The sequence below is a fragment of the Rhamphochromis longiceps genome, linkage group LG12, assembly GCF_057381845.1.
Source record: "Rhamphochromis longiceps isolate RC_006_pf linkage group LG12, R_longiceps_female_GT1.1, whole genome shotgun sequence".
Classification (NCBI taxonomy): Eukaryota; Metazoa; Chordata; class Actinopteri; order Cichliformes; family Cichlidae; genus Rhamphochromis; species Rhamphochromis longiceps.
In genome coordinates, this window is record NC_140568.1 from 26,197,804 (window position 1) to 26,319,699 (window position 121,896).

The 121,896-nt window shown below is 41.1% G+C and overlaps 9 protein-coding genes across 16 annotated transcripts in view; 6 read left to right on the plus strand and 3 right to left on the minus strand.

Annotated features, from left to right (window-relative positions):
- The window catches only part of thoc5 (THO complex 5), an 8,088-nt gene extending 3,675 nt beyond the window's left edge, over nt 1-4,413 (minus strand). The window contains exons 1-7 of the mRNA XM_085425397.1: nt 4,295-4,413; nt 3,987-4,091; nt 2,294-2,437; nt 2,029-2,142; nt 1,741-1,838; nt 1,421-1,567; nt 105-219 (exon numbers count right to left, since the gene is read on the minus strand). Of these exons, the coding sequence (XP_085281523.1) occupies nt 105-219; nt 1,421-1,567; nt 1,741-1,838; nt 2,029-2,142; nt 2,294-2,437; nt 3,987-4,085 (717 nt within the window). The 5' untranslated portion in view covers nt 4,086-4,091; nt 4,295-4,413. The remainder of the gene's footprint in view (nt 1-104; nt 220-1,420; nt 1,568-1,740; nt 1,839-2,028; nt 2,143-2,293; nt 2,438-3,986; nt 4,092-4,294) is intronic.
- A 664-nt stretch (nt 4,414-5,077) lies between these two features.
- tfip11 (tuftelin interacting protein 11) lies at nt 5,078-10,706 on the minus strand. 2 transcript variants are annotated; one of them, XM_085425398.1, is made up of 15 exons: nt 10,574-10,706; nt 9,456-9,663; nt 9,204-9,363; nt 8,950-9,106; nt 8,716-8,843; nt 8,452-8,613; nt 8,046-8,237; nt 7,707-7,886; nt 7,342-7,476; nt 7,151-7,254; nt 6,848-7,016; nt 6,444-6,687; nt 5,925-6,067; nt 5,647-5,812; nt 5,078-5,556 (listed from the first exon to the last, which is right to left on the minus strand). In XM_085425398.1, exons 2-15 carry the CDS (start codon nt 9,659-9,661, stop codon nt 5,210-5,212), a joined length of 2,493 nt encoding a protein of 830 aa, XP_085281524.1. In that variant the 5' UTR covers nt 9,662-9,663; nt 10,574-10,706; the 3' UTR covers nt 5,078-5,209. The 2 variants fall into 2 exon arrangements, with proteins under 2 accessions (XP_085281524.1, XP_085281525.1); XM_085425399.1 differs by having other exon boundaries at nt 6,444-6,683; nt 6,844-7,016.
- A 765-nt stretch (nt 10,707-11,471) lies between these two features.
- srrd (SRR1 domain containing) lies at nt 11,472-14,158 on the plus strand. Of its 2 annotated transcripts, none has more exons than XM_085425400.1 (6): nt 11,472-11,752; nt 11,844-11,884; nt 11,965-12,158; nt 12,253-12,351; nt 12,576-12,727; nt 12,821-14,158. In XM_085425400.1, exons 1-6 carry the CDS (start codon nt 11,610-11,612, stop codon nt 13,059-13,061), a joined length of 870 nt encoding a protein of 289 aa, XP_085281526.1. In that variant the 5' UTR covers nt 11,472-11,609; the 3' UTR covers nt 13,062-14,158. The 2 variants fall into 2 exon arrangements, with proteins under 2 accessions (XP_085281526.1, XP_085281527.1); XM_085425401.1 differs by having other exon boundaries at nt 12,010-12,158.
- Nucleotides 14,159-31,388: 17,230 nt separating this feature from the next.
- On the minus strand, nt 31,389-43,204 carry LOC146657372 (clustered mitochondria protein homolog). Its single transcript, XM_085425402.1, has 28 exons — nt 42,919-43,204; nt 40,788-40,897; nt 40,293-40,464; nt 39,529-39,666; nt 39,286-39,440; nt 39,053-39,207; nt 37,690-37,812; nt 37,407-37,539; nt 37,217-37,309; nt 36,924-37,090; nt 36,576-36,755; nt 36,071-36,490; nt 35,925-35,998; nt 35,723-35,827; nt 35,540-35,640; nt 35,304-35,456; nt 35,158-35,220; nt 34,790-35,019; nt 34,616-34,700; nt 34,299-34,452; nt 34,071-34,210; nt 33,285-33,365; nt 33,073-33,198; nt 32,858-32,967; nt 32,672-32,765; nt 32,434-32,559; nt 32,277-32,350; nt 31,389-32,091 (listed from the first exon to the last, which is right to left on the minus strand). The coding sequence occupies exons 1-28, from the start codon at nt 42,965-42,967 to the stop codon at nt 31,590-31,592; spliced, it is 4,113 nt and encodes a 1,370-aa protein (XP_085281528.1). The 5' UTR covers nt 42,968-43,204; the 3' UTR covers nt 31,389-31,589.
- A 1,152-nt stretch (nt 43,205-44,356) lies between these two features.
- ddhd2 (DDHD domain containing 2) lies at nt 44,357-58,446 on the plus strand. Of its 2 annotated transcripts, XM_085425404.1 has the most exons (19): nt 44,357-44,474; nt 44,996-45,187; nt 46,766-46,958; nt 48,079-48,275; nt 48,403-48,492; nt 49,851-49,971; nt 50,073-50,162; nt 50,236-50,377; nt 52,060-52,268; nt 52,366-52,427; nt 52,532-52,648; nt 52,784-52,879; nt 53,098-53,274; nt 53,925-54,080; nt 54,388-54,490; nt 54,565-54,726; nt 54,925-55,029; nt 56,323-56,491; nt 56,578-58,446. In XM_085425404.1, the coding sequence occupies exons 2-19, from the start codon at nt 45,068-45,070 to the stop codon at nt 56,657-56,659; spliced, it is 2,391 nt and encodes a 796-aa protein (XP_085281530.1). In that variant the 5' UTR covers nt 44,357-44,474; nt 44,996-45,067; the 3' UTR covers nt 56,660-58,446. The 2 variants fall into 2 exon arrangements, with proteins under 2 accessions (XP_085281530.1, XP_085281529.1); XM_085425403.1 differs by lacking the exon at nt 54,925-55,029.
- Nucleotides 58,447-59,495: 1,049 nt separating this feature from the next.
- On the plus strand, nt 59,496-84,428 carry LOC146657374 (transforming acidic coiled-coil-containing protein 1-like). 4 transcript variants are annotated; one of them, XM_085425408.1, is made up of 14 exons: nt 59,544-59,568; nt 60,612-61,020; nt 70,936-71,027; nt 75,226-75,652; nt 77,426-77,480; nt 77,586-77,667; nt 78,220-78,272; nt 80,187-80,321; nt 80,457-80,533; nt 80,682-80,725; nt 80,979-81,139; nt 81,560-81,666; nt 81,759-81,879; nt 82,814-84,428. In XM_085425408.1, exons 2-14 carry the CDS (start codon nt 60,956-60,958, stop codon nt 82,880-82,882), a joined length of 1,488 nt encoding a protein of 495 aa, XP_085281534.1. In that variant the 5' UTR covers nt 59,544-59,568; nt 60,612-60,955; the 3' UTR covers nt 82,883-84,428. The 4 variants fall into 4 exon arrangements, with proteins under 4 accessions (XP_085281535.1, XP_085281534.1, XP_085281531.1 ...); XM_085425409.1 differs by lacking the exon at nt 60,612-61,020 and having other exon boundaries at nt 59,496-59,568; XM_085425405.1 differs by lacking the exons at nt 59,544-59,568; nt 60,612-61,020 and adding an exon at nt 68,947-69,402.
- A 289-nt stretch (nt 84,429-84,717) lies between these two features.
- LOC146657375 (uncharacterized) lies at nt 84,718-86,393 on the plus strand. The gene is made up of 3 exons (XM_085425410.1): nt 84,718-84,905; nt 85,239-85,352; nt 85,879-86,393. The coding sequence occupies exons 1-3, from the start codon at nt 84,857-84,859 to the stop codon at nt 86,094-86,096; spliced, it is 381 nt and encodes a 126-aa protein (XP_085281536.1). The 5' UTR covers nt 84,718-84,856; the 3' UTR covers nt 86,097-86,393.
- A 2,048-nt stretch (nt 86,394-88,441) lies between these two features.
- plekha2 (pleckstrin homology domain containing A2) lies at nt 88,442-100,384 on the plus strand. Of its 2 annotated transcripts, none has more exons than XM_085425411.1 (12): nt 88,442-88,693; nt 91,099-91,259; nt 91,389-91,445; nt 91,855-91,903; nt 92,033-92,130; nt 93,243-93,374; nt 93,563-93,652; nt 93,732-93,800; nt 93,970-94,040; nt 96,162-96,225; nt 97,727-97,804; nt 97,922-100,384. In XM_085425411.1, the coding sequence occupies exons 2-12, from the start codon at nt 91,119-91,121 to the stop codon at nt 98,363-98,365; spliced, it is 1,293 nt and encodes a 430-aa protein (XP_085281537.1). In that variant the 5' UTR covers nt 88,442-88,693; nt 91,099-91,118; the 3' UTR covers nt 98,366-100,384. The 2 variants fall into 2 exon arrangements, with proteins under 2 accessions (XP_085281537.1, XP_085281538.1); XM_085425412.1 differs by having other exon boundaries at nt 97,994-100,384.
- A 5,683-nt stretch (nt 100,385-106,067) lies between these two features.
- On the plus strand, nt 106,068-120,566 carry LOC146657377 (T-box transcription factor TBX5-like). Its single transcript, XM_085425413.1, has 9 exons — nt 106,068-106,451; nt 107,156-107,302; nt 107,577-107,671; nt 107,967-108,086; nt 109,534-109,681; nt 111,064-111,216; nt 113,380-113,471; nt 114,392-114,645; nt 117,938-120,566. Exons 2-9 carry the CDS (start codon nt 107,162-107,164, stop codon nt 118,522-118,524), a joined length of 1,590 nt encoding a protein of 529 aa, XP_085281539.1. The 5' UTR covers nt 106,068-106,451; nt 107,156-107,161; the 3' UTR covers nt 118,525-120,566.
- The last annotated feature ends 1,330 nt before the right edge of the window (nt 120,567-121,896 follow it).

The window sequence follows — 121,896 nt, forward strand, 5'->3', positions numbered from 1 at the left end:
GGTGTAACTGTTGGCACGGCAGTTAAAAATTCACCTCAACAAGTACAAAACACCGCTGAGCTTTTCTTTAGATTACAAACTATGAATTAACACAGCAGTGATACCTGCATGATGGCATTAAGACCTGGCTGCAAGCTTCTCAGATGCTCCTTCTTCACCTCAATGCTCTTCTGAATTGTCTCCTTCGACGCTAGTGATTCCTTGTATTTCTCTGCCAACCTGCATCCAACAATAGACTGTTAACTAGGGATGGGTACCGGTATCCGGTGCCATGATGGCACCGGTTCTGACATAAATGGTAGTAACCAGACCGAAAAGCAGCGCACATTTCGGTGCTTTATTTCGGTGCTTTTTTTCCCTGAGATGTCATACACTTCGAATTCTAGCCAATCATTTTACGTTTCCGAGGATAGTAGGTGGGTCCAGGTACGTACGTTCTTTTAGAGCAGAGCTACATATTAAAAATGTCCAAGGCGAAGCGGTCAAAAGTCTGGCTGTACTTCACAGCAAAATATGCAAACTCAGCAGCCTGCAACAAGTGCTTTAAGCTGATACTGTGATACTGTCAAAGGAGGTAACACCTCAAATCCGATGAAACACCTGGCGACGCATAGCGTTTTTTTTTTAAAAGCCGAGAAATGCGCCGTATTTGATAGCTTGCTGTGAGACCTCACACCGAGCACATCTACTGCGGGTGTGGTGCCTGTTATCGGACCCGGAGTTAGCAACATCCCCCAAAAACACGAAGAGGAGAGTCCTGGCCCCTAGCCCTGCCAGTGCAGCAGAAATGATGACGGATGATGATGCAGCAGCAGCCGTTCTTCTCTGCGTGAGTAGCTTAATGTTGTCCGTGTGTAATTTATGTTGAGTAGGCTAACCACGTTATTACATTAATGCATGCAAGGTGAACTAGCAAACACCATCATAGCTACATGCGGCTGTCTTCTTGTTTGATGGCAGATACTCCCTTCACCCTGGCCAAAAAGGCCAAAGAAAAAGTGGAAAACAGTTAAACATGAGAGGTTTTTGGACAAAGTTTGTGTTTTTTCCATTGTCTAAGCACTGCTTCCAGCCAAGAGTGATACCATATATGCCCCATAGCTGCAGAAAAGGCTAACATTGTTATCTTTTTACAAAAAAACAGCTGAACATGAGAGCTTTTTGGACCAATTTTGTGTTCTCCATTCTTTAAGCACCGGTTTGAGCACCGTTTAAGCACCGTTTCAAAAGTACCGGTTTGGCACCGGTATCGGATAAAACCTAAACAATACCCATCCCTACTCTTAACAAGTGTTCAGTGTCCCTATTATCCATTAGCAAATTAGTTTTTAAACACAACATGCTGCAAACGCTTTGTGCAGGCACAAATCCTTCACTGCGCCTTGTGGTTTGTTTGTTGTTGTTTTTTTTTTTAAAATACCTCTTCCGTTGTTCAAGCTCCCAGTCCAGTCGCGCCAGTGTGAGTTGGTGGGGGTCATTTTTTGTGAGTTGAGGCCTGGAAATTTCCGGCGGTGCCTCCTGGTAAAACTCTTCTTCACTCACCAAGTCAATTTCTTCATGCTTAGACCTGGAATATGGAAACGAGTACTCATTACTACTGTGACACATTTCTGAAAATCTAAGTATAAACTAAAAACAAGGGAACTAATAAGCAACTAACGCTATTCTAATTATTCTCTGTAAGTTCAAGTTAGGAAAACCAATGAGCAATTTTAAATGAAATCTTTTTTTTTTACTAACTTGAACTCCAGACACTTGCTGATCTCCTTCTGAAGATGCATGACTTCATACAGCAGATTTTGCAGCTGAAGGTGCAGCACATCGACTTTCTGTTTTGCCTGAGGAGAGACAGAGAGATTGTTAAAGTTGACTCGCAAACTCTAAGTAAATATTTTTAGATGCATAATACAATACTGAAGTTTAAGGCTTGAGGTAGCACTTTTTTTAGTAAGCGAATGAAAGAGTGATAGTAACCTAAGCTGTTACTTGGTTTTACTTGAGAGTGCTTGAGACTTGCGTGGGAGTTACCTCGTGTGTCTGGTCTCTGCCTTTCTTTAGACGCATATGAGCAAGTCGATTGAGCTTTTTCAGATTCATGAAGTGGATGCAGCTCTGCATACGTTTCTTCTCAACCTCTGCACACTGAGGAGACATACAACCAGTTGCCCTTCATTATTACTGACACAAATGTTATGGTGCTTTAGATATACTTATACTACAAACTCTATGTGTAAGGTGTCTGCTGTACATGAATCGTTTGCCATTAAATCAGCATATAATGACACATTCTTACCCCGTCCTTAGCTCCGTTGGCCTTAAGCTCTTGGATCTCACTCATGAGATTAGCCAGACTCTGACATGTTTCTTTGTATTGGATGTAGTCCTGCTGAGGGTCCCTGCCATCAAGCTCCACCTCCTCATGATACACACGCACATCCTGGCCAAAAAAAGTATATAAATTAGTAAGTAAATATATAACATAAATGTATATTAAGTACAAGGTTCACACGGGGGTGGGGGCTGATAACACTAATCAGAAGAGGATGGATGTATAACTATAAGATATTAGTCATGGTTAAACTTGATATCATTTATTTAACTGCTCTGAGAGGTCTAAGTGTGACTAAGTTAAATATGACTTAAAGGTGATATATTTTGCATTTCATACTTTGGTCTATAATATGTTGTGAGATGAGATGAGCTGCAGTATAAAGGATGGATATAAAACACCTTTTTAAAACTGCTAATCATTCAAAGGTATTTCAGTATAGATCCAGAACAAAGACAACATTATAAATTGCTGAAAGCTGTTGAGTGAACTCTAAATTTCTAAGGATAAAATGTAGGATCCACATTATAAAACACACAGGCAGAATATACCCCTTCAGCTGGAACTGACCTCCTGGATCATTTTAACTGCAGTTTAAAAACTCTCTGTTTCCATTAAGGTTGAGGCAAAAACACATCATGGAGCACAACCAGTCTACAAAGGTATGTGAGGAGGAGATGCTAGCAGCTGGTGAGGTGCGGCCCAAAGATAAACGAGTGACTCACACAAACAATGCTACCTACACTTGTTAGTTGTGTTCTGTTTAACAGTAAGAGCAAACTGTGGAAGAAAATTACTAATTCGGGTACATGCTGGTAAAAGGAGCTTTTAGCAAGTGATTAAAAAGTTTGAACACCCCATGTAGAAAATATTTTTCAATTTCACTTTTATTATGCAACAACACTGTGCAGCTCCTGAAGAGTTACAAGGTTAAGATACTTTTGTTACTGTTAGACTAAAGTGTGAAGCAGGTATTGTATCAGTATAAAGAAGTTTAAGATTACAGAAAAAAAATCTGGTAGCTCTTCACCCAGATGCTCCAGTTTTGTGTTGTTAACAAGTTAAGAATTATAAATGGCTTGAAGTGTACAATCAGGCCTGTGAGACTCCTTTAGACACTCAGACATATCATTGATATGTCAGCCAGATGCTGCTCATTTTACGTTTTCGCTCGTTTCTTCACATTTTCCCAACATGCTTCCATGTAAATCCAGCGTCCCCATCTCTCTGTTGGTCTGCACCACTACACTAAGTAGTGTAAATACTTCAAAAGTATATGAGCTTTTCTTCCTCCTGTACTGAAAGAGTATTAAATCAGAATTTTGCGACAAAAGTGGAAACAACCTCATTAAAGTTAGAAGTTGGAAATCGTGGGTTTGGGGGAAAATGACCCAGGTTTATTATAAACAAGAGTCTCGCTGTTTGATTCAACAGTCTCTATGCTTTCCATTTGAAAATCTAATTCAGATAGAAGATGTATTTGTGTAAAAGGACCACTTTAACTGTATCAACTTTAAAGGGCAGACACTGCTTAGCACATTAGGGTCTAAATACTTTAATTTTAAAATGTATACTAACGTCTGTGCATTACTGCCCAAAGCCACTTTGATAATGACACAGGTGATCGAGGAGTCGTGTATCTTCTCCTCAACTTTACCTGTTGGTCCGCATCTGCCCGACCCCGCTTCATCTCCGGGGTTCCTCCTTCGTTGCGGAGAACCTTGGACTTTCGTTTTTTCAGGGCGTCCGACGACATGAGTAGCTGGATAACAATGGAAAATATGACCTTAAAAGCCGTGAATACCTTTCTGTTAGCAAGCTGGCTAATGTTAGCACTGTGCTACGGTAGTTCATTGGATAGCAATCGTTAGTTTTGCGGCTCATTAAACCACATTAAACATGTTAGATGTTAAATAAACCACAGGCTATGTTCAACTATATATGTATATATAAATATTCACATACCTTCTTGGTGCAAAACCGTTAATCACGAACAAATGAACTAACTCGCAGCTCACACCGCAAAGCGCCCACTTCCAACGGAAGCCCTGATGTGCCAAAACACCTCAAACAGGAGGAAGCAGCAGCAACTGCCACCTTCCTGTTATCGTTTGTATCGCATTGTTAATGTTCACAAATAGGGTTTCAATCTGTTGAATAATGCTTAAAGCTACTCTAAAAACGTAACCTTAAAACTGCAAGTTAAGGGTTTGCTAACAATCATATCATGGACGAATATGCTGCAAGTTTGTTTGTTCTTATGCACATAAATAAAAGCTAAAGCTATTTTTGTGCAAGTCTTATTTTTCAAGTCATTCCTTTTTTCTATTAAAACGATTAAATGTTGAAAACTATGATCAGCTCAGCTGCTTTTCAGTCCGTTAAGGTTCAGCAGGGATTTCTTTTAGGAGACACTTTTCTTGTGAGACTTGTAGGTCTTTTGCCTCTCGTAAAGCCAATTAACCTGTGGGTATAAATGGTCACCTCCACACAGACCAATACGCTGTCACAGACAAAAAGAAAAATGAACAACACCAAAAATGTACTCCAATTACTTAACTGTTGATGTTACAATAGAAACATTGAAGATAAGTACTGTTTTTGTATGTGTATCAAGAGAACATTATAAACACTGTGACCGTTAACCAGCTTTTGTATAAAAATGTGCAATATGTGAAAACATATGTGCTTTTCACTGTACAAGTACAGTATTTAAAATTCATTTTTGAGCAATAAAGAGAGTCAGCATGCATTCAAAAGTTATTTATTCACAATTCTGACCTCTTAGAGAAAGAGACATATGCTAGAGAAGTTACTTAAAAACAAAAGATATTTCCTGTTTTCCTTATAGTTGTCAGACCTAAATATGTCAGTCCATGCTCATTTTGCCATATCGATCAGACTCTGCAGAGATGTGGGTACCCAAGTCTTCTCTCCTTGCACAAACACCACCCCTCGATCTATGTAGATAACAATACGCCCAAATGTGTACAGCTGTTTTCCCTCATGTCGTTTAGCCACTAAGGGCATGAAAACGATGTTGTTCTCCTCTGCCTTGGCCTGGATGAGATCCTTAAAGTTAGTCGGCACACCGGCGCTGATCCCTCTGTGGGCCACGCTCTCGGCGTCCCTGCGCTCCTGCATGGCTTCATACTGGAAGTCCTTGCGTCTCTCTGTCTGTGTGAGATATGCAATGTTCTCCCTCGCTCCAGGTTGCATATAACCGCCTGAAATGACACGAAAAAAAGAAAGTTATACTTTGAGTAATACTCATTTTTGTGTGTTTATTATACATCTTCAGACTGTGGAGTACGAACCTATGCCTGAGGAGACCGCACGGTTCATGATGTCCAAAGCCTCATTGAATTTCTCTTTAATGAGGGGCTGGGCCAACAAGACGTCACTAAACATGCTTTTCCAGCCGAGGTACCACTTTGTGATTTCCTCATAGTTGGGACTGTTGCTCAGCCATGAACACAGGACCTATAATCCACAAAAAGCAAAAAAAAAAACAAACCCAAAAGGTATAAAATCCAAAAAGCAATTATATGAAACACCAAAATGCTCAGTTCTGAGTACATTTTAATTCACTGACCTGTAACCATTTCGTGAAAAAGTTTTTGTCAAGCAGTGACACGAGGCTAGAGGGGGACAGCATGCCCTCCCAGTCCAAGACCCAGTGAAATGGCTCCATCTGCTGCTGGTGAGGGTTGATAACCAGCTCTTCCAGACACAAAGCTGCAGAGAGAAAGATCAGCAGTTGCATGAAGAGATATCAGTGGGGCTACTTGAGAATGGAAACGTGGAGGGGTTCATTTTCATTCATGTCTTTGGCACACTGGTGCAGTTTCCTGTCGATTTATAGCTTCTGTTCAGTTGTTTATCGTATTTACCAGGTCTAAACTGAGTGTATATGTTATAAATCCCCATCTTTTGAATGTCACAATTAAAACATCCACTCTAGTCAAATAAATAGGTAACTGTACTTCTGACTTCTTACACCTGTGCCTAAACCTAATTAATGAGGCAAGGCTTGACTTTAATAAGAGGTTGGCTCATCTCCTTCGATTTTCCTCCCAGCACACACATGACGTCATCACAGATGAAGACATACCTAGTTTAGGGATGATGTTTTTCACCATGAAGGCCTCCCATGCACCTGGTGTGAATACATCTTTCCACGGCTGTAGGATGAGGCGAGCTGAGGCGTCGCTGGGATGCCAGCGCTGCAAGGCGTTGGACAGTTTGCTCCTAATTGGCGGATAAAGAGGCTCTAGACGTGACTGGAGCAGAGGCAGCCAAGGGTGGATCCAGGAGTGGATAGGCACCGTGTCAGTTAAAGGGTTCCAGTTATCTACCTGTTAAACAGGGAACAAAGAGAGAGGTTTACATGTGACAAAACTGCCTTTGATACTGATGGAGGCATAAGGTCAGTATAGCATATAGTAAACAGTTTTTCACTCATAAATAATGGGAGCAAATCAAAAATATTTCTCTTTATCAGCGTGTGTGACTTGCCTCTCGCTGTAATCTGGGTAAGATCAGCTGCTCCAACAGGTGATCCAGTATCCACAGGGGCAAAAGAGGAGCCCACACTTCCACACAGTCCACCATCGGCCCGACCATACGAGGCTGCCAGCCTGACACGCAAGTCCGCATCACTGGGATCCACACTTCCCATAAGAGTCTGAAACACAAAGACCACACGCATTTTACAGACACATGTAGTTAAAAAAAAAGGGCTAGATCACATATAACCAACATTTATTCACATAAATACACAAAGCACAACCTAATATATGTTTGTGTGTTCAAATTTACCTGTGATAAGGATCCATATTTGAATCTGGGCCACTGGAGTGCATATCCCGAGATTCAAGGATTGCTCTCCACTGACCAATATCTTCCAGACAGTAAGAGCTGTCCTGAAATAATAATTAAAATGTGGTAGAGAATTATTAACATGTAAAAAGGATGCAGTTATCTTAAAAGATATACTCGCAAAAATGTACCTTCAGGGGGTCCCAGAAATGAAGTTTTTCTTTAAGTAACGGATGAACAACAGCTACAGCAAGGTCTGCTAAACCCATCATCTTGTATTCTTCATAATAATCTGTTTGCAAGGTCTCAAAGATGCGAGCACACTCCTGAACAAAGAGAAGAACCAAAAATTACTAAAATGATTACATGAAAACTGAGCAAGCACTCAGTTTCCATCCTGTTCTCACTTTGTCTCTGTTTCACAATTTTGTTTTTATGTTGTTTTATTCTCCGGTTTTTAAATGATTTTCTGACAGAAGACTGCTTTGAAACTTTACACCTAATACAAAATTCTAAAAAGGTGTAGGTGCTCAGTCCATTCTCTTTTTATATGCACCTGCAGAGTAGGACCCTCCCCTGGTGGTGTCTCCCCAGATGGAAAACGCTCCACTAATGCCAGCACAGCTTCCATTCTCTGGATGGCATCTTGCTCCGTATCCAGTCTGTTCTGCAAGGCTCTTGACTCGTGGCTCAGAGAAACAACAACATCTTTTTCATGCTGCAGACGTCTGGCAGACTATACCGGGGTTATATGAAAAAAGAAAGAGATTAAAAAAAATAAATAGTAAAAATCTGCTAAATTATAAAGGAAGCCCCAGTTTGCTGATCTAATAAGGAGGCATTATCTTAGTTATAGCCAAATATATTTGGAAAAACAATTTTGGTATCCTCATACCTGTAATATGTCCTGTTCTGTAAGGTCTATCAACAGCTGAAGGTTATGTTCAAGCTCAGGGAGCGCAAAGCATGATCCCTTCTGATCCCGAGTAGACATGCTTGGTGGACCTTCATCAGGAACACTGTGCTTGTTGGATATCTGACTGTAACTGTAGTACACCTTCTGCTCTCTTCCAGTCATGTCTATCACCTAGGCACCAGGGGCAGGTATGGGGTAAAAAAGGTTAAAAACAAACAATAATAGCAGAGCGCATGTGCTTATATAGATACACCAAACAACTTCACCCATAGAGTCTAATACTGACTACAATTAACTTTAGCTGCTAAAGTTTGTTGTAAAAATACAGCCAAGCCACAGTGCCCTTATAACACACCTCTGAGAAAGGACAAAAAAGCACTAATACCTTGACCTGTGCCAGCTCCCCAGCAGATGCCGCTGTAGCCCGCCCCGCCACTTTGCCTTTAGCTCTGAGCTCATCTGCAGTTCTGTAGGAGTACTTCGGTTTCTTCTTTCCTGCCGACCCTGCAGGATCCTTACGCCACTGGCCCAGCTCCTTCTGGAACTCCTACATCAGCACGAATTTAGATTAATGTAAAAAAATGACTCTACAATTCAACATCTGCTTACACATAGAAAAAGGAAAAGCACATTTATGTGCACACTGTACCTTTTCCTCCTCTTCATCAGAGTCCACCACAGGAAAATCTTGGAGAGACTGCTGGGTTCGCTCATTTCCATAGGCTCCGACTGCCCCCTTTCCCTTACGAACCTTTGCTTCAATAGGGTTTACAATACCTGCAGCAAATGAGAGTGTGGAAAAACAAAGTAGATCAGCTCTGAAATACACACAATACTCTTAAATACTTCATTAATGTGGCCTTCTCAGCCTTTCCCACCCTACCTTGAGCATTCTTTCCCAGGCCTTTTCCTGGTTGGTAGCCCATTTTCTGCAGTAGTTTCTGCCCAATTCCCCTAGTGTGTTTCTCCCAGCTGCCAATGCCATGTCCAGACTGTATGCCACCTGCAAACCTCTGTGACTGATTCCCACGGAAATTACCCTAACAAAACAATTCAGCATATAATTGTTCCTATAAACTTCTTTGAGATATTTATCTGCAATGTACACACAAACAAATCACACATAACCAAATTTACCATTTGGAGTTTTTTGGGTGCACGAGAAGGTGGAGGAGCTGCAGGACCATCATCATCAGAGTCATCAGACCCTCCTTCCCCTTTCAGCTGTTTCTCCTCTGCTGCCGTCTTTCGCAGACCAGCACTCACAAAGTTCACTGGGACAGTGTAGTCTTTAGATCTAGCAATGAAAACACAGACAGCAAACTCAATCTCCTACTAATGGCAGACTTTAAAGCTGTGGGCAGCAGCAAAAACAAACCCACGCCTCACCTCTTGCCACCAAAGCTGGGCCTCTCATCTTCGTCTGAATCCCTGTCAGCCCAGATGCCGTAAGTGGCCTGTTCCTTGGTCTGCCTGTGTCTGTGGCGGTCTGGGTTGAACTCGTTGGCCAGGTCCCAGTCTGTCACCTCAAAGCTCTCAACCTCAACACCCTCCTCCTCCTCATCTCTCCGCCCATATAGGTGTGACATGGACATCTCTGGAGATCATAATGAACAAAATCACAATTTAAAGAAATGTAAAAACTCCGCATAAGTAATTTCAAATAAATTTGCTCTACTTGTGAAAAGGTTTAGGTAAAGCCCTTGGACATGGGATCAGAATAATAAAATACATCCCTCTCCATAGCAACGGATCAAACTCAATCTACTGTTTAAAGCAATGAGTTGTAGCTCAGAGCACAGGGAAAAACAAAATCAAACACATTATAATAAAACATAACATTTTTCTTATTCCAGCTGTTCTCTTTAGAGGTCGCCACAGCAGATCCTCTAACACTGTCCCTAACATCCTCCTCTAGCACAGCAACATGTCCTCCTTCACTTCCTCTATGAATCTCTTCTGTGGTCTACCTCTTTTCCTCCTGCCTAGCAGCTCAATATCTTGGATTCCATATCAAACCACTCTCCGTCCTCGTCGTTACTTTTACACCCATTTCTCTCTCATCCTCTCACATGTCCTCTGTTCTCCAGAGCATACCTCCAGCAGTCCAGGCTCTTTCACCTGCTCCCTACTCTAACTACAGACCGCAACGTTATCTGAGAACATCCTACCCGACCTCATCTGTCAGCCTGTCCACACTTTGAGGCTCTATTGCTGCAGATTCCAGATCAGCAACAGTGTCGCAAAAATTAGATCAGTATAAATGTAAAGTAAATTTTTATTTTATAGAGAAGCGTCTTAAACATACACATCACTATCTCAAATATTTGGTTTGCTAGTTGACACTAACGACACCGAACAAATTCATCTCTGTGGAGAAAACGTAATGTAAGCTAACGATAACTAGCTATAGCTAAGGTTAGTTACCCTCTACAGCATGAATGTCTTGCTATACGTAATAATCTCGAGTGTTGAGAGCAGTGCAAACACCATGTTCTCTAACGCACCTGAACAGTTATATAAAGGTCGGCGTGGAAATCAATTGGACATGCTTTCTTTCAAAAACGATGAGAAGAAATCCACTCTAACGCTCCTTCGTTTAGTGCACGAAAACACAAGTACTTCCGGTATAATGGTGTTACACCAAATTCTGTACCCCTCTAAAATATTTCGTTGGTTCTTAGTAATGACTGTTGGCGTAGAAAGGGCAAAGATGCGTTTATTTCATTGACTTTGCGAAGTAATGTTCGTTTCAGTTGTAAATAATAATAATAATAATAATAATAATAATAATAATAATAATAATAATAACACGGTATATAAAACTCAGTTTTGTTTTTTCCCCAGGTTAATAGAAATTCATATTACATCATACTATTAGTTTAAAAAAGCTTCATATGTTAAATATATTAAATGCATTTCAAAATGTATTTATTTGTTTATTTAGTTAGAAAAAAATGTGCCTACCCACTTTCAGAATTTTATTTTATTTCGTAGTAATTTGAGGCAATGTTTGAACATGAATACCTAAAAATTATTAAAGATAAAAGTCGCAGTGACTTCACTATAAAAGTGAATCATGATCTGTAATTTGGGACACACTGGTTAAATAAAATATTAAATAAGTACATACAAAAATACATAAAACCACACTGCAAAGTCCTATATGAGAATGAATTAATAAACAAAATTAGCTAAAAACAACGGGGCAATTTCTAGTTTGCTTTACAATAATATACATAATTATATATAGTAATAGTATATTTAAAAATAAAAATAAATATCGCAGTTTCTTTAAATCAACCGAGCTGTGCATTATTTCTATAGTGATTTAATGACCGTACACCACCACCAGGTGGATGTTATTTGATGGACTACAAATTTGGCGTAACGCCGGAAGAGGAAACGCGTGTTACACCCTAAATATTCCCATATGTTGGTCACTTGTCTACTGAAGGAAAAAAAAATGCGTTTTGTCCTTTGATAATTGGACGATTTTTAAAAAAAATGATATGCAGGGATATTGGTGCTAAGTTAGCATAAATGTCGGACACCGGAGGGGAGTGGCAGGTGGCTCGGCGACGAAAAGGTGCGTCGAGGAGCTCAAAGTCTCTTCAGGTGTCTGCAGCATGCGGCCAGGAGTCGCTGGACGTCGGGAAAACCGTTAAACGCATCAGAGACACCATGTATGAAATTCAAGAATAGCTCAGCAGCAACACCTCGGACGTCTCATCTTCACCACAGTCCCATAACTCTGCCTTTATTTTACCTCTGCAGGTCTGAACTAAGATGCGAAGAGTTTTGGCACGATTGGAAGGGTAGGTTTTGCTTTGAAAGTTGGGGTTACCACCAAGCATCTGGCTTGCAGCTGTGTGTGTTATTGCGTTTCTGCCTTTAGAGCAGCTCTTGGTGGCGGCATCAGCATCTCTTTCCAAATCTCCAGCGGACAAGGACGCTGAGGACCAGCCGGAGCGGATCCCCAGGACATGCCAGCAGCTGGAGTGTGTGTGTTATGGCCTCGGTCCGTTTGCCTCCTGTGTCTCAGCCCGCTACCAGCTTGCCATGTTGCTTCTTCTACTGGAAGCAGGACAGGTCAGGGGAGGCTTCATCATCAGTTAGATGACAAACACTCACACTAGACCCTGCTTGTTATACATATTCTGTCTCTCCCTGTTAATGTCTTCAGATTCCTCTAAAGGACTGCTCAGTCTATGATCCAGTCTTCTCTTCTGGAGAGAGAGATGTTTTGAGAGACCTGGGTCTGACTGTACTCTCAGAAAATGAGGTCAGTTGTTGCTCCCTTGTGTCCTGGTAATTAAGTGAAACACTGTTAATAGGCATATACTAAAGAGAACTGTGTCATATAGTACATAAAACTTTACAGTTCTTCCAAATGTCAACTATATTATTATTTATTATCCATTTTATATTGAAAATGGGGACTACAAAATTGTTTAGGGGAGTAGACTGTGCAAACAGTGTGTGATCCTCTGTGTCTGTATTGCTCAGGAGGGGAAACGTTTGGTAGAAAAACCCACATTTTTTTACCTGATGCATTGTGGGAAAGCCCTCTACAACAACCTTCTGTGGAAGAACTGGAGTGCACGGGGTCTCCCTCTGATGATAATCATCGGAAACAGCTTCAGTGGGATGAGGGATAGGTTTGTACGAGACGACACGTAGACGATGGATGGAGTAAACGTTTAAGCAAGAGCAGTGGAGATGAAGTTGACATCTGTCTGTTTCCCCAACAGAACGATCGAGAAAGAGTTTACGCGAGACTACAGCTACATCAGTAAGGCTGTGGATTTTAGTGTGGAGAGAAAGCTTGCATGCCCATCTCATCTGATAGACGTCTTCAATGACACAGCAGTCATCACATTTCCTTCCAACAGCCTTAATGGACTCCCACAGTCTACCTGGGCAGAGTCACCTGAACCACAGTACCCACACAGCCCTGATTTGGAGATTATACTGAAGGAAACTCAGAGCTGAGGCAGGAGATGGATATAGGACATTTGTTATTGACTGTTGTCATTCATATGACAAGTTGTTTTTTTTAATGGACCTGTTGTACTTTTACTTAATTATATATGGTGACAATGATGGGTTTTCATATTAAACATCAACCAAGTTTCAGAGTTTTCCAGTGAGCTAGAACCTCAGGCATCAGACTGCCCTAAACTAAGACCATCAGAGAACCTTAATTTGGTCAGTTCCAGATGTATGGGACAGAAGCCCCACCCACTTACTGTTCAAACCCTCTGTTTGTCAGCAGAAGCCAATCAAAAGAAAGCTGGCATAAAATGGAGAGCTAAAACAGCTTCTTTACAAACAGTGACAAATTGAGGGGCTGGGCATGAAGGCCCACTATAAAACAAGGATTATTTTGAGCTGTGGACCATGCAATCTATTCAAGAAGAGCACAAGAATTAAAAATTGTTGGAACAAATCCTGCTCATGTCTGACTTTATTCAGCCGTAACAAATTCTTTAATAGAACTGTAACATTTGTGTCTGGTCCTTATTAGATTATTCTGTTATTATATGTTACCTTATATATGTAATCAAAGTAGTTGAATTAGAATACTGCTGTAGATCACATTATACCCTTTAATATAGAGTGTGTGAGCTGTATGTAGTTTAGTTCTCATTATACTTTTGAGTTAACAGAACATATTCACATATTAGTTCATTAGATAAATGTGCATCACTCTGTATCCTTGATCTGCTGGGAATGTGTTACACTGTTTTCTTGACATGCTTAATTGTTGAATCATGAAGAGAAGGTTGTAAGCAGGAGACTCTGTGTCTAAAGACAGGGGAGATAGACCACATTCCACACCCCCACCTTACAGAAAGCAGAGAAACAACTGCCGAGGTCATAACTTAGGCGCTGTAACAGAGAAAAAATGTGATGTTTTGGCTTTTACGACTAGCTGGGGGCCACTAGAGACTATAAAAAGCTGAGCAACCCGTCACCATTTAGAGACATGTGCCTGACCCTCTGGTAGCATCTCTCCCGTCCGGACGTTGTAATGCTCTGACTGTTGAATTGTATGGAAATAAATGATTGTTGATTGAGCATTGATACACCGAGTATTGTCCCTCCTTCAGCCCAAAGATTCAAAGAATTGGGAGATTTCAACAACTTGGTGCCGTGTGACCCGGATCTTTGGTGTGCTGAGGAGGTGCAGATTTGACCTTTGGTGAGATCGTGAGGCGAGGTGAACAGAGGACCGGTCCAAAAATAAAAAGGTAAGCACAGCCTGTTGTATTATAAATACCAAATGTGCATATTGGGCTTTCCAAATTAATCTGTTCACTGAGTTACACGTATTTTCACAGTAAATTTGTCGGTGTCTGGTTTTTGGCGCAAGATACTAACAACATAAGTTGAGGCTGAATTCCAGTGTGTTAAATAAACTGCTTCTACCGAGATACTAATAACATACTACGTTGGACTAGTTGCAGTAATCTGCTTCTACCGAGATACTAATAACATACTACGTTGGACTAGTTGCAGCCACTTTACCTTCCACATTTAATTTTGTCTAATACTGGCTTCTGTAGCAATAATACGTTAGAATTTCTTCTGAAGACGCGGCCATTAGTTCAGTACATTGAAGTCGAGGTTTGTTTATTTTGTTTATGGTGTCAGTGACGTCCTGGCTTTTGCCGGCTATGAAATAGAAGTTGATTTAAGGAAAAGCAGATGCTGGCTTCACGGTGCAGTTGAACGCTGGCAACGCGAGAGCGAAACACGTCCGTAGGTTTGGTTTATGATACGGCGTGTTCCGGTGGTGCGGCCGTGAAGTGCAGTAGTGGTTGGTGCTAGTTTTAGTACATTGCATAGAGGTTTTGACGGTGGTTTGTGGCGTCAGTCGAGTTTAAAGGGCTGCGGTCATAATACAAAGTAAAATTTAAGTACATAGCAACACCTGGTTTATGATGTCAGGTATAACTTCGGGGATGCAAGCATCACTTTTATGATGCGACTTTGCCCCGTGGTGGCGGTCATAAGCGCAGAGAAAGGGGTATTTTGGTCAATGGTGCAGTGTGCTTTAAGAAGATCTAATAGTTGAGCTCAGAGGTTTCTGTGTAAAATTCCCGCTGAGGAAAAGTGTTGTGTGTGAGTGTGAAGGCGCGCTCTGGGTGAGAGTGTGTGTGTGAAGCTGCGAAGCGCGCTCTGGGTGCTGTCTTGTGGGTAAAGCGCGCACTGAGTGAGAGTGTGAGTGAGGCGCGCTCTGAGTGTGTTTTTTGTGTGGAGTGTGAAGCGTGAACACAGTGACAGTGACGGTTGATGTGTTTGATTAGGAGGACATTAGAGCAAATACACATTTTAGGATCAAAGGTTGATGCCTAGTGTACCTGTGGAACATTTGCCCTAGGAGTGGCGACCCTCCTGTCCGTGGACGCGTGGCCAGGACCGGCGTCGTCCGGGTGCCGAGGTGGTGACTTGGGGAGGTGAGGGCCCCCGCATAGCTACGGAAATAACACTGGAACGGCCGTGTAATCACGGGTTCACATTTATTCCGGACTAGAACAAGACACATTTTGCGAACAAACGTTGAGTCTAGATTAGTAAAGAAATATAAAAAGGTTGAATTCCTCGTTTCAGTGGTTGAAATTGTTGTGTGCCTGTCCCCTGACGAGTGTGAAATTAAAATAAAGAGGGAATTTGGAGCCACATAGAGATAGACGGGCATAATTGGGTGTATTACTCTGTGGTGTAATAAAAATAAAAAGGAGAGATAGTAAGAGGTGTGCAGTGGAGAATTATGGAGGAGTACAGAGAGGAATGTGTTGGGAGACTGGCGTACAGTTTACGCTGTCAAGGTAGGCGGGTTGCCTGCTTATCGGTTTAAAAGCGATGAAAATGAAATTAAATAAATCTCTTAGTGTGTTAATACAGGAAGCTGCGGACCTGGACCAACTGCCCCCACAAGCACAGCGGCCGAAGCAAAATTATAGGTAATGGGAACCACACCCAGCACGAATCAGCAGCTGTGAAAAAGACAGCAGCGAGGAGAGAATTAGAGGAGAAATTAAGAGAAGTTTTAACACATAAAATTGGGGCCAACGGACTTGTGGAGGTTGGGAAGGCGTCCGGAGCATCACAACAAAAAGGTGAAACAAAAACACACACAAGCAGAGAAATCTGAGAGAAAGGCTCCTTTTAAGGTAACGCCTAGTTTGAGAAAAGATAAAATTAACCTGCTTTTATACAAATGCACATACACGCAATGAAGAAACAGCTTACACTCATGAACACGTGAAGATTTTCCAGCAAGGTTAAAGAAAAATTAACATACTTAAATGATGAAGTCTATACATTACTGACAAAGAAACCCTCTGGGTTGCAGGACAACAATTTAACTAAAAAAAAAAAAAAAGGAACACTGGTCTAACCAACCAGGCAAGACACAACAAATTTAGTGGTTAAAAGATTCAAATTGTGACATGTTTTCTGTTGATTGATTAATAAAAGTGATTACTGAATGAAAGAAAGTTCCTTTTTTGGGCTTTTAAACATGATCTTAAGAATTTTAACATATACCGGTGTTGTCCTGTCAACTTGGTGGGTTAGGAGTTGATTATATCGGGAGACAAAAAACAAAAAAAGGGGGAGAGAAGGCTGACACAGGGCCTGGCCCCGTTGTCTCCCCTCTGAATAACACAGCCAACACAACAACATTTTCCTGTTCGTTTGTTTTTGTTTTTTGTTTGTTTTTGTTTTGTTTTGTTTTTGTTTTTTCTATACATATTTAATTACAGGCTGCTTTGCCGGCCCTGAAAGCCGAGGCTGACTGGACTCCTGCTCTCCCCCATACGTGACACTGACCAAATGCTGCAACAGCTGGACCCACAACAACGACCTGAGAATGTCAACAGACCTGCAGGAATGTGATCTCATGCAGCCGAGACGGAGAGCACTAAACCTAAGGCCCGTTTCACTACACGGGGGAAAAATTCCCAGACTGCGTCAGCTGACAGAGCTGTGACGAGACGCCCGCCAAGCCCGAATGAAAAGTAAGGCCGAGCGAAAGAATGCTGACCTTGATAACTTTGCATTCACACTGTGCAGGACAGTGATGGACCAACACGGATGATCGGGTGGCGAAAAAGGGCGTGACCGAGACAAGAGGAGTAACTGAGGACAGAAGGCACCTCAGAATGGACAAAAACACAGAAGAAGATGCAGGTTTCACCTGCGGTGAACATCGACACTGGAGAAAGGACTGCCCCAATTGGGGTCAGAACCAGGACGGACTGAATTTTGAGCAGCAGCAGCAGCAGCAATGGTCGCAAACAAACTGAAAAGGAGGGGGGCAGGACCCCAGGGCATGCTTCAGGCCGTGGTTTACCCAGAACACCAGAACAGGAAAGTGATGAACACACACACACACACACACACACACACACACACACACACACACACACACACACACACACGTCTCCAAACACACAGATTCAGAATGAAGTGAAATACACACATGAACACGTGCACTCGTTGAGTGAGTGAGAAATGACACACACACACACATATACACACACACATACACACACACACACATTGGAATGCTGATTCACTGAGAAGTGATGCACACACATACACATGCACACGCTTGTGCAATGAAGAGTGATCCACACGCACACACACATACACGCTGATGCAATGAAGAATGCTTTGCTTATGCTGATATGCAAAATGCTGCACACAAACATCCCAATGCATAATTTTTATGAGGAGCCATTGATTACCATTAAATACTTAGAATGTGTTATATGTCACCCAGAGGGCATTTATGTAGATTTTAGGAATAAGCTCTAAAACGGTTTGGTTATGAAAACAATGTCTGTGCGTGATGTCTGTTTATGGCTCAAGGCCTTGACTGAATTCTTTGCTGTGCTTCACACAGCCCTGATGAGGAACAGTGGCACAGAGTGAAAATGATGAATTAATAGTGTAAGTTTTAGGTCGGAGTACGGCATTTTCTGTGATTGAGTTTTAATTCAAGGAGGAACAAAAGGTGTTACGGCACCTGAGGTTCTCATTCCCACACAATATTGTCCCGGCAGGAAGCAAAATGTTCCTGTGAATTTCTGGTTGATTGTTTGGTTTTGTTTAGCGCTAGCTTGATTTTATCAGTGAGCTTTGGCTTGTGTTCTTTCTCGTAAGCGAGAGAGGGATAGTTTTATGCTTGGACATGTCTGCAACGGGCCCTAGTTTGTGTTATTTTAGTAGTATTTTGTTGGTTATGTCTGTTTTCGTTTTTGTTACAGTGCACTGGAGAAAAAACATCTGAGAGGTGTGATCCACCGGTGGTGATATGTTGATATTTTGTGAGTTCATGATTTAACAATCAGCTCTTTAAACAAGGCCTGAAAGATTGAAATTTAAAGCGCTATAAAATATTATTACTGTAAACAGTTGCAAAGTGTGCTTCTCCATGATTGTAATTGGCTTGGGAGAAATTCACTTATAGGGAACACTGATCTAAAAGGATTGCACCGAGTCAATCCGGCCCAAAAAACAACAAGGAATTGTTTTCCTTTAAAATGATGACGTCATCTTGCTGGTGATGGATGCTCGAATAGGTTGCGCGTGAGACTCCATTATCAGCAACATCTGGTATGAATGTGTATGGAGGTATGCATGTGAATGGACTGTGATGGACTGACGACTAAAAGCTTTGACTGACTTGATACTGAGACAATGACTGCACCCACTTTAGGATTAGTAAATGCCAATAAACAATTCATAAACAATTCACCCAGCCGACAAGAGAAGGGTGGATGCTTCGCTTTGTTTTGTTTTGTTTTTTCAGGAGCAGGAGGATAAGAGAGACTGGAGGAGGAGACTCTAGCTTCACATAAGTATGAACTGCAGACTTAACACTGTGGTTGCTGATTTTGAGTTACTGATGTTTGCATTAAGAAAACTGTGCTATATTAGCTGTGTTTTGATTAAGGTATCATGTTATATTATTGGGAATGCCAAATGCTACAGTGGAGATAACTATTGATATCACTCATGACTGGAATATGTTACTATTAACCACAGCAGGCCACTGTAAAAAAGTCAATTAAATTTTATAGAGGAAAATCGCAAAAATTTAACAATACCTATGAATGACTGGCCACATTCAGAATAGAGATATGCAATAATAAACATTGGTCCACGTGATTTAGGTTCTCACTTGAAATAGTAAGTTATTAAATGTAGAATATAATCGACAGGGACATTTGATAGGATGTGGTACTGAAAAAGAACAAGAGCAAAGTAAATAAAGAAAATATTGTGTTTAGTTTGGATAAATTCAAATTAAAATGTACCATTACACTCAGAGGATCAATATGGAATAAAACATATGCAAAATTTGTAGGAAGTACATGACTGATAACTGTTCTGTCCTGAGCGTTTGTTTCCAGAGCACCCACTTGACCACACCAACAGTTTCTCGCCACCGAGGAGGGGTACTTGCAAAAAGAATAAAATAAAAATCTGAGTTTAACAAAACATTTCAAATGTAAATATCAAGCTTACCTTTCTTTTTCCATGAAATGTGCTTGTGGGCACGCCAGCCATTTTGAAAAGGTGGGCAAAGCAATTGGCAAGGTCACACCCCCACACATGTGATATAATTTTAAAGGTACTGTTGCCCTCTCTAAGAAACATCAGGAATTAGAGGAGTGGCAAGTAGAGTATGCGAGCTACAAGCAAAAACTAAAATGTGTACTACAGTGTGCAAAAATGAAATACTGGGTCATCAGGGGGTCATGAGGGACATTTATAAAACTAAAAGTCCCACTAACCTTAAAGTGCACTTGAAAAGCCCACACAAGAAGGTTAACCTAGCTTACCTAGAAGACCTCATCAGGGGGAGCACACTCCCCCTCCTTGAAGAGCTCACCCACTCAACCCGCATCCCCAGAAAACAGCTAACCCCAGATAAGGCAGCGTGATGTATCCCGAGACAACAGGACTGGGACATCTAAATAAAGGTGTGAAACAATCGCCTTCAAAAGGTTATCAATTCACTTGAACCAAAATTAGGACCACTCGGTGCGGCAAGAGTTAATAGTTATTAGTCTCAACACCCAAGGATAACCAGAAGAGCATGACTGATATGATGGAACTGGGATTTTGTTACACTTAATTCTTGCAAAACACAAATAAAACTAAATTGAAACTAAGGATTTTCAGAAAATAAAAACTACACTAAACTAGCAAAGAATTGGTAAAAACTAATTACAACTGGTAAAAATTGAAAATCTGGAGTCGAAACTAAATAAAAATAACAACTAATGGAAATGGCGAAAAGTTTAAAACCCTGGTGCAGAGATTGGCAAATCTGACCAGGAAACGTTATAAAATGGATTGTCAGGATAGTCAGCGTTAAAGCCACTTTTGACAGTCCATACTAGGATGGCAATGGACATCTTCGGGGCAGAAAAGGGTTGGTGTGACCAAGGTGTGGTTTGGCTTGTTGTATGTACATTTCAAAATGTTACAGCTCTGGATGGACCAGTTACCAGGGCATGGAAGGATGACAGACTTTATTACATGAGGAGAAGGGACATTTTCGGGATCGAAGATCCTCAGGGATGACAAGGCTGGAGCAACGGTACTCGAGAGAAGAATTTCTGATACTTTCTGAGATATGATGTCACCAACCTTGTCTTTTAATTGTCTAGCTCCAATGAATTGACACATGGGAGTGTGTCAAAAAGGGGGAAGTTGAGTCCGAACATCAAACAATGGTTTTATGAACATCTTATGACGTTATTTCTGTGTTTAATAATTTAGCTATGGTAAAACTTAAGCTTATAATGTGTTAGACTTAGAAAGGGTTCACTAATTTTTGATTTCTTTTACACACACATAGATTATGATTAGAATAGGTCCTGAACATAATATTTTAAACCAAATTTGAATCATTAGAACAACAATGGATAACAATATTAGATTATCAAGGCTAGGGAGAGAGGTGTTTTGGTTTTCTGTCTCTTGCAGAGAAAGGAAGAGACACCAGACGGGGACCCGGAGATGTGAGGACCCTTCACAGCAGGGACAGATGTAGGGACTGCCGAGACAGCAACTGGGGTCAAGTGTCATGACGTTTGGGCTCCTGGAGAAGATGGATCCCACAAACACAGCAATAACCATGAAGGGGTTGGCGAAAACCAGGAACACCAGACCAACGAGGTTCAAGAGGCTCTTGGCAAAAAGGGGGACACGCCGGTGACCCCAAAATACACAGATCTTTGTTTGAAATCGGGGCAGAATAATCCCCAGAACTGTGCAATGACTAAAGGGTGGTCTAACCCCGGAGGTCGAAGAAAGAAGCTGAGAATCACCCAACTGGAAGACACTGGTAGCTGCAGCAATAAAAATAAAGGTTAAAAGCTCCTTAGACAGAGGTTCTAGTCTAAGTACATTTGAAAGGTATAAGGGGGCATTAAAATGGGAGTGGAAAACTGGAGCACCAAAATAAAGCTGTGGGAGAATTGGGGAGTGATGGGAGAGTCATCTGTAACTGCTGTTATGGTTGTAAATCTAACTTTGCTTGCATCTGAACTGCGTGAACACAGAGGTCATCCCACATATGGTCCACCCGTTAAAGGGGGACAGAGGGCCTCAGGATCAAGGAAACTTGGACCTTGCGACCCTGGAGTGCATGTTGTAAGTGATCTCTTTCAGAGATCAAAAGGGGGAATTATTAGATTATTCTGTTATTATATGTTACCTTATATATGTAATCAAAGTAGTTGAATTAGAATACTGCTGTAGATCACATTATACCCTTTAATATAGAGTGTGTGAGCTGTATGTAGTTTAGTTCTCATTATACTTTTGAGTTAACAGAACATATTCACATATTAGTTCATTAGATAAATGTGCATCACTCTGTATCCTTGATCTGCTGGGAATGTGTTACACTGTTTTCTTGACATGCTTAATTGTTGAATCATGAAGAGAAGGTTGTAAGCAGGAGACTCTGTGTCTAAAGACAGGGGAGATAGACCACATTCCACACCCCCACCTTACAGAAAGCAGAGAAACAACTGCCGAGGTCATAACTTAGGCGCTGTAACAGAGAAAAAATGTGATGTTTTGGCTTTTACGACTAGCTGGGGGCCACTAGAGACTATAAAAAGCTGAGCAACCCGTCACCATTTAGAGACATGTGCCTGACCCTCTGGTAGCATCTCTCCCGTCCGGACGTTGTAATGCTCTGACTGTTGAATTGTATGGAAATAAATGATTGTTGATTGAGCATTGATACACCGAGTATTGTCCCTCCTTCAGCCCAAAGATTCAAAGAATTGGGAGATTTCAACAACTTGGTGCCGTGTGACCCGGATCTTTGGTGTGCTGAGGAGGTGCAGATTTGACCTTTGGTGAGATCGTGAGGCGAGGTGAACAGAGGACCGGTCCAAAAATAAAAAGGTAAGCACAGCCTGTTGTATTATAAATACCAAATGTGCATATTGGGCTTTCCAAATTAATCTGTTCACTGAGTTACACGTATTTTCACAGTAAATTTGTCGGTGTCTGGTTTTTGGCGCAAGATACTAACAACATAAGTTGAGGCTGAATTCCAGTGTGTTAAATAAACTGCTTCTACCGAGATACTAATAACATACTACGTTGGACTAGTTGCAGTAATCTGCTTCTACCGAGATACTAATAACATACTACGTTGGACTAGTTGCAGCCACTTTACCTTCCACATTTAATTTTGTCTAATACTGGCTTCTGTAGCAATAATACGTTAGAATTTCTTCTGAAGACGCGGCCATTAGTTCAGTACATTGAAGTCGAGGTTTGTTTATTTTGTTTATGGTGTCAGTGACGTCCTGGCTTTTGCCGGCTATGAAATAGAAGTTGATTTAAGGAAAAGCAGATGCTGGCTTCACGGTGCAGTTGAACGCTGGCAACGCGAGAGCGAAACACGTCCGTAGGTTTGGTTTATGATACGGCGTGTTCCGGTGGTGCGGCCGTGAAGTGCAGTAGTGGTTGGTGCTAGTTTTAGTACATTGCATAGAGGTTTTGACGGTGGTTTGTGGCGTCAGTCGAGTTTAAAGGGCTGCGGTCATAATACAAAGTAAAATTTAAGTACATAGCAACACCTGGTTTATGATGTCAGGTATAACTTCGGGGATGCAAGCATCACTTTTATGATGCGACTTTGCCCCGTGGTGGCGGTCATAAGCGCAGAGAAAGGGGTATTTTGGTCAATGGTGCAGTGTGCTTTAAGAAGATCTAATAGTTGAGCTCAGAGGTTTCTGTGTAAAATTCCCGCTGAGGAAAAGTGTTGTGTGTGAGTGTGAAGGCGCGCTCTGGGTGAGAGTGTGTGTGTGAAGCTGCGAAGCGCGCTCTGGGTGCTGTCTTGTGGGTAAAGCGCGCACTGAGTGAGAGTGTGAGTGAGGCGCGCTCTGAGTGTGTTTTTTGTGTGGAGTGTGAAGCGTGAACACAGTGACAGTGACGGTTGATGTGTTTGATTAGGAGGACATTAGAGCAAATACACATTTTAGGATCAAAGGTTGATGCCTAGTGTACCTGTGGAACATTTGCCCTAGGAGTGGCGACCCTCCTGTCCGTGGACGCGTGGCCAGGACCGGCGTCGTCCGGGTGCCGAGGTGGTGACTTGGGGAGGTGAGGGCCCCCGCATAGCTACGGAAATAACACTGGAACGGCCGTGTAATCACAGGTTCACATTTATTCCGGACTAGAACAAGACACATTTTGCGAACAAACGTTGAGTCTAGATTAGTAAAGAAATATAAAAAGGTTGAATTCCTCGTTTCAGTGGTTGAAATTGTTGTGTGCCTGTCCCCTGACGAGTGTGAAATTAAAATAAAGAGGGAATTTGGAGCCACATAGAGATAGACGGGCATAATTGGGTGTATTACTCTGTGGTGTAATAAAAATAAAAAGGAGAGATAGTAAGAGGTGTGCAGTGGAGAATTATGGAGGAGTACAGAGAGGAATGTGTTGGGAGACTGGCGTACAGTTTACGCTGTCAAGGTAGGCGGGTTGCCTGCTTATCGGTTTAAAAGCGATGAAAATGAAATTAAATAAATCTCTTAGTGTGTTAATACAGGAAGCTGCGGACCTGGACCAACTGCCCCCACAAGCACAGCGGCCGAAGCAAAATTATAGGTAATGGGAACCACACCCAGCACGAATCAGCAGCTGTGAAAAAGACAGCAGCGAGGAGAGAATTAGAGGAGAAATTAAGAGAAGTTTTAACACATAAAATTGGGGCCAACGGACTTGTGGAGGTTGGGAAGGCGTCCGGAGCATCACAACAAAAAGGTGAAACAAAAACACACACAAGCAGAGAAATCTGAGAGAAAGGCTCCTTTTAAGGTAACGCCTAGTTTGAGAAAAGATAAAATTAACCTGCTTTTATACAAATGCACATACACGCAATGAAGAAACAGCTTACACTCATGAACACGTGAAGATTTTCCAGCAAGGTTAAAGAAAAATTAACATACTTAAATGATGAAGTCTATACATTACTGACAAAGAAACCCTCTGGGTTGCAGGACAACAATTTAACTAAAAAAAAAAAAAAAGGAACACTGGTCTAACCAACCAGGCAAGACACAACAAATTTAGTGGTTAAAAGATTCAAATTGTGACATGTTTTCTGTTGATTGATTAATAAAAGTGATTACTGAATGAAAGAAAGTTCCTTTTTTGGGCTTTTAAACATGATCTTAAGAATTTTAACATATACCGGTGTTGTCCTGTCAACTTGGTGGGTTAGGAGTTGATTATATCGGGAGACAAAAAACAAAAAAAGGGGGAGAGAAGGCTGACACAGGGCCTGGCCCCGTTGTCTCCCCTCTGAATAACACAGCCAACACAACAACATTTTCCTGTTCGTTTGTTTTTGTTTTTTGTTTGTTTTTGTTTTGTTTTGTTTTTGTTTTTTCTATACATATTTAATTACAGGCTGCTTTGCCGGCCCTGAAAGCCGAGGCTGACTGGACTCCTGCTCTCCCCCATACGTGACACTGACCAAATGCTGCAACAGCTGGACCCACAACAACGACCTGAGAATGTCAACAGACCTGCAGGAATGTGATCTCATGCAGCCGAGACGGAGAGCACTAAACCTAAGGCCCGTTTCACTACACGGGGGAAAAATTCCCAGACTGCGTCAGCTGACAGAGCTGTGACGAGACGCCCGCCAAGCCCGAATGAAAAGTAAGGCCGAGCGAAAGAATGCTGACCTTGATAACTTTGCATTCACACTGTGCAGGACAGTGATGGACCAACACGGATGATCGGGTGGCGAAAAAGGGCGTGACCGAGACAAGAGGAGTAACTGAGGACAGAAGGCACCTCAGAATGGACAAAAACACAGAAGAAGATGCAGGTTTCACCTGCGGTGAACATCGACACTGGAGAAAGGACTGCCCCAATTGGGGTCAGAACCAGGACGGACTGAATTTTGAGCAGCAGCAGCAGCAGCAATGGTCGCAAACAAACTGAAAAGGAGGGGGGCAGGACCCCAGGGCATGCTTCAGGCCGTGGTTTACCCAGAACACCAGAACAGGAAAGTGATGAACACACACACACACACACACACACACACACACACACACACACACACACACACACACACACGTCTCCAAACACACAGATTCAGAATGAAGTGAAATACACACATGAACACGTGCACTCGTTGAGTGAGTGAGAAATGACACACACACACACATATACACACACACATACACACACACACACATTGGAATGCTGATTCACTGAGAAGTGATGCACACACATACACATGCACACGCTTGTGCAATGAAGAGTGATCCACACGCACACACACATACACGCTGATGCAATGAAGAATGCTTTGCTTATGCTGATATGCAAAATGCTGCACACAAACATCCCAATGCATAATTTTTATGAGGAGCCATTGATTACCATTAAATACTTAGAATGTGTTATATGTCACCCAGAGGGCATTTATGTAGATTTTAGGAATAAGCTCTAAAACGGTTTGGTTATGAAAACAATGTCTGTGCGTGATGTCTGTTTATGGCTCAAGGCCTTGACTGAATTCTTTGCTGTGCTTCACACAGCCCTGATGAGGAACAGTGGCACAGAGTGAAAATGATGAATTAATAGTGTAAGTTTTAGGTCGGAGTACGGCATTTTCTGTGATTGAGTTTTAATTCAAGGAGGAACAAAAGGTGTTACGGCACCTGAGGTTCTCATTCCCACACAATATTGTCCCGGCAGGAAGCAAAATGTTCCTGTGAATTTCTGGTTGATTGTTTGGTTTTGTTTAGCGCTAGCTTGATTTTATCAGTGAGCTTTGGCTTGTGTTCTTTCTCGTAAGCGAGAGAGGGATAGTTTTATGCTTGGACATGTCTGCAACGGGCCCTAGTTTGTGTTATTTTAGTAGTATTTTGTTGGTTATGTCTGTTTTCGTTTTTGTTACAGTGCACTGGAGAAAAAACATCTGAGAGGTGTGATCCACCGGTGGTGATATGTTGATATTTTGTGAGTTCATGATTTAACAATCAGCTCTTTAAACAAGGCCTGAAAGATTGAAATTTAAAGCGCTATAAAATATTATTACTGTAAACAGTTGCAAAGTGTGCTTCTCCATGATTGTAATTGGCTTGGGAGAAATTCACTTATAGGGAACACTGATCTAAAAGGATTGCACCGAGTCAATCCGGCCCAAAAAACAACAAGGAATTGTTTTCCTTTAAAATGATGACGTCATCTTGCTGGTGATGGATGCTCGAATAGGTTGCGCGTGAGACTCCATTATCAGCAACATCTGGTATGAATGTGTATGGAGGTATGCATGTGAATGGACTGTGATGGACTGACGACTAAAAGCTTTGACTGACTTGATACTGAGACAATGACTGCACCCACTTTAGGATTAGTAAATGCCAATAAACAATTCATAAACAATTCACCCAGCCGACAAGAGAAGGGTGGATGCTTCGCTTTGTTTTGTTTTGTTTTTTCAGGAGCAGGAGGATAAGAGAGACTGGAGGAGGAGACTCTAGCTTCACATAAGTATGAACTGCAGACTTAACACTGTGGTTGCTGATTTTGAGTTACTGATGTTTGCATTAAGAAAACTGTGCTATATTAGCTGTGTTTTGATTAAGGTATCATGTTATATTATTGGGAATGCCAAATGCTACAGTGGAGATAACTATTGATATCACTCATGACTGGAATATGTTACTATTAACCACAGCAGGCCACTGTAAAAAAGTCAATTAAATTTTATAGAGGAAAATCGCAAAAATTTAACAATACCTATGAATGACTGGCCACATTCAGAATAGAGATATGCAATAATAAACATTGGTCCACGTGATTTAGGTTCTCACTTGAAATAGTAAGTTATTAAATGTAGAATATAATCGACAGGGACATTTGATAGGATGTGGTACTGAAAAAGAACAAGAGCAAAGTAAATAAAGAAAATATTGTGTTTAGTTTGGATAAATTCAAATTAAAATGTACCATTACACTCAGAGGATCAATATGGAATAAAACATATGCAAAATTTGTAGGAAGTACATGACTGATAACTGTTCTGTCCTGAGCGTTTGTTTCCAGAGCACCCACTTGACCACACCAACAGTTTCTCGCCACCGAGGAGGGGTACTTGCAAAAAGAATAAAATAAAAATCTGAGTTTAACAAAACATTTCAAATGTAAATATCAAGCTTACCTTTCTTTTTCCATGAAATGTGCTTGTGGGCACGCCAGCCATTTTGAAAAGGTGGGCAAAGCAATTGGCAAGGTCACACCCCCACACATGTGATATAATTTTAAAGGTACTGTTGCCCTCTCTAAGAAACATCAGGAATTAGAGGAGTGGCAAGTAGAGTATGCGAGCTACAAGCAAAAACTAAAATGTGTACTACAGTGTGCAAAAATGAAATACTGGGTCATCAGGGGGTCATGAGGGACATTTATAAAACTAAAAGTCCCACTAACCTTAAAGTGCACTTGAAAAGCCCACACAAGAAGGTTAACCTAGCTTACCTAGAAGACCTCATCAGGGGGAGCACACTCCCCCTCCTTGAAGAGCTCACCCACTCAACCCGCATCCCCAGAAAACAGCTAACCCCAGATAAGGCAGCGTGATGTATCCCGAGACAACAGGACTGGGACATCTAAATAAAGGTGTGAAACAATCGCCTTCAAAAGGTTATCAATTCACTTGAACCAAAATTAGGACCACTCGGTGCGGCAAGAGTTAATAGTTATTAGTCTCAACACCCAAGGATAACCAGAAGAGCATGACTGATATGATGGAACTGGGATTTTGTTACACTTAATTCTTGCAAAACACAAATAAAACTAAATTGAAACTAAGGATTTTCAGAAAATAAAAACTACACTAAACTAGCAAAGAATTGGTAAAAACTAATTACAACTGGTAAAAATTGAAAATCTGGAGTCGAAACTAAATAAAAATAACAACTAATGGAAATGGCGAAAAGTTTAAAACCCTGGTGCAGAGATTGGCAAATCTGACCAGGAAACGTTATAAAATGGATTGTCAGGATAGTCAGCGTTAAAGCCACTTTTGACAGTCCATACTAGGATGGCAATGGACATCTTCGGGGCAGAAAAGGGTTGGTGTGACCAAGGTGTGGTTTGGCTTGTTGTATGTACATTTCAAAATGTTACAGCTCTGGATGGACCAGTTACCAGGGCATGGAAGGATGACAGACTTTATTACATGAGGAGAAGGGACATTTTCGGGATCGAAGATCCTCAGGGATGACAAGGCTGGAGCAACGGTACTCGAGAGAAGAATTTCTGATACTTTCTGAGATATGATGTCACCAACCTTGTCTTTTAATTGTCTAGCTCCAATGAATTGACACATGGGAGTGTGTCAAAAAGGGGGAAGTTGAGTCCGAACATCAAACAATGGTTTTATGAACATCTTATGACGTTATTTCTGTGTTTAATAATTTAGCTATGGTAAAACTTAAGCTTATAATGTGTTAGACTTAGAAAGGGTTCACTAATTTTTGATTTCTTTTACACACACATAGATTATGATTAGAATAGGTCCTGAACATAATATTTTAAACCAAATTTGAATCATTAGAACAACAATGGATAACAATATTAGATTATCAAGGCTAGGGAGAGAGGTGTTTTGGTTTTCTGTCTCTTGCAGAGAAAGGAAGAGACACCAGACGGGGACCCGGAGATGTGAGGACCCTTCACAGCAGGGACAGATGTAGGGACTGCCGAGACAGCAACTGGGGTCAAGTGTCATGACGTTTGGGCTCCTGGAGAAGATGGATCCCACAAACACAGCAATAACCATGAAGGGGTTGGCGAAAACCAGGAACACCAGACCAACGAGGTTCAAGAGGCTCTTGGCAAAAAGGGGGACACGCCGGTGACCCCAAAATACACAGATCTTTGTTTGAAATCGGGGCAGAATAATCCCCAGAACTGTGCAATGACTAAAGGGTGGTCTAACCCCGGAGGTCGAAGAAAGAAGCTGAGAATCACCCAACTGGAAGACACTGGTAGCTGCAGCAATAAAAATAAAGGTTAAAAGCTCCTTAGACAGAGGTTCTAGTCTAAGTACATTTGAAAGGTATAAGGGGGCATTAAAATGGGAGTGGAAAACTGGAGCACCAAAATAAAGCTGTGGGAGAATTGGGGAGTGATGGGAGAGTCATCTGTAACTGCTGTTATGGTTGTAAATCTAACTTTGCTTGCATCTGAACTGCGTGAACACAGAGGTCATCCCACATATGGTCCACCCGTTAAAGGGGGACAGAGGGCCTCAGGATCAAGGAAACTTGGACCTTGCGACCCTGGAGTGCATGTTGTAAGTGATCTCTTTCAGAGATCAAAAGGGGGAATTATTAGATTATTCTGTTATTATATGTTACCTTATATATGTAATCAAAGTAGTTGAATTAGAATACTGCTGTAGATCACATTATACCCTTTAATATAGAGTGTGTGAGCTGTATGTAGTTTAGTTCTCATTATACTTTTGAGTTAACAGAACATATTCACATATTAGTTCATTAGATAAATGTGCATCACTCTGTATCCTTGATCTGCTGGGAATGTGTTACACTGTTTTCTTGACATGCTTAATTGTTGAATCATGAAGAGAAGGTTGTAAGCAGGAGACTCTGTGTCTAAAGACAGGGGAGATAGACCACATTCCACACCCCCACCTTACAGAAAGCAGAGAAACAACTGCCGAGGTCATAACTTAGGCGCTGTAACAGAGAAAAAATGTGATGTTTTGGCTTTTACGACTAGCTGGGGGCCACTAGAGACTATAAAAAGCTGAGCAACCCGTCACCATTTAGAGACATGTGCCTGACCCTCTGGTAGCATCTCTCCCGTCCGGACGTTGTAATGCTCTGACTGTTGAATTGTATGGAAATAAATGATTGTTGATTGAGCATTGATACACCGAGTATTGTCCCTCCTTCAGCCCAAAGATTCAAAGAATTGGGAGATTTCAACATCCTGAATTAGCCATGATACAACCAAAGTATGCAAAAGAGCATATCTGAACACACAATGTTGAAGCAGGTGAGATTCAGCAGCAGAAGACCACACTGGCTGTCACTCTTGTCAGCTAAGAACAGGAAACTGAGGCAATGATTTGCATGGATCCGTTCTGCCTTATATCTATAATTCAGGCTCGTAGTGTTGTTTGGGAGATTTTCTTGACACTTTGGCTCTTTAGTGCAAACTAGGCATTATTTAAACACCACAGTGCCCATCTTCTGATGGCTGCTTCGAGCAAAATAACATGTCATAAAGCGCAAATCATAAACTGATTTCCACACCCCACCAAGCAAACACACATTAGCATGTTACAAAAATTCAACTTTTATCAACTCCACAGATTTTATTTATAATCACATTAATAGAAATTCTCATAGGGTTGAACAGTCACATTGGTAATTTAAGTATATAAAGACAATAAGTTGAATTTCTTATGTTTGGACCAATCAGATTCAGTTTTATATAGAGTAGTAAGATTTTATAAAAGCTAACCCTTTTTATTTTACAGTCTAACTTCCAGTGCTTCAGCTCACATGTGTACAAATAGAACTTTAAATTTGGTTGGTTCGTTGGAACAGATGCATCCTGAGTTACAGATGAGTTTAGAGTTTTAACATTCACATGATATAAAGTCATGTCATGTAAGTGCATTAAGAAACAAACCTGAAGGCACACTTTTTAAATACACCAAGGTAAAAATTTTATTATTGAAAAAACAAAAAAAAAAAAAAAAAAAAAAAAAAAAAAACAAGGTTAAACCCTCTCCGAGTCAGTACTAAGGTAAAATCTTCAGGATAAAGTAATAGTCATTCTGTCCTTCTTGTTCATTGGATCAAATTTCATCAGGAAATACTGGAAGAGGTTTTTTTTTTTAATCTTACAGCAGTGACTTTGGAAAACTATTACAACTGTTTGTGGGCTTCGTGATCATTCTTCAGCTGGTCCATTGGCAGTGCTGCCATCTCCTTCTCTATTTACGGCTGTAGCTTTGCCTCTGGACTTTGAAACAACATCTGCCCAGCTCACGTCACTTCTCAGGGCCGATGGGCTTGCAGGGACGTCCATCCTTCCATTCATTTCGCCTGAGCTCGACTCCATCTCATCATTTACCGTTTTGACCTCATCAGAGGCCGCTTTGTCACCTTCTGCACTGGTTTTCTCCTTTTGCTCAGTCACATGACAATTAGCTGAAACTTTCCCAGTGCTCTCCAGAGATCCTTCTACTTGTTGGTCCTGCTGGCACTTGCTTGTATCCTCTGCTGGGTTTCCCCCACCCTCTGGTTCCTTCCCACATCCCTTTTCTCGGTCTGAACATTTCCCTCCTCCAGTCACAGCCACTGAGGCGACATTAGGTAGTTTTAGTCCCAGCTCTTTCACCACTGCAGCCTTTAGCTCAAGATGTTTCTGCTTATACTCCTGGAACCTATTACTGTGAAAACAGTCGTGTCATAAGTGGGTTTATACATAAGAAATGCTAATACTGAAATAAGCCACATACAATCCAACTAGAATTTAAAAACACCATTTCTAAAGTCCATTTTTGGGTCCAGGCTTGAGACGTGCATTGTCATATTGCTGTAACACTGGGTATGCCATCCCACTATGAATATTTACCTCTGTGTAATATTCCTGATCCCCGTAACTAGAACCATCTGCTCCAGAATAATGTCGGGTGTTGGACTGAGACACTGCGGGAAATGGAGAACAATGGGGTTTAGCATGCTTTACTTTTTCCTTTGAAAGAGAGTTGCATATGCTTTCAGGCACCTACCTCCACAGTTGCTTCTGTGCACTCAGCTCCTGCCTGTCTGAGAGTGCGTTCAACTTTTACCGCTTGCTTGGTTATGGTGGACAGGAAGTCTTTGCTGCAGCGTGTTTGTGGGTGATCTTCTCCAAACTAAAGAGGGGGGCAGGGAAAATAAAAAAAAAAAAAAAAAAAAAAAAAAATTTAAGTCTATCCAAATACAGTCAGTCACCCACTTTACTTCCTCTCTCAAACTTTTACTGACCAGAGAGGTAAAGGCAGTCAAGGCCTCTTTCTCATGTGTCATAGCATTTCTGTAGTCACCCTTAGTGCACATCCACTGGGCCAACAAGTGCTGACTGCACAGACAAGAATCAGGGAGAAAAGTGGTCATGTTTTGGGGAGAGACAATAGACATCTCACTGACTTTTTATTCAAAATATTATCTTACTTTAGAGCAGTCTGTAGACATGTGGGGCCAAAGAAGGAAGTGTTAAGTCTCACAGCATTCTTTAGGAACTGGCCTGTCTGATCTTCTGCTAGCACCAGCCCAAGGCAGTTCTACAAGAAGAAAATGTTAGCACTTTCATATAGTCATGTCACTTTTCATTATATTGTCAAAAGCTTTTCTTCTGAGCATTCCAGACTCAAGTCGATCAAACCTACATCCAGTGTTGCGGTGTATGGATGGTCTTCTCCGTGCACTGTAAGCATTAACAGACGAGCTCTGAGGAAACACTTCTGTGCCAGGGTGGTCTCCCCTCCAGCATACACATACACACCTAAGAGGGCCTACATACAAAAACAATGGCAACTGTGACTTTGCGATGACTGGATAAAGTACATTCTCCAATATACAAATGTGTAGCTGTACTCACGTATTGCTGAATCGTGTTTGGATGATCAAAGCCGAGCACCCTCTCACTGATGACAACTGCCTTCAGCTGGACACTGCGGGCCTTAAGGAGAAAGAAAGTCAGATGAGAAATAGTTTCATCTATATTAAAAGGAACAGTTTAGGGAGGGAGCAGTGCATACATGTCTGCATCAATCAACCAAGAGAGTAATGCAATGCAGATGAGACAAACAAAAATACAGGATCACCTTCACCTTACACATACAGCAGCTGCTCAGTCATAGAAACCCGTGTCATGAAACTCCTGATGCAGTTTGTGCAGATGTTAATGTTTTATAGAGGCCGATTGGCGAGTCAGAGCCTTTGTGACCCTGCTCTAACTTTGTGGTCTGACACACTGTGGCCGAGTTGCTGTGGTTCCTAAATGCTTCCACTTTGCAATAATGCCACTTACAGTTTATGGTGGAATATTTAGGAGGGAAGAAATTCCACAGACTGACTTGTGCAGCAGTGGCTTCCCACTACAGAACCATGCTCAAATTCAGGAAGCTCTTTAGAATGAGCCAATCTTTCACTGACGTTTGTTAAGGCAGACAGCATGAGTAGGCATTTGGTTTACACACCTGAATTCAAAGATTTAAAATGTGTGGCCCAATAATTTGTACATCTGCTCTAACTAATGCTGCAGTGTTCTCTCAAACGTGGCATAAATTGTTTTTCAAAGATCCAGTAAAGCCGTCCTATTATTTTCACCTCTATTATGTGTTAATGTTTGTGGCTAACAGAAACCGTTGATCAGTCAGCATACCTCAGCAGTTTTCCCCTGGAGGTACGCCACCTTGGCCAGCAAGGTGTGGCAATAACCAGCCTCAGGGTGCAGATCGTCACACGCTCTACCATACAGGTAAACCGCTTCTTTTAACTGCTCATGGGCCTGATCCAGCAGACCTGCAATCATAACACACAGCTTATTTTTCAGTAAATTCACACTGCGGGGAAGAAAATAGAGACAATAGTCTGCAGCTGTTGGACTTACCCTTCTGAATGGAGAGCTGTGCAGCTTGATATACTTTAGAGGCATCCACAGTTGGCATGTGAATGTGCTTGACAACAGGGATCATGTTGATGATGTCCTCTGGACCAATAGGAGCTTTGTTTTGGTTGTCAAAGGAGTAGTCTCTCAGTCTCAACTAGTGTGGATACAGGATTAAAAAAAAGTGCCTTTCCCTTTTAATATACAGAATTTGATTTTTAAAAGCTAATTTTGCAACTTAAATGTACATATTAATATCCATATCCTCTCCTTGGACTGACAAATTTAAAACTGCATTCATATTTCCAGATGTCTGTTACCTGTACACCAGTCTTTAAACAGAACTCTCTCAGCAAGGAGAGCTTCTGCAGGCCATAGTGCTCCACCAGGTAGTTTGGCCCAGAGCTGTTCCACAAAAAACACAGGTTGTTCTCAAATTGATTCTCTACTATTAGATAATAAATGCATGTGGAGAACAAAGGCCATGCCCTCACCCCAGGCTATCAAAGACATAGGTTTCAGCAGCATCCTGGCAGACCAGGTTCCACAGCTCTGCTCCCGTGAGTGTGCTCCAGGGTGTGCTTTCAGAGGCCCCGGCCCCTCGGCCACGCCGTCTTGACTTCTTCTTAGTATCCTCTCCTACAGAGGTGGGCGGGAAGTGGGGAACCAACAGGCAGCTAAGGAAGTGACTGACGGCTGCGGAGAGACTCGACACATCCACGCCCTACAGAGACATGAATGGAGGCTTTAGTTCATTCCTTGGAAACCACACCTGCTGCCTTTTTAAAACCCAAGGTGTGAAAACATGGGTGATTAATTGGAGTTCTCATCAAGGAACATTTAAAAAAAAAAAAAAAAGTACCTGGAGGAAGCTGTTGAACACCCTTCTTGTTGAACGAATAAAAATTTCAGCTACGGCCGTTCTCTGGTGAAAACAGGAAGGAGCATGTAAGAAAGCAGCATCACCATAAAGACCGAATTAGGCTTTGTTTTTAAAGTTAAACGAACCATTATATGCCTCAGGTGCTCCTTGTGTTCGGACTGGGCAATAACCTTGACCACATGGCCCAGGTACCGGAGGTTGATGCCTCTCTGATGTAGAGCATTTTTTAGAGTAGCTCCGTCCATTGGAGCCTCACTGTTGTGCAAACAACCCTCCAACTGCAGACACAAACAGGCATCTAGTGAACAGGTTTGTTTTCAAAAGACACCATTTGGAGCACATTAACTCTGGTTGGACTTACAAAAGCTGGTATCTGGTGTGTGATGATGAAAGCTGCCGCTTCCCTCAGTAACCGTTCCTGCAGCTTTGTTGATGTGCTTTCCCCCGGAGGAAATGCTACCCCTAAAATTTGTACAAGCAGTGTGTCATGATGAGTTCTAATAAGAGCTCTGCTATAGCATACTTGTGTAGTTAGTCTGCATACCTGGAGAAAATACATTTGGATTAAAGCGCATCTCAAAGAGGATGTCACTAACTGAGCCCACGTCTTTACACGCAGCTCGGACGGCAGCAGTGGCTCGAGAGTCACCTGCGAAAAAGAAATAAATGACAACTTGACTTAAAATGTGCTGAAGTACAGCCATGATTTCAGTGTCCATTCAGTAAGAACTACTAACACTTCTTACCAGATGTGGCACATTCTTCAAATCCTCCATTTTCATCCAACAACTCTCTGACACGCTGAGTGAACTGGCAATGTCTTAAAAACAAAAGAGAAACTTAAACTTCGTGAAAACTTAAAAGTTTAAAATAAATCTGATTTACTACTCACTTGTGTTGACTGAAAGCCTGCATCAGTTCTGGTCTCAGTCTGCAGAGGCCATGAGGAAAACTCCTTGGAAGGTCAGTATTTGCATGATAATCCTCTGGCCAACCTTCTTTTATACAGTCATTCTTATTCTCATTACTCTCTTCTTCTCCAGTCACCGTGCAGCTTTCAGTCTGTGCCTCTGGACAGAAGTTGGCATCAGCTGGGAAACTTCTAAAAACATCTAATAAGTAGAACCTCCCATCAGCTCCCAACAGTCCCTGCGCATCCACCGAGGTGAACAGGGGCACCTGGTGACCATTGGGTGCCAGGACAACGTGTCTCTGCAGCGAAAGGGACTTGGCTGCATGAGCCAACAGTTCTAGTAGCCGTCTACGATGGGGAGACTCTTGTGGTCCTGCATTTACACCATACAGCAAACCTCTGAAGGTCGAGTGAGACAGGTAGCATTAAAATCTGTGAAAATTTAATACCACTAAACATTCTTAAACAGCTTCAGGGAGTGTACCTTGAAGCAGGAGCAGTTCCCTGGTCCTGCTCAGAGCCCTCCAAGCCAGGGGCCAGACCCTGGGCAGACAGGCGAACCCCTCTGTAGTCAACAATGGCTGTGGGTATAGTGTGCAGCCCCTGCAGACCCTCCAAGTCACTGTAAGCCTGCACACCGTTAAGCTCCAGCCTCTGAGCAGCCCTGCAAATACAAGGAGGAGGATAAAAATAATCAGTGCCAATATAAAAGCACAACTACAATGCAAGAGTCATTTTATCATACACAACATGGGATGGATCATATACGTACATCCCATAAGCAGCAAAGGGCATCAGGTCGTCTTGTCATTTTTAGGGAGTTTGCACTTACCTGCGACCCCTTTCGCCACCAAACACTGCACTTGCTGTCCCCTGGCTCATGAAAAGGCCACCCCACAGGAAAGCTGGGTCCCCTGGGTTTCCATTAACTGGCTCAACAAAACCGTCTACCACAGTCTCGGCCCCTTGCATAACAGTACTCACAAATGCACTGTTCACCTGAGCAAAAAGGAACGAATGAATGAAGAGTATATGAAACCCCCCCCCCCCCCCCCCCCAAAAAAAAAAAAAACCCCGACAAATACAATCCATTACATCAAGCTAAATGAGAGCTTCTATATTTACCTGAAGTACTGCTTTGTCTCTCTGCAGCCTCTCCTCCAGACTTCCTTGAGGAAGATCTCTGGCTGCTTGTAGCTCCTCGTTCCAGTCTGGAGGCTGCGTATAAACAAAGGCATGCGTAATTAGGATCACTGCCAACAGCAAACTGCTGCCAGCAACCATCAGAAAACAACTGTCTTCTGCTATAAACAACCTGTGTTTCTGCCTGATCATCTACTCCCAGTCTGGTGAAGGTGTTTTTGTGAGTGCGTGTAGCACATGGAGGACCAAGCCAACTGAGCGTATGGTAGGGTGTAGTGATCACCTCTACTGGTGGTTGCAGGGGCCTAAAAAGAGGAAAAAGCTGCTTTACTCCAAATACGATTCAGTTGGTTATTTTCAAAGCATTACTGAACATTTCTTTTGCCAATCGAAAGGCTGGAAGGGATGCATATTCAGTGCTGCAGTACTCACTTTATAAAGAACAATGTCGTTACCTGTTTTTGAGTGTGGTAAAAGTTTGTTTGACAGCAGGACTAATATGACAAAGCAAGTCGGTTAAACCGTGACAAACTGGAGAAGACTGTGCAGGACGAGGATCAAACACATCCTCTGTGGACCTGCAAAAGATGTCAGAGAGAGAATATGATTAAACCAACTTGGATGCAGTCCTTTCATTTTCTTTCTTTGTGTGCATTGGCCCAGAAAGTATGCAAGTAGGTACATATCCAATTCTGAAAGAGTCGGGACCAAAGAAGAAAAACAAAACAAAAACCCAAAACAAAGTGATGCTAGAATGAAATAGCTGGAGGAACATTTTGTAGCCAGTTAGGTTAGCTACAGGTCAGCAACATGATTGGGTATAAAGAGAGTGTAAATAAAGTTGGCTCGAGTTTCACTAGTGTGGGGAAAAACAAAAAAACCTGCATCTACAAACTGGAAAGTTTCAGAATAATGTTCCTCAACATAAAAATTGTGAAGACTTTGAATATCTCAAGATCTACTCATCAAAAGAGACTTATAGCATCGGCTACAACAACATGCCTTCATAGTTACAGAGTTCAGGTGCTGACGTGCAGCAGTCGAGCTCTTTCACCAACTGAAAACTTGAAAGATTTGGAGCATCATGAAATTAAAATATACAAAGGTGACCCAGGACTGTTGAGCAGCTAGAATGGGACAACACTCCTCTCACAAATGTCCAGCAGCTGGCCTCCTCAGTTTCCAGAGTTTAGAGGATGCTACAGAGTGGGAAACATGGCGCTGACACACATTTTGAGTCCTGTTGCTGCCACCCAACTCTCTAAAAACAAAAGAGGTACATTTTCTCAGATTCTTCCTAAATGCAGGCCAAGGTACCATATTCCAGTCCTCTTCTTATAATGTGTCCACACAATTTTGCTTGCCTGTCATTCTTACATAGTGAGCTTTTGTCTTCTCTTAAAACTTCATTCTGTGTGCGATATTCTCGTCATCTGCATACCTCAGGTTATTAATAAAGGTACCCACTAACCACATTGCCTGTCATTCCATCAATCTTATGATAATGCACTCACAGTACAGAGAAAATTAGGTCAGGTGACAGCAGACCCTTGCTGTAAACCTTCAGATTTTGATAAATTCTCCAATGTCATTGAACTTTGTTCCCAGTAGAGGTTCTTTATAACTATCAAGTCTTTCCTGTCAGTGTTCAGAACTAATAATAACCAATGAAATATTCATCACTGCTTGTGTCAAAGGCCACAATAAACCAAAGTACAACACGAGTATAAGGATTGTGGGTTGTGTATTATTAGCCTGCTGTTGCTTTTCCTCACCGCCACAGAAAGCAGTTTAATTAAATAAAATGAATTTCTTTACCTATTTAGAAAAAAACCTTTTGGACAGGATGTGATGTCACAGCGCCGCCCCTCCATTGTAACTGCAGTGATGTACAGGAAGTCCCCCTGCAACTTCCTGTGTCCTGGAGGAGGGTTCCAGCAGCTGAGAGACAGGTCTTTCAGGTAACTGGGGGCCTGATGAGGATAAAGTGATGCAGAGTTAGTGAGTGTGTTTAGGTGAAACAAATAAAAAGATTCCATTTATTTGTGCACCTCTGGTTGGGAGCTATGTGGGAGAAGGGCCATGAGCGGTCTTTCCGAGGAACCGGGGAGGAGGTAGTCAGGCGGCGCTCCATCCTGGCTGGTTGATTCAGTTTTTGTGTGGCTTAGAGAGCGCTTAAGGCTCTTTCCATTTTGTAAGCTAGCTTCTACATTTGGGGGGAGATTCGACTGAGTTAGAGTCCATTTTTGGTGTACGTGTTACAATTTGTCTAAATGCACAGGGTGTGTGTTTACCTGGTATTTGTGTATGTGTCAGTGCCTCCAGTATGCTAGGTGAGCGTCCTTCTCTCAGTGCATCCTGAGGTCCAGATGCTCTCAGCAGCTCAAGCACACGAGCCAGATGCACTCTGGCTGAGCGGAAAGTGTAAGGCTCTGAAAAGACGTGCGCTGGTTAACAGAAAATTTAGATCGACCAATTAAAAAACTCTGAGCAATACGACAAAGATCTGATAACCACCTGAAAGTGGTCAGCCCTGTTTTCAAAGAACAAGCCGTACAGAGTTTGACAAAGAAGATGCATAAGGAATGTGCTCGAGGGTACATTGTTTCAGCAGCTAGAGGGTGAGAGTGAAATACTTGAGTTTGCACTTATGGTTGCAAAGACTACAACTAAATCTCTGCATCTATAAACCTTTGTGTGATGACTCAGAAAAAGTGAGTCAGGTGTTTACACTGAGCCAAGATAAACTTAGGTGTCTGTGGATGAGAAAGGGTGAGAGTGTGGTGAAAATATGGATAGGATTATTGTTAAAATTAACAAGCTATGAACATAATTATGCTCTGGAATGCTCTCCCTCCAACCTCGAGGTCTGCTAAGAACTCAAAAAAAAAAAAAAAAAAAAAAAGTGCTGTAGAATTAAAATGTTACTAATGTGTAAATGGGTTGAATTACCAAAAGAATAAAACAGGCAGTAATTTACTTAACGATTCTTACATATTGGTGAATTTCTTATTGAGTGGTAGCCAAAGACAGCTTATTAAAAACAGAAACATGATACCTTCCACAAGGCGAAGGATGGCACCTGCTTTAAGACCCTTGACGTTTTGCAGTTGAGCAAGGGGATCCAGAGTTGCCCCGGCCAGTGTGAGTGAGAGGTTGGAGCGCGGGAACACCTCATTCCTCGAAAGCAGAGTCATTACTGCATCTTGAACAAGCCAAAAACCATGGACCTACAGAGATGAATTTTTTTTTAAACACACACCAGTTAAATCCAATCTGCGAACACTCAAATATCTACTTGTGAGGAGAATTTCAGACATACAGAATTATCCACAGTGGCAAATATAACAAAGGATAAAAATGATAAACCATAAATACATAGTTCCAGCTAAATTTTAATTTCAATATTATTTCTATATATAGTGCCAAATCACAGCAATTATTACCTCAAGGTGCTTTATATTGTAAGGCAAAGACCCTACAAGAATAGCCATCACCGCTTTTAAAAAGACAAACAAAACAAGGAAAATAGGAACAGACAGTGAGTCAGTACCTGCAGCTCAAAGGGCTCTACTCCTGCTCCCTGGATCTTTACAGAAAACGATGTGACGTCATCTAGGCGAATACCGACAGCATCGCTTCCAACAGTCACGCTGTTTGCATCTGTTTGAAGGAGAAATCAGAGGAACAGATTCAACAGGATAAACAAAGAGTTCTGCAAAAGGAGCAGAACATGTCAGTTTCCAGAACAGCTGAGATTCTGTTGACATGCCCATAAAACAGAGTGAAACACCTGCTAATCATCATATCTGATTGCAAACATTTTGAAGGACAGCAAAAAGTAGCATCAAGTTTGGGTGATTTACACATCTGTGAAGGCACCATTTATGAAGTATTTTATTCCCTTTTTCAGGGAAGGCCTTGCTTCCTTCAGCGAGACAAACAATATTTCTGCACCCATTTGAGCAGCATGTCAGAAAAAGCCTGCAGTCTGAACCTGCCACCCACTGAAACATCTGGCACATGATTAAAAGAAAAATATGACAAAGGCGGCCCTGAACTGTTGAGCAGCACGAATGAAAAAAACAAAACAAAAAAACAAAACCTTTCAGCAGCAGATGGTCCCCTCAGTTCCCAAACACTTGCAGGGCTGTTAAGAAGAAGCGGACACATGCAGCACGGTGGGAAAGGAGCCCGACTTTTATGAAATTGTTTGCTCGAAGTATATACTAAAAAGGAAAAGATTACAGCTTCTCAGCTGTAACATTTGACACGTTCTTGCTGTACTACTTGCAAATCATTGCCTTCCTTTTGCATTTTACCTACCGTGATGAGGCAGGGACTCCATCTGGGCAACATTCGCAATACTCTTGCTTAGTTGCCACTTTTAAAACAGAGTCAAACAACAAAGGAATAGTAATAATTATTTATCACGTTCTTCCCACTAATTTCCTCTAAAATGAGTATGAGCTAGGATGGAAAGTTTGGTATGTAACAGAGTGCCTGAAGGAGAGTGTGAATTTATACAAGTAAGAGGGGAAGGGGGGGGAGAGAGAAAGAAACATGGGGAGTGTCTAGCTTTTTTTACACACACTTGCAGGGAGAACAGGACTTGGCGTGTTCCACTAATGGAAGTATGGCTAAACCTGTTGCATTTGCATACTGGCCTACATGCCATCTCAGAGTGAAAGGACAGCCAACACCCAATGCTGCTATGTAGATAAAAGCAGCAAACTGTGACACAAAAAACCTAGGTGATGGATCAGGCTTGCTTGCAATGATGCATTCACACAATGGCTACTAAAACATAACATGCACATTGCAGAGGCCAATAATAACTTTGAGCTTATCTCTGGCTACTGTCATTCATTCACTCTGCAGCACAGCCACAACTCTTGCTGTCAATCTGGGACTACTTTGCAACTGGAAAGCACCCAAAACAATAGCAGTTTGTGATTGGTCGTCAGAATGTCCCTCCTCTCCTCCGCTTCTCTTTTGGAGCTCGTACAGAGTCTATGTTGGCATTGATTCCTGAAGTTAGCTTGCACTATAATCGAGCTAGGAAGCAAAGAAATGTATATGCTACAGCGCGTTCATGGTAACCATGCAAAACGGTAATTGTCAGAGCATTCCTCTGTACTTTGAAATTACCTAAACTGTCAATCACAGTTCAAAGATTAATGACATTTTTTGAAAGAAAAACGCCCTCGGGGCAATTTAATTGGTGACAGGCTAGCGCATATTCTACCTTAACTCAATCAGCATGTTATGTATGAGGGGAGTGGCAACACGTTAGGAGGTCCTCACAAGAGTGTGGCAACTGTTTTGGACAAAAATCAAGAAAGTGTGTAGAGTTTCACTTCTTAAAAAGGTTGTAAGGGGATATTGTAAGGCCCCTTACACATCTGTGCACATATTCCTATTGATTTTAGCTGCATCACAGCACGTGTGTATGCGTGTGTGGCACTCAAATGCGCAAAATACACAGCAGGAGATGCTTCAAGTGGTCAGGAAGTTGGTAAAAGCACCGGCCATGTTCAGAGGAGCAGTACAGTGCTGGAATGTCTCACCCTCCACACATTCTCCTGCTACAGGAGACACCCCTCGCACAAGCACAAAAAGGAAGAAAGTGCCAAAGAGAGAGGAGCGCACACGTAAAACATATCCCACAGACTAGTTCTTACCAGCCTTGGCTTGATTTCTTCCTCCTCCTCTCCTCACTTTGTCCTTCATGGCTGCCTACTGAAGTTTTTCCTGGAGCTGTCTTCTTGTGTTTTACTTCTTCTGTGGTGGAAGCTGCTACCACGCAGTCTTGTTTAAAAACTCACGGAAAAAAGACCGAGCGAAGACAAGTGGAAACGCACAGTCCTACTGACTGAAGGTAAAATGCCTGCTCAGGACTGCAACTCCTGCCCTGTCTACAAAGCAAACTTAGCTTATCTGCTCTCCCTGTGTAAAAAGCCACACCCTCCTCTTATTGCTCCACACAGGCTCATTACTCCGGCTGTCTCACACGCTTGTTGGACTGGGTGTGTCTTTGTTCACTCCTCCCTCCAGAAGCCCTGGAGTAGAAGTGTGAATTAAAGACTGCTTTGACACCAGTCCAACAAAAACGGCTTTTGAATCTAAGTGTTTTATATTGCATTATGTGGAAGCTCGCTCAGCGCATTGGTCCACACATGTCCAGATGTTAACAAAAGGGAATGATGAGGCAGTGTTCTGTAATCTAACGCCAAGTGAGTGCTGCTGGGTGCAGCTTCTGGGCTTCTTCATTTGTGACAAGTTTACTCAGAGTCTGCAGAAAATACAACCGTGAGAAAGCTACGCTTCCACAAATGGGTGCGCCCGTGTGTGACTTGGTTACTCATCTCTTTTGAAAAGTGTACACCTACTACAGTCACATTTTACGCATACCTGTGCAGATTTCAGTCCAAACACGCATTAAGACTTCTGGGTTCGGCTGCTACAATCTCATAAAACTATGTTTTAGTCATCTACAGTGTGCTCGGTGGTGGAGTTATAAAACATCTCTCAGCTGAAAGTCAGGGAAGTTAAGCATGCATCTGGACAAAAGTCAGCTGCTTGTCACTTCTGCCATATTATAAGATATCCCCACAGGATCGAAATATCCCAGGTTATGGTGGATGATGGCTTTTTGACACTCGTCACGTTTACGTTTTTGTATATAACTGGATGAATGCACAAGTGTCAGAGTAGGGTACACCTCGTTTTCAGCACAGTGAAACACCCCGTACCACGTTAGGGACGTAAATGTAACGTTACCTTCAGGAGCCCCTTGTAGATTTCATTTTGATTACAAAAATGCAGCTCTTTAGTTCATGTTTTGTGATACTATTTCTTGGGTTTTAATGTAACTGCTCTTATAATAACCTATAAGAAATATATGAAAATAATTTAATGATAACGATGCGTTTGTTTTATTTTATGAAGACTAATACTAACACTAGACGCTATGGTTAAGCACTTCGCCTTCTAATGATCACACTTTGTAGTACAGGCATCGGAGAAACATCCAAATTGATGTAGTTATCCCGAGTCTGTGGTTTTGACCTACATTGTAGTCAGTCGTGAATGCTCACTCAGTAATGTTCATATTTCCGAGGTCACTGCAATCTAGCATCGTTTCAGGAGGCTGTCCTCGGCTAACCGAGCTAGCCACGACAAGATAGAATAAACAAACAATTTAAATCCTCTGCATTAGGTCTTTGTGAAGTTGTCGGTGAGTTTAACTTAACAGCTGTCTGTTACTAATGCTGTGATGTCTAATAACACTGTTTGGAAACAAAAAGAACTGTAATAATAGCGTCCCGTCCAGCCATTGTAACTCAGTTAGCATAAACCTCAACCAGCGCTACAACTCTTGGCCTCGGCGATTGTGTTTTTGCATCCTTTAAAATACAAGGCTTACAACGTGGCAGTTAACCATGAACATTGTTTTAGTCAAGATAATGTACAGCGTTTCCCTGCCACGTACGTCATCACAACTTATCATACAGCCGTTGTGTGAGTGAACTTTTAGCTTTTTGTATTTCCATTCTGTTCACCGTTGCTGACCAGCAGCTAAGGAGACAGCTGTCAGTTTATCCTTGGAGCTTAGCTGGCTCTTCTTTTCTCACCACCTGTGATTCTCCCTGTGCCACAATCTGCTGCAACACTTTCACTCGTTTTGTATTTTTTGTTTTTACACGTTGTAACAGGTTATGTATGGGATGCCACTGACTGTCTGTGTCATCCATGCAGAACTCTGTTGTTACATGTCCTGTGACTGTGTGGCCTTCTGCCCGCTTCATGTAAGAGTTGATCATCGAGCTCATGTCAGTCAGTGAAGGTGAAGAGGGGGGTCTCTTTCGGGCTGCCCCAAGCGATAACTCCCAAGACCTGCTCGACAACCCCACTAAGACAGTGGCCACGGGGAGCACACCTGAGGATCAGGTGAGGGTACATGCATAACCATGGGGGGGATAAATGTTGCTGGATGCAGCAACACTAACCCTAATATGAATTTAGTCCTAACCTGTTTCACCAGACATAAAAAAGTGACAGAAGGGACTATAAATGAAATGAAATGTAGCATAAATGACATCTTGATGCATGCTCAATCATCCAGGTAAGTAAATCTCCAAAAGTTGATTCTGTTCATCTGGACGTAGCGTTTTGTGGGAGAAACGTTTCGTCACTCATCCAAGTGAGGAAACGTTTCTCCCACAAAACACTACGTCCAGATGAACGGAATCAACTTTTGGAGACATAAATGACATATTAGCAAAAAACAAAAACCCAAAGGCATGAAGGATAGGCTTGAGCAGTCAGATTTGGAGATTTTTATGCTTGATCTTCTTTCTGATGCAACCCCCAATGGATATCTGTCTCCCCCCAGAAAGGAACCAGGGATCTTTCCCTTGTTAGCCAATTGTGTAAACCACTACTCCGTAGAGCCACTTAATAAAGGACAGCAGGATAATGGGAGTAATTTTTAAACTTCATATCCCAGAAGGTGATTATGTTTATCTGGATGCAGTGTTTTCAGTGGGGGTGACTTCTTTGCCTTTCTGGGACTTCCTTATTAAGCATGCATCACAATATAAAAGCCATATTAATCTAAATTAAGATTTTGGGTTCCCAGCCAGTCACCGGCCAGTCTCTAGGCCTGTCTGACTGAGGCTTTAACTTCACCAATCTGCAGTTTGAGAGCCACTCTGGTAGTGTGTAGTAGTAATAGATGGACATTAAATAGTGTTTGTTTTTTGTGGTTTGACTCATTGTAAAGTTTTAAGTAAAGCAGGTAATGCAAAAGTGACAACAATCCTGGTGTGATCATCTGGGCTACTGTCAGAATATCTCTGCCTGTGACTTTGGAGTTTTATCATTTACATTCCTGATGGTTTGTTGCTTTTTCCCCCTGCATGACATGTCATTAAATATGTGGTACAGTTAGCTGTGTGCCTAACAAAGTCTCAGGGAGAAATTTTACTTGCAAGATAACAGCAAGATTTAATTCCTAGGGAAGGTTCTTCGGTCACATTCCACTTTATTCTCAGTCATTATAAATCTGTCCAGATGCTTAATGCAGACTGATTTGGCTGCTGTCAGTAATGTGGGCGGGTGTTGTGTCAGGCACTGTTTGACACAATGAATTGCCAAAATTATTACTGGCAGCATTGTGTGTTAACACTGGATTTTCAGTGGAAGTAGATTGTTTACAAGCTATAGTTTTATCAGTTGTGGAAAGAAGAACAGACAAGAGGCAGCTTGTAAAGAAAAGCATAAAGTAGGGCTTTGTGCTTTTTACAAAGACAAGGCCTAATCCTGTCTTTCCTGACACCCCTTGTTCTGTCTCATGGTTTGGGCTTGCTTCATAGGATTTTACAGAAAGGCACAGCCTGGTTCGGACTTTTGAATTTACTGGTTCTAATAATTGCTGAGTTGAACAGTGCACTGTTCCAAAGACAGTAAGCACAGGAAGAAATACTGATGTCAGATTTTGATCATGTCGCCATAATTTTTCTTCAGGCTTCACCTGTGGTGGACGAAGCTTCTCCTTCTTCAGCGTCCTCTTTCGAGATGCTTGACATGGAGTCAGCTCATGCTCCTTACCAAGAAGTGCAGCCTCACTGGTTCTTCTGTCGACGTGCTGATGACAACACCTCCTGGCTTCCTTTCAGCAGAGAAGACTCTGACAAACTAGAGAATGCCTTCACCAACAGTAAGAATGTATTTTACTTGTACGTTATAAAAGATACTGTGTACTTAAATTATTACAAATGGATAGTCTGGGGTTATATCAGCAAGCATTTTTCTGGGCCTTTGTTGACAGTAGGGTGTGGTTGGAGGGTACGAACATGTGTTTGTCAGTTTGCTTAACAAAGGTCATAAAAATGGATTCTATACTGGGAACAAACAAACAAAATCCCATTTGAAAAGCTGGTTAAAAAAATTTTTTTTTATTAAAACTTGTGATTTTCCTTTAAGGAAAATGCCAGGAAGTAAGACCTGATTTTATTGTATCCAGGAAAAACTGCATAATCCCTGTGTCATTATTACAAAAGTTGGAGTTTTCCTGGAACAACTGATGGAAAGATAAACTTTCAAAACAATGTTGCTATCACTGGCTAAATGCCCAGTAGGCCATTTGACTGTTCTGTTAGGACATGCTCCCTGCTATTAACAATTTAACCAACCGAAGTTCAGTTTCAGGGTTGGTTTGGGTGTGTCTTAGTGTTCTTAACTCCCACTGACACACTAACGTTTTGAACATCCCCATCCAAAGGAAAACGAACGCAATAATAAAACAGCGGTATAAGAATGTCATTTTAAAAGTATGACTCTTTGAACAAATAACATACTCCTCAAGGGTTCAGAAAGATGTACTTATCAGTAGATAATTTTACAATATTTAAACACCAAAGAAAGAGTCTAAATCTACGTTTAGGGGGAAGCATGTAGTTTTATTATTATTATTAATATTGATCTTGTGTGTGACAACCGCAATGAAAATATGAATGGTGTTGTACAAAATGTTGTCAATAAAGGTTAAGTTGACAAATAAAAGAGTATGAGTGTCCATTAAACTAAAGACGGACGGTGTTTCTAACAGCAGGTACATGATTAAATTATTTCAGAAGAATAAACTTATTGTTCACTTGGTGATGCTGATGAAGTCACTGATGAGTGACCAGTAATTGCTGCAAAGTAAAACGTGTGATCAAATTTAACTTGTAAAGTAACTTCTTTAGTCCTGTAAAAATAGCATACGCTGTAATTAAATCAAAGCACCAGAGTGCTTTCTTTATTTATATCTGCGTTTGTATGTTTTTACCTCGCAGTCAGCGACGAGGGCGAGGAGGATAAGGTGGTAGCTGTGGAAGGGCAACGGTATGATGTACATGTCAAGGAAAGGAAGCGTTACGCTGTGTATTGGGAGCAAGCTCCCTCTGAGGTCCGCAGGTGCACCTGGTTTTACAAAGGAGATAAAGACACCAGATTCATGCCTTATCCTGAGGATTTCAGCAAGGATCTGGAGGTAGTCAGACACAAATAATGACCTTTCACCAGCACTCCTTCCTTCTCTATAGCTGACTACTTTCTAACTTTATAGTCTTCTCAACTTTGGTCTTAAGTAACACTTTTAATATATAAATATTTTGCAGGAAGCCTATAGGAAATCAGTGACTTCAGATGAATGGAAGAAGAAATTGGATTTTCCCACTGGAGAGACTGTCATCTTACACAATCCGAAGGTAAAGCCTGCTGTTAAAATATTAAAGAGTGATTCTGTTCATGAGACTGGCACCCAAAGAACTATTTGCATACTTAAAATGTTTTTTATTTCACTGAATTAGAAACAAAATGAAAGCAAATTACATTTATTATATTAAAAAAACAACCAGGAAACAGACCTTATTTAGATAATAAAATATTAGAGATTTTCTCTACTGTGAACCTGCTGGGTAAAATTTTAAAAAAGCCACCCATTGCCAAAAACAATCTTCTTATGACTAATGTGATGTGAGCTTGGAGAGCACTCACAAAATTATTTAATAGCACTCTCCCTCTTTTATCTTATAACAACACTGGCTGATAACCCAGAGCTGTTATCACAGGAAACTTATCAAATTTTACATTTTGGCAAAGAGCAGGTGCTGTTAATCTTTTTGAGAATGGAAGACTTAAAACATTTGATTCACTGACAGTTCAGTTTAATACATCAAATCTTATACAGATATTTAGAGATCAAAAACTTTGAGTCTAAGCTCAGATGACTCAGAACTGTTAGATAGATTTTTATTTTTTTTTAGATATCCAGATGCTGTTCTGAGGAGTTAACTTTGAGCCTGGGTAAACTTTCATGGCAGTTTGCAGCAGGCATAAAAAGTTACAGTATAATATTTTACCACACATCTGCACATGTCCGTTCATCTGTTGTAAGTACACAACAGGAACCACTCCAGACTGTCCCAGTTTCAAATGTAAGCCTCGTTAACACCAGGTTGCATTGCAATCAAATGTGCCGGGCACCACTATGTTCAAGTGTTAATGCAGCAAAAGGTCAACAAGTTTCAGCAGATCTGTCTGGTTTGGAAGGTTTGGAAACAAAAGAAAGATGCAATCCAGCCTTTTTTCATGTTAGCAAGGAAAGCTATAATGGTGATGTGGGTCAGAGATGAGATCCTTGATTCACACACTGCTCCCTTTTCCATGTGGAAATCACAGGTCTCAGAGATGTGAATAAAAGAAAAACTTGGACACTTTATTTATGGAAGGACTTTACTTTTACAGCAGGAATGGGAGAGGCCACTGGAACTTGTTGGGGTTGATTCTAATTTGTTTAAAAGTAGATGACACGGACAATTGCCACATTTTTGTAACTGGAGTCAAATGACATGGATGACATTTGTTCATATATTACTCATTGTTGTACTTCACCAAACTATTGTGCAAGCGTATTGTTTTGGGTCACTATTATTAATGTCACAACTTCTCTTACTTTATGTATTATTGTATCAGCATTGTTTTTTGTTTATCTTTAAAAAAAAAAAGATATAATTAAACTTATTTGTCACCCATATAAGTCTCTACCCACTGTTTTTCTTCTCAGTTGATAATGCAGTATCAGCCAATAGGATTGCAGGATGACTGGGTGTCCTCCCCCTCAGAACATACCCGGCCAAGAACTGTCAAAAGGGGAGTAGACAACATCTCTGTAGAAATACCTGATGGTATGTATGATAATGTGGTGAAAGCTACTCGTCACCAGTTTCAGAAAGTATCCCACACAGTCAGCGCTTTAGGCTCATCATATTTGTACGTGTGTTTGCAGGTGAACCAGAAAAGGTGGACCATGTTGTCTTCATGGTGCACGGCATTGGCCCTGCGTGCGACTTACGTTTCCGATCCATCATACAGTGTGGTAAGTTTCTTTGTTTATATGTATATATAAATGTTCCCATGTGTGTTTATGACCTCTTTTAATATCTTTCCAGTGAATGACTTCAGGAGTGTTTCCCTATCCCTCCTGGCCTCTCATTATAAGCGTGCTCAGCAGGAAGGTCAGGTGGGCCGAGTAGAGTTCCTCCCAGTCAACTGGCACAGTGCTCTACATGGAGATGCCACTGGTGTTGATGAGTAAGTATGAACAGAAATTGGACATCAACAAAACAGGATTTCTCTGTTGCAGTCCAGGGGCCCGTTCTTCGTACCTCGCTAAGTAGGTTAGCCGGATTAGATTGTTGACGATTTCGCGTGATCCTGGATCAGTCGGTTCCCCGAAGCTCATCCGGGACTTGCTGTCATAGCAACAGAGCCGTAAGCGTAAACCTGCTCGGGAGCAGGTTTACTTTATGTAAACAGGATTAGATCGCGGCCACGCAGGTATGCCCGCGTCATTCATACGAAAGCAACAGCGATATTCCACCACTGTTTCACCATAAATAAATAACATCAATGTAACTAAAGACAATGCAGCACCTGATCCATTTATTGATTTCACACAGATACATACAGGTCATTTCCTAAAAAAGGGAAATGTACTATTAACATTCTATTACATGTATGTGATTATTACAGATTTAATTCATATTTCAGAGTAGCAATTGTAAATTACTTCGTGTAATCAAGATGAGAGACCACGGCTATAAAAGCGAAGGTGGATTTGGGAAGCCTGTCGCAGCCATGTCCTGTCCGTATACGCGAGCCACCCATTGCGGAAGGTGCAAGATTGATAAGGAGAGTCCTCAGAATTCAGCGTATATTGCGGGACAGACAGGATCCTTTAGCTCAGCGCGACAGTGTGCTCATAGAGAGATATCGATTTTCCCGTGAGGGTATTATTCACTTAACCAACTTGTTGACGAGGGGGTGCAGGACCACCACCTGTCTTTTGTTGCTCTGCCCTTTTCTTGGTTGCTGTTATAAACAAACAGATTATTCCAGGGTCTCTTTCCTAGAGACTAAAAGCAATATAAGTGATAAATATTACCATTCTGTAGAATATTCTTATATTTCACTTTTACCTGTTCCCATGTTCTAGTGGGTCCTGTCGTGGCTCTAATGTGAAAGAGGATAAAATATAACATATTATAATATAATGTAATATAATATTGGATAATATAGTGTAATATAATAAATCTACCCTACCGCCTACTGGTGTTGGCCAGAGGGGCCGATGGCGCAATATGGCAGCCTGGCTTCTGTCAGTCTGCCCCAGGGCAGCTGTGGCTACAACTGTAGCTGCCTCCACCAGTGTGTGAATGTGAGAGTGACTGAATAGTGGCATTGTAAAGCGCTTTGGGTGCCTTGAAAAGCGCTATATCAATCCACTCCATTATTATTGTTATTATTAAATTACTTACGAGTTTAATTTGTCAGCAACTTCCTGCCAGCCCTCGCTCCTTGCTTTTGCAGCCTTTGCAGTGTTCCCTTGCGTTCTGATTAAACTCTGAAACTCCTGAAATCCCTCACTCAAGAGTTCTTGCTCTGCTGCCGAAAAATACCGAGCCGAGCGCGCTCCGTCGACATTTTCGCCGACCAATCAGAGGGTTGCCGATCAATGTTTCTACTATCGATGCGTAGCCCCTTTTACGACACCCAGTGATCGCGCATTACTTCATCCAGCTGTAGTAATCGTCAACAGCAGGTGTGTTCGGGGAACCGGATTAGCGAGCTTACGGTTAGCGCGATGATTTGATCTTGGATGTGTCATTTGATCTTGGATGTAGTAAGCGACGTACGAAGAACGGGCCCCAGCTCATGACCCTGTTAGACGCTTTTCTTGTTTTCTGATTTCTCTTGTCTTCCCCACTTCCCAGGGACATCCAGAGGATCACTCTCCCCAGCATCAGCAGGCTGAGACATTTCACCAATGACACTCTGCTGGACTTGTTTTTCTATAACAGCCCCACTTACTGCCAGACCATAGTGGACACAGTGGCCTCGGAGTTCAACAGGCTACATGTACTCTTTAAGCAGAGACACCCAGAGTTCAGCGGGACAGTTTCAGTAGTAGGCCATAGCCTGGGTTAGAGATGTGCAAACGCAGAAACTCTCGCAATCACAAAGAAGTGGGATCTAAAATGCAGAGTTTTAACTTTTCTGCTTTGCCTCTACTTCTGCAGGTTCACTGATCCTGTTTGATCTGCTAACCAATCAGAGGGATGAATCACAAGCTAGACAAGGGGTACAACATGACATTCCCAGCAAAGAATAATGAAACTTTACTGATTAGGAAAGATTGTATATTTCTTCATGGCTTTTTCAGTTCTATTTCCTCTTCTACGTAAGATCTCTGGTGAGCCCTGTCATCTGAACTGCAACACACTGGAGCAGACTCTGAACAGACTGGGCCTACAGCAATATCTGGATGTGTTGCAGAACGAAAACCTGGATCTCGAATCTCTGGTAACACATAATGAATATACACACTGAGAGAACTGAAGGTTCTATCTATGGATTACATGTTGTATACTGTTCACATAATAACACCCACTGAGTCATTTGATCCTACTTAGAAAACCAATTAATCTTCTTTTTTAGGCTCTTTGCCGTGACAGTGATCTTAAAGATTTGGGAATTCCTCTTGGACCTAGAAAGAAGATCCTGAATTATGTCAGAAGGAAATGGCTTCCAGAGGTCTGGCTCATTTCAATTATGTGGATTTTCTTCCTCCTTTTTTTTTTTTTTTTTTAATTTAAGAATTTGTACTTGAATGAAATGCAATTGGAGAATATTGGTGAATTTTAGTGATTTACATGAATTTGCTAATTTATTTTCCTTTTTTTGGTTTAACATAGTTTAAGCCATGTTTGGAAAACCTGCTGATAATGTTTTATATTTCTTATTCATAACAGGACTGCAGGATGGGAGCAGTGTGTCAGGCACAAGGGCCACAACTTCAGCCTGAAGTGACAAGTACTCAGGATGGCAATGAGTCTTCAGGATTACCACCTCAGCAGTTCCACTTGCACAGGCCGCAGTCTGTCACTAGTGCTGTGGACTATGAGTACTTCGATGTGGGCATTGGACAGGTACAACACATGCAGACAAATACACCATTGTTATTTTTGCTCGGGGGGTGAAGCTTTGATGCATCACCTTCCTGCTTCTCTCCTCCCCTCCGCCCGCTTACCTGGACAGACCAATGGAGGCATAGCCAAGGGACAGGTGTGTCTCACATGGTGTCCACATACTCTTCGGCTTTGTCCTTTGCTGTCTTTGACCTAACTGTGTCTGGAGTTTCTGTTCATATATACTTCAGTCAGAACAGGGGGCTCTCAAGGGAGCTAAACTACAGCAGATCAATGATAAGAGAACTTTTGTCATATTGTGCCATTATTAGGGTACCGTGTTTGTCCCATTGAAAGGTACATCCCAGTGCCATTGTCTGTCTGTCCTCACACTCATGAGTCAGTCCTGCATGAGTGGCCATCTCCCTGGTGTCCTCCTCACCTGCTGGTGTACTTCCTGGATGTTGTAATATTTTCAGATGGCACAGCTAACCAAGGGAGAAATTTCTATCGTGTGTGTGTGTGTGTGTGTGTGTGTGTGTGTGTGTGTGTGTGTGTGTGTGTGTGTGTGTGTGTGTGTGTGTGTGTGTGTGTGTGTGTGTGTGTCCTACAACAGAATCTGTTTAAATTATAACTCACTGTAACAAGCTAACCCCACCATTTTTCCACAGGTATCCATTGATTACCCGCAGCTTGAATTCCACCCTCAGACGTTTTTTGCATTCGGTTCTCCAATTGGTATGTTTCTGACTGTACGTGGGCTTAAACGCATCGATCCAAACTACACCTTCCCCACCTGCAAGAGCTTTTACAACATCTACCACCCAGTGAGTAACTCCTTACTTAACTCAAATGCCCACTCTGATTCTGCACTCATCTCTTAAAGAAACCTCACCTGCCAGTATGAGTTGGGGAAAAAAAGAGGAAATGAAAAATGTTAACAGCATTAGATTAAGGTAATTGGATTAAAGTAGACAGCTTCTTTGCTCTTTACTACTTCTTTATTTAGTTGTTGAATTCAAGATTAAAAGATTTGCCAAAGAAATAGTTGGTATATAGACAAGCACCTGCTGGACTCTTTCTCTACTCACATGATGAAAGAGGTCATCTTTTATGTCTTTTATCTGTGTTTAGTATGATCCTGTTGCCTATCGGATAGAGCCCATGATTGTTTCCGAGGTGGACCTGGAGCCCATGCTAATCCCTCACCATAAAGGCCGCAAGAGGATGCACCTGGGTATGATTATTTCTCTGTACTGAAATAAGCTGTACTATTGTAGGAACTCATTTCCGTTTCTCTTTGTTTTGTAGAACTAAAGGACAGCTTGACCCGAATGAGCATGGATTTGAAGAACAATGTTCTGGGATCATTACGGACTGCATGGCAGTCCTTTGCCAGACTGCCGGTTGCTGCACTGCCTCCGGGGGAAGGAGGAGAAACTACAACAGAGAAAACCCTTGAGGAGACGCAGGGTAAATAACGCATGTTCATTTGCTTTATTTGTGTGTGTTGTGTGTGTTTGCGTGTGGGAGCGAATGTGCACACGTGTGTCTAACTCAGTCTCCTCGTACTCCTCTCACCCCTCTCTGCATGTTGCCCTCCTCTGTTCTGCTCTATCTGGTGTTTTCTTCTGCTTCCCTCACCCTTTACTACTTTACTATGAACCTCAGCCTCAGCGGCAGTCACTGCTTCTACTAAGAGGGAAGACAAAGGGGCTAATTTTTGGACTAAAATACTGGCGTGGTCTAGTGCCATTCATAGGCATTACTTTCGAGGTAAGCTAGCATAGTCATTTGCGTGGGGTTGATTAATAAAACAAGTAATTAACTCATTGTAATTTATAGCTGCTGTAACATTGGTTTAATGACCTTTTAGTCCTCTCTTAGAAAGCTCTAAGCCTATGAATACATCATTACTCATCTTGACCTAGAAAACTAACATGTTTCCAGTATTCATACAAAAGAGGCAGAATTAATTATTTCTACTTTGCTGCTCAGTTGCAGAGGTTTACATCGGCATTTACATTTGCTCATATACAAAGAGGGAATATGATGTATTTTTTCCTGTAGCTCATTACTGACTCAGGCTCCGTTAGGCTTCTGCCTCCCGCTTTTCCTTTTAGTTCTGGCTGGTGGATCCTCAGTATCATAAGCCGGTGTAACTAAAGCAGTGGACTGAACGAGCAGCACTAGCAGTTTTAAAGCAGTCAAGTTTTCTTTTCTTTCTTTTTTTAATTACATGAGAAATTAGCTGGAATATGATATTCATCTGTAGACCTCGTGCAGTAGCTACATGTGGGTGCACGTCCTGCAATTAAGTGACAGGATACCGTTTTTTTGTTTTTTATCTCAGGGCTCACAGGTATTCATTTACAACCTTATTCTAATGGAATGTTATTTGAGAGTTTTTATGTTTTAATGTCAGGATTACAAGCCAGTACATGCAAAGATAGATTGAGACGCTAACAGCCAACAGCAGCAGGTTCATCAGAAGTGCATTGGGGTTTTTAGGGGAGCCTCGAGGGATTCATTGCAAGCTAACAAGCACATCAGTCAAAACTACCCCAACTTACTGACATTTACTCATGATTTGCCTATAACTATACACGTACCTGATACTACATAAAATGAACTAAAATGTCATAGTAGACAAGTATTGACAAACCTCCTTCACTAATATAAACCCGTAAAAACACGTTTTGTTTGTTTTGCTTTTTTAAGCCTAAAATGTATATTAACTAATGCCATGGGGTAGCGTCCCAACCCCATCTGACAGGATCTATGATGGTAGTATATACTGATTGATGTTTGGAGTAGACTTCTCAGAGTGTTGTTAATAGTGTTTGCAGAAGTGGATTTAGCTGCACAGTTTGCATTTAACTTTTATTACTCTGTAAATTTAGTTTTGTGTTGCTCACTGCAAACAGCACATGCTTCCCTCTTTGCTCTCACTTAGTTATCTGTTAATTATTTTACCACAGAGGGTAAGTAAAAGCAAAGAGCCTCCGTTGGGTGTTGTCATGGTTTCGGTGCGTGCAGCCTTGTTTGAAATGATTTCTGTCCCTTCAGGAGGGTTTGATGAGGCAGAGTCCTCAGAGTCAGTGGAAGAAAGAGAGCATCGTGAGATTAAAATGGGGATGTTAAATGGAGGTCGACGCATCGACTATGTGCTTCAGGAGAAACCCATTGAGAGCTTCAACGAGTACCTGTTTGCCATCCAGTCTCATCTGTGTTACTGGTGAGTTTTTCGTATCTGTGCAGGGTTGATGGAAATGATTTAAATATTTTTACTTCAAATAAAAGGTTTGTCTTTCTGCTTGTTAGGGAATCGGAGGATACAGCTCTACTGCTGCTGAAGGAGATTTACGACAACCTAGGTGTGGCTATCGAACAGCCACAACAGTAGGAAAGTTGTATAAATGAAGAAATGTTTGCCTGATTTTAGGAAAATGAAGGACAAATGATAGAGCCAGAGTTTGTACATTATTTTTCCAGAATGCCTTACTGTCGGGATGATACATGCCTGCCAGAATCTATCCAAACCCTTCAGTAGTGACAGTTTGACTCCAGTCAGGTGATCTAGGTTCTTCTTTTTTGTTTAACCTTAATTTAGGATGGCAGCTGCTTCTTGCCACTACAGGAAGCACCGTCGTGCTTCTGGTTGCACTATTTTTAATCATTCTTTACTTTACTCTTCTTTTACTTCAAGTTGCTTAGTTACTGAAATATTGTGCTTACAACTACCAGAAAACCCACACAATACCTTTGTACTTGTTTGTCGTCGCATGTCGAACTAGAACTCATTTTCAGGTGGCACTTTCAACAAAAACATATTTACGATTTCATTCATAAACTCAAAATGGCACATATTCTTTTATATTTATCTATAGTCTGTAAAAAAATTTATAGATTTCCCAACTCTGTGCACAGTCTGCAATCACACATGTAGAGTTGTTTTGTTTGACTTAATAGGATTTTTGCTTTATAAACAGGAAAATGAAAGTTTATGTTTTGTCTGTTATGTTTTTCTGGCAGCTCTATTCTCTCTGCCCACATCAGAGACACTTGAAACCCAAAGCTGCTTTCCCATACATTTGTGCAGCGTTTTGGTAATGTTGGTGTCACTCCTGTTACTTCACAAACATACTGCTGTTAATGTAAGTAATGTTTGTGTCTAACACATGTATCTGTATGAAGGAACCATGATGATGTTTGGAAATGCAGGTGTCTTTTTGTATGCACTCTAAGTGTGGGTTGGTATTCTATGTTTTAAGATTGTGTAAACTAATGGAAAGGTCACATTCACCCACTCTCCCTCAGTTTTGTACCATTTCCTCTTTACCATGTTGTTGCTTCTTTGCATTTGGCCCAGCAATGCATCGTCTGTCCTAAAATATAGTTGCTTCGGATTCAGACTACAGTCTTCGGGCAGTTGTAACTTTGGCGTTATCCACGAGTCAGATTTTTCTTATCTCCTTCTTTGTACTGAAGTTTTGTAAGTCACCCTTTCTGTTTGCACTGCATGCACTTCTTTTTAAAAATAGCACAGAGTTTTGCAACATATTGTGATAGTGTTTCAATTCTTACGCTCTAAAATGTTAATGAATATTATGCACACGGCAAAAGAATTTTGTTGTAAAATTCATAAGAATTTCATTTCAAGTACAAGATGTATTAAAAGATGTTTCAAATGTATTTATTTTATATAAAAATATATATTTGTTGGGAAATATCAGTATTATAAGTAAGATAAATTTGCATATCAACCAACATAATGTCAAGACTATTGAGTTAGAAACTGTGTGTGTTAGAGTAATTTACCTTTTGTAAGACTCTTTTATTATCACTATCAGGGTAGCACAGCCCTCTGCACGTGACATTTGCATAAATAATGAATTAACCTGCTCAGCTGGTTCTTTTTCTTCTTTTAAAAATGCACTAAATGCGCCGTAACCATGACGATGTTCTGTAGAACCTAATGATTGTCTGTAAATTTCACTTTATAAACCACAGCCATGATAAACAGTAGAAAACAGGACTTAATAGTCCATGAGTCTTCTTCAAAACCATAACCATTGTTTTGGGCACTTTATACTGATATACTGTTATATACCAAATACAAAAAAAATCCTTTCTGATACCCTGTAAATGTGGTTACATGTTTTGTGTGCCATAATAAAATATTCCAAATGCGTTGTGCTTTTTCAGGTTTATTGAAACATGATTGTTTTGAATTTGAAATAAATAAATAGCTTTTGTAGGTTTACTTCTACAGTCCATGGACTTCATCACATGTTGTTTCATTCCTTAAGACACTCCACTAGACCTTCACTGCAGCCACTGCTGCTTATTTGTGGGTCTCTCTGCTTTCAGTTTTGCCTTCAGTAACTGTAAAGCTTCTCTGTTCCATTTGCGCTGTGAAGTGGTATCTGATCAGCATATGTCCCTGTACACTCACATCATCAACAAATGCTAGTGGCCCAGTTCCACTGGTATCCGCGTATGTCCGTGCCATGACACTGTTGACTGATAAAATTCTAAAAATGCAGCCAAGATGGGTTTTTTTTAAATATCAATTTCCAACTATTTACAGAACAATCAGGCTTTCTGCATCAAATAAGATGCCACACAAATTATTTGTGCCTCTCCAAAAATGAATTTCTGTCATCTATAAGATGAAGGAGAACATCACAAGCCTGATAGCTGCAGGCCTGAAAGCAGGAGGTGAATCACTCCTGTTGTCTACCTGGAGACAGTGTTTAAATTGCAGTCTGCCTTTAGTGGCTTTTTGGCAGCAACTGCGACATTCAGCAGTCGCCTTGTAACCTGCCTGATGAGGCTGTGCTCCATGTTTTCTGCAGTCATAGATAAAAAAAATATGTACCACAGCCTCATCAGGCAGGTTTCCATGACAAACTTTCTGTACATGTATATTAAATATCATTTTCGTGATTTTATGAGCTTTTTCAAAAGTGTATATATATATTTTTTAAGTTCATAGATTTAAAAAAAAAATCTTTTACTTTATTTAGTTTTTAACGTTTGATTAGAAGCAACACAAAAAAAACTTTCTCAGTCAATTCAGATTTGCAAAGTAATAAATCCTTCAAACAAAGACGAGGGGATGTTTTAAAGTAAGTAAGAGCAGCCAAAAAAAAGTAAACCACACACGAAGGACGCAGCTCATAATTCTCAGATGTAACGATCTCATTGTCGTTACTATAGCAAATCACTCGGGCATGCGCAGTTAAGCGATAAACACACTATCAGTCGCAGCGGTTGAGTTGGCCTGCAGATTTTGGCAAAAGCAATGAGGTAAGTCAAAGTCTTGAACTTGTTTTTACGGTTAGTCTTAAAGCTTTTTGTCAGAGGTGTTTGTCTTCGTTTTAATGCTCGTGGGTTTTTTTAATGCATGTTGCAGGTCAAACGATAAAAAACGATAAAACAGTAGCTCCCAAACTGAGAGACCACAAAAGAGTCCATGCTTGTAGTAATAGCTGGTAAATTGTACTTTTATATTTTCAGCGCATTTCCGTAGTTGTCCCTGTTGGGTAAAAATATGTGTCATTCAAAAGCTGGGACCTCCATACTGAGCCTCGTGTGATTCACTTCAGTGGGAGGAAATTATGTGCTATAGCTTTTGGGTGACTCCAATTACTGACCCTGCAACACTCTGGGGTTTTAAACCATTCTTCCTTTAATCATTAGAGACAGACGTGGTCAGACTGACTTGTATCAAGAGCTGTGGTTTCTTTATTTATTAATTAATCGTCTCTGCTGCACTGTGACTCAGCATGAGGATTGGACCAACCCTATAAGCGCTTTCCTTGAAATTAATGGTTAAACAATAGCTTTTTTTATTTTCACAACAGTGTTTAGTCTTTATCAGCCTCGATTAAGCCTCTTGTCATGTTAATCACACTGTATGACCTGATTCTGAAGTAAACTTAGAGGCTGATTAAGGGTTAAGAGGTCAAAATCTAACCAATCAACATGAGAAATGAAAGTGTACAAACAATACTTCCTTACAGTGAAAGGGCATGTTTGTTGTCATGTTAAATCTCTTTTTTGGGGGAGGGGGCTTTGGGTGACAGCAGGTAGCAGGAATGTGATATAACAAGTGGAGCTGTGTTTTATGCCACCAACTCTTTCCCTCCCCCTGGATGTCAGATCTGTTATTCAGCCCACGAACAATAGAAGAGGCTCTCTCTGTCTTAAAAAATTCTGTCAAGTCTGCCAGATCCCCCCCCGTGACACACTGGTACACACACTGTATCTGCCTCCTGTCCAACTCTTTATGCTTGATCCTAATTTTCCCCCGTCACACACACATTTAACCTCTCTGTCTTTCTCCAAAGGGCAGTGCTATTGGTCTGGGGTGTGTGTGTGTGTGTGTGTGTGTGTGTTTTGAAGGAGAGAGAGAGAGGGAGATGATGAAGCTTGGGAAGTAGAGCAAGGAGGCGGGACTTGTCACCATTCACGTGTAGTGCTGATGATGCTCCGTAGAGCATCAACAGAGTCTGTGAAAGAGGAAAGAGGAGAGGCCGCTTGGTTAAATAATAACTAGTCAGCCATGAGGAGCAGTGTGTCGCGCTGCTCTGAAGCTGAGCCAGACTGTCGGGAGGAGACACAGAGGTGAAACTCGGAAGTGGAAGAAGACATCTGAGACGTACCTGTACCAAGCACAGACGCTGCTGTTGCCATGGGGGGCTCTCTCAGCCAGCACAGGAAGGGATCTGTCAGCTCTCCTCGCAAGAAGAACAGCATGTAAGGCTAGATTCTTCATTTGTATGTTTGTCTGTGAGCGTGGGGAGATGCTCCAGCTCTTTGGTGTTTTGTCTAACGTGGATGCTTCTGTCAGTGAGGAGGAAGAGAAGTGGGAGATAAGGAATCAAAGTGCAGTTTTGGGGCACTGAGGCAAACAGGACTTTCTGTGCTAGGCAAATTTGCCCATCGTGGGAGTTTGAATACTAGTTAGGTATTCAAATCAGACTAAAGGCAGAAAGCAAGCGAGCTTGACTGAGGAGTGGCGCAGCTGATAACATGAGCTGAAGGTCCAAAGCAGTTCAGTTTTGACAGCTGCTGTAGTTACCACAGTATAAAACACAATGCTGCTGGCAGGTTTTGATTATGCCGCTGTGACCCTAATTCTAACCCTAATCTGCATTGCGTTAATCGTACAAATTGTGCAGTCCATTTCTTTCAGGTACTGCAGATTCCTGTTTCGTTCATGCATCATGTTTGACATCCTTAAAGACCCGTGAGATGTGAAAACCGCAGCTGTCTGGAACACTTATATTGAAAAAAAGGACATTTAAATGTTTGAGCTGAGGCTAGAAAGCACCCAGTCACCACTCATCCTCTTCTTTTTCTTAATCCTTTGTCACAAAGAGCGAGTCCTTTCACTTCGTCCTACTTAAAAGCTTTTCTAAGCTCCTTGTAGCGAAACAACAGTTTCGCATTGTGTGTTATTTTTGTGGTTCTTGTCAGTGGCTGTTAATATGAGAAGCACTGCCGCCATGTACTGAAACTGATATTATTTTGGAGATGGCAGCAGAACACAGAGAGCAACTGTAAGAAAAAGCTGCAGAGAACTCAAAGGGACAAACACTGAGACAAAGCCGTGTTTAAGAAATGCTCAGCTGGTTTAAAAAAAATCTCACCGCTCAAGCATACTCCAGTCTTCTGTATCCATCTGTGTTTTTGTAAGGTCAGATGGGGGTTGGGGTCCTCTTTGAGAGAACACTGGGAAACCAAACACTGCTGTGGGATAGGAGCTTTCAGCTTAGGATCTAAATTTAGTTGGCTTCATCATCCATTTTATATCCTAACTGGAGCAGTCTTAGATGTACACTGTTTTTTTTTTTGTTTTTTTTTTCTTTGCTCTCCAAAACCCCTGAACACGCAGAGAGAGTCTCACTTGGGAAAAAGCTGCCCTGCATTTGGAGCTCATTTCCTTCTCCATGGTACAAATCAATCTAACGTGGAGTGAAATGTCACTGTCTTCATGTATTGTGAATACATGAAGATGTGACAAATCTAAGGATAAGCATTGATTTTAAGCATAAGGCTTCGCTGTGGGGTATTACCAGCATAAAGATGAAAATCACGGCTAAATAATTGTGAAGTTAACAGGTAAAAACTTTGATTTGCACCATACATTGGATGTTGAAATGCAGTTAAGAATAAGTATAGCTATATTGGCTTTCTAATGGCAGTTAAAATTGTTTTGATTTGATTTGACTCCCTCCCACACTATGGACATGAACTGTAGTGTGGGAATTGTGTGCTCTTTTGTTCCTGTTGTAGTCCAAAACAGTAGCTCAGCTGGTGCCTGTGCATCAGTCCTCTCTTATTATCTCATCGCCTCATTCTTTCTCTCTTTGTTTTATCATGTCGCTGTCAGTCGGGTTATTTTAGTGCATTGCAGCACTGCAAGGGCTTCGGCTCTGATGATTGTAACTGTGTTCACTCCGAGCTAGTTTTCCACTCTGATGCAAATAATTGAATGTTCTCTATAAAATATTCAGGTACTCTTTCGCGATGTGCTTCCCAAAAGCATACCAAAGAATTTGGAGCACCAGTCTCTCTTTGTGTAAATTTATCTCTGTGTGTCTTTTATAACAGCCCTTCCCAAACTGAAGAATGCCACCGCCCAGACTGAAATCTGAAAATCTTCTGCTGTCCCACCAAAATTTTAATCACAGCTCTGATCAGCACATCAGATTAAGATAAAATAGTTTACTGCTTTGCAATTCTGAACTGCTAAAATTTCATAGACAAAAATGTTTTATTCACAACAGAACATAGAAAAGCTGTTGAATGTTTAAACATAGACATTTTACAGTTTCATGAAAGATATTTGGTCATTTTAAATTTGATGGCAGCAAAAAAAAAGTTGGGACGAGGCAACAAAAGACTGGAAAAGTAACGATAGACAGATTCACAAATCTGCAGGAAAACTGCATTTACAAACCTCACTGCATTGGCTCAGGAACTTTTCTGGAAAACCATTCACTCTGCCATCCACAAATGCAGATTAAAACTTTCATGCCATATTGATTGTCTGTTTTAGTTCAGACGATTAATATGTGAATGGGATCCATAAATGCTGCTCACTTCTCTGGACCAAAGCTCATTTAAAATGGACAGACGCAAAGTGGAAAACTGTTCTGTGGTCAGATGAATCTGGAATTCCTTTGGGAAAACATGGATGCAGCATCCTTTTATAGTAGGTGAGGTGAGCAACCATCCAGGCTTTTTTAGGGAAGGTCTTGCATATTTCAGCAAGAAAATGCTAAACTACATGCCTCATCAATGACAAGAGCATGTCTTCATAGTACAAGATTCCACGTGGTGAACTGACCTGCCTGCAGTCCAGACATTTCACCAACTGAAAACACTCAGAGCATCATGACATGGAAAATACAACAAAGGAGACCCAGGGCTGTTGAGCAGCTAGAATCCGATATTCCAGCGAGAATTAGAGAACATTCCTCTCCCCAGAGTCCAACAGCTGGTCTCTCAGTTCCCAGATGTTTACAGACTGTTGTTAAAAGAGAGATCTGTTACTGCCAAATTCAAAATGACCTCGTATTTTTCTTAACATGGTACATTTGAATTCTGTTTTTATTCACATTTCACACAGAATACCAACTTTTTTGGAAATGGGGTAGTAATTATTAACAACAGCATCAGGTTTCCACCTACCGACAGATGAAAAATTAAAATACCATAAATTCTTTTAGTAAGTTGATGTGGCAACAAGTGCAGCAAGAACAACCTGATTCTAATTCTCTGCTAATTCTAAAAGTCTGTGTAACCTCACTGGAGGGGTGAGGGCTATTATTTCTTCATCTTGGGGTTTGATGATGGTTTTGGAGAGAGAGCTGTTCAAAATCTCCCACGGGTGTTCAACTGGGTTAGTATTTGGTGATTTTGAAGGCCCTTGTGAATAACTGGCACCATTTTCATATAAATCTAATCATGCAGTGACCCCTTGTGTTCTATGGAGAACATTTAACATTTTTAAAGAGGACACTCCCATCCCATCAGGAGTGAAATATTTAGGCTGCCAAAGATGACACATGATTTTTTTTTTACATTTATTTTTTGTGTCATGTTCACTCCTTTTGCATCCATGTTTTGTATTATTGAATCGCTGACTGAAGCTAGTGTTGGCCTTTGTGTCATTTCGTTTTTCTTACGTGAGGAATAGTTCCAAAAAATGACCACTAGATGGAGCCATATCTTTTAAGAAGCCAACATAGTGTTCCGTTTGGATTAGATAATATTACAACAGACTGTCTTTTGTGAGACATTAAACATGCTCTTATGTAAAAGTTATGGGAAAAGTGACTTATTTCAGGAATTCATGGCAACTGTCTTTAAAAGGGAATCCAGGCTCTGTTATGTTTGTATTCCACCAAGTGGAAGTTGAATCTGTTAAAAAAATAAAATAAAATAAAATAAAATGTTACTTTTTAATTTTAGCCATTTGAGGTTGGACGCAGTACCACTGGTGTGTACGTCACATGACATGTTTGCCGTTTAGCATTTGTGCTGTGTGATTGTTGATCAAAGAAGAACCATTCAAGGATGACATTTTGCGCATTCACTCGAATGCAGCTTCTAATTGAAACACAGCCGGAGCTGAAATCTAACATTAAAAGAATGTAAGCTGCAATTACACTGGACACAAAACATGCTGATGACTCTGTTATTCTTAGCTGTACTGGGGATAGAAACATAAAGTCAGGTTGGGATGACTGTTATAATCAAAGGCTTTGTAACCTTTTGGGGCTGACCAAAGTCATTTCAGCTACAGCTTAACTTTATTTTTTTTCTGGTAAAATGTGTCTTGCGGCCAGGAGAAAGACAAAAAAGCCAAATAATACCATAAAATACACAGAACAGACTAAAAGATGTAAAATAAAAATGTAAGACGTGAATAAGAGACAATAAGTGATAATAGTGTAGTATTCCTTGGGTATAAAGGCAACATTTCCAACAGTTTATCATAGCAATCTGCTCGTCTCGTGAGACACAGGGCCACTTTTTGTGAAAAGGTGAGCTTTTGTCCAGCTGATGAAGAGGGAAACGCAAGAATGTCCAAATTTAAAAAATACTTGATAAATTTCAAAGTGAAATCATAGTATTCATCTAAGGACAAAGAGTATTTACAGGCAGTGTGTAAACTTTTATACTGGCGCTAAAGTGAGCGTCGGGCGGCTAACTTTATATCATCATGCAATGGATTAGGCATAGAAATAAACAGTTTGTGATAGCTGGGATGCCCCACTAATTCCTTCTTAGTCTACACACAAACACACACTTATCTCATCCAGTATCACATCACCTCTGCTGCGTCTCACAGACATGTTTATCACGGCCGATTTATTCTTAGCTCGTAACCACACATGCTGCTTTCAGTCAACATTTATTCCGTGATTAACGATGTGCATTCTTGCTACATTAACTGACAGCACACCCATATAATAGACGTGGTCCAGTGTGTAGGAGTGTGCCTTTTTAATGTGCCATAGTCGTTTCTTTTTGTGTGTGTGTGTGTGTGTGCGTGTGCGTGTGCGTGTGTGTGTGTGTGTTACTACGAGAGCCGATGACCACTTATAGGAGAACGTGTATGTGTGGGCTTTGCCACTGTTACTTGTGTGTGCTATTTGTGGTTTCAAGGTATTACATAAGAGTTGATTTTTTTTCCCCTTGTATTTTCCTCCTGCTTCTGTCTGCGGTCTGTGCCTCTGCCAGGGAGAGAGTGAGGGATATTTCCACTCACAGACGGTGTACTGTTTTACTTACTGTTTTCCTCGTATGGCCAGTTCACATCTCCAGGTGTTGCAGGGTGAAAAGTTTGTGCAGCACATAGTGTATATCACATATGGCTACTTTATTATGATTATTTAATGATCGTGATTATTTGAACTTTGAATAAACTTGTATTTCTCATTCTACACTGGACTAAAATGTTTCCAAACAGCTGGCTTGGTTTTAAGATCTAAAGCCATTGTTGTAACTGAAATTGAATAAATAATCTTGCATGGCCTTTTCACTTCACCTTTGTGTGCTGCTTGAAGGGCTTTGTTAGCTGCAGGCAGACCGTCCTCTCTAGGACAGACAGGTTTGTCTTCTCATCTGTCCTGATAAGGGAACAAAGGCGACTAAAAGCAAGCACAAACAAATGTTTGAGATTCTTCTCCCGCCCCAAACGTTCTTTTTCTTTTCTCTTTCATATCCCAGATCTTTTCATTTCTATTATCTCCCTCTTTCTGCCTCTCGCCTTTCTAACACTTCCCCCGTCTCTGTGCGCTTAATTAAATCAGTCTTTTCCGGTTGCCATGGCTCTCATTTGCTCTGTTTTCGCTGTCGACTCATCATAGGCTGAACAGAGCCTCTTTTTATGTGTTCGCCAGTGTGTAAAAAAATATGTGTGAGTGCACTGGTTAATCTTTCCCTCTCTTGCTGCCTGCGTGTATCTGTGGATCTGCTCAGTGTGATAATAGCGCTCCTGTCTTTCCTTCCACGTGTTTTGTGGGAGCAGTAAATGGCAGGACGGGCACCTTCAAATAAAAAGCATAAGCAATAAAATGCTTTCGTTCTCATTCCCAGGTCACTTTTTTCACAGTAGTTGGAGCTTCTTCCTGTTATTAGATTATTCATGGTTCATGTTTTTTTTGTTGTCAGAGAATACATCTCATCTCATCTGGCCTAGATACCGTGTGTGTGTGTGTGTGTGTGTGTGTGTGTGTGTGTGTGTGTGTGTGTGTGTGTGTGTGTGTGTGTGTGTGTGTGTGTGTGTGTGTGTGTGTGTGTGTGTGTGTGTGTGTGAGTGAGAGAGAGAGAAAGGGAGAGAGGTATAAATGTGAAAGCCTGGACTTACATAAGCCACCCATGAGCAACCTCAGAGGCATTTGTGTGAGCAACGATGAAGCTTTCAGCGAAATGCTTTATTCTGCCGGTGTCGTGCTGAGCTGCATCGTTACTGCTGAATTTAGGTTTGCTGTATTGATTTGTCCTCAGGCTGGCTTGGATCATTTAAGTGAACAGTAGCTCTGTTAGTTGATGACATATTACTAGATCAGCAACTTTATTCTCAGCTCAGATTTTACTTGCCTGCATTATTATAAAGGTAAAGAGACTATTGTTAGTCCTCGTTAGAAATATTTAATCTCGAATCCTCTTTTTCATGCGGGCCTCTGTGTTGCCAAGTCAAACTGTTACAGCAAATTACAGCTAAAGTACCTTTCAGTCTCACTAAGCAAATTGACTGAGCAACATCTCAGTCATTTAATTTGTAAGAAACATCCTTCAATCCATGATAATAAAAAGCCAGGACGTCTGTTTTTAAAGCAGCCAAAGTTGTAAAGATTTTATCGCATCTGGAAAGCTCTCAGAGTACATACACCACCCACTTTGTGAGATGTGCCTTGGCCTTGACCTCTTTTTGCCTTCAGAATTGCCTTAATTTTTTGTGGCACAGATTCAACTGGAAATATTTCTCAGAAATGTTGGTCCATGTTGACATGATAGAATCACACAATTGCTGCAGATTTGTCAAATGTACATCCAAGATGTGAGTCTCCCGTTCCACCACATTCCAGATGTGCTCTGTTGGATTGAGTTTTGGTGGCTGCGGAGGCCATTTGTTTACTGTGAACTCAGTGTCATGTTCAAAAGTTGACTTTTATCCTGATAGTCTGTTATCCATGGTCCTGGATACACTGTGGTCATAAAGAGATGGATGTGGTCAGCAACAATACTCAGGTTTGGCTATGAGGTTTAAACGATGCTCATATGCCAAGAAAATATTCCCCACACCGTTACGCCAACATCACCAGCCTGAACCGTTGATACAAGGCAGGATGGATTGATGCTTTCATGATTTCTGATCAGCCAAGTTTTTGCCCATGTGAGCTGAGCCTGTTTCCTGTTCTGAGCTGACAAGAGTAGGACTGCGTGGTCCTCTGCTGTTATAGCCTCTCAGCTTCAAGGTTCGATTCAGAGATGTTCTTCTGCTTATCTTGACTGTTGCCTTTCTATCAGCTCAAAGCAGTCTGGTCATTCTCTGGCTCGTTGAATTAAAAAGGTATTTTTCTTGAGAGAGCTGTGGCTGACTGGATAGTTTTACAACTCTAGAGGTTTTGTGTGACAAGCATAGTAGCTAGCAGTTTGTGAAATGCTCAGAAATGCTTGTGTCATGATGTATAAATGAGTGCTTTAAGGTTTATAGTTGTGGGGGGAGGGGGTGATGTTGAGTAAATGGGCTTTACAGCAGGGTATAATTTCCAGATAGCATTTGCACCAGTCTTTTCAGAATACTTCATATACTTACAGCTTTTAAAATGTATATATGCCCTATTAATTCTTCTCCCTTAGCCTGATCACCTCATCCACTTTCTCTGTAGTAGTCTGTCTGCCCCAGAGAAAACCCTTCTTGCCTCTTTAAACAGGAAGCTTTGGCTCTCCTTTCCCCCCCTCTCCTCGCTTGACCCTGAAAGGATCGGCGCGGGGAAAGGCAAACTCCTGAGGATAAACAAGAGAGTTAGCAAACATGTGGGAGCAGGGCGAGCTGATGTCTGTTAACCAGCTGATCGTCCGCCCAGACAGAGCGGAGAGTGAAAAAAGGAGGGGAGCAGAGGGAGGAGTGAATACTGATGCTCCAGTAATCTGTGCCGTGTGAGTCAGTGCTGTTTAGAGCAGAGCGGCAACAGAAGCAGCTGCAGCAGTGTGAGGCACGTTTCTCTCTCACGAACGTCAACAAAGCAGAAGAGCAGGATGGGAAATCTGAGCGGCTAAGCAAGAGGAGGAAGTGAGACAGCAAACAGACAAGGCAAAAGAAGAGGAAGAGAATCAAAAACACAGATCGTGCACTCGTGTTCGCCGTTCTTTTCTTTTCTTTTCTTGCGGCACTCCAAGATAAACTGCCAGTTTCGTTGACAGCAGTAGTAATCGAAACAGAGGAAGAGGAAGGTCACTATTAATTCTTAGAAGTGTCGTCACACTCGGAACTGAACGTGTCGCAAGGATGTCCTGGTTGTCGCCGGTCCAGTGGGCGAAATGGACGTGGTCAGCAGTGACTGGAGGTTCAGCTGATGATGGGCAGCCCGCAGCGAAGAATAACGGAGAAGACATGTAAGAGTGCATGAAGTGAATAGAGAAACATAGCTGCTGCAGTATAATAAATACACTCTGATAGAGAAGATTTGATGCCACGGACTCTCACAGGTTGATTGTGAATGTGGGTGTTTGTGTGATGACTTCCCTGAGTCATGCTGACAGGTGGTGGTTGTATACAAAGAGACAGAGCATCACTTACAGCAGACAAACTGCTCAGAGCTGTGATAATCTCTGATGCTTTCCTGTGCTGAGGATTGATGATGCTATCATTTGCTAAAAACAGATTCTTGTTTAAAACACAGGCGCTCAGGTTGCTGTTTCACGAGTGTCTGTTTTATGTGTTTTATGTTTCTTTGAGAAACCAACGGTAGGACTGCCTAGGCCTGTTTTTATGTGTGTTTGGGTGTTTGTGAGGGCTCTGTGGTAGTTGGAGAACAGTTGCTGAAAACTGTGGGCAGGAGAAAAAAAACCCACAGTTTCCAAAGCTTTAGATTTTCTTTCTTGTCCATTTCTAGTCTCCAAGTAACCTTCCAAGATTGCAGCCGTTGGGGCCGTCACTGGGATGTGACTCAGTGTGTGTGTGTGTGTGTGTGTGTGTACACAGTGAGGGGGTGAGTGGCTATGTGTATTAGGATTAGCTGCTGATGGTGGGGTTGTATGGAGCCCCAGAGTGTCAGTGTGTTTGTGTGAGCTGGTTATCAGAGGTGAAGTGTGGCTGGGACTGTGAGCTTTGTTGCTTGTTGTGCTGTCTTTCATTAGAGTGCAGACATTTTGATGTGCTTTGAAGTGACTGACACACACACACACACACACACACACACACACACACACACACACACACACACACACACACACACAAACCCTTGCTGTTGATGTCCCTCCTTTTTTTTTTTTTAAGTCTCTCCACAGTTTGGAAATAAATTTTGGCTGGTTGCCGTGGCAGCTGACACAGCAGACCCAAAGACTGCGTGTGTGTCTGTGTTTGTGTGTTGCGGGACACAGTGTGTCGTTACTAAAGAGCAAAGGATGCAGGTGGCCTTGTAGTGCTTCACTTCCTCTCCTCTCCCTTCCTCTAACTTCCTTTAAAATAAAAGCACTTTATGTTTGGTCACTTTGAACTTTCAGCTCTATTGTGCTTGGGTCACTTAAAAAAAACGTGAATTCCATACTGAAAACCTGTTCTGTGTTTGTTAGAAGGAACAAGACGATCCAACGCCCCAAAACAGCATTCAAAGTTTTATAAACATAATTTAGTAGCTGTTTGTAGGACATATGTGCAGCTTATGAAGCTTTTAAGTGCCTCTCTGTTCTCACAGACAGCACACCGTTGTCTGAAACGCTTTCTTTAAACCAGACAATGTGATGTTTATTTTTATCCCATCTTCTAAAGATTTTTGCAAATACAATGTTGTATATTGTGTTTTCACACTTTCAGCACATTTTATTTTCAAAAGGCAACATTTGACTTTTAATTCCAGATAATACCATGAATAGTTGAGCTCAGTTGTAGCTCAGGTTCATGAATCTATTCATTCCTCTGTCTCACAGTTCGGACTCCGAGGGGACCTTTGAGACTCCAGAGGCCGAGTCTCCGAGTGTTGTGAAGCTGCTGGGCCAACTGGACAACTCCAACCACTCAGGTGAGATTGCTCAGCTGCCTAGCTAGCCCAGTGTTCGTACACTTGTCATAATCCACCCTACCTGCAGGATGAGCGTGATTGGTGGTACAGAAAAGGCAATGACTCTGTGTCCTCTTATTTAACAGACATGAATTGGTTTCTAGTCATTTCATAAACAAAATAAGCTTTTTGCTTGAGAAAATGAAAACCTGATTAACAAAATTGGTAAACCACATTTATTCTATTAGCTACACATATTCAGTTATTTAATCAGCCAATGACATGGCAGCATTTAGGCACACAGACATGGTTAATATGAGCAAACTGAGATTAAGGAAGGGTAAGAAAGATGATCTAAGTGAGTTAAACAGCATGAAAACATGTATACATTCTGCTGTATGATGTAAGGGTGTGTAACTGTTGACCATGTCCATCCCTTTATGACCACACTGTGCCTGTGTGTCTTCTGATAGACATGCACACAATTAATCTCGCACTGAGAAAATTAAGTTATCACGACAAGGCTCAGGAAGATAAAGTTAATTAAAGATGTGGTAAAAATAAATAAATAAATAACCCTATCACCCCGATTTGTATGGACAAATGGTTACCAAATGCAGTAAATTACACAGATTTTTTTTATATATGTACTTACAGTGCAGTGGGAATGATAATGTTTACAGATGGGTTTTTTAGCTGGTATTTATCCTGCGTGGTTATTTTGCAGTCTGAGTGCTGTTGGGATGAAGCACCTACGCCCTGTCCTACACTGTGGCTGCAACAGTCGACTCCTGAATGTCTGCTTACATCAGGATAATGGACCATGCCACATATTTCCAATCATTTGTGATTTTGTTTTAGCTCTGAGAGGGGTGTTAAAAGCACCTCTGCGCATGAAGCCTAATCGGACTGACTGCTGACACTCACAGGTGGGGCTGGGTAACAAGCCGGTTTTTCTTGTGTCACACAATGCTGAAAATTAGTCTTCCATACTTTCTATAACATGTATTTGTATTGGTACGGAAGCACAGATAATCCATAAGCGTTTCAAACAATACCTGGCCTAATTCTCAGGTAGCTGCTAAGATGTCTGATCTAAATCTGCACTGAGAGTCAGTTTAGACAGGCGGACATAAAGAAATATGTCACAGTTATTGTTATTACTTAAGAATAATAGCTTGTTGAAGACTAATACTTTCATAATTATGCCTTCTCTTTTGGGTTGGATTTGTTTTTGCTTTCTTTTGTAATTTGGAGAAAAGTGATACTTTTGTTGTAACAGTAGTATTTACGCTAGTGTGCGTTTAAAATGTTCAGACAATGCAAAGTTGCTTTGTGTAACTTCATACTGGGAATATTATGTTGCTCATTATGCAGTTTTAGCGTGCCAGAATCTGGTCTCGGATCGGCGTACTGTGATCTGCTCAAAGTGTGCTTATGAAAGGTAATCAGACATGTAAATGAGCTCACTTCAGTGGGGCACAGACTTGCAAATGACGCGGGCTGAATCCTCTCTTTTTGAACCTGCCAGCAAGGCCTACTGGGGTGCTTCTCACCCCCTCTTCCTCAGCTGTCCTGCTTTCAGACACGCACAGACACAAGTACCAGGCATTACCATGGCGATGGCGTTTCTGTGTGGAAGCAAATGCGATTGTCACGTGTTTCTCCATGTCCTTTAATGATGATTAAAAAGTTATTGATTTCGTCTGTGTGTGTGGATATGTTGTGTCCATTTTGCACGGATGTGTTTTGTAACCACAGTATATGTGAAGCTATGCCACACAGTAATAGAGATTACCGTATTTGTTATTGAAAGTAGTTTTTGGGCTGAAACAGTCACGTTAAGTTAAAAAAATCTGGGTTAGTTTCATGAATAAAAGATCAACTGTGGAGAAACTGATACTCGGGTTCCCTATAATTAGAAGACTTGTGGTTCTGGGAAACTACTGCCTTTTCTTGGGAACATCCACACACCACAATCTAACTAGATGTATTATTTAAACAATAATGAAGATGAAACCTTAGGCAGTTGTGTGTATGCTTGTATTTGTTTCTCTGTTCAGTCTTCTGTTGCTTTCTTTTTCAGTGAGCTGTGAATCTGTAATTCAGCTTGATGTTGTTTTTGTTGCTAAGCCACGTGGTGGTGCATACGTCCTTTGCATGACTGGGTGTGGTTCCTCTACATCTGTTCCTTGTCTCCAAAGGGCGTTTCTGTTGTGTGCCCGAAAGTATCCTGATTTCAGCTGAAGCTTAGTTGAACTTATTCTGTGATTCAGTTAGCCTCACGTTAGCATTCGATCAGAGCAAACTGTGTGAGAAAGAGCTGAAACCACAAAGCCTCGATTCATGTTAGCGTACGGAGAGGTCCCTGTTGCGTTATTAACGGGCGTAGTATTGTAAGTTTAACAGTATGTGGATGGGTGAGGGGGTCTGACTTGTTATAGAGATTCCTGTGTTTCAGCAGCAGTGTGATTCAGCTGCTGCTGTGGTTGTTAGCTAGCTCTTAAAGACATGTATAAGGACACAGGAAATGAAGTGTTCTTTGAGGAAGCCAGCAGCCATTTTAAGTGCTCTAACAGGAGAAGGAAAAGTTTCATGAATCACTACAAGGTTAAATCCTCCAGAGACAGATGCAGTTTTAACATAGACACAGGACGGGGATGTGAGGTTTCGTGGTTTACAATCAGAGAGTCTGGAGGAACTGGAGGAGTGGATTTATAGATAGCAATGCTTTGCACAAGTTATTACATTTAACATGTTGGTTAACACCCCTATTGTATTCTTTCATTAGCAGCAAATTATGATGCAAAATGTTAGTGTCAAAGTTACAGTATATTATGTGCCTTCTAATCCATCCACCTATGGTGGATGCATCAGGGGCAACTCAGGGTTCAGTATCTTGCCCAGTGGAACTGTGACAAGCAGCCATGGGGAGCAGAGTTATTATAGTTTTTGTATTTTCTGAGTAGTTTTTTATTTTAATTTCATTTTGAAATTTTGTTTAATTTAGTTTCAGTTAGTTAGTTTCCACAGTGGATTTTCTTGCGTCAGTTTAGCTTTTATTGTTTGAAAGTGTTTAGTTTAAGTTTAGTCCTTGTTATTACTGAATGGAGTACATATGTCAGAGGCCAAATGCAAGGAAACCAGTACAGTGTCACAGTCTTGTATACATCCAAAGTCTTTACAAACACATCCATCGAAGCCTCATCAGGCAAGTTGTAATGAAATTATTACTAAACTGAAACTCAGAACGTCTGCTGAGTTTCCAAGCTCACTAAATAGTTTCAGGTAATTTCTTTGTCGAAAATCTAGTTTTTATCTTTATTAGAGTTAACCCTTTTTTGTAGTTTAAGTCAGGTCAAGTCAGCTTTATTTGTATAGCACATTTAAAAGACATCAAGCGCCGGCCAAAGTGCTGAACAGAGGGACAATGTAATCAAACAAAAGAAAGAATTCAGATAAATGAGGTAAAAAAAAATTGTAATAACCTTGATGGGGAGCTGGGTAGTAAACCTTCCGATGGCCAGCTGTCCCGCTCCACCTCACGATATACTATATGGACAAAAGTATTGGGCCACACCTCTCAACCTTTGAATCCAGGTGTTTTCCGTCTTAGCTCGCCCTTTTCCCTCATTTAATTTCTTTTTTTTTTCACAGTACAAAGGTTAACTAGTTAACTTATATGACAAACTAGCTAAGTAGTGACATTTAAATAGAGGATTCTTTTTGTTTCTAGATTTTCAGTTCTGTAGTCTGTACGGAGCAGTTCGTTGACTCTTTGTCAGCATGTTAAGTGTTTGAACTATATAATTTTTCCAGCTGCAAATCTCAGATGAGATTGGCTCCCTCTTCACCTGCCTCACCAAAACATAACTGGATCCTTTGCAAGTGATCCTGTACAGAAGCTTGTTTGACACAGATCCTGATTTTATTACAGCTGTTTTCTCTCGATCACTTTCGATACAGCTCTTCAGGATCACAGTCACATTAAAAATATCTTTGCAGCCCTGTGGCACAAGTAGATCGATAAAGGCTGTCAGCAACATATGAGTCTGTTTTTAGGGTTTTGCATCCTAAATGTTGAAACTCTCACTGTAGAGAGTTGAAAACAGCTTCCGTAAACCTACATTAGTGCGCATTTTAGTCTCCACATGTGTTTAAATCAGCATACCCAAATTGTAAATAAACTGACTTCTATTTTTCGTTTTTTTTTCCACAGTTTTTCCTGATGTTACAAACCACATTTTGAATACAGTCTCCAGTCAGGATCTTGGTACCGCTCCATCCCAAGAGGTCGATTCTCTGAACAACCTTACCAGCTCCTCGCCTGACAACAGCAGGTTCAGTTTGGATCAGAACCTTAATCTCACCCTCAGTAACAAACCCGAAGTGGTCATTTCCCCATCAAAGACTCTTCCACAGGCTGCCCGGCCTCCGACGCTGTCTGTCGTCTCTCCGCTGAACAAACCCGATCCCTCCGAGGTGGATGACGAGGCTCCGGTGACGTCCGACTCAAGCCCGGATTCAAACTTGACTCTCAGTCATGACATTAGTGTGGATTCGGATTTGCTCAATGGCAACATGGACTCTGACATTTCGCTACCAAGCACAAAACTGACCTGCGAGCCCAAAGGGTCAATTATCACGTGAGTACGTTACAGACTTGTATACGAAGCCCTGTCCTTTCCAGTCATCAGCCATAATCATCCCTGTTCCAGTCGGTGACTGCAGTTACACAAATGCTGAATCTGAGCCAGGGTGACTCACACATTTTCAAGCTGAACAAGTGCTTTTCTCTTTTAGTGGCTGTAGGGAACAGTACTGAATGCTCACTATTGTCCTCAATGAACCTAGGAGATCAAAGTGTTCCCATTTTAATCAGCCGTGGTCGCCTGTTGTGTGTCTTGAAAAAGTCCTGTGAGCTGTTTTTTCTTCTTCTCTTCTTTCTAATGAAGAAGTAATATTCAGCATTATCGTGTTTAATAATGCTTTTTTTTTTTTTTTTTTTTTTTTTGCAGTAGTGTTGGTTTTATTTTAAGAAGTTTTAGAATTCAGTCAGAAAAGATTTTATTTGAAATGCCTGCTTTTAACCCGTGGATGCTGATGAAAGGCTGGATGTTGAAGTCCTGTCTTCATACCTGGATTAAGTATTTTTAAGAAGAGCTTTGTTTTTGCAAAAAGATTTTTCTCTTCAAAGGTATTAACCTCCTTAACGTTTCTGTAACCCCTCGTCGTACGATGTTAAGATGTCAAGCATCGCCCTCTGGTGGTTTTTAACCAGAACTCCATATTTAACACTAATTCGAGCTTTTAAAAAAGATTCGGCACAGGCATGGTTATTTTTTTTTTCCTGTTTTTTAACTAATGGATGGTTAAAAAAGCAACTTAACTGTTGTTTTATTAACATATCCCAAAAATGATCCTGATGTGAAATGGCATTCGGAATTTTATTGATATTTCTTTATGCATAAACTCAATGTGCTTAACACAGAAGATTAAAACAAAGAAACAAATTTTTATCAAATTAAAGTCAAAAACACATTATAGTTAGTTATAGTTAGTTTTGTGAGTTCACAATATCATTTCAGTTATTTTTAGTGTTATTTATTTTATTTAAGAAAAGTGTTTTTGTTTTGTTTTTTACCTAGATTTTATTTTTTATTTTAGTTTTAGTTATTCAGGGTATCTGAGTGGACGATAACATATGAGGGTAAAAATAGCACCGGCAGGTAGATGTTTAGGACATGTTTGGATGATCGCTTTATCTGCCGTCTAGTTTTTGCCTCAGTTTTCAGTTTACTAAAGAACAATAATCCTGCACTCACCTTGTGTTTACCCTGACTCCTATCCCGTCCTCTCCTGTGTCTTTCCTTCCTTTTCCTTCAAACCCTGTCATGCTGTGTCCCTTTTCTCTGTGTGGCCTCAGGACTGCTGAGCAAGTCCATTTCCTCTGTGTTCTGTTGTAAGTACTTTGTAACTGTAGGTGCAGAAATGTTTGTGTGGTGTAACTACAGCTCTTTTTTTTTTTTTTTTCTTTTTTTTTGTCTTGCATACATTCATTAATTCTCCTTTGATCACAAAGTGAAGGTGGAAGAAATTGTGGAATTCATCTTATTAAGTAGATGAGAGAAATGGTTTAGTGGTAACCCTATACATCCCTCCAATGCTCTGTGCAAATGTTATTTAAATTTGGCAAACAGCTTCTTCATTAATCTGCTTTTTTTTTGCTGTGTGTAATTCAGCACTTTTAGCAGAGCATGCGAGCTCAGCACACACAAAGCAAAGCTATGCGGCCCAGCTGTAAGGCTTCCTCTGTCTCCTAATTTCTCTTCTCATCATCACACTTGTCCACATGTATGCACACACGGACGTGATCTGTTTGTGTTAGTGCTGATGTTGTCGTTTGCCTTCATATTTAGGAACTCCTGCAAAGTAAAGCAGAACCAGCCGATCCAGAACGACTTTAACGGACAGGTAAGCACTAATAGGTTTTCTGCTGTTGAGCAACTTCAGACTCGTTCATTAGCACTGCAAACTACATGCAATGGCTATGGATGATTGAGTTTGCTGCTGTTGAAGGATGACCATCATGGAGACCACGCCACAGATGAGGAGAAACTGGCGAGCAGCGTTGGGGTCAAACCAGAAAAGGACCAGAACAGTGAGTCAAATGATTAATTTAGGTTTATTTATACTTTTATACTGTATTTACTTTTCTCATGGCCACTTCACCATAATACACACAGTACACAGGGCACACACTATCCCAATATCAGATAACTGTTAATAATTGTCAGCCTGCATCAGCTTTCCACTTGGATCAAACAATCAGCCAGGGTTAATCAATACTGCACATCAACTAGGTCATCTTTGCTGTACCGTCACATACACAGTAATCATTAACTTCACATGTAATTTTGCATCACATTGAACCCTGTTACTTTGTGAGTTATGAGCATGAGAAAGTGAAAGAAAATCATTATGAAAATGTGCTAGGGGGCCTAGAAGCATTGAAATACAGCTCACATTCACAATAATTCAAATATATGTAGTGAGTGAAATACTTGCATCATAATTTAAAAAAAAATAAATGCAATTAGATTTTACGCAACAAAATGTTGTTTAGAAGAATACATTTATATTTTGTGTACTGTAACCTAGTCTGTTACATTATATGGCACTAAATGACCCAGTGACTGCTGTTTCCTTCTAGTCCAAGATTGCCAGGTGACATCCAAACCTGAGGCATCAGACTGCTGCTCTGTGGTGAGATACCGTCACATTTTCCCACCCAGTCATTTCCCTACATCTGCTGCATGTACAATCCATTTAAAGACAGCAAAAGTCTTACTATATAGAGCAATTTCACTGTTAGACCAATGATTTTTGGCTTGAGGCTTTCATGTTGGTCAATGTGCTGTTGGAGCTTTGACCTTTTTAGTCTTTTTCCCTCCTCCATGCATCTCCATGGAAGTAGGTGAAGTTGTGCCAGAAACCTGGTCTATTTATACATCATCAAACTAGAAGCTGTCGTGCATATTCTTTGTTTGTTTGCACCCTCCATGATAATACCATCTAGTGAACACTAGGTGGGGCTAAAGCAATATTTTATGTCTCAGGCAAAGCTTTTAACATTCATGAGTCAAGTCTTTGACTGACAGTCTGTTTCTCATTTGTTCTAGTTTGCGTAGCGTCTGTGTTAAAATAAAAACGTTATAAGAAAAAATAAAGAATAATGGTAATGAGCACTTAATTGTAAGCTTCCCATGTAACATATATAACTCCAATAATTATGACACTTTATGTGAAATAGTAAATGCCATTTGTGGACTACATTTTGGCTATAAATATGACTTTGGAGAAATACCAACGCACCGATGCCTATCGTACTTCCTTAAATTCACAACTGGACAAATTATTTTGAGATTTGTGGGACTTTGATGTTGCGACCAAATTTTAGCTGGATGAAAAGAGGGCAAAATGCAGCCTTGATGTTCAGACCGAATTTTAGGCAGTTTTCAAGTAGAAATGGTAACATCTCTACTTATATTGTTAAATAGACTGGAATTAACAGGATTTATGGTTATATATAAAATAAAGAAATTACCTGTTTTGCAAGTATCTTTATGACTCTGCATTATTGTACCTACATTATAAGGAATCCATTTCTTTTTGGCCACTTAAAACATCTTTGTGGAACTGTTATATTATATCTGTTGCAATTTCTGCTGCCATCTTGGCCAGCTCTGTCTTGAAAAACTTTTTTTTTTTTTACATCAGTGACACTTTTTAGCAGGATAAACAGAGGATATATAAAAGTCACTTTGCCAAAAAAAATGATTGGAACTTCTGCCTTGTGACAGGAATGTTGTTTGTGGCTCTAAATGTAGTCTAGTATAAATGCAGTCTGCAGACAAAACACTCACTTTAAAAACAATGGCTTTGACGTGTCCTGGCATGTTCCAGCACTATGTGTAAAAGTAACAGTGGTACTTTGCTGCTTCATAATAAATTAATTGATACTTCTGCACAGTAAAAATAGAAAGATTGTCTGGCTGAATGCTCAGTGTGCAGTTTAGAGCTCAAAACTAGTACAGTACTGATACGATGACTTCACTGTGCTGCAGGAGGTATTTAGTGTCTGCCACTGTGCTCAGGTGACAGATGGATTATAATTATCATTCAGCAGATTAGAATATGACAGCCGTAATCCAGGGAAGGACAAAACAACAGAGGAGAGAGAGACGGAGAGAAGGAGGAGGATTGAGGTATGTAAGAACGCTGATCGAAAGCCAACGGCTGGTGTGAGGTGAAAGATGAGCAGTTTGAGAGAAAAATAAAAGGGAAAACAAAGAGAAGGAAAGGAGTTGGTGTGTGGAATATCTTCATATAACAGAAAAGTTACACAAAAACAAGAAAACAGCACAGTTTACATGGAATATATGGTGTAAATATAAAACGGCATTGAACGCTAAACCAGTACAGAGAAAAGCTTTGTTAAAGTGTGCAGTTTGTTCAGTTTTATGGGAGTTTTGTTGAATGCTGTTTCCCAAAATAGTGAAAACTGTTTGTGGCCTAGATAACTTTAAATTCTCGACGGTTTAGTGGGTAAACCGCTTATTAGCCCCGTACAAAAGAAAAAGACACAGGAGAGCATGACTGATTTCCTTCTGCTCTCAGCAGTATGAAGACACGTGCAAATTGAAGAACAAGTCGGGGGGAAGTGAGATGCAGAAAACGGGAAGTCAGGTCCTGGATTCCATCTGCATCAGTGAGGCAGAAAAACAGGCTGTTCTCACCCTTATCAGAGAGGAGGTACACTCTTCTATCACACTCATTCATCAGTGTTGCATGTCATCAGTGTACTTATGTATTTATTTTTATTTTTTTACTTTGACAAGGTTTCATTCATGCACACAGTTCATGCTCACAGGAAACGTCTTCTTTCAGATCATCACTAAGGAGGCTGAAGTCAGTGACTGGAAGAAAAAGTATGAAGACTGCAGGAAAGAAGTGGATGAGATGAGGTTAGAAATATGAGAAGCCACTACCATGAGAGTGGTCGCGTAAGGTTTTGATAAACTACGATAGGTTAACTTATCTCACCTCTATCACCTTTAAAAGCAGAATGAATGAATATGTAGCCCTTAGAAACAATTCTGTGTCTTATTACAGAAAGATTGTTGCAGAATATGAGAAGACAATTGCTCAGATGATTGGTGAGTGGAAATACTGAGAGATATATTTGAACAATTTTTTTTTTTCCATCAAATCAAAATTTTCCATTAAATCAAACATTCCAAAGAATTTGTGTTATCTCTTATCGAGCCTGCAGTTATGATTTCTTATGTCGCATCAGTGAAAAACCAAATTCCTTCCTGCTTGTGAATAAAAATGCAATATTTCAAGCAGTTGAGTCTGAGAAAAAGTTGTGTACCACGCCTTAACAATAGCTGCTTCTTCTTCTGTCAGAGGACGAGCAGCGCAACACTGTGAGTGCCCAGAAGGCTTTGCACACAGTGACGATGGAGAAAGACGCTGCCCTGGCAGACCTGAACTCAGTGGAGCGCTCGCTTTCTGACGTCTTTCGCCGTTACGAAAATATGAAGAGCACCCTGGAGGGCTTTAAGAAAGTAAGGGGTATATGCCTGTCAAGTCCAAGTGCTTTGATGATGAGCTGATAGTAGCACAAATTGGAGGATTGTAAGAGGATTTAGGTCCGAATAAGGTTGGATGGTATCCTGTGATTAAGGGCAGTGGTCTTAAGAGCAACAACACAGGTTTAGATCAATATTTCATGGTTCCCATCTTCGTCAGATGCCACATAAAAACTAATTGTATGCTGAAATCTTTACCTCAGTTTGGTCCAGGACTTAAATAGACTCCTCACTTTATGTGGTTCTATTGGAAAGACTTCTAGGTGTAAACGTGTTAAATCACAGTGTAGGGCATTACTCTAGTTAAAGACTCGAGTTAAAGGAAGAATTAGAATAACAAAAGCATTCACTGTAAAGATGACTTCTAAGGTGCACTGTGTTTGTTTCCTCGTGGAGAATGAAGAGGTGTTGAAGAAGTGTGCACAAGAGTATCTGGCCAGAGTCAAGCAGGAGGAGCAGAGATACCAAACACTAAAGCTGCATGCAGAGGAGAAACTGGACAAGTATGTAGAGAGCAAATATAAAACTACAATAAGAAACGAAACACTCGACAGATTCAGTTTCTGTTAATTATCTCATTTCATGCATCTCTTAGAGCTAATGAGGAGATCGCTCAGGTGCGTGCAAAGGCGAGCGCAGAAAACATGGCGATGACCGCCAGCCTGAGGAAGGAACAGATGAAGAACGAGTCTCTGGAACAAGCCCTGCAGCAGAAGGTGAATTGCATCATGGATACAAAATCTGCTCTGAGCCCCATTTTGTGTGTAGTAGTGATGGACGGGCTGACAGAGGAAGTCAGGCAGAAGGCTCTTTGGACTATTATGTTTAGAGAAGACATTGTCATTTATAGCGAGAGTAGGGAGCAAGTGCAAGAGAGTCTGGAGAGGTGGAGGTATGCGCTTGAGATAAGAGCAAGCAAGACAAGTGTGAAGCTGCAAGGAGCAGAGATGGCGAAGGTGGATGAGGTTAACCTGGGGTCAGCGATCCAAACAATAGACAATGCATTTCAATTCACTTTTATATACAACGCCAAATCACAACAACAGTCGCCTCGAGGTGCTTTATATTGTAGGGTACACCCTACAATAATACATGACCCCACAATAATACAGTAATAAGACAGTGAAGAAGAGAGTGCAGGCAGGGTGGACATGCAGAAGGGTGGTGTGACAAAGGTCCATAGTAGGGATGAGGTGAGAAGGATGCAGATGATCCGCTGTGGCGACCCCCAAAGGGAAAAGCCAAAAAAGTAGTTGAATACAATAAATAACTGGATCATTTCCAAATAAGCGTACTTAAAGAAACAATCCGATTAATATTTACATATGATTTGCACTTGTATTTGTTAAACTAAAGGGATCATGCAGCTGGCTTGCGCTGCCACACAGCTGAGGTGCACACCATGAAAGTTTAGTTACAGCTTGTCACACTTGAACGATCACGAGCCACTTCCTTCTACAGTGAAGTTCGCTAAATAGAAATTTGTTCCTACATGAAACTGCTTACAAGAAAACTTTTGTTGTGTTTTTTCTTCTTCTGGGTATCTAGGTCATGATTTCTGTCAAATGACAGCGCTGCTGAGTTTTTAATAAAGCATTTTTGGTGGTTAGACGGTATTTACTTACTTTCCTCTATTCTGTTTTTTTACAGAATCAAGAGATCGAAGAACTGACAAAAATCTGTGACGAGCTGATTGCCAAAATGGGAAAAACAGACTGAGGATTTCTTTATGGGAATCAACCATGATTGTCCGTTCCTCTGGCCCCGTGCATGCATTCATCCCTGAAGCAGTTCTTATACCCTGTGCCTGCCCTGCATCTCAGAGCCTGCTTATGTACAGACGTCTAAAGTAACTTCTTGTATACTACGATTGCACTACATGTGACAGGAACCAAGAACGCTCTATACATGTTAATTACGTGTGATTATCTTAGTTTGTTTTGACTTCGTGCCCATTTTGAGGCCATCTGGGGGCCTTGTGCTTTTGTCGATCATTCCAGCGAACAACAGCTCACTTGTGACTCAACTTAATTTTCCCAGCAGCTTAACCGCTAAATTCCCAGCAACTCCTCATGTAGGGTGACATCAGATTTAATCTAGGTCGAGATTTGTTTTAAAGTTACATTTCAGCTCAGTTTTGTAGAAGGAATATTTTCTATAAAAGAAGCAGTCTATAAAGTGTATTTTTCTACGACGCAAACGTGGGTTTTATGCTCACCGAGGAAGGCTCAGGGGTATTTCGTCAGGGTTGAATGAGGTCAAGGTTAAAGTCAAGCTGCACAAAACGGGAAGAAAGGGGTTTAGGATCATTTGAGGAAGTACAGCAGCCCACAGAGGCTTTTGTTTGTTTGTTCAGTTATGATATTGAAAGCAAGCTGCACATAATTAATATCATTTGTTTAAACTGGTTCAGACGGCGGCACGTTTGGGATGCTCGACAATTCAAAAAGCCACAGAATATTAATCAGTCACTTTATATGTAAAAAAATAAATAAATTAACCTGACAATCACATAAAAATTCACGGCTTCATCCTGTGTGCATAAACACAAATTTGACTAACTGGTGTTAATGATCGCGAACAGCTGGAAAGGAGAAAAAGAGTCACTCTGTATGTCAGCTAAAGGCTATTATATTATTTTAAGTGCTGCTGTTCTGTGTGTCAACAGTTTTTGTTTAACTTTCAGTATGTCACCGATTGCTCACTAAATCACATTTATCTCTCAGACTTTGACACCTTTGTATTTTTTTCCATTGCTTATGTGCGATGATGAACATGTGAGCCTTATTGCTTGTGTTTACAGCAGTACACTACTAATGCAAGAGAAAAATATCAATTTATTGCATGTTTACTTTCACATCTCTGCATTTTTCAGAATGCACACAGTTTTTTCTTAGCACACCAATAAAAACTAGATCGGCACAGCGCCGCAACAACAGTAAAATTAGAGCTGGTTCCTATATTATACAGAAAAAAGTTTTCTCTTTTAGAAAAACAAAAGAAATGTGTGAAAAGATCAAAGCTCATTCAGGTTTTATCATAAACTAAAAATATAGGCCTTTCATTTTGGTGTTGGTACTTTTTGGTCAGTCACTACTGTAACTTTCTTAATGTCGGATAACTTAATTGGCTTTGTAACTTTAGCCCCTGTAATTATTTAAATATATATTTGTGAATTAGAAATGACGATCTCACTCCTGTGTGGAAGCGACTTGAGCGTTTGTACATCCTTCCTGAATAAACCTAAATAGAATTTGTTCTGCTATGTTTGATTTTTGTTTTCCTGTCTGAGTTCTCTGTATGTGTCAGTGTGCATGTGATGGCCGCAGCTTTGGACTCGCTGCTGATTACGATGCATACCGCTTACATTTTGCACATGCATTACATTTTATATGCACACTGTAAAAAGCTTTAGTAGTTAGAAAAACAAACAAATTACCTCATAATTCTGTTAATAACACCAAACTAACCGTGTGTCTCTCCCTGGGAAAGCTTGCTTTAAGTCAATTACAGCAGTGTGCTGGCTGTGCATCATAGATGGAGATTACAGCGATAAGACTTTAATGCCCTCAGACACCTTCCCCTCCAGCTCCACCTCAACCTCCCGTGTCTCCTCCATCAGACGCTCATCTTGGCTCATCCACTCTTTCTCTGGACTCTTGAAAAGACACAGTGACCCATCGCCCTGCTGCCATGAAGACTGCTCTGGCTGTGCTGCTGCTCATCTCTCTGGCCTGCCACAGTAAGTTTTTAGGAGAAGGGATCAACTTTGCTGATTACATACTAATTGGAGACTTTGTGGTGGAGAGAATCCATTTTTGGGGGAGAATTAGTCACTATATTTCAAATTAAGCCTGTCTGTTGGACATACTTAAATACCTTTGAGTGTGTGCAGGTGTTCCCCAGTCTCAAATTGTAGGAGGCGACAGAAGCTGGATACTCTGCTCAGTGTGTGTGTGTGTGTGGGTGAATGGACTAATAAGAAGGTGGTTGCATACCTGCATGCTTGCAGCCACTTTTTGAATATGCATGCTTAGTCTCAAGCCAGGCACTCTCTCCTGTTCTGTCTGTGAAGGCCATGCTCTCAAATGTCACACATGCGTGGCGTCCAATGAGGAAGACTGCAACCGTCAGGGCTCCACCACCTGTCCTCAGTACGCTGATGCCTGCTCCACCATCACAGGGCCCAGTGAGTAAACACTCACACACATACATGTATAAACACACACAGAAAAACAAGCAGAACCAGTATGATGTGACTGGATACAGTAGTGCCTCACTAGAGGTCAGCACAACACTGACAACCCACTGCTTGATTGTGTCACAGATTCAGGAAACCAGTGCTCCTTAAAATAGTGCTTAAACAGTTTCCATTTCCATAAAAAGAGTTTTTTTTTAGTCAATATTAAAATCCATAAACCACAAACTAATAAAACTCACTTAGCTGCTTCTCTTTTCTCATGCATTTAGCTGAAGGGGCTGTGGCAAGACCTTTTTCTGTTGGTAACAAAAATCTGAGATTATTTCACAGAGTGAATTCGTAACAGATCAGATGCATCTGATGATATTCTAAGCACTAAAATGACCTAAAGTTTTTTTTTCCACATAATGGTCACATGACATCTTTTATGTGTGTGTCCATTTGCGTGCTTGGAAAGTCTTCAGTTACTTCAACGCAGCTTACCCGTCACCCCCTCTGACCCGATCTCTTTCAGACACAGTTATGAAGTCGTGCACATACAAGGCCTTCTGTGACAAGGCTAACAGCGGCACTTCCGGAGCCAAGATGCATTGCTGCTTTGGCGATGACTGTAACGGGCCCCACAAGAGTCACAGCCACGGTGGTCATCACAACAGCACAGGGGCAATCTCTTCCAGCCCAGTCCTGCTGATCGCAGCCCTGCTGCTGCGTATGGCCTTGAGTCAGCTGTAAATTCCTCCATCTCTTCCTCCCTTTTTTTGTTTTATTTTCCTTCCAGTGATTCATCACCTCCTCTTTATCTGTTTTATTTTTAAGTTCAAAAAAGGGATTTGAGTTGCAGAGAGTTTCATGTGGTTTGTGACAAATATCGTGTTTCAACAAGGGTTTTTGACGGCTGTGGTGGAAGGGAGTGTGGTCTGTTCTGCAGGTACAAGCTGCTTTAAAGCTGCTTCCTTTGTCTAAGTTATCATCCTCTCAAACAGTACCCTTGTTCTCTGTAGCAGCTTGTTGAATTTAAGAGGATTTGAACCTGGGGAGTGTTTGTGGTGAATAAATGTGTACAAAGTTAAGAACAGCTCACAGCTCTGATGCACCCGGGGGGGGGGGGGGACTCGGGTGTGGTTTTGGTAACTAAGTGCTGGGGTGCCTCACTAGTTTAGTGCACAGCTAGCTTGCTTCACACCATAGAACCACAAAACAAATCTCTTTCGGACGGTAATCTGAAACTGATTTAAAAGGTTTAAAATTGTCTGTGATGATGCTTTATTTTATCTGTATGCAAGCTTGTCTGAATAAAGACCTAATCACACCCTTGTTTCGTGTGTGGGTGCAGTGCATGGTAAACTGTGGCTCAGGTACCCTTGGTGTGGCATTTGACACACTGCTCCTCACTAAATTTGTGTTTATGTTAATGTCTCTGATGTAAAAGCACACCTCGGGCGTCTTCTGTACAGTAAAGGAAACATTCAGTCTGTGATTTTCAGCAGCAGCAGAAGGGTCTGCTGAAACTTCAAAGCTTCCTTTTGCAACAGTGTAAGTTAATTTCAGTGCAGTCGCCACAGGATATGAAATCAGTGAGGTAGGTCTCCGTCCTGAGGCAGGTCATATGACGTGCAACCACTTCCTCTTAACAGGAGGACACAATTTTGCTGAAAGCAACAAAAGTGAACACAGAATCCCTCCTGTGAATGTAGATATTTGTTATTTCAGCACTTACAAAGGTGTCGTGCTCAGATCCAGGAGAGACTTTACATGTGTGAAAACTTTAAAACCAGAATCTTGACTAAACTTGGAGTGAGATGTTGAAACTGAGAGGTCAGGTCAGTTCACCTTTTAAGCCCTCTTTTTTTTTTTTTTTTTAAATCAAGTGTTTCATCACAGACCTCAATTGTGGTCACTTTTGTGTAAAGGTGGAATAAAGCAGGCTTTAAGCATTTTATTAGAATACGCTGAGTTTCTTTACATCCTGTGGCAATGTCAGATGGATGACTCATTATTTTACACAACATTTAACACTGAAGTTGCTGTTTTGCAAGTTAGACAAATTTAAGATACTTACTAAAGTTTTATCTATGAGCTCTTCAACTTAAGTACCCATAGAAACTGCCAATAAGGTAATGTGTTAAAAAGGATCCTTTCTGTATAAGTTTAAAGCCTGAATTTCCATGAACACCTTTGACTGACAGCCTTAAATTCCTCCACACTTGCATATATTTGCTTTTGATGTGTCTTCTTTAACTTTGGATGTTTGTCTCTGATAGCACTGGGCTACACTAGTGCTTTGTCGCTGTGCTTCAACGGTCGTGCTTCGGGATATAAGGTTAGTAAATATAAGTCTGATAACCACAAATGCTTTTTCATGGAATATGTTTTGCATATTTTTGTTGCACGGGATCACATGCAGCTACAACACTCAACTCTTCCAATAGCACGCACTAATCGGCATAACCGACCGTTTTCTCTTTATCTAAATAATGCAGAACTTTCATGCAGGCGTGCGGCTGCTATTGATGACACTGGTCATGTGACACGAGAATTTATGGGGTTAAAGGTCTGCAGAGGAGATCTATCAACAAATACACTTACAACTACACGACGAAGTTGATTTTTTTTTTCCTTTTTAATGTGTGAAAGCGTTTGAAACAGCATTTTAAAGGGTTCCCGTGAGGCAGTTAATATCTTTAAATTTGAACAACAGCCTCGCTTTTGGTGGAGAACCTTTAACTTTAGGCTTGCTTCATATATATATTTTAAAGCACCAACTGTTTTTGGCATAACATCTCGCACCTGTCAGCATCACCTACCAGCGGTAATGACACTGTGAGTCTTGTATTCCTGTTTATCCAGGTTTACACTCCCTTCCCTTTCAGCTGTTCTATGTGAACTACCGAGTTCATCTGAGTGTGTGCGTCTCGTGTTTGTCTTTTTTTTTTTTTTTTTAAACTTAAAACTGAAGATAAAAGTAGAGTGTGTATGTGTGTGACAGAGAAAAAAGACCTGTTCAGATTAAAGCAACAGCAGACAGGAGGAGGAGGAGGAGAGCCCTGCTTGTGCTCATGGGACGCATAGATCACATCCGGGGCTGGTTTATTCTAATAACGAAACGTCCAACCCGGAAAAAAGGACAAGTCTTCTGAAATCGGATCACACAAACAAATTGAAGAGGGTGTCGGAGTTTCACGCACGCCGGTCTTGCGAATATCCACGGCTTATTTTAGGTTTTAAAAACTTTATTTAGCATGCTTCTGTTCACCAAACTCGCGTCTCTCTCCGCTGCTTCGTAGCCCTGCGGGGCGCTGGCTTTGGCGCACGCCGACTCTCCATAGCGGGTAAGTTAAGTCGACAAGGGGACTTTGTGTGTGTGTGTGTGTGTGTGTGCGCGCGGTACAGTAGGTGTGGCTGGCCGTTGAGTCGTTGGATCTGGTGAGTCAGTGCAGGTCATCTGAGCTGAACAAATGTAATGTCTGTCAGGTGTTGCTGAGTAATTGCGCCTGATCACATTTTGACACTTTTCATTGCATGCTCATAATCACGTTGGGCATGCACGCGCATGGCAGTCAAGCTTGGTATCCAGGGGCGTGCTGCACGCCGCAGCTCTTACTGTCAGTTAAACGATTTGCTCGATTAACTGGTCCACAAAATGCCAAACATCTTAAAATAGCGCTCCATACTAGACGAAAACCCCCCAATTGTGTTCCGGATTTCAAGATCCGGATTTCTGCTTTTGTATAATCCTTTAAGATCATTTTATTTATTTATTTATTAAATTTTACATAAAAGTGATTGTAGGGAGTGTTGAAACTACTTGGGTGAAGATTGTTTGATGACACAACAAACTGTATTTTTATTTTATTAAGGAGCTATTCACCGTTTTCACACCTCAAAGTTAACTCAAATACCAGAGGAAGAACTACCGAGCCTGTCTTTAGCAGCTCTGGGGTGAACTTTGATAAATCTGAGAACAAAGTAAAGCATTTACCAGGCAGAACAAAAGATGCTGCACTGCTGTAATATGTCTGTAACAAGTTTCCCCCAACGATTAAGAAGAACATGACTAAATCTCTCAGACATGCCACACGTTGGTCTAAGAGATTTACTATCAGTTTCTGTCAAACTGTGTTGTTTGCACACAGATGAAGCAGATATGTAAAGGTGTTGTAGGTGGTTTTCATTTCATTACCTTGGATGTGGTATAAGTCAATTAATATCGCTGCTGTGATCTGTACATTCTGTTTTCCTGCACACAAACTGATGATTGCTCTGTTTATATTATCCTGCCACGTTTCAAAGCTAAGGTACTTGATAGAAATGTAAAGACAGTTGAAATGACATTTGTCAGTTTTACCAAAGATGCCACAGTTTCGCCGCTGCTTGTCTTTATAATGGCTAAGCCAGATGCTTTCTGATGCCGAAAATGGTTTATTGTGCACATGGGTGCATGTGTGGGGAGTGTGCTACTGTCAGAGCTGACCTCTGTGGCATCGTTTTCATTTTTCCATTACACCAAGGCTTTCTGTAGAGCGCCTCTGTATCTTTGACCTATTTAAATAGCAGCAGACTAACACATCAGAAGCACAACCCACAAATTTTTTCAAAGCAGTTTCAAAATGAAACATTTTCTTACCCACGAACTCAAAAATAGATTCACTGGAGATTCATCGGCACGGTGAAGACATAGTCTGTGTTTGTCTTCTGTTCCTCTGAGCGGGTTGTCTGAATATTTTCATGGAAATGTTGATAATTTCCATCTCCTGAAGGCTTCTGAGCCAGGACGAGCCCGTAAAAAAGTACTGGCAGGGCGCACGGCCATTCAGTCTTGATTATGTATTTTATATGACTGTCACGTTATAATTTTTGGTCTTTTATAAAAAGATCAGTCACAGATGTGGCCTAGTTTGCCATCATATTACCTTTGTGGCCTCATTACATTCAAGTTTTTCCATAGATTCAAATCTAGTAAGGATCTTCCAAATGGATCTATTAATTTATTTGATTATTTATTTTACTGGGTGCATCCAACTTTGGAGTTTGTCTTTGTGATTACTTCACATTTAGTTGACAGAGATGCAAAAGAGGCTCCGTCAACAGTGAAAGTTCCTTTGGCAACTTAAGGAGGACAAGAATATAAATGAAGCCATAAGCCTTGTGGTTCCCCATAAGAAAAATAAATACTATGAAATGTTTGCCAATTGATAAAATGTAATTAAAAGTCTATAGAGCTGAGGCTCTCTGGGCCAAATGAGCCTCGACTGTGTTGAGGAATCAGTCAGCAGCTTGGTGATTCACACGCATGGCATTGTTTCAATGAACACATCTCACCAGCTTTCTTCCCCTCCTCTCATCTTCTTTCTTCCCTCCCTCGCTCCCTGCCTTTCCTCCCTCTCCTCTCTCCTTGCTCTTCTCTCTTCTCTGGCCAATGGAAATGTGCGTGTGTGCAGATCATGAGTGCAGTCTGTAATTTTTGGCTGTGGTGGAGGGCCTCAGCTCAGCCTCGGGCTTCAGGGTTTGCTGCACAGCCTCAATCACGTCACATGAAAAACTGCTGAGTGCGAGCGGTCTATTTCTTCCTGCGTGTGTGCGCGCATGCATGCCTGTGTGCGCTTGAACACTAAATGAAAGATGATTTATCCTCCACATCTGCCTGTCTTTGCCTCCTGTTGCTCCTTTCACATGTTGTCTCTCTTTGTCCATCCCACTCGAATCTTTCTCTTCCTAACTGTCCGTCTGTCCCCAGTGATATGTGATATCGACAGCATGCCGTACGTGGACCGGTTGAACCGTGTGTGCGGCTTCCTGGACATCGAAGAGAAGGAGAACAGCTGCCGCTTCCAGAGACGATACTTCATCCTTGACACGCAGGGAAATGCACTGCTGTGGTATATGGACAACCCTCAGGTGCTCCACACGCGCATGCACGACCCACACTTTCACAAATAGCAAGAGGAAATGAAATTGACCAATAGTGGTCATATAACCTTGGACTCTGAGCCAACGACGAGTCTGTGTATTTGTGTTTGTATGCAGAACCTGCCCAGTGGAGCCAGCTCTGTTGGCAGCCTGAAATTAACCTACATCTCTAAGGTAAACCACTTTCATGACTGACTCCGCAGTGTGGTTGCATACAGTAAAGTCCAGCGCACCAACTTAGATATCTAAAATGCGAGCACACAAGAATTCACAGAATACACACAAATAGCATGCAAATTCGTGCAAGAGTTCATAGATACACAAAGAGGTCAGAGTTATCTCTAGTTAACGGTCACATGCAGCGCAGAGCTGAGGCAGACGCTGTGAAGTTTTCCAGATGTCAGAGCGCTCATTGAGGTAACCACAGATAATGACATCTGGCTCCTCTGCACTGCAGCACTGACGGCTTCTCCCTGGACACTCAGTCAGATCTATGTCAAAAATGTGAATCTTCTATTCCTCTGTTTTTTTTTCACTCCTTTCAGTTTATATTCACATTTCTTTTCTCTTCTTCTATCCTCAGGTGAGTGAAGCTACAACGAAGCAAAAGCCCAAGACAGAGTTCTGCTTTGGTGAGTTTTTTAGGGAGGAACAGAGTGACACTGATGAAATGATTCACAATCACATAATCTCCCATATGTGATAGTATTGTCCATTGCATTTAATGTGGATATTTACGGAACTGATTTCTTCTCCGGCAGTCATCAATGCACTTTCGCGACGGTACTTCCTGCAAGCCAATGATGTGACCGACATGAGAGACTGGGTGGCTGCTCTCAACAAGGCCAGCAAGATAACAGTAAGTGCCGTTACATGAGAAAATGCTTGATCTAGCAGTTATTGGTGGTGTTAGGGTGGGGGAGTGGGGGTTGTTTCCACCTGAGTGCAGGAAGCTGCAATTTTGCTGCGGTGGGACTGAAACCAGTTTGACCCAGGCGGCTGCAAATGCCAGCCCGTTGCCCACAGATACCCCTTCGCACACAGACACACACACACACATACACACATTGCTGAATGAGGAAACTGTGAATGTGCAAGAAGACGAGTGATAACGCAAACGTCACTGCGGTGAAGGTGTCGAAACTTGTTCATATGTATTTGCATAATATTTGTGTGAGCTCAATGAAATGTCCGGGAGCCTCGTTGATCAGTGATATTCAGATGTCTCCTGATGGAAGGTAACAGAGAAGAGTGTCTCTCTGCCTCTCTCACCTGCTCACTGACACAGGAAGCGGCACTGTTCACTCTTTTTCACTTCCCCATCGAGGGCAGGGCTGCTCTGCCGCCTTTTTTTTTTTTTCTTTCATCTTTTCTTTTTCTTTTTCTGAGCGAGTGTAAAAAAGGAAATCATGATGTAATTGCAGGAATAAAAGTGGCACGGGGGGAGTAAAGTTATTAAAATGCATCTCTTAATATTTGTCTGTTTGAGCTAGATGTGTTGCAGTTTATTAGGAAATGATACATTTAGCTGAATGATTCAGCTGAATGACCAGTTTTGGGAAACTGTAGGCTAGATAACGGCTCTAAAAGCAGAAAATGCAGCACAGCATCACACAGCCGTACTATTGTTTTTACTTTATGACCAGCATGCACCTGCAAATCTGTTGTTTTTCTTCTTTTCCTGCTCCCTACTTGATATACACCCCACACTAACATTTGTGTGTCTAGTGGGTTTTATTTGCTTGGATACACTTGGTTGCGCTTTTGTGCATCAGTGGACTTTGAGAAAGCTTGCATCTCTCATAGCAGATCACATTTGATGTGTTTTCAGTTATCTCTGCAGTAAAACAGTCACGGTGTTGTGGCGAGCGTATGACTAAGAAAGTATTCCCAGAGTGAGGAAGAGCGGCTGTGGAAATTAAACAATTAAGTCCTTTTATTTGCTCTCAGAGGTGTCCCGTCTCTTCACAGGTGCCTAAGTCTTGCCCTGCACCTGTGAGGCCTGATGTGACCACAGTGATCAGTGACGCTCAAGGAGGGAAGAGACAACAGGCCTACAAGGCTGAGATTATTGGCGGCGTGGTGGTGCACACTCCTATTCAGGTAAAATGAATAGGACACACACACTTTTTTTTTTTTTTTTTTTTTTTTAAGCATTATAAGAATGAAAACTGTGGCAAAAGCACACAAAAATGCGGTGTGCTAAGCTAGTCTGAGTTATCGACAGTGGTGGTTTCCGTGACCATGATATCTAAAGTGATAATAAAGATGGTTTTCATGAAATGTTTCAGAACGACAATGAAGAGACGGAAGGGAGAGAGAGGAAGGGCAACAGGCCGGGTTTGCTGAGATGTGGTTACTGTGTTAAACAGGGAAATGTGGTGAGTCTCATAACAGGTTTAGACTGAGACTGAGTAAAAAACAGCATGTGTGGAAATGGTAATGTGGTATGTGTTTCAGAGGAAGAGCTGGAAGAGGCGGTTTTTCACCCTGGATGACAACGCAGTCAATTACTACAAGACTGAGTCGGTGAGAAAACAGGGTTTTCATGTTTTTGCCCATGTTTCTACATGCTTAAGAGTGACTATTATCTTTGTCGGAATATTTTTGTCCCAAATTTTTGAAAACTACAGTGTTATAGCAGCCAAAACATTAAAAAATAACCCACAATAATACAAAAACAAAAAATCTGTCTTAGGAGAAAGATTTTATCCGATCTATTCCACTGAGGGACATTCAGAAGGTGCATGAATGCCTTGTCAAGTCGGGGTGAGTAAAACATGAAAGTTGTCTGAGTCTGCCAGCATTTTTGCTTTCCCTCTGTCTGGTTATCGCTATACTATGTAAACAATTGTGAATACTTGCATGTGAGCAGATGATACACTCTTAACCGGTTTTAAAGTGTTGCATTGCATGTATGGACAAGTTTATCCTTATCATTTTTAGATGAGTTTCACAGGTTTTAAAAGGGGCCCTTAAATATAAGTTATAAATGGTGTGAACAAAGGTAGTGAAAGTTTGAAATAATGAGGTCAACATGTGATCGTTATGAGCCAAATGTGTAGGCTTCAGTCTGATCTAAACCCAGATTATTTTTTTTCTACTCATAACTCTGTGAGCCTTCTCAGAGAAGCTCCTCTCACCTGCTGCCCAAACCTTCTGTTTGCGAGAAGCAGCTAATCAGAAGAGAGCTGGATCAAAGTGAGCAAAAACAAATAGCTTTAGACAGATGATAAACTGAGGAACTGCACCATGGCTCAGTATTAGGAAATTAGGTTACACTTTATAATACGCCGCGTGACTAAAACTGTAATTTCTCTGTAATTAAATTGAACTTTTTTTATTTGAAATTACAATCTAATTATATTTCCCTACAAATGCTTAACGGTAGGTAGACTACCAAAAGGTGTTAACAAGTCAGGATTTTACAGGAAGCACTGAAATAATTGCACTGTGTAAGTAATTTTATGCGGTACAGTAATTTTAAGTATTGCATAACTGAAACGCACTCCATAATATGGCCCGTGCCCCAAAAAGTACAGCATACTTACAGTTTAAGATGGGGAAATATTGTATTTTTATCCATAAAATGACCAAGAAATTACAAAATATCTAAAATTACTTACAGTATCATTTCTGTCTTTTTCCCTGTAAAATACATCAAGTTATGCACTACTTAGATTTATTTACAATATAATATTTTTTTGTTTCCTCTAGAAACCTGTCTTGTTACCCCCTTTTTATTCTAGTGTACCGTATTTTTCGGACCATAAGGTGCATTAAGCGAAACAAGCATTGGCATTCATCTTCCAGCTTCACTGTTTATGTTATGCTAGCGATCACGTAGCACATCATTATATACCAGCTAGTCCAACTTCAGTAACCCTACAAACTTCACTGCTGTTTCGTTTTCTGTCTTCATTTATGTTGGAAGTTATAGCAGAGCTGTAAGTTTTAATTTTTCAGAAATTTCTCAGTCAGAACATCATGTTTCGGTGGAAACTAGCGAGCTAACTTCCTGCTAAGGCTCCTGACTACGGTAGCCGCAATGCTCCGACAATCCATCAAGCGGTGCGGCTTCGTTGCTTACCAAAGTCGTACTAAGACATTTTTTTTGACAGATGTTTGAGTGCCGTGAACCACATAAAATCGGTTCGAGGTCAGTAAGCACAACCAGAATTCATACATAAGGCGCACTTTCGGTATACATGTCTTTAAGTATTTGTAGGTAGGTAAATATAATTAGATTACACTTTAAAATAAAATACATAGAAATTCCATTTAATTACAGGGGGATTACGTCCTTAGTCACTGGCCATATTATGAACTATTGCAGAAAATTAAGAATTATTTAGTATTGTAAATTCACAGCTACTGTAATCAAGAGTCCAAGAAAAACTGGAACTGCAAATGATCATCATAGGTCCCCTTTTAAATATCAGTGCAAGATAAAGTTTTATATAGTTTATAGTTTATATAGTTTTAGCTCATGATCCAGTATTGAAGTTGGCCACTGAATACAACTTGACAGCTGGAGAAGTTGTGGATGGTCTTAAAAAATACATGGAAAATATTTTTGTTCAGATCTTTAGTATGAGTTTTTGGCGTTTTTATAAGTGGACATTACAAACAAACTTTATTTTCATGTCTACCGTCTTATTGTATGCGCTGTTACAGTGTTTTTCCCCCCTCTGTTGAAACCTCTCTTTCTCCCTTAATAATTAGTCACTTTAGGCTTGAAGTTGAGCTTCAGTTGCGAACCTATTAGATTCATTTGTATATACTTGCTGAACTTGAATGTATAAGTATTGTAAATGACACTGTAGAACACACTCTAGCTTTTGTCCCTTTCTTTAGCTGCTTTAAGTTTTAACTTTTTGCATCCATCAGGGAGCTCCTGCTTAGAGACAACCTCTTTGAGATCATCACCAGTAACCGAACGTTCTACATTCAGGTAAAACCTTGTTCTCCTTTTGTATACAGCACTCATTAAAAAAAGGCCTGCATTCATGAAATGAAGGGAATGTCCCTGTTGTATTTTTAGACATTTGAATAAGAACAGAGAAGCTCTGTATTCCCTGGTGACACCGTCCTGATCTGTCGACATGTTTTCTCTAAATGCTCTGCTGCTGAAGTGTGGCACAGTCGCTTTTTTAAGGAACATGCGAAGTTTGTTTTTGTGAAAGGGGCACAGCCATCTGTTATCATAACAACAATAATATCCGTTCCCCCTCCTCTCCCCCGGGAGAACAGCTGACGGAGGCGTTGGGGGCTGGATCAGATAGGAAGTGCGGGGATAGAGACAGACTGCAGGCAAGAGCGCTTTTGTTTGTTTGTGCAAGGGGAAAAAAAGGAAGTGTGAAAAACAAATAATAAAATGAAGTAAATAAAAACAGGATAACCACAACTTCTCATTCCGTGTGTGGACACTGTAATAAAAAGTGATCTAAGCTAAAATAAAGATGAATATTGGAGTCCTTACACACCTTTAATAGCTTGAGAGCGGATAGTGATCTCCTGTCGTGCATTCTTTCCAAACATAAACACATGACAATAAGTACAGTTACCACCGAGGATAATTTTCGAGTACTGTTCTAGCTTTTTTTTCTGATAACATCAGGCAATTCCCATGTAGTGCCAAACCACAATAATAGTTCCCTTAAGGCACTTTATATTATAAGATGAAGACACTACAATAATAGAAAACCCAAACAATCAGACGACCCCCTATAAGCACGCAGATGACGACAGTGGGAAGGGAAAACTCGCTTTTAATAGGAAGACACCTCTGGCAGAATCAGGCTAAGGGGTGGCGATCTGCCAAGACCAGTTATGGTTGGGAAAGGGGGACAGGAGGAAAGACAGCCAGAGATTATTAATAACTAATGATTAAGTGCAAAGTGGTGTATAAACACATAGAGAGTGAAGAAGAAATGCTCAGTCCACACCAGCAGCCTAGACGTATTGTAGTGTAACTCAGGAAGGGTACGGGGTCATGTGAGCCAATCCTAAGTTTAAGCTTTATCAAAAAGGGAAAAGAGTGTCCAGGGTTGCCAGTTTGGATTTGTCTGTGGAGCTTGCTCCAAAGACGAGGGAAGCTGAAAGCTCCGTCTCCCATTCTATTTTTATGATTAATATTTGTGTTGCTGTCGAACACCAGCAACATCTTTGCTGATGCCTCACTACCTGCCGAAGCGAGTTCTGGTGCTCTGCCTTTGGCAGATGGGTAATTTGAGCCTGGTTCTGTTGGAGGCTTCTTCCTGTTAAAAATGAGTTTTTCCTTCCCGCCATTGCCAGGTGGTTGCTCATAGGGCATTGTTTGATTTTTGGGTCTTTACCTTACAGTATACAGCGCCGTGTGACGACTGCTGTTGTTGCGTTTTGGCCTTATTAAAGGGCAGGTAACAGGCACAAAAGCTACCATGAAACATAACATGGGCCCTTTCTCTCTACAGACAGACTCGCCAGAGGAAATGCATGGTTGGATCAGGGACATTCAGATGAAGATCCAGGATTTCAGGGGTCCCTCTAAGGTAACTCTATCTTCAGAAATGGATAATTCTTTACTTCTAGCTGTAAGTTATTGGGAGAAAAGTGTAAATCCTTGCTTACGATTGACAGCGGGGATGCTTTTGTCTCTTTAATTGCAGGGTTTTTCTTTTAAACGTGCTTCTTCGTGCTATCGGAGTTACAATCCTTCCTCTACATCTCGTGGTTCGCAGAGTGAAGCAGATAGGAGACCTCAGCTGGTGAAGTCCTGCTCTGTGGCGCCAGGATGGCAGCCCTGGACACCCGTTCCATCGTGTGAACCGTCTATCATGGATAACGAGGATGAGGACAGCGCCTTCAGCTCTGTGCCGCTCTCCTCTTCGTCCACCTCCTCATCTGCTTCCTCCTCCTCAAACTCCCTCTCTACCCAAAATCCTTGCCCCGTCACACATCCGGCACCTTCGGCCAGTGGACTGGGGATGCTCACAGCATCCGCAGATGCGGCGAGTGGGCGTCGAAGGCACCGCTCGCAGCCTCAGCCTCAAACCGGCTGCAGCTTTCCCTTCAGCCTGGATGACGACAGCATCCGCACCACAGATGTGTAATCCAGAGATGTTTGAGGAGACTCCTGCGTGGGCTGTGCTGACACCTGTTTTTAAATGAATGTGACTCCTATTGAAGGGCCACTGTGACCATCTGCCTCAATGCCAGGCCATGAGCTTGGTGCCCCCTACTGGTGAAGTAGCACTTATACAGATGAAGGATGCACCCGGCTGCAGGAAGGCTAAGAGGCATAGTGTTTGTTGTACACAGGACTGTGAACAGATAAAACGGAGTGTTTTCTTTTTCCTTTTTTTGTAAGTGTAACTTCCTCTGAAAACTTGAATGATTTTGTTGATTATTGCCGACAGTAAAATGATGGCACACGCTTTTCACTCTGTTTCTTTGCTCCTATCAGCAGGACCCCATTATCACCCCAGTTACAAGTGTTCACATTCACAATATATTTTTATGTCCAAGCTTGTTTTTGTGTTTAAATGTATCAGACGGTTGTGTTTCTGTTTTTTGTTTTTTTTGTTTTGTATTTTTTCCCCCCGGGCCAACAGTGTTTTCCTTTGCTCTTGAGGGGCATCATGTGTGGGAAAAACTTCACATAATAATTAACAAGCATTTTATACCTGTTGTCTTTCATGTGTTTTGCCATGAAAACCCTCAGAGGCAAGTAAAGGGGGGAAAAAATCTGGTGATCCATTTCTAAACCTGCTCTATGTTGTTTCTTCTCTTGTTTGTATGAATTAAGAATGGCTAACATTTTTTTACATTTCATTCACTTTTTGCTAAATGTCATCTATTTGCTCTCTTTCTGAAAGGCTTTGCTCTTGCAATAGTCATTTTAGCCACATTAAGCCAACACTCCATTTTTAAAACAGACAAAGCCGGACATGTTTCCCTTTAGTTGGATTATTGTGTCTTAAAGGGAGCACACAAGTTCACCCATGGCTTGACACGCCTTCCACAACAGCAACTCTAAGGTACTAGGAAGATTGTACAGTTGATGCGAAGAAGAGTAACACTAATGACTGTGTGCACGATAACATCTGTATCAACAGATACTTCAGCTTGTGTCCGCTGGCATGTTTTTTCGCAGCATGCTGGGAAAACCCAACCCACCTACGTACGTCAAAAGAAAAGCAAGATGGGACCTTTAGATAAGTTCTTAAGACATAATATATGTGCTTTGTTTTTAAGAGTGGATGAAGAAATTAACATAAATGCTTTTACCTTAGAACATGGCACAGTGGGACCTGTCACCCTCTCGTGGCCAATATAAGTATTACAGAAATGGCAAAGGGCAGGAAATTATTATTATTTTTCCCCTTGTTTTCAGTGAAAAACCCCCATAGAAAAGCATGTTTTTCTGACAAAAGGTTTTTCTTCCAGCTGTTTTCCAACATGAGAAGAAAGTGAGTTGGAAAAAATGGTTCTGACACTGGCAGCCTTTGCCTCTTTTTTTTTTTTTTTTTTTTTTAATGTGCCAGAGCATTTTAGGGGGAAAATTTAATTTAGAAAATTAACCTTGCCAAACCAGCCCTTGTTTTTCATAAACCCGGGATGGAGAACAAGTTAGTGTTTGCAAATGGATCTCCGCAATTTTTTGTTCTTGCTTGCCTCTCAGGGCTTTCGTATCCACCACTATTAATATTAATACTTGGCTTAAAGATCAATTTTCAGTAAGCTGTGACTCTTCCGTTTGGTTTGAACACAGTACCATACTAATGCTGCAGTGTTTTCATGGTACTAATTTAGCTCAGTTGTTGGTAAAGCAGTTTTCTTTTTGCAGAATTATGTGGGAAGATTTGCGACTGCCTTGGGTAATGTTATCTGCACTTTGTGTTTCTTATTTTTACTTTTTTTTTCTTGTTTTGTCACAGCTTTCACACCATGTACTACAGTTTCCTCTTAGATTATGCCTTTTGTTTTTTTACACCCTTGTTAGGTTCACCTTGAGATTTCATTGATGTGGTACCAGGTTTATTCCTGTTTCCGTTTTCTGACGCTATATGCACTCATCTGCCTGCAATTAAGCTTAATTTTCTTTCTTGTGAATAAAACAAGGCTTTTTATTTGTCTAGTTTAGGCTGTTTTTGATTTTTAAGGTTTACGACTTTCCCACCTCCTGTCATGTAATGCCTTGTATGCCCATACAGAGTTTAAACCTAAACACATTGTAACATTAAGGTTATCTTTTGATCGAAGTGATGCTGGTGAGTCTTAAAAACTTTTTATGTGTTTTCTCTGTAAAGGGCGAAAATCCCCAACTTCCAAACATTCAAAGGGTCAGTGCCAGCACACTTGCCCTTTAACACTGTCACCTTAAAACACATGCATGACATATAGACACAAACACGAGCGTGCATGCACACGCCAATTGAGTGGCCAGAGGCTGAGTTAAGTGAAGTGTTTCACACATCCAGTGCAAAGTCCATTAGATAAATTGCCCTAAAACTCTGTCCTGACCTCTGTCCACTTCCCTCTGTGCCTCCTAGGGCAGCTGTGCGACTGGTGAGGGTGAAATGTCTCCAACTGAACAGCTTAAATTGTGTCAGTATAGGTAAAAAGGCCCTCAGTGCTCGTGAAATGTCAGCTGTGTTGAAATGAGTTTTCAGTCTGTTAAAGACAAAGCTCCTGGAGGTAATGAGAGAAATCCAAGCAGAAACACAGGAAAAGTGGAGATGAAGCCAGTGACTAATTTTTTACGAGGTTTAGGAAAGAAAAAAAAGAAATGAAGTGGATAGGGGGTGACATTCTGGGGAACGTGTACCTGTGCATGACCTCCAGGTTTAAAAACTTCCTTAACTGTGGGGCTTGGCATGGATCTGAATCTTGAAAGCAACATAGAAAGCTCAGAAGTAATCTGAGGAGTTTCTTGCCTCTCTGAGTTTGTTCATAGTTTGAGAAACAAAGAGATAAACGTCTGGAAATACAGCGTCACGGTAGAAGCCTTCGAGGTTGAACTTCTTTTTCCTGTCTGCACAAACATAACTTAAAGGTCACAAAGCACTTCGGTCTGATGCCTGTGAGTGACGGGCAGCTATGAGGGCAGGCAGACACACTGCTCCCCTAAATGTTAATGTTCCCACATGAATGACTCTGCAGCACACTGCACTCTCTCTTTCTCTCTGCCTCCTGCTCACATTGGTTACACTCTGGTTATTTTAAATGTTACAAAATAAAATTATTTCTCTCAGCAGAAATGATTTTAAGATTAAAGCTTGTTGTTGCTTGTACACCGATTTGAGGATTTATTTGTTTCTTATGACATCTTATGATAATCATCTCTTATGCTACCAGTTATTAGTTCCCCGTTTGCAGAAGATTACCACTAGAGGGAGCTGTGATACACCGCACTTCATTCAACATACTATGAGGCTGTCAAAACACTCAATGAGCAGCATGCTTGTAGTTCAGTGAGATTACATTGACTTGCTGTAAACTCCCTAAAAAGTCTGACAAGAAGCTGTAAAGCCTTTCAGCATTAAAGCACTGAAATAGTATTTTAAATCTGAACAGTTGCAGCATTTTCTCATTGATTTTCACACTAATCCCCTCCAAGATATAAGCACAATAATAAAACCAAGGAGGGCAAATAATAACAAAGACTTGTTTAGAAAAGAAGTGTATTATCAGTAATCACAGACTGGCTGTATTATATAAAAATAAACACATTAAAACTAGACAGACTCGGTCAAGTTTTGTTCTAGCGAAAAAATCTTTTGCATATAAATTTGATTCTCCAGAGGTTTAAGGGTTACTTTGTGTTTTGTAAAGCTTATAGGCCCTGAATACAATCCAGTGCAAAAATGTAGACACTGTGGCATGAATATCCAAGTGGGACTTGAAGTTTATGTGTCAAGCTCTATTTCATACCCTTAAAATCTCAGAGAAGCTGAGCATCAAGACCTTTGATGGTGAGTTACCCGCATAGAGTTTTGCCCACAGGTCAATAAACTGAGAGTGTTCATTCATTCATGGGTAACAGTGTTGTAAAGCTCTGGAAGAGTGTGTCTGTGACACTACTTCTAATTGCAAGACTTTCTCGGGTTCCTGTAGTTCAGATTAATAATAGCTAATAATTCAGATTAAACTAGTTAATGTGTAAGTGTGTGTGTGTGTGTGTGTGTGTGTGTGTGTGTGTGTGTGTGTGTGTGTGTGTGTGTGGAGTCCTTTAGATAATGGTTTAGGTAAACCATTTTGGTTTAGTGTGATGCCATATTGCTCTGTTATTAGTCCGTTAATTCTCTGATATTACAGATGAGCAAAGCATTAAATTAGTGCCCAGCAGAAAGCAGAGGCTTTCCAACATGTGTAATATGAAGTCATATTAATGTGGAACAGGTTTTCCTTCATCTGGACTCAGAGGCCCCCTCTGGACCACTGCCAAACCTCCACCCTCCGCTGTTCCCACATCAGACCACCTTACAAACTGGAGGCAGGGGGGGTTTGGAATGTATTCTGCCCTGTGTGATGTGATTGTTTGCAGAGAAATGGGTTGACCTTGCCCCCCAATGCCACACACACATACACACACTCGTTCTAGCCGAGCTGGAGGTGTGTGAGACAGACCTGCTGAGTGCAGGAGGTCTGGGACCCCTTCACCACTTCCTCCAGACAGAGAACAGAGGATCCAGTCAGCTGAAGCCAGGATGGGACAATAATGAGCCTTCCAGCAACCACCACCACCTCATTTATTCAAACTGTTGCCTCTAGCTTTTCTTCTTCTGGACCAAGCAGCTACAGGATCATACCAAATGAAGAGTTATACCCCAAGAAGCCGATTTAATAATGAGATTAAGCACTTAAAACTAAAGATTAAAATATTAGACGTGGGACTGTTTTAAATAGCAAGTACACAAAAGTATTCAGTCAAACATGAACTTGACTGAATACTGAGGTGTGTGCCCTGTAAAAATGTGGTTTCCAATAGTAAATGTTTCATTTTCAAAGAAATGTGCCTACATTTTGAGAGCAATCGGATAGTTAGACAAAAAAACCATTTGTTCTTAAAGACAAGTTTCAAACTCATAATTTAAATGATAAATTAACGCTCTTTGTTAAGTAAGATTCTTTTAAAGAATTAGTAGTTTTGTCACTATTTGGTTATTAATCCGAAATATTTCTCCAAGGTTTGTATTTTATTATCACAAATATTTATAGGCCGTCTATAGAAAAATGGTTAAAATAAAATTTTCATGTTTTAACGCTTATAAAGAAGCGCCAAACTGCGTGTATTTTAAGCGGCAATTCGGCAGGTTTCGATTTAGCTTGCAGGCCCATATTAATAATTAATTGACTTTTAGCAAATATTTCTGGGAAACTATATTTAAACTTAAAAAAACTTGTGTTTCGAGGAATAGAGAAAATACTTGTAATTTTCTAAATAAATAAACGGATTGCAACAACCTTCCAATAGCCTGAAAACCAAAATACATTAATAACATGTTTCTTTTATGTAGGAAGCCCTCTGAAATATATATATATATATATTTAAATCTTGTATGTTTGTATGTGGGTTTGCTGTTTCAGATAGATTAAAAAGCAAATGAGGTGAGTAATTAAACCAAAGTTAATTGCGAAAAAGTTTATTGTGGGAATTGTCCAGCCTATTTCTTTCTGCAGAACTGTTGTTTCAGCGGTGTCATCACACAAATACAGTTTTAAAGAAATGCAAAAGAGTCTTTGTTGTGTAACAATATTTAAGTTGACGTTTTGACTTATCACTGAAAAGCAAAATCTTTGAGCAGTGGACTATAAAAAAACCTTCTGTAAACAAACATAATAAATGTGACGAACATTATTCAGGCCAATCTTTCTGGCAGGGAAACGCTAATCTGCCCAGACTGTATAGGCTCGGCTACATCAACAAAATAATCTACTGCAGTTTCTCTTGAATTTTCATTTTCCACCTCCCAAAAATGATTGTTTAGAGACGACTTTAGAAACTATGCTGGTACTAAAAATATATAACATGTGGCCTATGGAAGCTTTTCATTCTAAACTTCACATCAGCGTGGCAATCAGTGGGAAAACAGTGAATAACTTATCAGATCAAAATCCACGCTGCGTGTAACCTAATCGTCAGCGCCAGCTTAAAACGCACAGATGTAGCTTGCGTCTGAGCGTATATACTGTTAGGCTTATTGGCGTGGTGTCCGAGCAGCTCGGAAACTTGATGGATCTGCATTTACACACATGAACGCACACTAGCACACACACAATTACACACAGAGGGTACGGACCCTGTCCCTCCCAGTGGCAGCGCGCTCGCTGCAGTACCCGCTTGTCGCGTTATGCAGGAGAGGCTGTGGACCAAACTGCAGAGGTCTACACCTGGGATTTGGATAATTTAAAACGGTAAGAGCTGCAATTATGACTGCGTATTTGAACCAAAACATAGTCACGTGCAGGTCGATTAAACCTGAGACTTTCTCGTGCGTAAAAGAGCGCTATTTATGCGCAAGAATTGCCTGCAGGAGATAACATTTTTACATTAATTTGATGTAGTAATCTTAGCGTATCGAATAACTGCTGTGTTATGTCCTAAGCCAGTATGTCAGTACATGTAAGCTCTAGTATTTTCTGGTAAGCTATTTTAGACCTTGTCCACCTATCATATCTAAGATGGTTATGTCGTGAATATCTCGGATATTTTGCTTAAATTATTAATCTGAAAATCTGGTTGATGCTTAAATTAATACAAAAAAGATGAATGGAGAGACTGCAGTTAAGATGAATGGTGGAAATGTGTAATGCTGACCTCCCGGTGACCTCTTCAACTTTCAACTCTGGATGCCTCAGGTTATCAAGATCTACAGTAATCCAGTCAAAGTGATGCGCGCTCGCGTCAACTCGATGCTGTTGCTACTATAGGCCCCTCCGTGCCCGAATAATCTCCTATAAAAAAGATCTCTGTATCTAGCCTCGTGTGAGATTATATTTGGGGGTTTATCTTGAAACAACCCAAATCCACGTCACATTTTCTTGGTATGTAGTAACCTAACATATATGTAGATATATATAGATATATATATATATATATAATTGTACTTTAATCACCAATACGGCAGAGACACGAATCAATAACTTATTAGTACATAAATAAATCTGCCAGCAGTTATCAGCTAATATGTCTTCTTTTTGCGTGAGGGGAATGCTCACACACGAATGAAAATTTGTCTAAAAATCAGACCACGTCTCTCTTATTTTCATTTTACTCTAGCTTTACTCTAGTCTCCTTCCACTCACCCATCACGAGTCTAATGTTTATTTAATTCGAGCGTAAAATATCTCCCCTCTGTCCTGAAACAGGAAGTAACAATTTTTTCTGATCAAGCAGGACATTTTCATGAATAATACAGATTTTTTTTTTTCAGGTAGGAAATGAATCAGCGATCATTTTGTCAACTTGAAGTCTGTGTGACATAACACCAAGTGAGAAGGCTGTAAAATACATGATTGATGCGGTGGGGAAAATAGACGCTGTGAGAAAAAATATGTATAAATATATATTTTCATGTAAATGTATATAAATAAATAATTCCCCATCGAGGGGTGCGTGCGTGCGTCTGGGTCTCTGTGTGTGTGTTTCTGCGCGCGTGATTGGCCAGTGTCACAGCCATGATTTGGGCTGCAGATACCGATGCACCATGCAGACCTATGAGAACGCGGGGATGGCAAAAGGGGGAGGGCAGAGTACGTGAGGCGGACTTGACTCCATTTGTTGTGAAGGATCTGATGAGCTGGGTTCAGATCAAGGCTACCGCTGGGTCCGCGAGGACAATGGGGAGTGAGCGAGACAAATGAGGAAGGAATTACAGGCGCTGTGAGCAGATCTCAGACTTCACCACAGCTGTGGACGGGAAGCAGCGAGGCGGACGCGCCTCTCCGTGTGCGCGCAGGGAGACGGACAGCGAAACGAAGAAGAAAAAAAATAGACCAAAACAAAAAACTACAATATGACAAAGCTGCAGAGGAGACGTGGATTTTTTAAGAACCACCTTGGAAATATTTAAAAATTTATATATATTTTTTTAATTAAAAAAATATATACGTATACTCGCTCTACAGCCTGCAGAGAGCGCAGGAAGAGGATGAGAGTGTTTTCTGCAGGGGGAGCAGGGCAGTGCATTTGAGGTAAAGGCCCTCAGAGAGAGCACACAAAATAAACATGCCAGACATACACTGTGGTTATATTTGATGTGCACTTTCAAAACTGCAGGCTGTGATTGTGGTAGCTGTACAGTTCTGTGCACTGTTAACACTGGAATGTAAAGCTTCAGATATCATGTACTGTAAACCATGAACTTAGTGCTTTTATTACGGCATCTGTAAGTGCAGTCCAGTTTGGTAGCTGTGATGTTTAGATCTCATAAAACTGGTAGTGAATCTGAGCCTTCTTCGAAAACAATGCTCAAGATCAAGCTGCACATTTAATCTCATTTCAAGTGTAAATCTGTAATTAGATGATTGGATGAGTTAGTCTATTGTAACTCTATGTGAGCTATTGTAATCTATTATGAGTGATTGGTCTTTTTAGGGCAACAAAGCCAGGAGTTCTTTGTGGGGGGTTTTCACCACAAACTCAAATTGTGGCCTCTTTGCGCTCCCTCTAACAAAAGACCGTTTTGCCCCCATATATAATTTATTATTATTTAGAAATATTATTCGTATAGGTGCTGACTTTGAGGTTACCCAATTGGCATCCAGAGTGTCAAACAGCGCATAGAATTTGATCAAATAAACCAGTAAAATGGGCAAATGTCTGGTGTGTGTGTGTGTGTGTGTGTGTGTGTGTGTGTGTGTGTGTGTGTGTGTGTGTGTGTGTGTGTGTGTATCAGTGGGACATGGCAAACGGAGGGGACCAGTACGGCCTTGCAGAGCCCCCTGACTCGGACTGTATGGATTCCCCAAAAGAGACCAAACAGGAAAATCCCAGCTTCACCCTGAACTCACCAGCTTCACCGCAGAGCGCGTCCAGTCAGCAGGTACCAACCTGTAGCTTACTCTGGGTTTTAATTTAAATTTACTTAAAAAAATTAATTCAGTGTTGTTGTTTTTTTTTACCAAACAAATAATAGCTGCTCGTCCAGTCATATTTTTTTCATAGAAATAAAAGAAAAAAGTAAACAAAACTTTGTCATTGCTGTTGGTTTAATTTGCCACGGATTTGGCTTATAATGCCTATTAATTACTAAATAACTATTTAAATATAACTAGAGTTTAAACTTTAACTCGTGCACTCATTATATTTTTGTACAGGGGATGGAGGGAATCAAAGTTTTCCTTCATGATAGGGAACTTTGGACCAAGTTTGATGAAGTAGGAACGGAAATGATCATCACCAAGGCTGGAAGGTAAAACTGTCGAATGACTTTAACACAAAGTAATTTTTATTGGTGGTTCGTGTTGTACCGCTTGAAAACAATGCAAATTATTTTTAATGTCACACTTTTGATCAAAACATAAACCTAAAGGGAAAAAATACAGTACGCGGGTGCCACCGGGCCTCAGCAGGGAAATTTTCTAAAGGAAACCAAATCCCTAAAGGAATCATTTTATTTTTTATTTTATTCATTTAAAAAAATAAATCAATATTTAATCATATATGTCGCTGTTTTTATTTGTTTTTTCTGGATGTGCTCCCTGAAGGAGGATGTTCCCCAGTTATAAAGTGAAGGTCACAGGACTCAACCCGAAAACCAAGTACATTCTCCTGATGGACATCATTCCCGGAGATGACCATCGCTACAAATTCGCAGACAACAAATGGTTCGTAGGAACATGTCTAAAACACGGTATACACACTTACAGGACATTCAAAGTCATGTTCGGGTAGTGAAAGTAGTATGGCAGTGTGTTCGGGGTATAGGTCAGCTTCCCCACCAAAAACATATCTGAATATATAAATGTTTTAAGTGTATGGTAAAACAGAAAGAGGATGATAACAAATATGCAGCTATTTAAAATAAATGAATAAATATAATAATAGCTTTCCGAAAATAAATAAATAAATCAAAATTTCCATTTCCAGATCTCAGATTCCGCCATCTCCTTCCCCCTCTTTGCTTATGAACCTTATATCAAGAAACCTCTGAACTTAACTCTGGGTAAACCTTGTTGTTGTGGGTTTATACCCTCCACTCCACCCACGCTTGTGCACTCTGTAAAGTTCGGGTCCTTCTTGCAGACTGGGATGGCCTAGTTCCCCGTGTTTCCCCCCCGTTTCTGCCCGCCGGTTAAATCAGAATATGACGGGTTCACGGGGCGGACAGACGGCGCAGACCGGATTAAAATATCCAATTCATCTGTTTGTGTGTGTGTGTGTGTGTGTGTGTGTGTGTGTGTGTGTGTGTGTGTGTGTGTGTGTGTGTGTGTGTGTGTGTGCTGCTGAAGGGAAATCCGACGAACAACTGACTCTGCAGCGAGATATCTGCCCCTTCAAAGCATCATTTGGTTATTACAAAGACACAAGGGGTCTGTGCCTTACCTGACACAAATTCCCAGCTCAGAGAGTAAAGTTACTGGAAGAGCTCGGTGTTTACACGGTAGCCTGTAAGTCGGTGCTGGTCCGTAGGGCTTTGTTTCACCTTGTCCTGGGAGTTTGTAGTAATATTTTTGCCTTCCGGTGTAGGAGAATGGACAATACTTTCCACAAATGATGAAAAGTTCACACATCACAGACTCCCAGGCTAAACAGAAGCCTAAATCACTTCTGACACCGCGGAATCAATTCTTAATACTTTAGGAGCTGAATGTCCATGGCACTATTGCTAGTTTCCACGCACATGCGCAATAGTTGTTTGGGAAAATACATATCGACTCGTTTATGCTGTGCAAAGTATCCAAAGTATGTGGGGGAAAAACTCACCTGTACAAGTGTAACACATTATAAAATGTGCAGATGTTTTCTCTGTCTGTTTCTCGGTGACTATAAGGAAATTAGGAAAATAATGAATAATAAAGATGGTAGACCTTTATTGTTATTTTTCTTAATTATTAAAAAATACAGGTTATGTTAACGATTTCAAGGTCCAGATGTGGGTGTCTGCGTAAGCTCCAGCAAAACATAGTTTGTCTAATTAAAGAACCAACCAGGCCTTCTGCAGCCGGCGGCAGCGCTGGCCTGCTACACCACGAAAACCACTGTGATCGTGTGTGTGTGTGTGTGTCAGTGTCAGAGCATTTTCCGATCCACCGCGTTTCTTTGGTCATAAAGGTCGATGACGGGGAAGGCAGAGCCCGCGATGCCCGGTAGGCTCTACGTCCATCCGGACTCTCCCGCCACAGGGGCGCACTGGAGCCGCCAGCTTGTCTCTTTCCAGAAACTCAAACTCACCAACAACCACCTGGACCCCTTTGGACACGTGAGTCTGTCTGCTTAACAGTATTTTTTGCTTGTTTGCTTTGTTTCTATGTCTGTCACAGACAGAACAAGAACACACGCTCTGTTTGATACAATAAAAAAAGTTTGCCCTTTGAATTTAGTTCCATTATTTTTACTCATAATAAGCATACAAACCATCAGCTGTCCTAATGAAGGTGGCCTGCGGGCCAAACTAAATAGCTTTTATACGCATTTTAAATAATTAGACCTGAGAGGTGTTTTCAGTGTAAGAAAAATGACTATACAAAGTACAGCACAGGTCCGGTCAGCCAACACGGTCTCGGTCAGCAGGCAGGCAAAACCCGAGGAGCCCGTGAAGCTCACTCCTCGGGGTATAACTCACGCGACATCACAACACAACACAAATCACCGCGAGAGCCGCACAGCTCACACTGCACACTTGAGATGAGACACATACGGTTACAGGCGCGTGAGAGCAGATGATAGGCTATCGTTCTGCGCGCGCCTCTTGGTGCCAGTGCATGCGCACGCAGAAAAAATGGAAAAAGATGAAAGAAAGGACACAACTGTAATATTTTTATACTTGTTAATTTAGAGATAATCTGCAACTTTGCAGTTAAACCGAGAGCCCCCTGCGTAAACAAACGTGGTCTCGCCCAAACGCGCGCAGAGAGGGCCGCCATCCGGCCTAGATCCACTTGTGGAGTTGTCAGTGTCGTGGGAAATAGTTTAGACCGTGCGCAATAGTTTAGTTTTTAATAGTTTAAAGTTAGCAGTATGTCCAAACTAAAGCTTAAAGTCTTTAACAATATCAAACGGGAATGAATCAGAAAGTCTAATTAGACATATGCGGAAATAGTTTGTTGATGATCAGTGAGTGCTGAACACATTTTTTAAATTCTGCATTATACCAGATGGTTGCTCGGGTGCGTACAATTTATTCAAAAGGCTTTAAATGTCATACAAGATTAATAAACAAAGATGAATATGTTGATTTAAAATGGAGTTTCTTTTATGTATATTTATTTCCTTTTTTCTTTACTTTATAGGACAACATGACCTTCATGAATAATTTTTGAGATTTTTCTAACCAATGCAGATGAAAAAAACCCCCAAAACACTTGCAGGGTTCACATTACTGTGAGAAAATTAGTCTCGGGTTGTAACTGTATAAACAAAGATCCTTTATTGTTTTTACTGCTGACATTCACTTTGATCCTACTCACAGGTAATCTCTGTTTTAAACATTTATGTCAGCCAAGGATTCTGGAAATCAAAGTACCTTTACATGGGATTAATCGCTACCTGGATTCTAAAGTCTAGATCCAAGCATCTGCTAGTGATTTTTTGGAATCATGACAGGCCTGTCAGTCTCACCTACATAATATCTCCCCCATGTAGATAATACTCAACTCTATGCACAAATACCAGCCTCGTCTCCATATTGTCAAGGCAGATGAGAACAATGGCTTTGGTTCCAAAAACACAGCTTTCTGCACTCACATCTTCCCCGAGACTGCCTTCATCGCTGTGACATCCTATCAGAACCACAAGGTAAGCCTAATGCAGAGCACACTACGAAGCACTGTTAAACATAGGGAGCCAACTGCAAATGCTGTAGCAAGTACTGGAAGTTTCACAATGTATATGAATACAGTAGGGGTACTCTAAGTAACACAGATGCATTAGAAGTCCTTATAATGGTATAAGGACCCTTTAATGATGCTTATACAGTTTAACAATTGTTGATGTGAATATAAAGTGTAGAGTGATTTCACTGGCTGAGCTACAGTATGTTACAGTTATTCAAACAATAATGGAAATGGATTTCATAGTCTAATATTTGCACGTAAGAGCTGCTCTACTGTCACATCAATGACAGATGCATGCATATTGTTTGGCCTTTTGGTCAGTAGTTATAGTCAAATTTCTTTCTCACACATACAACGGCTCTCACACACACAGGCACGCGTGCACACACACACACACACACACACACACACACACACACACACACACACACACACACACACACACACACACACACACACACACTGTTTGTATTACTGTCTTTATTTTGTATCCAAAAAGCCAATTAGCATGCTCTTTGTTTATGCGTCATAGCTTAGTATTTGTAAACATGTAAACATTAAGTTTCTCCCTTTCTGTGTGTGTGTGTGTGCGTTTGTATATGTGTTCGAGCTCGTGTGAGTGTCAGCCTCTAATGACCTGTTTCTTTCCTTTAATCTGAGCTGAGCTAGTTTCCTCGGCATCTATTAGAAACACAGATTGCTGTAGCTTTGAGCCTCGTTGCTGAATACGTTCACATGCGATGGCTTCATTTTCATCACGTCTAATTTTCATAACAAATAACTGTAACTTAAATAGTTACAACTAAGAAAGTTTTCTATCACAATTTATATTTCTATAGTTTGTCTTTTGATTTTCTTTTAGAAATTATAAATTGTAAGCAAAATGTTTTGGTAGACAAAATAGAAGCAAAAATCTTTGTAGCTTTAATGTGGCATTCTTCATTTTATTTATTATAGAATTAAAGTTGAGGTTAAAAAACCCCCAATAATACTGATTTAATCCATCAGAAGGCATTTTGAGCTTATAACCAATTTGCATTGCATTGTTTTCTGTACATAGATATACTGCAATGTATTTCAACTTTAGCTATAATTATTATCATTATAGTGTCAAGTTTGCATAAAATACTATAGGTAATACATGTACTTCATAATAATAAAATGGTAATAATTGTTAAATTATTATATTTAATACAAGTATGTAATTATAAGTACAATATACTTCTTGCTTACAATACATTTTATCACAAAGTCTATGTATAAGTTCATATATAAATAAATATATTTCTCAAATATATATATATATAGTAAGAGTAAGACTGTATTTGTATGACTTTTACACTTACACTTTTACACTTACAGTGCTACAATAATAATAATAATATGATATATTACAGTGATAAAAATGTCCAGAAGAATTATTACAGCTCTTCTTCTTCTTCTTCTTCTTCTTCCTTATTATTATTATTATTATTGTTATTAGAGATTGTATTAATTTTTTCAATTCTTTTGGTGAAACATATTATTACTAAAAAGCTTTATAGTTACATGGTAGCTATAGTTAACACAAGCAGTATAAATAAGTAATATGTAAGACACTAATGTGGTGCTAAATAGAAATCAGAGCTCTTTAGCCAGCAGTTTGGAGTGGGTTATCAGTATTTTCAGCACTTCAAAGTTTGTTTGGACCTGAGCTCGTGTCAGATCTTCAGCCGGCTCGCCTCTTGTGTGATGGTCTTGGACTTTGACCAAATGAAATCCCTCAAAAACCGCAAAGATTTACCTCCATGACATCACTGGGAGAAGTTTGAAGCTTTAACATCAAAGCTCGAAGCTTTGGACCTCTAAAAGCTTTGGCCTGAAATCCTTAAACCTGGCGACTGTTTGGGTAAACAGTTTATTCTGTGTCAGCTGGCGAGAACACTGTTCGCTCCGTTAGAAACGTAAGCAGCTGAGGAATGTTGGCCATGCAGAGCTCCAGCAGTCCTCCTTTTAATACTTGCAGGTCCTCCGAATAATAGTAAACCATTGATTTAGTCAATGGGAAAATAAAAAATAAAAAACAGAGCATGCCTTTGGGCCTGCAGACCTGTGCAAGTAAAATATTGCTCTGCTTTGTCCTCAGATTACACAGCTGAAGATAGAGAATAATCCTTTTGCTAAGGGATTCAGAGGCAGCGACGACAATGAGCTGCATCGCATGGCAAAGTTACAAGGGTGAGTACAGCTTCGTTGATGTGTGTGTGCTTGTGAGCTTTTATAAGACACAATTGCTATTCTTCTTTCTCGACCTCCGTCAGCTGGGAGGGGGAGGTTGTTATGATGGGGTACATATGGTCTAAGACACAAGTGTGTCTGTGAGTGGAGCCAAGTGGTATAAAGAGATGTCAGCCATTGTCACCTGAAGGTTGATCTTAGCCTGAAAACCCGCCCTGAACATGCAGCACAAACACAAATGCACACCCAGCATCATTTCCTTTGCTGCATTGATAAGTCCATGATATCATGTTGCTGCTGGTCTATTTAGGCTGTCACCACTGATCAGCTGACAGGCCTATATTGTGTCGGGTTGCGTGCTGAACTAATCTCCATTTGAGTGGTGTTGTGGCAGGCAGTTTAGAGGTTTTTGGAAGCCAATGGGATTGGCTGTCACTGAAGGGAGGTTGAGGAAAGACAAGGGGGGAGACAGAGGGTGGGAGAGCAGCATTAAATGCAGAACCACTGCTTTATTGGAGAGGAGAGGAGATTCTATGTGAAGTGACAGGGATGAATGTTTATTTTTAGAACGTTGAATTATCTCACAACAGCACTGTGTGTGTGTGTGTGTGTTACTGTCTCAGTGGGAGTCAGGGCAATGTGGCCCGCTGTCTCCTGCACATCACTGAGTTCACCAAGAGGGCAGTGTGCACAGAAAGAAATCAGAGCTGAAAGGATGGAGAATATCTAAATAGACTTGAAGGAAAAGGGGCAAAAAACAAAAATTCAACCAAGCAGAATTTAATAATAAGAATATAATAATACATGCACAGATTTGCACATTCTAGAACAGAAGGCTTGTGCTGCTTTCCTGTGCTTGTTACAACATCTGAGATAAACTGTTACCCCATGCTGTAATCTTGTTTTCCTCTCTGTTACAGCAAGGATTACCCAGTGGTCCCTCGTAGTACTGTCCGTCAGAGAGCCTGTTCTTCTGGGAGTCCCTTCAGTGGGGAGGGTCGCGGTTTGCGGGGCTCCCCCGAGGCTGTTGGGTCTCCTTATAGCTGTGAGAACGGCTTGAATGGTAGCAGCCCTCAGGAGCTACTGAGTGCTCCACCCACGCACTACACCCTGCCTCATCCACACCTGCAGTCTGGCCAACAGCAGCAGGTGTACCACTGCACCAAGAGAAAAGGTAAGAGGAAATCGTGTGTTCAAACCAGGTTTAAGTAAATCATATAACGATGAAGACAAAGGGAATACAGAGTTTTATTTAATATAAAGTTTTGTCTTTTTGAATGAGCATTCAAGGATGCACCATCATCCTTCCAGTTTCCAGCTTGTTTTCAAAAGAATTCATGAGAACATATCTATGTATATATATACATATTTATATAGATAAATAGATAGATAATTACTAACTAATTAGTAATTAGTTAGTAAATTAGTACATTTAACTAACCAACAACAAAGACGTTCATCTACCAGTGGGTGATGTAGTGAAGTTTATATTTAACTATTATTCTACACTCTGCTTGACAAGGACTGTGATATTATTATTATTATTATTATTATTATTATTATTATTATTATTATTATTATTAGGGGTGCAACGATACACAAAATTCACGATTCGGTTCGGTTCGATACTTTGGTGTCACGGTTCGATATTTTTTCGATACAAAAAAATGTTCATGCATTTTTAATTTGTCATTTATTAAAATTATAAATATATATTTTAACTCAAAAGTACAGTTTTTAAATTTAACCCTAACCCTTGTGCGTGTTTTTTATTTTGACAGCGAATGCGCACCTGCGGACCACTTATGTGCAGCCCTGGTTATATAGCTCGTCATATTGCAGCCACAGAAATTCTTTTGTCCATGAAACCATAAAGCTGCACTTTCTTTTTGCCTTATAGTCTGATTTATCATAACTTCTCCGTTTTGTGGTAAGCTTTTCTTTGGCTGTCACTTCTTCACCCTGACCTGTCTTATTTGGCTCAGCAGAACTGAAATGCTTTTACACATGCACTCACATAAGCTCAGCGATTCTCTGCGCGATCAACCTCTCACATGTTTAAGCTTGCTGCGGGAGATTTCACTTGTCATGTTTGCATAGTAAGCTAACGATTAATAAGACGATGTCAGAGGAATTGGTGCACAAATTATCATCACTCACAGATCAGTGCTGTCGCTCTCTATACACAGTTCGCACGATTGCAAAGTGAAAGCAAAAAAACAAGCGCAAATTCAAACGCGACTTCAATATGTCACATATTGACAGTGGCTCACCGATGCCAATGACATAATTACCCAGCTACATTTCTGAAAGAATGCAAAAGCATTGACATATATTTTTCCTTCCTACAATAGCCCGACGGGCAGGGAAGAGAAAGATTTTGGTAGCCCGACTGAAAAAATCGCTAGCTCCGGGACGTCGGGCTAGCGATATTGCAAGCCCTGTATCTGATTGAGGAATCACTCATCTTTGGAAAAGAGAGTTTATTACAGAGAAATGGCTCTTTCCAAAATAAAAGCTATACTATCCGCTTCTTCTGGGCTATATTCTCAGCAGCATAAGGAGAATCATGTGCTAACAGCTGTCTAAATGACTCGGCTAAAGTTAGTAGCATGCTTGCTTTTTTTTTGTCTGCTTCCACTTGTCTTTGCACTAGGATGATGTCGGCGTAAATGTGCAGTCATATTCGTTGTGTTCCCACTAGTGCTTTCAGGTTAATCTCGTTGAAATGACCTTAACGCCACAACACGGCAAATCTCCGTTAACGAGCTACCGCCGATTGCTCCGTGCATGGGGCTAGACGGCCAACACGTTAACGAGCTAACTGCGCTAACACACTAGTTCACACCAATGTAATTGAGCATTGCATGGCACATCCAACATACTGTTTTACTTTAGTCCATGACTCGCTTACCTTCAGGGTCATACCTCACATGAAAACCAAAATAATTCCAAACGCCAGATCTGAATGAGGTTCAATTTGCCTGTTGCAAGGAGAGCTTAACTTCTGTCTCGCTGGCTTGCCCTGCGCTCTTCCTTCTGACTATGCTGTCTGTGTTGAGCGCTCAGTGGATCTGCACTCGACAGTGCAGCCTAGGCGGAGTAGTCGAACACAGATTCACTGAGCGCTCAACACAGACAGCATCGTTAGAAGGAAAGTTGATAAAATAAATTACAAATGTTGTATTGTTCGATACATATGCGTACCGAACCGAAAGCACTGTATCGAACGGTTCAATATCGATACGAATATCGTTGCACCCCTAAATTATTATTATTATATTTAATTGAAAAATGTTGAAACTGCAAAACCTCAAGGGATTTTGAAAAAACATGTGCTCATTGGCAAGTGATGGCAACCACTTGTTTCAGAAAAGACATGTTTATTATGTTATACTGCCCTGCATTGTTGTATTTTCTATTCCATAATGCACCAAAGTCTTGGAGTAGGTGATAGGTCTGGTCTGGACGCAGGCCAGTTTACCAGCTGACTCGCACTTGGCAACATTTGACATTGTTTGCTATTGTACTGCTGAAATAAGCCAGTACTTCCCTGAATGGCAGCATATGTTGCTCAATAACTTGTATTTATTGTTCGGCATTAATGGAGTCTTTACAGATGTTACACATGTCACATCATGGAGGGCCTGCGTATAAATGTCTATGAACTGTAAGTGTTCTTCTTTTTTTCATGGGAAAGTTTAAAATTGCGACATTAGTGGTGAAATGTGTTCACTGGTGATGGCTTCCTGAGCCCACGGAGTCCTTTCTACAGCAGAATGTTGTCTATTTTAGGGCACCAAAGCTCAGTATTGGTCTTTGGCTTTGTTTTTTATTTACAGAGATTTCTCTGATTTCTCTGAACCTTTTATTACCTTTATTTGTACAGTGTATGATGAATTAGCTAAATTGTTTGCAGTTTTTCTTAATTAAGAAACAGAAATCTTATTTTGTAATTAAAGTCTTATTCATAACGGGGAACCCCTCTTCATATTTACTTCTAAAAACTTCAAGTCTTACAGCCTTAAAATGGGATCAAATCCAAAAACATGCATTAAAAAAATGAATGAAATAAAATTTCTTAGTTTCAGCATTTGACATGTTGGCATTGTGTTATTTGTAATTAAATATAATGATTAAACGATTCACAAATGATGGCATTCTGTTATCTTTAACATTTTACATAGATCCCCCATTGATCTGGGTGCAGTTCTGGTGCTTTGATGTTTATTTCAAGGGTTGTTTTTTTTCTACAAACAGCATTGCCAAAATTTGAAAGTATTGAAAAGAGTTATAGACAGGCCTACTTTGAAATTTGAAACTTCATGTGTACATTTTTTTGTGTCTCAGCTACTTAAACTGCAGTAAATGGGAAGTTATAAATTGAAAGCTGGAACTCTCGCAGCTCTCATTTATCTTCAACTTCAAATGGAAAACCAGCATTTTTTTTCTCTGTCTTTCTGTAGTGGAGGAAAACTGCTCCTCGGAAAACCACCAGCTTTCATACAAGAAACCCTTCATTGGTAGTTCACCAAGTGAAGGGGAATCGTACTATCACCCCTCCTCCTATCCCCCTCCTCCACCCGGTCTATCCAACAACCCAGCCCTGGGGCTCACTGACTCTCCTTACAGCTCTGACATGGGACAGCGTCAGGCCTGCATGTTTGCTGGATCGGAGTCCAGAATGGATGAACTCAGCTGTGCATCCTGGTCATACCCCTGCCCCATCCCGACCGCCATGACCCCAATGGAGCCCTACCCGCCTTACACCCCTCATCCACCCTACAGCTCCAGTCCTCAGGGCTCTCGACTCAGCGCTATAGCCCACCAGACCTCTCCGCCACTCGGAGAACACATCACCAACGATCCCTACCAGAGACAGAACTCCGCACCTCCATCTCAGAGCTCCCAAAACATTCACAGCAGGCAGCTCGGCTCTCCTCTCAGAGAATATCCCCGATACACGCCCAATCTGTCTCCTCCTCTCTACCACACACTAGAGACGCACACACACATCCGGTGTGGGGTGCCAGAATGGAGTGCAGCCTCCTAACTAAACCAGAGGATATATCTAAAGACTGATGAGTGGACAGAGATTCCTAGTGCCAAATTTAAAGAGTCTTCTTTTCACTCTTCTGAAAGAAGCTGCACTACATATGGACTAAATATGATATTAATTTTGTAATATAATTGTGAAAAGTGTGATCTTGTGCTGTGTGAAGCGGTCTCATCTGTTAGTCATGTTTCTCCCCTCTGCTGGAAGGAGTAGTAGATTGTTGAGGACAGGACCTGGACAACAATGATGCTCCAGATGTTCACAAAAGAAAAGCTCCTTCTAACTGCAAAGTGAAAATCAAAGTTTGTGTTTTGTTGTCTTTGCGTAACTCAAAGACTGGTGTGATTCAAATGTTTGCGCTGTGAGCACTAGGCTTGTTCTCCTCTCAGTGACTCCCACTTTTTTTTTGGTATTGTGAAGGATTTAAATTGTGACCCACTGTCAGACAGGCAGTGACATTTACTGACCAAAATAATCTGAGTTCTCACAGCAGAGCCTAAGGGAGATATTTTTCCTCTTTAGTGTTCAAAGCGCAACTCTATGCTCAGTCTCGGTGAAGGAGAAAAGGCATGAGTTGTCCGAGTGAGTGTGTGCACGCGTGAGCCTGTGTATATGTAAAGCCTATGTCAGCTCAGCTCAAGAATGCTATGAGTTCATTTCCAACGAGACAGGCAGTGGTAGCTGCAGGCACTGCACCATCGAGATAAACAGTTTGTTTAGACCGCGCTACAGGCCCAAAGACCTGTAAACACTGTTTCCACTGCATTCTGGGTAAATGCACAACTCAGCGTCACACAGCTGTCACCGCTGTCCTCTCAGTCACCCTAGCCTGACCAATCAGCTTGCTCTGCTCACTCGGAACACGCCAATGAGCGCGTGGCTTTCTTTTATCCTTAGCTGACCAGTCAGATCAGGAGTGCAGTGCGTGTTATGCGTGCGTGCGTTGGGCCCATTTTTGTTTGTTTGTGAATTATTCATGAGTCCAGTGGTGATCCTTGACACGTGGGGATTGCTCAGCAATCACAAAGAAACACAGAGCTGTAAATGTTGATACACCAACTCCTGTTGTCTTTTCATTTTAAATCTGAATTAGTTCCTGTGATACATACAGCCTTACTTCATTGCTTGCTAGATTTGGTTAGGTACGCACATTTCCCTGCAGTCCTTGGGACACTTTCATCCTTGTAGCTAAATGTGAAAAACAAGCAAACAAAAGAAACAAACAAGAAGTGTGGCTCTTTTTGTGAAGAATAGATACAGGCCTCTGGTTTATGTGTTAACAGTCTGTTTTTTTATATCTCTGCCCAGGTGTTTTAACATGCAGTAACTTGTGATATGGTGCTCTAACATTACAAATTATTCATCCAGAGAGAAGATCCTCATCATTCCTTGATATCTATTCGATTTGTGTGTGTGTGAGAAGGTGTGTGCGTGACGTTGAAATAAGAATTGATTGTTCTTTTTAGTTTGTTTTTTTTAGCCCTGTTCCTGCCAATAGTATTTATTACTCTAGATTTGTAAAGAATAATTTGTTGTTTGTGAAATAAGATGGTATTGTTCGGAGATCATTGTTTCTCTTTGAGGGTTTGTTTCCAGTTTTGCCCTCCATCTTCAAGTGGTGATAAATATTTGTGATAAACAAACTTTTCTGTTCTATGAAATTACAAAAACAGGGATTTATAAACAGAAATTGAATAAATTTTAGAGAGAAAGTCCTTTGGTTGTAGCATTCTTCTTTGTGACTAGGCAGCAAACACAGCAAGGACAAACGATTAACATTCCCGGCGGGTTATTTAAAGTATGTTCGGCACCTCTGGAGTGGAAACTCTTTTAAGTGGAGGGCAGTTTATCTATTTTGAGGCATGTATGAATTTGAAAGATCTGATAACAAGTGTAAGCTCATTCAACAGTGTTGGAGAGAGTTGTTTAAAGTGTAAGAGTGTTTACTATGCTGTCTTATCAAGCATAATGGACCCCAGTGTCTGTTACTCTTCTTCTCAGCAGCCAAACCTCCAGAGCAGTCTGGGAGCTGCACATACCTTGTCCACCTCTTCTTATCTCTGACAGGTTGTTTGGCATCTCTAGTCTCCACCAGCTGGACCGCCTCACTGACAACCTGCTGCCCAGAAAAGGGAGGGGTCTGTTGGGATCGAGGACAAAGGAAGGTGGGGGTGTGTTGGTGGTCCCCACACTTCTCTTAGACTCCTTTCCAAATTGCCGTTTGCCATCCTGCCGTCTCATGTTCCTGTGTCTCCACAAGAAAAACCTTGTATATTGCTACACCTGACAATTCAGAACTGATTTTTTTCTTTTATTGCAAAAGTGTTTAAATAGCCTTTAACCATTGTATTTTAATTGTACTTTATGTTTGTTAGAAGTTTTCAAACTTTCCTTTCCCTTTTGTTCCTTTTGTTCCTTCCTCTGTCTCTCATACACCATGAGGTCAAAGGCTAAGCAGGCAGCTCTTTAGAGGGTCTGTTCCTCGTTAACCCTTTCGTCTCCAGAGACAAAGGATCTCTGGGGCCTCCAATGCTACAAGGAGAATCAGAGAGTTTCATGCCTGCTTATAGTGTGAGGGGGCTCTGTGATGTCTCTTTATGGCTGGGAAGTTAAGAGTAAAGTGCTGGGTTAAGTGTTGAGGTAATATTAAACACAGCAAGCGCAGGTTGTGTGTGTGGTGTGTGTAAAGGACCTTAATTAATCAGTGGAGGACTTTCTCAGACCAGCTGGTTAGACAGTAGATTGCTGAACCTTTGTGATCAAAGAGCCTAAGTGGTGCTTATCATTATCTCCCCATCACCCCCCTCCAGCACGCACGCACACACACACACACACACACACACACACACACACACACACACACACACACACACACACACACACACACACACACACGCACGCAGGCACTCAGAGCTATAACCCTCTCCTCTACATGTACTAATTTTCTTCTGCTTATCCAAATCTGCTCATCCAACAGTCTTTTCTAACAGCCATAGAGTGTAAACAACACACACACAGACACATCAAGATACCACATGTTAAAAGACTGACATTTTCAAATGTCACCTATTTGGCTACATTTTTGTATAGCAACTAAACCATGAGAGTTACTGACTGCTGGGTCGCATGTTAAAGCTGCTGCCCAGCTGTGCACAGCGATTTCTGTTGCAATGCTTTTTTAAAAGACATCAAAGACTTATTTGAAGCTTTTTTCATTACAGTCTGCACTATTTGTTTGAAAATATAAATGTGCACTGGAGTCGCTCGCGGAGCTCCGAGAGGCATTTGCGTGATGTCCAGCATTCGTGATGTCATTTTGTGTGGAATAAGTGGTCTGAGATGGAGCATAATTGGTAAAGCTGATTATGG

Bases quoted from the DNA above. Each gene is read 5' to 3' on its own strand.
- tfip11 (XM_085425398.1), bottom strand. From the start codon at position 9,661: ATGTCCATGTCACACCTATATGGGCGGAGAGATGAGGAGGAGGAGGGT. The intron at 7,017-7,150 runs GTAAATTTGAAC...TTTGTGTTTCAG, and splicing joins AATATGGATCCTTATCACAG to ACTCTTATGGGAAGTGTGGA. The intron at 5,813-5,924 runs GTCAGTGAATTA...TGTGGATTATAG, and splicing joins TTTTCACGAAATGGTTACAG to GTCCTGTGTTCATGGCTGAG.
- srrd (XM_085425400.1), top strand. From the start codon at position 11,610: ATGTCGGACACCGGAGGGGAGTGGCAGGTGGCTCGGCGACGAAAAGGT. The intron at 12,159-12,252 runs GTCAGGGGAGGC...TAATGTCTTCAG, and splicing joins TTCTACTGGAAGCAGGACAG to ATTCCTCTAAAGGACTGCTC. The intron at 12,728-12,820 runs GTTTGTACGAGA...TTTCCCCAACAG, and splicing joins TTCAGTGGGATGAGGGATAG to AACGATCGAGAAAGAGTTTA.
- LOC146657372 (XM_085425402.1), bottom strand. From the start codon at position 42,967: ATGAAGGACAAAGTGAGGAGAGGAGGAGGAAGAAATCAAGCCAAGGCT. The intron at 37,813-39,052 runs GTAAAGAAATTC...CATCTTTTGCAG, and splicing joins AAAGGTTTTTTTCTAAATAG to GTCCACAGAGGATGTGTTTG. The intron at 35,828-35,924 runs GTAAGAAGTGTT...TCTTTTTCGCAG, and splicing joins TGAAGAATGTGCCACATCTG to GTGACTCTCGAGCCACTGCT.
- ddhd2 (XM_085425404.1), top strand. From the start codon at position 45,068: ATGTCAGTCAGTGAAGGTGAAGAGGGGGGTCTCTTTCGGGCTGCCCCA. The intron at 48,493-49,850 runs GTAAAGCCTGCT...TTTTCTTCTCAG, and splicing joins TCATCTTACACAATCCGAAG to TTGATAATGCAGTATCAGCC. The intron at 50,378-52,059 runs GTAAGTATGAAC...CCCACTTCCCAG, and splicing joins GATGCCACTGGTGTTGATGA to GGACATCCAGAGGATCACTC.
- LOC146657374 (XM_085425405.1), top strand. From the start codon at position 69,296: ATGTCCTGGTTGTCGCCGGTCCAGTGGGCGAAATGGACGTGGTCAGCA. The intron at 71,028-75,225 runs GTGAGATTGCTC...TTTTTTCCACAG, and splicing joins GGACAACTCCAACCACTCAG to TTTTTCCTGATGTTACAAAC. The intron at 80,322-80,456 runs GTACACTCTTCT...GTCTTCTTTCAG, and splicing joins TCACCCTTATCAGAGAGGAG to ATCATCACTAAGGAGGCTGA.
- LOC146657375 (XM_085425410.1), top strand. From the start codon at position 84,857: ATGAAGACTGCTCTGGCTGTGCTGCTGCTCATCTCTCTGGCCTGCCAC. The intron at 84,906-85,238 runs GTAAGTTTTTAG...CTGTCTGTGAAG, and splicing joins CATCTCTCTGGCCTGCCACA to GCCATGCTCTCAAATGTCAC. The intron at 85,353-85,878 runs GTGAGTAAACAC...GATCTCTTTCAG, and splicing joins CTCCACCATCACAGGGCCCA to ACACAGTTATGAAGTCGTGC.
- plekha2 (XM_085425411.1), top strand. From the start codon at position 91,119: ATGCCGTACGTGGACCGGTTGAACCGTGTGTGCGGCTTCCTGGACATC. The intron at 91,446-91,854 runs GTAAACCACTTT...TTCTATCCTCAG, and splicing joins AATTAACCTACATCTCTAAG to GTGAGTGAAGCTACAACGAA. The intron at 94,041-96,161 runs GTGAGTAAAACA...TGCATCCATCAG, and splicing joins GAATGCCTTGTCAAGTCGGG to GGAGCTCCTGCTTAGAGACA.
- LOC146657377 (XM_085425413.1), top strand. From the start codon at position 107,162: ATGGCAAACGGAGGGGACCAGTACGGCCTTGCAGAGCCCCCTGACTCG. The intron at 111,217-113,379 runs GTAAGCCTAATG...CTTTGTCCTCAG, and splicing joins CATCCTATCAGAACCACAAG to ATTACACAGCTGAAGATAGA. The intron at 114,646-117,937 runs GTAAGAGGAAAT...GTCTTTCTGTAG, and splicing joins CCACTGCACCAAGAGAAAAG to TGGAGGAAAACTGCTCCTCG.